The following is a 142,942-nucleotide window of genomic DNA, read 5'->3' on the forward strand; positions in this document are numbered from 1 at the left end:
TATGTGCATGCACTTGCACAGAGGACAGAGGAGGGTGTCAGGTGACCTGCTCTGTCCCTCTCCATCTTATTCCCTTGAGACAGGGTCTCTCACTGAACCTGGAGTTAGGCTGGCAGCCAGCAAGCCCAACTGATCCCCTGTCTCCTCCCCCAGAGCAATAGAGTTTCAGGTGGGGGTAATGCCATCTCTAATTTTTCTGTGTTCATGCTGAGATTGGAACTCAGGTCCTCACACCCATTGAGTCCTCTCTCCAGTCCTGTGATCTTCATTTATCAGGTTGGAGGGGAAAAGGTCATTTCCAAGGTAGCCTCTAGGTGGCACTGATGAATCACCTCTTGGAAATGCGACGACTACACATCCTACTAAGGCACCTCCTCCCCTGCCTCGAGCCAATGGCCACCTGCCTCTCTCCCATTCCCGGACTATTGACAAAGATGCCTATCTTTTCCCTGAGGCAGGGCAGGTGCTGGCACAGGGGAAGGCGGGGGTGGGGGTTGGTGGTGGAACTGCTTGTCTGTTAGAGTCAAGGTGCACAGGAACAGGGCCGTGGGGAGATGCAGAATATATCCATCTTGATTGTCCGCTTCACCTAGAAAAGTTAACTATCTAAGTAGCTCTTTTTTAACTAACAAAATAGGCTTGCAAAATGGGTTTCACTTGCAAAATGGGTTTCACCTGCTTCTTCAGAAACACCATCTCCAAATGTGGTGTGTTGGCGCACACCTACGACCCCAGCAATCAGGAGCTGGAGGTAGGAGGATCAGAAGTTCAAGGTCATCCTTGGCTACACAGCGAGTCTGAGGACAGCCTGGGCTGCATGGAACCCTGTCACAGAAGGTGGCAGGGTGGGAGGAGAAGAGGAGGAGAGAGGCAGGGAGAGAAGAGAGACAAGAAAGGACAGAAGGGAGCAGTTAGTAGCTGATGAGGGCAACACTGGATTTGAAAAGAAAACTGCCCATGGTTAGAAGGATCAGAGATGACCAGCTGAAAATCCCAGTCTTTTTAAACTGGACTTCTTGGCTGAAGACATCTTCCTCTTTTTACTTAATGGCATCTAGTAAATGGAGTTTTCAGCACTGAAGTTTGGGAACTGTTGTGTATTTACCAGTGTTCTCTGGAGAGAGAGACCTTGTACTGTGTGTGTGCCTGTGTGTATATGTGTGTGTGCCTCTGTGTGTGTGTGTGTGTGTGTGTGTGTGTGTGTGTGTGTGTGCATACTCAGTGGGTGGCAGGTCCCAATATGCAGTGTGGCCCTAGAGAGCGAGTGCAGTCCTCTGTGGCACAGTGCACCCTTACTCAGAGAGCAGTTGGGACTTTCTGGGGAGGCCTGGAGGCACCCATCCCAGCTTTCCAAGCAGCTCCACCCTTCTAGAAGCAAGCAGCAGAAACCTCTAGCTGCATACTTACGGTGTGATCATTACCGTCAATCTTTCCAGTTGTGACTGAGCATTAAGGCGGAAAGCTGGGACAGGACTTGGCATTGGCAAAACAGCGCCACCTTCTGTCCAGTGAAGCCCCAGCTTCTAGAGTTTTCTTTCTGATCTCATTTTTATTGTGCAACTGCCCTGCATTCCAGAACACAAAGGCACCCCAGATTTAAAAATCATTTTTCCAGCGGGCTTCCAGTTCCATATGCCTCTCAGACCAACATAGTCCATGCTGTGGACTATGCCAGCATCATCTTCATCAGAAGCAGCTGTGACTGACTAGCCAGTCACCAGATCAGACTTGGACCTCCTCCCATAGACTAAGGAGTGGGGAAAGGGTCATAAGATCCTTATTTGAGATTCAGCCACATCCTGCACCCTGCCTCCCGACAGCTGCAGGTATATTTGGTCCAGCTGCCTGTGGGTTCTGAGGATGAAGTCAGCTCCTCAAGATTGTTCAGCATGTGCTTTTACCTGCTGAGCCATCTCGCTGGCCCTCCACCCTTAAGGAACACATATGCTGTATCACAACCATACAGTTTTCACTCCTTCATTTAATGATAATTTACTGTGCCAACTGTGCACTAGACATTGGGATTACAGAGAACTCAGGCATAGAGATATTTCTGAAATTAAAACATTACTTCCTAGGATATTTGAGTGGGGGGGGGGCTGTCAGTTAAAATGTTGAGACCCCTAGGTAATTCCCCAGCCTCACTCTCCTCCGAAGCCCCACACACTGTGTTTTAAAGTCCCTACAACACATCAGGTACCCACTTTTGTCTTTTCAAAGGCTTTTCCCTTTCCTGGCAGAAGTATGGATTGAGAAGCAGAAAGGGTTTAAGTCAGGCAGACAGCTATTGCTGTCAACTCAGTAAGAAAGGAGAGGTGGTATCAATACTAAGGTATCAATGGAGGACAGAGCCAACAGAGATTTAGAAGGTTGCGTGGATGGATTGGAGACGTGATTGGATGGTGAGAAGTCTGCTGGCTTGCAGACTTTCGACGAGCAATTTGGGAAGGAAGGTAGGAACATCCTGGGAAGAAGAACATGGATAGCATGTTAACAGGCCACTTCATGGCTGTGACAAAATGCCTGAGGTGTCAACCTGGAGGAGGAAGGGGAAGAGGAGGGAGAGGAAGAGGGCGAGGAAGAGGAAGGGAGGAGGAGGAGGAGGGGAGGAGGGGGAGGGAAGGAGGAAGGACTTATTTTGGCTCATAGTTTCAGAGGTGTGGGTCCATGCTAGGTTGACTCTATTGCATCTGGGTTTGTGGTGAGGCAGACTATCATGAGGAAGGGTGTAATGGAGCAATGGTGCTCATTCACGGGGAGAGAGAGAGAGAGAGAGAGAGAGAGAGAACGAGAACTAGAAGGGACAGAGATGAGCCTTCCCAGACACACCACCAGTGACCCACTTTCTCCAAGCTGACAAAGCTAGCCCCACTTCACAATAATGCTGTCCCATTGTGAATTCACAAACAGCTTCATCCATTGACTAGTCCAGAATCCTCTCCATCTAGTCACTGGGGACCACGCCTTCAACATGTGAGCCTTTGCAAGGAGTCTTCATGTCCAAACAGGTGGAAAGTAATAATGATGGAGGAGTGACAGAGAGAGGGTCAACACTAAGGGTCAGATGTGAAAGTGGAAAGAGAATGATGCCCCGACTGTGGTCTAATGTTGATGTCTTATCGACAGCTGGATGGACACTCTGGAGTGCTCTGGGAGGGAGTACTTGGGAGACACACTGCTCATCATTACCATTGGAATGGAGGCCAATCTAATCTGTAGTTTGGTTTTTGAGACAGACTGGCCTCAAACTCACTATGCAGCAGATGACAGCTTGGAACTCCTGATCCTTCTGCCTCTACCTACACCACCCCTCAAGTTCAGGGATTAAAAGCATGTGCCACCACTCCGGTTTATGTGACGCTGGGGATGGAACCCCAGGATTCACGCATTCTAGACAAGCTCTCCACCAACTGAGTTACTCAGCCCCAAGACTATGATTTTAACAAAGTTATTCAGGAGACATTTACAAAATGAAAAAAAACAGAGATCGGCGGGTGGTACTCTGAAAACATGGGTGGAACTGGGGAAGCAGAGAATAGGGGATGCGGAGAAGGAACCCCAGAGGGGGACAGTGGCTCAAGAAAGACAGGACGGGCAGAGGAGCAAATCTCACTTCTAGACAAAGAGCTACAGGCAACTAATGACTGTGGAGAGAGCGAGAATTAGCCTCTCCCGGGCATTAGCCCCCAGATGGCTATCCAACATAAAGTGATCACCCCTGAAACCATACACACGCAAACAACAAAATCGTACTCAGCGGGTTGTATGTATATACTTGTGCACACACATGTGCACATACTAATAACTTAAAAAGAGGCTATCAACTTGAAAGTGAGCGTCTCCACATGGCAGGATGTGGAGAGAGGTAGACCCCTGGGGCTCCCTGGCCAGCTAGGCAAGCTCCAGACCAGTGAGAGAGCTGTCTCAAAAGACAAGGTGAACAGGGCCTGAAGGACAGCACCTGAGGTTGACCTCTACATGTGCATACACAAACATGCATGTGACCAAGTGTGCATGTGTGTGTGCACATGCACATGCTGAAACTTACATACAAGGGGGGGGGCACTAGAGTTCAATAGAGTCGAGTTAGGTAAGGACAGAAAAGGTCACTTAGTAATTACGTCACTTGGTGACTCAGAAGGCCCTACAAGGAGAGGCTGAAAGCTTCGGGAAGTTGCGGGGAGGGGACTGTGTGTCTGGGACACAGTGCTGAGAAGGGGGTCAGGTTATCAAACTGGCTACCTTCATCAGCTCCTGCCCAGCCTGGAAGCCATACTCTTCACTGGACTTAAATCTATGGGTGAAAGAGACCAAACACACAGGCCCACTTATTTTTTTCTTTTGTAGGAGTCATTTTTTAAAACCAAGATAAAATTTATAGAGAATGAAATGCAGAGCTCTCAAGGGCTCCAGGCGTTTTGGCAAATGTTCGATTGTGTAATCAACACCTGAATACAATTAAAATACTGTCCTAGACGCTATCCTGCTGCCTGGTCTTAGACCTCCCACATTCTCCACGGGCCATTGCAATCCTCGTTTCTACCCCAAGAGGCGCTTTGCTGATGTTTGAATGTCAGCAAATGGAATCCTCAGGATGGAAACACGGTTGGAGAGCTGAGATGTATCCACGTTGTTCCGAGATGAGCAATCAGCACTCTGTATTTGCCCATGACCTTGGAAAGGGCTGTTTGTGCATCCCATGACCTTGGAAAGGGCTGTTTGTGCATCCCATGACCTTGGAAAGGGCTGTTTGTGCATCCGGCATCTCCTTCCTGATGAATGTTTAGCTTGTTACAAAGTTTTAGCTGCAATGACTAATGTTGCAAAAAGCAGATTCCTCCAAAGACTTTTCAGTCTAGAGATTATTTAAATCAAACACATGGGGTAGGGAGGTGGAGAGAGTGGAGGATGAAGGCGTGTGCCTGCTACATCTTAAGGTAGGCATCTTTAGAGCAAACAGTATTTCAAAGCAATTCTAGTATTTCCCTGCCTGCTGGTTTAATGCAAAAGCATCCTAGTTTTACATCTTTGACCCATGTCATTTGGTGTTTTAAAATACTGTTTAAATTTTTGTTCTGTTTTGTTTCGAGACAGGATTTCTCTGTGTGGTTTCGGTGCCTGACCTGAATCTCACTCTGTAGACTTTGAACTCACAGAGATCCGCCTGACTCTGCCTCCCAAGTACTAGCATTAAAGGCGTGCGCCACTGACCCCCAGCATGTTTAAATTTTTTACTGTATTTATTTGAGTGTGTGGGCACAGGACTGAGTGCCACAATGTTCCAGCACACAGGTCAGAAAACAACTTGCAAGAGTAAGTTCTCTTCTTCCAGCATGTGGGATCCAACTCGGGTTGTCTGGGTTGGTGACAAGCACCTCCACCCCCTGTGCCATCTTGTCAGCCCTCACTTGGTATTTTGAATCTTTCTTAGGAGCATGAAAGGGTGTCTGTCTCCTTGTGGATTTAATGTGCATTTCTCTCATGATTAAAAATGTCAGACACCTCTGCAAGTGCATATCATTTTATGTCTTCATTTGTCAAGTGTCTGCTCAAAACCTTTAGCTTTTTATGCTTGATATCTGTTTAGGTTGAGAGAAATGATATTTATAACCACTTTCCACGAACTAAGCAATAGGTATTTACTGACATTCTAAGTAGCTTTTAAATGGAATCTTTTATGTGTTTTGCCAGAGGCAAATGATGACTGAAACATGGGGAAACCTTTCATTTGCAACATCAGTTAACTTTAACATTATATCCATGTTATTTTATGTCAAGCTATTTGATGGTGGGACTATGTCTCCTTCATTGACTAAGGGGCAGATGAGATCTTCCCTGTCTGAGTCTGAATCTAGCAGTGGAAACGGGGAAGCCTGATTTTGAGTTTGCTCATGGGAACCAGCAGTCAGCATTATGAGGGAGGATCCATTTGTATTCTTGAACTGGGCCCTGGGCTCAGAGTGCTGTGGAGACCTTGCTTTCAGCTGCAGACCTGATGCCCCCAACCCAAGTCATTTTTATTTTATCCTCATTACCCTCATACCCTCCCATCCCTTCCCACCCGATTTGAACCCAGGACCTCATACATGCTGGGAACCTTTTCTCCCACTAGCTGCTTTCCCAGCCAGCCCTCTGACATTTTGGAGACAGAGTCTCACTATATTGCCTGGACTGACCTTGATCTCCTTCTGTAGCCCAGGCAGGCTTTGAACTGGTGATCCTCCTGCCTCAGACTTCTGGTACTTGACAGTCATGTACAATCAGACTTCATGACTTATCAGTGTGTGGAGTACATGCTTGTATTAGCATGTGAGGTGGGGACTGCTCACCGTGTGTGTGTGTGTGTGTGTGTGTGTGTGTGTGTGTGTGTGTGTGTAGAAGCTGGGGTTGATGTGTAGTATTTTCCTCTATCACCCTCCACCTTGTGCTTGTTTATTTGTTTGTTTTTGAGACAAAGTCTCTCTTTATAGTCCTGGCCCAGTGATCCTCCTGCCTCATCCTCCCCAGGGCTGGGATTAAAGGCGTATGTCACCACGCCCTGCTTTCTACCTTGTTCTTAAGACACAAGTTCCCTCACTGAACCTGGAACTGACTTCAGCTATACTGGCTGGTCAGCGACTCCAGGGATCTTTCTGTCTCCATCAGGCAGGATGGCAGTTACCCCACCGTGGGGATCCCAACTTGGATGCTCATGCTTACAGAGTAAGCACTTTACCCAACAGGCCATCTTCTTTTCTTTTCTTTTTTTGTTTTTTGAGGCAGGGTTTCTCTGTGTAGTTTTGGTGTCTGTCCTGGATCTCGCTCTGTATCGCCTCGAATTTACAGAGATCCCCCCGAGTGCAGGGATTAAAGGTGTGCGCCACCGCCGCCCGGCTTATGACTTATTTTCAACATGGTAAATCCAGGGTGCATTTCGGATCCACTGTTAGAGTCTTTGTGGTAGCTCTTAATACGTGCCTTTTTGAAAGCAGCCACCTGAGGGACTGCGATAGACATCTATGTGAATTTAGTGCCTGCTACCTAATTTCGGCCCCAGGCCTCTTTCCAATCAGGAATCTCTGGATCTGGTGTAATACTACAGTGAACGAATGCAGCAACTCTTTTGGCTAAAAACTGTAAGGGACAGAGTGGCAGGAGGTACACCACCATAAGGCTCTAGCACCCCATCAAAGTGGAAGGAACTTTAGGCGGTCCTACGCCGGACAGGGTGTGTGTGGGTGGGAACCTCTCGCTGCGCACGCGCATTTGCGCTTAGGGTGGCCAGCGCACGCGCACAGGGTCGGCTCCCCGCAATGGAGCGAGTGTTGGCGGACGCGCTTCTGGCCCAGAGTCGGGATCCCTGCGCGCTGTTGGGCACACTGTGTGGCGGAGAGGCGAGTGCGGAGCGGGCGGAGACTCTGCGCCTGGTGCTGCAGCAGCTGGAGGAGCGCGGTGCGGGCACCGGCGCGCTGGCCGAGGCGGCGCACGAGGTGGCCAAGGGCTACCTGGTGCCTTTACTGCACACGTCCCCCGGCGGAGGGCCTGCGGGGCCGCGGGTGCTCCGAGCGGCCAGCGCGGCGCTGCGCTCGTGCGCCCGCCTGGCGGGGCCCGAACTGGCGGTCGCGCTGGCCGAGGACGCGCTGCGGGAGCTGCCGGCTGGGCCGTCCATGGAGCTTCTGGCCGCCGTGGCGCCGTGTCTGCGCGCACTCGATGATGCCCCGCTGCTGCGTCGCTTGGCGCGCGCGTCCGTGGAGCTGGCGCTGGCCGGGGACGCGCCGCCAGCGGTGGGCGCGCGCCTGCTGCCCGCTCTGGCCCAGAGTGCGGAACCGGCGCTGCGGGCGGCTTGGGACACGCTGGGCTCTTCGGGACTCGGAGCTGAGGGCCACCCTGGGCCAGAGCTACTGGTGCTGAGCTCACTGGCCGAGAAGCTGCTGACGGCTCGTGCGCGCCCCGCGGACCTCGACGCGCGTCTCTGCGGTCGCTTCTGGAGAACAGTACAGGCGGGGCTGGGCCGCGCGCAGGACGCGCTTACGCGCAAGCGCGCGCGCTACCTGCTGCAGAGAGCTGTGCAGGTGTCTGCAGAGCTGGCCATGGACTGTACCTGCGGTCCCCAGGACACAATGGGTACTCACTTGTCTCTTTCTAAAAAGTTTTATTTATGTGTATGTCTGTGCTCCTGTGTGTACATGCGTGTAGGTGCCTGGGAGGGCGTGGGATCCCCCTGGGCTAGAGTTAAAGGCGGTTGTGAACTACTTGATAAGTGCGCTGGGAACCAAACCCCAGTTCTCTAGAAGAAAATCAAGTGCTCTTAGCCACTGAGCCATCTTTTCAGCCTGGTACCTACTTGTCTCTTTGCCCCAGCTCCACCCTGCTTCCCCAAACCAGCTCTTCAGGGGGTGTCTACCTCATCCTTAGGGGATTTGGCACCTGCATGTGGAACCCCTACACCGGTTTCTGCCTGCGCTTTGGAAACAGTGGATCCAGAGTAGGGTGTGATACTGCACATGCAGTATCGTGATCTGTGTAAGAACAAGCCTGCTCCGTGCCCTTACATCCTGATAGAAAAAGAAATGGTCGACATCTGTATCAGTCTGAAAGAAAGGTGATGTGACCCAAGTTAACGTTTGAAGCTTGTACAGAATTAAGTATTCTCTTGACATTCCCTTTGGGAATTGTTGGAGGAGGGTGTGTGTGTGTGTGTGTGTGTGTGTGTGTGTGTGTGTGTGTGTTGGGCTGTGTTTATCGGCCAGAAGTCAACAGAAGGTGTTTTCCTTGATCACTCCCCATTTTATTTTTTGAGTTAGGGTCTCTCTCTGAATCTGGAAGTCAGGATTTAGCTAGACTGGCTGACCAAGGATCCTATTCTTTTATCCCCTTCTCCTGCCTCTGCCTCCTCAGCTGGGATTACAAACACATGCCACTATGATGGGCTTTCTATGAACATGGGTGCTCCTTTTATGTCTGACATGTTACCATGTCTGTCATTTCCATTTGAACTTTATTATATTTAGTGTGTGTGTGTGTGTGTGTGTGTGTGTGTGTGTGTATGCATACTGTGGCACCCTTGTGGGAAGTCAGAGAGCAGTTTGTGGGAGTTGATCCTCCCTTTCCACCATCCCCCCTTTTTTGACCATTCCCCCCTCTCTTGGCCACCCCCTTCCCTTCCTGAAGTCCACACCAGCTTTGCCTCAGGGGTGGTGCCAGCAGGAGTTAGTTGGTTTCTTGCCTTTCCCAAGCAGCAGACTCCTAATGACCTCTCAGTGCAGGTTCAGAAGAGGTTTTCTGTCCCTGTCCAGAGGTAGCTGGCCTTTGCTTGGTATCAGGGTAGGGTCACCTGCATTGGCCCCTTTTCAGAGGTGGGTTCCAGAGACAGACGGGGTGGGTAGCTGTCCACCAGTGAGTGTCCTGTGGGACACAGGCATGGGGAAGTCCCTCTGCCCCTCGGACTAAGAAGATTTGTAGATTCTCCAGGGTCCGTGACCTGCCTGTATCCCCAGGAAGCCAGAAAAGGAACTGGTGGCTTCTTAGGGTTCCTGGAGATTCTAATCTGTTCACTCTGCCAACTGAGAGCCTTTAATTGCTCCTTCAAAATGCAATGTCTTAAGAACTCCCTTTCGAGGGTAGAGAACACCCCTTTCCCCATGCTCCACAAATGTGGGAAGCAGCTTGTGTGTCCTTTCTCTTGGGGACACTTTCTGTCTATACTTTGGAATTGTGTTCTCCGATGGTCCCTGAACATTCAGGGGTTTGTGGGTTATACGTCATTTCCTTTTTTCGGCAGAAATGCTCTTGTGTGGCTTCCTGCTTTCAAAGCAGAGCAGAGAGCATCTAAACACCTTCATTTTGTCCTTACAGCTTGATTGATGGTTTGATCAATCTGACTTCCAGTTGGGGGGGGGGCATTTTTATCCCAATTTTATGAGGCTGACGTGCTACCTACCGCGCTAATGGGGCTCCTTTGCACCCAAATTTTAAAGGCATCCATTGTCCATCTAGCTGTATTTTGAGAAGCTAGAGATTCTATTGTTGCTGTTGGGAAGTTGAGATGATTCTGGATCCTGCTTAGGGGTGGTCTGCAACTTCTTGGTGGAGGTTCCTGGGGCTCAGGACCCTGGCATCCTGGAATCTCCTCTGTCATCCATGTGCGGTGCACTTGGTGTACCTACACAGTCTGGAAATCACTGTCCTTTGATTTTGGGAAGTTTTCCTGAGTTATGTCTGTGGTAACTTCCTCCGCTGCTTTCTCTGTCCTCTTCTCTTCTTGAATTGGAACCTCCTGGACTTACCCTCTGTCTTAGTTACTTTTCTCTTGCCGGGATAAACGCCAGGACCTAAAGCAACTTGAGGAGGAAAGGGTTTATTTCAGCTTACAACTCTCAGGTCACAGTCCATCACTGAGGGAAGTCAGGGCAGGAACCTGGAGACAAGAACTGAAGCAGAGATCATGGAGGAGTTCTGCTCATTCCCTTCCGCTCCAGCCTGCTTTCTTAGGCAACCTAGGACCACCTGCCCAGGGGTAGCTGGGCTCGCCCACATCAGTCATGAATGAGGAAAGTGCCCCCACAGCCTTGCCTACAGGCCAGTCTGATGGAGGCAGTTTCTCAATTGAGGCTCCCTCTTCCTGGGTGACTCTAGCTTGTGCCAAGTTGACAAAAACCAACCAGCACACCTTTAAAATTTCTTTTTCTCCAATGGATTTTCTAGAATTTTGTCTTTTCCTTCACTCACTGGTTAATTTCTATGGTTTCCAGTCTTTTCTCTGAGGTTCTTGTTTCTATGATCAGATTTTAATTTTCAGACTTGACTGTTTTGGACAAACCCTTGCATTTTCCAGAGCATCCTGTTCTGACCTCAGAACCTCCTGTTCTGACCCCTCCCTCCATGGCTCAGCCCAGCCTCCCACCTTCACGCATAACAGAGACTGGCTGCTGCGTCTTTTGGTTTGGGGGGGGGGGGGTGGACTGAAGGCAAATCAGATTATTTCTTGTCTTTCCCTGTTCGACTAAGCTTTATTCATTTCCTCCCAAAGTCAGCTCAGATTTTCAAATTCTAAGTTTTATCGCTTTGTGTGTTCTGGGGGTATTTCTGTTTTTGTTGTTTCAGTTTCGTTGGGATTTGCCTTTACTGTTCGAGTCCTGGGGAAGAAAGAGTCTGTGCAGACTTGTTGTCCTTCTTACCCAGAATTCCACAACAATGATCTTAAGGAAACAAAGCAACACAGAAACAAAAGCAAGGCCAGGCATGGTGGCACATGCCCACCAATCCAGCAGAGGCAGGGGGGTCAAGAATTAAGAGACATCTCCGATTACATACCAGTTTCTAGGCTAGCCTGGGAGATTTGTCTCAAAAACACACCTCAATCCAAATAAACAAAAGCAAAAATTTAAACTCACAGTAGCCAAATAAGCAAACAACAACAAAGACAAAATTAAGCAGGATTTCTGTAAGTTGGATTTTTCTTTGTGCTGCCAGCTCACAAAAAACAACATGGAGACTTATTATTAGTTATGAAAGCTCGAGTTCTTATAACTTAAATTAACCCATACTTTTAAACCTATGTTCTTTTATGTGGCTTGTTTACCTGTACACTGTATTCCCTATCCTGCTTCCTCTCTGGCTGGCTGGCGACCCACCTTTCTTCTAGCTCTCAGTCCCGAAGTCCTATCTAACCTCTTCCTGCCTAGCTAATGGCCATTCAGCTTTTTTTTTTTTTTTTGGGTTTTCAAGACAGGGTTTCTCTGTGTAGTTTTGGTGCCTGTCCTGGATCTTGCTCTGTAGACCAGGCTGGCCTTGAACTCACAGAGATCTGCCCGACTCTGCCTTCCGAGTACTGGGATTAAAGGCGTGCGCCACCACCACCCAGCGGTCCTTTAGCTTTTTATTAAACCAGTCACAGTGACACATCTTCACACAGTGTAAAAGAATATTTCACCACAAATTTCTTCTTTAGTTTCCCAAGCTTTTTAAGTAGGCTCCTTCCTTGGTTAGCGATTGCCTTGTTTGGTAACACTGCAACTAAGTCAAGAATTGTTATGAAGGACTTAACCACATAGCTAAAGGAGGAACTGATTGTTTTTTCCTTTTGAAATTCTGTTAGGTCCAAGCCTATTCTGGTGGTCTGAGAAGAAAAGAGACGAGCTTCTAAAGTTTTGGGAAAACTATATCTTGATCATGGAAGTTCTAGAAGGCAATCAGGTGCGTGCTCTCCTGTCTTAGCGAATCCTGTGGTCTGTGGGCCTTTTCCAGGCACTCAGGGAGGCCAGCTTGTGTAAGCGCAGCTGAATCCTTTGTCTTCTGGCATGAATAGAATTTAAGGTAGCGTGTAAATTGTTTCAGGAAGTTAAAGAGTGCTTTCAGTGGATTCACATGATTGTTCAAAAATTTAGTCTTATTTGATCTTCCCTTGGCATTCACCAACTGCTCCGTGTGTGGGGGTGGTCCAGGATGTCACCAAGTGTAAAGTACCCCCACACTTTTAGATTTGGTTCATCCGGAGTAAGGCCTGAGAGTCAGGTTTCTAGGTGACCCCTGTGCAGCTGTCCTGACGTGGAGTCCTTGTCTTTAAAGGCCACTCTCTGTAAGAGTCCCAACATGTCAGGGTTCCCGTCTGTACGGTTCCTAGAGGTCCTTGTCTAAAGGGCCCCAGTGTGGAAGACTCCTCAGCTGTAAGAGTCTCCTTCTATAAGGTTCCTGTACGTAAGGGTTCCTGTGTGTGGTCCCCTGTCTGTAATCTGCAGACCATGGGTCAGTGTCTGTGGATGGAGTTGATGTCAGGTGTCAGTCCACAACACCACCCCGCTCTGTGCGAAGTGTACAGAGATACATGATGGGAAATAGGAAGCCTTTCTAAATCCAGATAAACTTCCAGGTTTACTTCTGTTGGTTAACCCATAAGACTTTCATTATTTATTTCAGAAACTTAGATTTAAAGTTATTTTGAAATTTGAGTGTCAAACTCTATCTGAATTGTCACAGCATGGTCTAAGAGACACAGGGACCCTGGGCCCTGAATCCACTCTGCTTCCCTGCCTGTGAACCCTCCCTGACAACGGCGGGAACCAGGGGAACGCCTTCAGTGCCTTTCCCGCTTTAACCCCCGAGCCTTGCCTGTTTCTGGGGTCCGTCGAGGATCACATGATGTGAGTTAGGATATTCTGTAACTGGGGTCTAGACTGTGCTTCCCAGCTTCGCCAGCTTGGTCTCACAGACATGAATCATGCTGCGATTCAGACCTGGGAGAACCAGGCTCCTGACACCTGCTGTGGACACGGTAACAAGAGAAGGGCGACAGTGATGTAAACAGGAACCTTGTCCTGAGGTTTTAAAGGCATTTCGTGTGATTTTTCATGAGATTCTTTGCTCTTATTTTTAGATACATGTCATAAAGCCAGTCTTACCAAAGCTAAACAGTCTGTTTGAATACGCAGTATCAGAGGAAAATGGTAACAATTACTTTTTGGTTTTGTTCATTTGTTTGTTTTAATAACCTTTAGTAGTCCCCCTGATCTTATAACTAACCATTATTTATCACACAGTCTTTGGGGAAGCCATTAAACAGTGAGGAGGAAACGGGATCCTCTCATAATGCCCCCAGCTAGTGGTCTTGGCCTCTGGCATTGTGGGTATGCCCTGTCTGAGCACACTGCCATGTGTTTATCAGCCTTGCCCTGTGTCCACACTGCACCCTCTACCCATTTCCTTAGAACATAGCTTTAAATGGCTTCAGAGATTTCAGTAATTGAGAAGTATGATTTATTATAAAAATTTCAAAAATACTTCTTTTCTTTATAGAAAGAAAAGGAATATATGTGATGAACCCAGGACCTGTCTCGCTCATAGCAAAAGTACACAGTGGGCAGCCTGGCGGTCTTCTGGGTCATGGGCAGCCTCTGCTATTCCCTCTCCAGCAGCTCAGCATCCTTTCATATATAAATTTCAGGGTGTGTCCTTAACAGAGCAGGCTGGGGAGAGGGTCCAGTAGGTAAAGGGCTTGTTGTAGAAGTGTGAGGACCAGAGTTCAGAGCCTCAGTACCAATATCGATGCCTTGTGGTCTGGTTACCCACCTACAATCCCAGCATTCCCAAGGCAGACACAGGGGATCCCTGGGTGGGCTGGATAGGTAGACTAGCCAAATCAGCAAGCTCTGGGCTCATCAAGAGACCTTGCCTCAATATATAAAATGGAGAGGGATTGAGGAAGATACCGGGTGTCAACCTCTGGCCTCCACACACATGTGCCCATGCTGAAACACATACACATACACATGTACATGTACCTCTCCACACCACACAAATAAGAAACTGCCAGTGCTTTCGTGGTAGTGCTATTTTTTTTTAAAAAATAATAACCTTTTGATATGGCTGTATACTTATAACTGCTTTCCAGCCTTATTGTCTTAATGTACCCTTTTAATGTGTAAATACACACCTGTCTTTTGTTTATTAGACTGGATGGGGGGTAGATTTCTGTTGTGAGGTATCTTGGTGTTCTTAGGAAGAGGTCATTCAAGGGTATGACAAGGGTGTGTTTTGAGCCCTCCATCCGTCCTGAGCTGGGAGGGTATTTGAGAAGAAACACAGCAAACCTGGAGATTAAGCTTCAGCCCATGATGCAGCTAACTGCAGGCTGGAGGCCTCCTAGCCATAGGGATGGGAAGGTGCTGTATCATGTGTTTATTCATGAGGATTATGCCCGGTAGGTGGTGGCTGTCTTGGGTAATTACCTCACCTATAGTCTGACCCCTTAGGAATTGGTCTTTATTCTGCTGATGGTGGTGGCTGTTCTCTGACACAGTGAGAGTTTTCACAGAGCATAGGCATCTCTGTCCCACCTGGGGCTAGCATTTAATGGGATCTTGCCATTCTCTTGATCACTTGCTGTTAAAATGATGCTCTCATTACATGCTTTGCCCATAGCTCTTAGCAAACCAAACCAAATAGCATTGGCTGATTTTGAAAAGTTACCATTGACAGAGAGTTGAAAAAGCATGTTGAGGTAAATTACAAACAGTAGGCCAATTTAGTTACAGAATACCATGAGATTAAAAAAAAATGTTTTTTCTAACATAATTAAATAATGGCTATTTTAAGAATCAGAGACAGTATATAGGAGGTACATATTTATTCCATTTTTTAAGATTTATTTTTATTTATGTGAATAATGTAAATGCCTATGTGATGACCACATGCATGCAGGTGCCTTTAGAGGCCAGAAGAAGCTATTCGTTTTTTGTTTTTTGTTTTTTTGAGCTGAGGATCAGGTTCTTGTGCTTGCTAGGACCCAGGGCCTTGTGCTTGCTAGGCAAGCGCTCTACCGCTGAGCTAAATCCCCAACCTGAAGCTATTAGTTTTGCTGGAGCTGGAGTTAGAGGTGAGTGTGAGCCGCCTCGTGGGTGCTGAGAATTGAGCCCCAGTGCTCTGAAGAGTGGCAGTGCTCTTAACCACTGAGCCATCTCTCCAGCCGCTTACTCTGCCTTTTATTGTGGATTCAATTATATATTCACTTGAGAGGTCCTTACTCAGCGTCAGTGTGTACAAGCACTGGAGGGGGCCACAGTATTTTTCCACTTGAGTTTTGTCTGTTTTCCATGAAACAGTAGTTTTGGCTCCAAGTCCTGTGAAGAGAACAGAGAAGGGACACAAAGGAGTTCATGTGAGGGGGAGGTTAGGTCTGACCTAGGGTGACATACAAACTCAGAGCTAGGAGCTGGCCAGCCCTGAGGTGGGGAGCTGTGTGAGGATGGTAGGGCACTGAGGAAACTGGGTCTGTAGAGTGGGCAAGGCTGGGTGGCCAGTGTCAGCCTGTGTCTTGTTCATACTTTAAGAATGGTGGGAAGCTATTCAAAGGCTTTAAGTAGAGGGGTGACGGTTTTAGATTTATGTATGAAAAATGGCCTCAAGTCGAGTGAGGGGACAATGTGCTGAACCACCCCAGGTCTAAAGTTCCGCCTGTACACACAGGCTAGTGCTTTCTTGAGGACTCTGGTGGCTGCAGTAGCCGAGGGCATCCAGAATGCTGAGCGCTGAGGTGATTGGGTTCCGCAAGCTCTGTGGATGTGATTAACAAACTCATGTTGCTAGTGTGAGTGTCCATTGCACGCAGATTTGTGGTGTGAGCCTACAGTCTCCATGCAGAGATCTGAAGTTAGAGTTGTATGTCAGCATCGAGTACTTGTTCCCACAGGCTGCTGGCTCTTTCATCCCTCCTGGCACATGTGCATTTATAAAAGAATGTTTGAAAGCGAGAACAAAATCCTGACCAAAGAAGGCGTGATCCACTTCTTGGAGCTGTATGAAGTGAAATCGCTTCCATATTCACCGGAACTCTCTGTGGTAATGACATCCCAGCCCCTTCCTCCTTAACAATCCTCAGAACATGGGAGTTGAAGACCACGTGTCTGTCACATGATCTTTTGTTTTTAAACTCAAGATCTTTTGTGTTTAAGAGAAAAAACAACAGAGTGGGCAGGCTGTCAGTCCCAGCAACTGCCTGGAATAGGAGTCGGAGAAGAGGGAGAGAGAGAGAGCTGAGTCCTTTGCATGGGGGTTGGGAGTCAGTGCTGTGGAGGATGGGGTGAGGGAGCTTCAGGAAGCCCTTGAGACAGTCAGGGAAAGTGTGCCCAGGCTCTCTGGTCAGTGATCCAGAGGTACAAAAGAAGGAAAAGTTATGCCCTTCTGAGTTAGGAAAAGTGAGCAGACCACACAGCAGAGCCTCCGGCAGCAGCTGCAGCGAGGGTGGGCCTTTTATAGAACTTCACACATCAAGCTCTGCTTTTTGAGACAGGGTCTCTTGTACCTAGGCTGGCCTTTAAAGCTCTCTGTGTGGCCAAGATTGACTCTGAACTTTGGTTCCTTTTGCCTCCTCCTCCTGCGTGCTGGGATTGCATGCACATCATCACTCCCAGTTTATGTGGTGCTAGGGACTGAACCCAGGGCTTCAGGCATGTTTGGTGAGCACTCTGAGCCACATCCCCAGTCTCTGTCTACCTGTCTCCTCAAATGTTGCTCTCCTGTTTTGGGAAAGCTGAATGGTGGGCATGTTTGTCAAGGTTCTTCAGAAGGACAGAAGCCATAGAATGAATGTGTACTGAAAGGAAATTTATTAGGTTGGCATACAGCAATGGCCATCTGCTAGCTGGGGAGACAGAAGACCAGTAGCTGCTCAGTCCTGAGGCTGGGTGCTTCAGTTGTCCAATCCGGCACTGAAGGCCTAGATGATTCCTAGAGAGCCGCTCAGAACTTCAGTCCATGTTAGGAGCCCAAAGAAGCTGGGCTCTGATGGAGCACAGAACGGTGGCAGCAGTAGCAGCCACAGTGGCAGCTGCAGGGTAGATGAACGCACCATTGAGAGGAGAAGGCAAGGAGGCAAACAAACACCGTTTTCCTTGGTCCTCCCTGTGTCTGGGTGGCTGCCAGAAAGGTGCTGTCCACTCTCAGGGTGGGTCTTCTGCTTCAGATAATTTAATCAAAGCAGTCCCTCATGGGTGTGTTCAGAGACTCGGGTCATGGCTGAGTCCTAGATCCTGTCGAGCTGACAGCGTTAGTGTCCAGGTCGGCTTGTCTGCGTCATTTCTCAGCTGTTGTCCTTTGCAGAGCTTGCAGTCTGGCAGGGAAGCCCCTGGTGATGCTGTCCTGGAGCTCTGGGTCACAGTTGTCTGTGTGTACTTTGCCATCTTTGAGCTCTGTTTGTCTCTGCCCTTGTCTGTACAGTGAGGAGACCATGAGTGTTAGGCTCTGCGCAGTCGGGCCCTGTGGCTCCCTGTCCCTACCTTGGACACAGTAGCTCACTTTACCTTAGGGTCATATACTCCAACCTGCTTTTTCTGTCTGAACTCCACACTATAGCATCTGAGATCTGTTCTGCCCCCTGCATTTCAGGAAAGCCACTGGGAGGTGGGGAGTTGTTGACCAGTGTCTAGGACTGTTTTGGGGATCGTTAATCCCCAGCACCCACGTCAGCACAGGCTGTCAGTCTTCCCTGGAGGGATCTTTATTTCCCTATTGTTTTTCCCATCTACTTCTTTCATCAAGCTCCTTCGTCCCTGACCCACCCCAGGGCCCTGGAGGTTGTTACAGGGTGGCGGCCTTCTGTTTGTGCCCACAGGACCCTCCCTGCATTAGCCTCCTCTGCTCCCCAGCTCTCCTGTGTCCCCGGGCAGAGCAAAGGCAGGTCCTCTCCCTACAGTCAGACGCGTGTGTCAATCCTCTTCCTTTTCCCTTTCAGTTTGTGACTGGCCCGCTGATGGACGTCCTCTCAGAGAGCTGTCTGTACAGCAGGTGAGCACCGTGCTGGTCTGCTATTGCTGTGGGGCTAGGGACAGGGCCCTGGGCCTTGTGCATGCTGGGCCAGCGGCACACCGTGGATAGGCCCCAGCCCAGAGGGTCAACTCTTCTCTGGCAGTAGCGCAGTTCTGGGCATCTGTACACAGCATACCTGGCTCACCGCCTTATTTTAGCTTTTTAATTCTGACTTAGTTTCACAGTTTTCTAGAAAAGTTGGGGGATAATACAAAGAATTATCCTTTATTGTTCACCTATAGCCAGCAGATATTAATGTCTAACGGAATTTGCTTAGTTGTCACGTGTGTGTGTGTGTGTGTGTGTGTGTGTGTGTGTGTGTGTGTCGCTCTGTCTGCTGAACGGACTTCCTTCTGTATGTTTCATCTGTGTGTCTGTCGCTCCTTCCCTCTTCCCTTCCCTTCCCTTCCTCCCTCTCTTCATCCTCTCTATCCCTCCCTTCCTCTCTTCATCCTCTCCCCCGCTTCATCATCTCCCTCCCTCCCTCTTCCCTTCCCTCTCTCCCTCTCTTCATCCTCTCCCCCCCTTCATCATCTCCCTCCCTCCCTCTCCCTCTCCCCTTCCCCTCCCTCCCCTTCCTCCTCTCCATCTCTCCCTCCATCTGTATTACGAACCTTGAGTTCACACCAGTGTGTCTGGTGTCTGTCAGCCCTGTTCTGCACAGTCCATCCTAACATATTCCTTTCTGTATCTGACAGTGGCTACCATGGCTTATAAGAGGTCTGCTTATTCACAGCTTTCACCCTTGGAAAAGGTTAGCAGTCAGAAGTTTGTTAGTTTTGTGCCTTAGCCTCATTTGGAGAGTTATCTATACTCTGAAATTGCCCTTTCAGATCTCCTCCCCTTTTATTTTTAGAATTATGTTGTCTTTCTGATACTGATCACTAAATTCATAGCTATAAGTAAGTTATGCTTAGGAGGCCTCTAAAAATGAAAATCACCCCACTCTCCACCAATTTTTTAAAAAATGCTACTGTCCAGGCCAACTGACAGGGATTTATTAATTTCAATGTCTGATGAGTAAATACTGGAAACATAAAATGGCGTGATTGACAGGGACTTTTGAGTCTTCAGTGAGGCATTGTTGGATGGCATTCCATCTGTGAGGCGGCTGGGTAGTGGGAAGTCAGCACACGGCCTCTGTGCTTTTGGGAGAGTTGGCGCACACATTTATCGGGACACACCTTCTGGTGCCCTGTTGTGTTCAGTTAGCAGGTAACACACATAGGCAGAACCACTGTGGTCGAGTGTGTGTTCACAGTTACACACTCTAGCAGATGTGAGTCATCTCTAATATTTGTCTTCACTGGGAATGCTCTTTTACTTCAACCTAAAGATGTAAAGTTATTGAATTGTATGTTGGAAACAAAAAGGTACAGTTTAAGTTAGTCATCCCCAGCTATTGTGATACTAGACTGATGTCATCACAGGCTGCCACACCTCTTCAGTCAACAGTCAGGGGTCCTGGAGAGTCCTGCTGTTCTAGTAGAACATCCAGATGTTTCTGTGTTCAGAGAGTCTCCAAATATTCTGAAAAATAAAATGCAAGTCCAGGGCAAGAAGAGTTGTCCAGTTATTTTATTGCTGAGAACCAGGGCCATGCTGCATTTAGACTAATGTCCATATGCTTATTTGTAAATGGATTTGAAGTTCATGTTTTTCTCCTCCTCCTTGACCACAGGTCTCCAGGGCAACTGCTGGGAAGTGGCTCTCCCCTGGGATTAAAGCTGCAGAAGTTTCTAGTCACTTACGTTTCTCTTCTTCCAGAAGAAACAAAGAGTATGTCAGTAGAGATTTTTAATTTACGTTTTAACTTGTAGCACGTTTTGGTATATGTGCCATCATGTGGCTATTATGATCAGTGCCGTGCAGGCATCTGCAGCAGAGAGCACTGGCCTTGTGGTCTGTGTACTGTCTCCTCTGCAAGCATTAGCAAACAAGGCTGAACAAAGGAAAAATGCTGGACAGTACTCAGCCCACGTGGGTTGTCCATTTCAGCAGAAGACTTAGCTATGTGGCTGAGGAGTGCACACAGGTATAGCCCTGTACCCTGGAGTCGGCCCACTTCCCTGGGTTGGGACTGATTTTTCTTTTATTTGGGCTAAGTTTGGAAGTGGGCACAAGGCACTGAGACTCTTGGTGCCAGGTGGCACACACAGGCCTCTGTGACTTTTGCTGACCCTAGGGATGGAATTTTTTTTTCTTATATTCATTTATTGACAAGATGACCAGTGATGTCATCTACTCAGAAGAGGTAAATATGGTCTACAGTATCAGGTCTTTGAAGTTGGTTGTCTCAGTGGCTCCTGTAAAAGCAGTTAGTTTCTGGAGAGGACAGTGGAACTGCCGACTGTGAGCACCTGGGTTCCAGCCTCCTGGGGCTGCATGTTGGCAGCATGGCTGGCATGCCCAGCAAAGCGCTCTGTGGAGGCTGCCTGCCTGGTGTTGGTGGCTCAGGCCCAGAAGTGGGTGGGGGTGAGTTTGAAGGGAAGCCTGGCTGTTGTACTGAGTGAGGGGTTGGCATGAGACAGGGTGTCTTGGATCTGATTAATGCATCCAGAAGAGAACAGAATGTTTACCTATAGTTCCCAGTGGCTCCTCCAGGTTCGATAAGTCTCTGGATTTTTTTTTCCCCCAAGACAGAATTTCGCTATGTAGCTCTAGCTGTTCTGGAACTCACTATGTAGACCAGACTGGCTCACAGTCACAGGGATCCACTGCCTGTGCCTCCTCCCGAATGCTGGGATTAAAGGTATGTTCCTCCATGCCTGGCTGCTTCTGGGGTTTCGTAACAGAAGCAAACAGTGCCGTTAGCAGGAGATGGATGGAGGAGGCACCAACCCTTTGTGTCTCAGAAGAGGACGTCAGCCACTGAATGAGACCCAAGGAGGGCAGGAATGGCTTTCTAGGAAGGTGTGTCCAGGAGCGAGGGACTGTCCCAGCAGTGGTTCTGCAGCTCAGGAAAGTGGTCCCCAGCAGCTACAGCTTTACCTCTGACTGGGTGTGCTTGTTCATGCCTGTAATCCCAGGATGGGGGAGATTGGGGCAGGAGAACTGCCACGAATTCAGCCTAACTAGACTACTTAGGTAGACCCTGTCTCAAAAAACAAACAAAAGAAACCCCTTCTTTATCTTCAGTAAAACAAACAAGCAAACAAACAAAAAAACAAAAACCATACCACAATTTCCTGATTATCAGATTCTCCACAGCACAGTGGAATCTATCATGCTAAATAGGAATGAAATTGTAATAATTTTCAAAATAGCTTTATTGAGATTTACCCTGTTCAGATCAGCGGTGTTTACTATATTTAAAATCGTGCATCTATCCCCATTGTCTGTTTCCAAAATAATTCCCTCATCTCTAGAAAGAACTGGGCCTCACAGGCCGGCTCCTCACAGCTTCTGCTGCACATCCTGTCTCCCTGATGTGTGTATTCCATGGGTTTCACACAGGGGATTGAACACGTGGCTTCTTAGGGCTGGCCTCTTCAGGGGGTGGGTTTGTGTAGCAAGAGCTTCATTTCTGTGGCAGAGTCGAACTCCGTCCTCACTTCACGGTGGGCTTCTCAGTTATTTATCCACCCATAGGTTCGTCCATTGCTCAGTAGTGTTCTCTTTTCACAGTGGTGAACAATGCCGCTGTGGGTGTCCCTACACATGGTTTTGTATGAACCTGTGTTGAATACTCCTAGTTAGACAGCTAGATGTGGATTTTGCGGGGTTACATTCTCGCTACATGTTGTCCACGCCGACCGCACCCCTTTCCATTCCCACCAGAAGCGTGAGGGTTCCCGTTTCTTCAGATTCCAGCTCTCTTGTTGTTTTCCTTTCGCTTTTAGCCGTCCCGGTGGGTCTGAGGTGCTGTCTCACTGAGGGTTTGGTTTGTATTTTCTTACTAAGGGAGCAGAGGACTCTGCCGTGTGATCCCTGCAGCAATAACGTTTGCAAACCTTTTCTTCCAGGTCATTTCCTGCTAAAGTTCATTCAGAGGATGGCAGGTAGACACTGGTGTGCCGTCCCTGTGTTCTTCCTCTCCCAGGCTTTGGCAGGCGTGCCCAGATGTAAGGCCCTGGGTGGAGAAGGGCTTCTCGCTCTCAGGTAACTTACACACTATGTATTCATTCATTTGTTGTAACTCGTTCATGTAGCTTTGTGTGAGAAAAGCTGACATGCTTTTATTCATATAAATAATTAATGGAATGTCTTTTATTTGATGAATTACTAATTTAAATATATTCTATAATATATGTACTTGGGTTTTGATCACCTTAAAGGTGATAAGTAGAAAAAAATTGATAAGTAGGAAAAATTAAGGACAGATATCAAATCATAATAGCAATTAGAAAGTATTTAAAAATATATGAAGTTCTTACCTTGAGAACATTTGCATTTAAGTATTTTTTTTTTTTTCCTTGAGACAGACAGATTCTTGTATAGCCCACGCTGAGTCACAGCTATCCTCCTTTCTCACCTTCCCAAGTGCTGGGATTACAGGCGCGAGGTACCATTCCCAGTTTTTTTCTTATTCAAAGAGATTGGGTTCGTATTAAAACTGAACTCTGTCTGGGTTTGGCTCACACTTGTAACTCCACTACTTAAGAAAACAGTTGAGGCGGCACATGAGCCTGAGGCCAGCCAGTCTTGGCCAGAGGGAGGTTGAGATCAGTGTGGATGGCCTACTAAGACTTGGTCTCAATCACATAAAAAAGAAAAACAAAAATTGTGCTCTGTGTAAGATCACGCTGGAAACTGGTTCTGCAGCTCATCTGGTGCTGGCCATTCCTGGTGACAGTCACTTCTGTGGCTGGCCATTCCTGGTGACAGTCACTTCTGTGGCTGGCCATTCCTGGTGACAGTCACTTCTGTGGCTGGCCATTCCTGGTGACAGTCACTTCTGTGGCTGGCCATTCCTGGTGACAGTCACTTCTGGTGGTGGCCATTCCTGGTGACAGTCACTTCTGTGGCTGGCCATTCCTGGTGACAGTCACTTCTGTGGCTGGACATTCCTGGTGACAGTCACTTCTGTGGCTGGCCAGTCCTGGTGACAGTCACTTCTGTGGCTGGCCAGTCCTGGTGACAGTCACTCCTTGTGTTGGCACTCTTGGTGGTCACTCCTTGTGTGCTAGTCACTTATAGTGACACTTACTCCTGTGGCTGGCTGTTCCTGGTGACAGTCATCACTCCTGGTGCTGGTCACTCCTAATGACAATCACTCCTGGTGCTGACCACCCCTGGTGACAGCCAGTCCTGGTGACAGTCATTCCTGGTACTGGCCAGTCCTGGTGATGGTCACTCCTGGTGCTGGCCAATCTGGTGATGGTCACATCTGGTGGTGGCCTCTCCTGGTGATGGCTGCTTCTGGTGATGGTTAGTTACTCCTGGTGACCGTCATTCCTGGTGATGGTCATTTTGTATGTCGGAAGTTGTAGACTGTGTAGGTGATTGTGAGTGATCAGACTTCCCCTGGTACCTACCTTGTCCTTGTTTTGAACCAGGGACGTCCTCCAGTGCACGATGATCACACACCAGGTCCTTCTGAGAGGAGCAGCACAGTGCTACCTTCTCCAGACAGCCGTGCGTCTGGTGGATGTGGTGAGTGTGCCTGTACAGATGCCTGTTTGTAAGTCTTTCTCGGGGTACCTGTGCACACAAGTCTGGCTTGTGGTGGTGCTGTCAAAAAGGCCTACAGACGGGTTGGCCCGTGGTGTCCTGATGGGACCTGGACTTGGGGATGATTGACATCATCCTAGGTGACAGAAGTGTGCAGGAAGTGTTGGAACTTGTACTGTGGTTGGGTTGCGCTGAACAGTGACTTGCTGTCTGGGGCTTGGGAATGTTAACATTTGTGAGGCCTGGGCCGCTGCAGAGCCAGGTCCCAGGACAAAACCTGGGCCCTGAGCTCTAGTCAACTTCCCTTGGAGCCTTTCACATGCATTCTCTCAGCCTGGTAAAGGGACCAGGCCATCCTGGGTGACTCACCAGGAGAGGAGCTCTGTGGACACAGAGTCCAGAGGAAGATACCGAGAGCCAGAGTCAGCACACTGCTGTGCTGCACAGAGCAGTGAAAATGAGGCATCTTTATAGGTTACATGGTCCCTGTTTAACTTTGGGACTCTTTGTCATCTAAATAAATGCATATGCCATGTTCCAACAGGACTTTGCTTAACCCAGCGGCTGTGTCTGCCAGCCTGCCGACCTGGCCTGATGCAGAATATTCATAAGCTGTGATCTTTGGGCTAAGGAACCGCTGTGGTTTTCTTCAGTTGGAGGTTCTTTTTGTTGCTTCTAAAGAATCATTTTTTATTCATAGTCATTCATTTTTATTGATGGTATCTTTTTTAAAGATTATACTCATCTTGTCTCTAAGATGCTAGCTGAAATTAAAGAAAAATGTGTATTTTTAAAATGTTACCCATTCTAGAGGCAGAAAGGATTGCCTTGAGTGTGAGACCAGCTGGGCTAGATTATTCAGTCCAGGCTAGTCAAGACTGCAGAGCAAAGACTCTGCTTCAAAAATCCAAAACCTCCTCCCCCAAAAAGTCACCAAAAAATACATATGTGTACATAAAAAAAATAAGTAAATAAATAAAAGGATTGACTTTTGATATAATAGGTCGACACTGTGGAGTTCCCTTTATTTATTTTGTCATGTGTCTGTGTGTGGCATGCAAGTGTGTGTGTGTGTGTGTGTGTATACACGCATGTGAATGTGCACACACATGGGTATGGAGGCAGATGTCTTCTGTTGCATTCCACTTACAGAGGCAGAGTCTCTTGCCAACCCCAGACCTTGCCTATTCCAGCTAGTCTGCCTGCCCGGCTTGCCTGGGATCCCCTACCTCTGCCTCACAAGCGCTAGGATTACAGATGCCACCAACTCTGTTCAGTTGTTAGTGGTTCTGGAGATCTGAAGTCTGTCCTCACACCAGAGCCCAGCTTCATGCTCTGAGCTCCTGTTCTTTTGTTTAAACAATGTAACTTCCTGTATCTGAAGGAATGACATTTGACTTTAGTTGACTTGCCCTTTCCACAGAGCTGTGATGTGACTCTAAAAGCCTAAACTGAGCTTTTTCTGCCTAGGAGAAAGTATCTCTTTCTGACGTCGCAGCTTTTCTCATGTCTCTGAGACAAGAGGAGTCCTTGGCACGAGGGACCGTGTTGTGGACAGAGGTGAGCTGCAAATCAGCGGTTTGAAAGCTCTATAAAAGCCTTTCTCCATGGAGCCATCACTAGCCAGTATGGAAATATAACAATTGCTTTGCTAGAGGTTTGAAATTCACTTACACTGGGTTCCGAGCGGTCCTCTCCAGCTAATACAGTTCTGAAGACAGGAGCCACACATTAAAACGTATATTCTTCAGCACCACTCAACACCAGTGAATGATGACTTCATAAGATTGTACCAAGTTCTTATATCTAATTTTTTAAATTCAGTTTATGGCTCAGGGAAGTTAGAAATGCTTTGTTCTGTTACATTTTAAGAATAAAATAACCCTGCCATGGTTTTCTTGTCTAGCTCTGTGATTGGCTGCGCGTCAATGAAAGATACTTTAGGCAGTCCTCGATTGGTGACTCTGAGGGACACGAGACATCGTTAAAGGCTTACGTGAAGAACCTCGTTCAGGAGTTTGTGAAGTCCCCTGGTTGGGAAAGTAAGTCTGAACTCCTCTTTATGGAATGACGAAATGTGTTATAAGGAACTTTCAGATTGATTTGTGGGCATGAGCAGTTGTGCTGTGTGAGTCTGAACTCCAGCCAGGTGAGCAGAATCGCTCCCTCCTGGCTTTCCGGGTTCTGAGACTTGAGAATGTTAACCCAGTATAGACGCTTTGGAGCTGCTCAATTACCAGAGCAGGAAGTGGACCCAATTAGTACATGAACTCATCCCACAGGGCAGGTGTGTGTGGGTCTCTAGGATGGAAACGGATGAATGCAAATAATGCATGTGGGTTTGTTTTTCATGCTTTAGAAGCACTTCGTTTATTGTGAACTGATGAAAACCAGTTCATTTATCTGAGTGACATGTGTTTTGTGTGTGTGTGTTGTGGGATCCCGTTCTCGGGCTCCTCGTGGCTTTACCCAGCAGGTCCTCATAGAGGATGATTAGACCACGGGCCTGAGTGCAGGTGTCTGGGATGGTCTGCACTTGGCTGTGCTGGGGGAGGAGGTCTTTTGCTCCACCCCTTGGCGTCTCTATAAAAACCCTGGGGCAGAGACAGTCGGGGCCTGTTGGAATAGGTTCCAGGCCCTCTCGAGGCTATCCTTTATTTTCTATCTGTTTATCTCCGCAAGATTCTCCGCAATAAATCCTTCTATCTAATATTTCCTGCTGCTCGAACTCAAGAAAACTCTGGGGAACTGTGGGGGTGATTGGGTAAACGCCCCACTGTGTGTGTGTGTGTAGGTGTGTGTGTAGGTGTAGGTGTAGGTGTAGGTGTAGGTGTAGGTGTAGGTGTAGGTGTAGGCTGGGGCTTGACATCAGGTGATTCCTTAGTTGCTTTCCTCTGTTTCCTGAATCTGGGGCTTGTTGATTGACTGGCTGGTCCAGCTGGCCAGCTTATCCCCGGGACCTGGCCCTGCCTCTGACCACCAGTCCTGCCAGCTTTTACATGGGTGCTGTGTTCTGAACTGCACACTCATCCTTTCAGAGCTGAGGCTTTGACCCCAGTCACCTCTCTAGCCCCCACAACCAGTCTCAGAGAGCACACTTTGGGAGGGGTTATTCTGCTGGGCGGTTTGTTGTCATCACACACTTGTGAAGACGATTTTCCTCCTTTCCTGTTTTCTTTTTCTTTTGATGTGGTTCTGGCGTGGCCTTGGGCATGCTTGGTGGGTGCTCTACCACTGACCCCACTCCTGGCAGAGACCACTTTTGCAAAGATCTTTGAAGAAAACATGTCAGCCTGCAGGAGAGAAGAATTCTCATTAATTAGGATTTCTTTTACATTTCTAATGCTTCCTCTTCATTAAGGCCCTTAGCAATGATTTGGGGAAACTGTGCCTTTTACTTAGAACATCTGAACTTCCCGGCCTTTGTCTCAGATCAGCTCATTTCATCCAGTTTCTCTCATCTGATCCAGGAGTGGGTCTTAACTGATCAGGGAATTGTCCTTCTAGAGCTCGTCTGTCCGTCAGTGTTCTCTCCTGAGCGTCTCCTCTCCGTTCTCAAGGACATTCTCCGTGCTGTTGCTTGGGAGCTTCTTGGCTTAGGCCTGCAGCTAAAGGCAAATCTTCCTTGCTACTAGTGCAGTCCCACACCGTGGCTCCAGGGGAGCTGGGCTGCCCAGCCCTGGTGCTTCACCCCTCCTGTCCAGGGTCAGGTGACTTCTGGAAGCCCCAGCCCAGCTGGCCTTGCTCTGGCTGCTTCCCGTGTTCCTCCTTTTGCTTCCCTACAGTTTCCATTTTGGAACTCCCTCCACCCCAATGTGCACGCACCCTCAGAGGTTTCCAGTTGCCTCTAGGACAAAAGCAAAACTCCCTGAACGTTCTGCCAAGTGTCTGGGTCTCTTCAATAGGTCTGTCACCTCATTTTCTGTCATTCTTTCTCACATATGTGCATCCTGCATCCTTCTGTTGACGAATGCTCTCCTAACAGGACCGTCCACACGTTCTTTTACATGGGAGGTTCTTATCTCTGTTCACCCAGGCCGTTCTTCTCAGATGTCCCCCTCAGCTCAGTTGTCCCCAGATCAAGACACTTCTCCTAGTGTGTACTCCAGCTGCAGACACATCTGTCCAGTGTGGCACTCACTGTAATGACAGTTCTGGTATTCTTGGCTGAACATTTTCTGTGGTCTGAGGAACTGTGTGTCTCTGGTGGTCAAGCAGGATCTCTGCACACAGCAGGGACAAGGAGTTGTTTTTATTGTCTTTAAATATGGTATATAATAATGTATTTCTCTAATGATGTAACATGGATTGGGAATAATGATGGAGCTGTTTTGATTTCAGTGCATCATATTTGAAGGAGTTAGTGAATGCCTTTTAAATTTTTTTTTAAATTAAAAAGTGTGTGTGCACGTGAGTGCATCCATGTCACAGCACCCATTTGGAGGTCAGAGGACAAGTTATGGAGTCAGCTCTTTTCTCCCACCATGTAGGTCCTGGGGATCAAACCAGTCATCAGGTTTGACTGCAAGCGCCTTTACCACGGCACTGTTTCTCAGGCCCTGGGAATGCTTCTTACACTGTACCTGTTGTTATCCTAGCAGGGGAATGCGGCTTCATGCCAGACTGGCTCGAAGCCAGGCTGACTTCTCTGATGGTTCTGCTGGCTGTGGACGTGGAAGGCATGAAGACCCAGTTCAGGTCAGTGTTTCTTCAGTGCTGGGGTGCGGGGGAGGCTAATCGGGTTTATCGTGGGTGCTTAGACTTTTCAGTGGTTGGTAGAGTCACTAAGAAAGACCAGGTCGAGAACACTGGTCACGTACTACAGAGATGTTTACCTTAACAGCATGTAAATAGAGATAGGGCCACTGAGTGCTGGCAGGTTGGTAAATTAAATGTCAGCTGTGCAATCTAATATTAAATCGGAGAATATAGGATGCTTACTGTTTTATACTGGTATTAGAAAAGTAGATGCTAAACAAAGAAAAAAAAAAAAGTAGATGCTAAGATCCCAGTGTAAATTGTAGGTGAGTGACATAAGCAAAAATGGCTATTGGGATGAAGTGGCCTCTGAGCACAGGAGCGGATCATTTCCTATGGTGGCAGCAGTGCCGGGGTTAGGCGGGACCTTGGCATGGTATACAGTTACCTTGGTGGTGGGGGATATTCGATCACACTGTGAACCCTGAGTTTTCATTTGTGTTAATAAAACAAAATTAACCTTAGGTCAGGAGGCTGAGTTAGCCACTAGTTGACAGAAAGTAGTCATAGAGCATCTGGAAGAGATAGATGCACCAGAAGTGGTAGGGCGGGGTTTTGAGTGGCGAGGTTTCTAATTTGTTTTTGCAGAGCAGGAGGAGGGAGTTTTGGGGAGGTGCCTGCAAGGAGAGAAGGTCAGCTAGGTGCTATTCAACCTCTGAGCTAGCAGGTTTTCACCCCAGCCTTTGAATCTCGAGTCTTATTTATAAATAGAATGATAGAGATTTTGTTAAAGCCACCTTTAGCGGCAGCGGCGGAGCCAACGCCTGTGGGAACAGAATTCCCGCCAGACTGTGGCCTGAGCAGTCAGGCTGCCGTCAGAGAAGCAGGCCCATAACTGTGGAGTGGCAGTTGTTGGCTGAAATAGCAGTAGAGTAAGGTGCAGCCACTGTGCTGAAGATAAAACAGCCTTGATACATCATATCCCATCTAGATGAAGTTTTAGTGCCAAAGTCATTGGTCATAATAGTTTTATACCTTTAGGGTTTTTCCTTTTGTATTTTTTTTTTTTTTTTTTTTGGTTTTTCGAGACAGGGTTTCTCTGTGTAGCTTTGCGCCTTTCCTGGAACTCTTTTTGGAGACCAGGCTGGCCTCGAACTCACAAAGATCTGCCTGCCTCTGCCTCCCAAGTGCTGGGATTAAAGGTGTGCGCCACCACCGCCCGGCTCCTTTTGTATTTTTAAAAAAACAGTTGATGTTACATGTCTTTTACTAGTTTATGCTTTTCTTTTTTTATTTATTCATTGGCAGTTTCACACATCTGTATGGATTTTGTTTCTGTTTTCACTTATTTCCTTCTCTTCTCTGCTCTCTCTCATTTTTCTTTGCTGCAAAACCATTGGTGAGGACCTCAGCAGTTTAACTTAGCGTGGGTTTAGATTTGTGTCCCACACTATAAGGGTTGAAGACAGTGAAAAGCCGAGACCTAGAGATGGGTCCTCACAGGTCCTGGGCATGTGCGCCATCCGTGAAGTAACTAGTATGACCCCTGAGCTATCTTGCTGCGTGAGTGCTAGCTGGGGAACGGTCCTGCTTTTGAGATGGCTGATGGGGTGTTCTTTTACCATCTAGTGAGAAGCAGAGGACTCAGAACGTGCTGAGAATCTTCTTAGACCCCCTGCTGGATGCCCTGGGGAAGCTGGGCACCAATGCCTACATGCCCCTGTTGAGGACGGACAGGTGCCTCCAGCTGCTGGTGAGGTTGCTGCATTCTTGTGTGCCAAGAGGTTCCAGTGACCAGGATGGTGAGGATGACTGGGCTCTGGGGTGCCTTGCTGGGGGGTTGCTGGTGTTCAGAATGAGAGGAAGCCCCTGATTTCTAAACATAAGAATTAGTTCTTCCCATGCATGCACTGAGCAGCTCCTGGTGCTCCTAGGGATACAGTGGGGTGTCCATCTAATACTCCGGGAGGGTTGTATACTATCATTAGAATATTTTTTATTTATTTCTTGAATAATAATAAATAATAATTAATTATTGTTTTATTATTTTTTGTTTATTTATTTTTCATGTGAGGATGTGCATGTGTGTGCACACCTGTATGTGTAAGTGTGTTAATGTGGAGGCCAGAGGTTGACATAGGGTGTTCTGTCCATTGCTGCCAATCTTATTCTCGAGCCAGAGCCTCTTCACTGAACCCAAAGCTGTTTTGGCTAGACTGGCTGGCCAGCCCCCCGGATCCACTTGCCTCCATCACACCTCCCCCTGCCCTCACGCTGGGGTTGCAGACAAGCACTGCTATACCAGCATTTCAATGAGATCCAGACTCAGTCCTCATGTTTGCAGAGCATGCAGCTTATTTATTATTATATTTGTGTGTGCAGGTATATGCAGTTATGAGCATGCCATGGCACTCCCATGGAGATCAGAGGAAAACTTTCAGAAGTCAATTCTTTCCTACCACTGGGTTCTGGGGATGGTCTTAAATCATCAGGCTTGGTGGCACATACCATTACCCACTGAGCCATTTCAGCAGTCTGTGTGTGTGTGTGTGTGTGTGTGTGTGTGTGTGTGTGTGTGTGTGTGTTCCACGTAACACATTTCTAAAGTCCATCCAGTGTCCTGTCCTTGGTATGCTGGGCCTGTGGTATGGCATCCTAGACTCTAGTGACTGCCTTTCTGTCTAACAGTTGTATAAGAGCTTCTGGTATGTTTTGTACCAAAGACACCCCCCCCCCCCTTTCTATCAGGTTAATAAAACACGTTCTCCCCACAGATGAGGTGTCCACTGTCCTCCAGACCTCCGTCATGTCTGCTGCAGAGAGCGCGTCTCAGTTTGTGCTCCGGAGGCTCACCATGAATGAGCTGCAGAGCGTAAGTAGCGTTGGGCTTCCGGAGCTTTCTCTCTTGGGAGCCTGTCACCACTCTTGCTTTTCCTTGTCCACGCTCACTGGATCACCTGGAAAGGAACATCTCTTTAGTGTGCTGGTTTCTCCAGAAGCCACTCTGGGAAGCAGAGCCGTTGTAGACTTCCGAACAGCTCAGTGTTGTGGGAAATGCCCAGCAGCAGCAGTTTAACAGAGGAAGGGCGGTTTTGGCTCATAGTCTGAGAGACTTGGATCCATCATGGCGGGAAAGAGATTATGATGAGAGCAGGCTGCAGCTGGGGCCGTGGGAGACGAAGGCAGCTGGTTACAACCTGTGTAAGCAGGAGTAGCTAGACTCCAACCCTAAGGCCCTTCTCGCAGCAATCCCTTTCCCCAGTCAGGTTACACCTCCCAAGGTTTCACAACCTCCCCAAACCACCACCAGCTGGGTTCACATTCAAACCACCTAGTTTCTACTCCATCAGTATTAACTGTGACCTAAGCAAGGGATGCAACTCTTCTGAGCCTTCCAGATGATATGTCTGTCCTTATCACATTTGGAAGGTTTCAATATGATGGATTTAAGCCCTTTGACACATTTGTGTGTAACTGGGACCTGGACCCAGATATTCAGAATGTTAGATTAAGGGTAGGACCAGGGCCATGTGTGTGTATGTGTGTAGTGTGCGTGCCTGTGTGCGTGTGTGTGTGTGTGTGTGTATACGTGCATGTGCGCACGCACATGCACGCACAGCACACTTCATTGATTCAAGTGTAGCCAGAGTTGGGAACAGTGGATTCTGGGTTCAGATGATCTTCTGAATATGTCTGTCATGTCTCCTTCACACCATAGATTATTCTTTGTAGGATATATAAAAATAAAGTTTTCTTTCCAAGAATACTTAGAAAATACTAGTTTTTATAGAAATTTCTGTTTACTATTGTTTAAAACCTCTATGGGCAAACATTGAAGCAGTTTGATTGTGTAGATCATCAAGAAGGTGAGGAAATGGATTTCTTTAAAGAACTTTGGTTCAGCGCGATGGCATGCAGGTGCAGGCAATTGCCATCAAGCCTGAGTTAGTCCCCTGAGCCCCCTAGACCCACGTGGTGGAAGGAGAGAGCTGGTCATCCCCAACTAAAAATGTTTTCCTTTATCTCCGAGTGCTTGGAGTCACTGGAGTCAAAGCACTCACTGTTAGAGTTTAAATAATAATAATGCTGTCACTGTCACTGTCTCCATTGTGGATGAGAAACCAGAGGCCTAGGAAAAGTAAGGGACTCAGCTTACACCCTAGAAATAGTGAGTGTGAGAACCTAGTTCTCCCAGAAGCTCCTGCCCCTCCCCACCCCACCCCACCCCCGTTAGCTCTTAAGTGAGTTGATGGACCTTACTTTGGAATTAGGGCATTCCTCCTTCCCCTGATGTCAGTTAGCAGTAAACTAAGGCATGGGCTTTGTAATCACTGCTGTTACTGTTTGTGAAGGGCCACCCTGGCCTGGAAGAGCTGGGAAAACTGGGTATCCTCACAATACCTGTGCAAGCATGGGCCCATCAAGATCTAACACGGAGCAGGGAGGGCTCTCCAGGCTGCCTCTTCCTGAGGATGTCTATGTAGTGAACAGTTGGTAGGGGAAAGAGAGAGAGTTTCTTCAGGGGTGTAGCCACTGGGAAGGTGCCCATTCTCCTGTAAGCAATCCTTCACCCATGCTTCTGAGACGGTAGAAGAGGTCATTGGAAAGAGGAAGGCCATTGGGAGTGGGGAGAGACTGGAGAGGGAAATTGTGGTGACCACACAAAATTCATTATACAGGAATGAAAATACAGATACCCATTGCTGTGTATATTACTATGTGTTAAAAATAAAGGAAGAAGAAGAAAAATTCATGCAGTTTCTGCCTCCCAAGGCTTCCTAGTTGATGAGGGTTCAGATGCTGAGCTGTGAAAGGTGTCATCAGGTTCTGGGAGAGTTCAGACTGCAAAGAAGGACATCACATCCTTAGCCTACATGCAGACGTCCTAGGCCTTGCATGATGGAATGGCTTTCCTCTTCAGTGTCTTGTTAGTGCATTTAAATGCAGGGATTGCTTCCTCTCTGGATTCTACCTGTGTGAAAGTCCCAGGTCCTGTGTCCTTACGTGTCCTGACATTTGTTGTAGGTGGCAGATCTGGACCGCTGCCAGCTATACCTGAAGGTGTTGGCTGAGCTCACGAGTCTCCAGGTGAAACTGGGCTGGAAAGCAGGCAACCCCATCCGTCGGGTCCTATCTCCTCTGAAAAATGCATGCATTCACCATCTGCAGGAGGCTGAGGATGGAAAGGTAATCCTCCTGGGCTGAAGGTGTGTGGTTATGTCCAGCAAGGAATACCTATTTGATTGCTCCACAATATTTTGCAATTATAAAAAGGATTTTCTAAAATTTGATTGTTAAGATCCTGCCTTCAGGTACCAATACTGTGGGAATTGGGATACATCACAGCATTGAATGTAGTGGAAATCTGATACCCCTCTCTCTCTCCTTCACTTCCTCCTTCTCTGCCTTTCTTTCTTTCCTCCTTCTGTTCCTCCATCCATCCTTCCTTCCTTCCTTCTGCTGGTTTGAATACAGGACCCCATGTTATTTATTGGCAGCACAATGTTATTCATTAAGTGGCACTATTTACCATGTGAGAAAAACCACAAGCTACAACAAAACCCACTGTAAAAGTTTATTAAGGGAAGGGAAGTGAAGGGATGTGCTTAGGCCTATGGAAAGATTGTGCGGGAAGAAAAGGCGGAGGGATGAGTGGGACCCACTTTTATAGATTCCTTCTGCACATGTACATACGGGCTTACGTGGCTATGCCACTCATGCGCATAGATTGCGTGATCACGCTGAGCATGGCGGATTATGTAGAACATAAGGCCCTGGGATGACTAAGCCTCTTGCCAGCACATGGTCGGCCATGGGGGAGTGGGTAGGAATTCTAACACCTCATATACCCTAAGCCAGGTCTTAATCTTTTTTCTCTTGTGAACCCTTTTCTTTTCTTTTTCTTTTTCTCTTCTCTTCTCTTCCCTTTTTTCCCTCCCTCCCTCCCTCCCTCCCTCCCTCCCTCCCTCCTTTCTTTCTTTCTTTCTTTCTTTCTTTCTTTCTTTCTTTCTTTCTTTCTTTCTTTCTGTTTTTTCAAGACAGGGTCTCTTTGTATAGCCCTGGCTATCCTGGAACTCACTCTGTAGACCAGGCTGGCCTTGAACTCAGAAATCCACCTGCCTTTGCTTCCCAAGTGCTGGGATTACACGCATATGCTACCACTACCTGGCTTCACTGTGACCTCTTTTCATTGAAGAAATTTTTTTTATGAACCTTGGTATATAGCTCTAAAAAATGGGAACACAAATTAAGCATTTGTAGATAATAAATCATAAAGAAATTTATTATTAAAAAGTCCTTTGATATGCGTATGATTTAGTCTTTAGAAGAAAGCAAATTGCATACTAATGAGGTAGATATGATTGTTTGTCTAATAGTACAATGGAAACATACACTAATTTATGCTCACATGCTGGAGGAACCCATTAAAGTCTTCGTGTTCTGTAATGGGGCCTATACCTGTGTAAGAGCTGAGAACTTGGTACACACAACACTGCTTATAAGATACAGTAGTCTCAGTCTGGGCCCAGGGGTGTCTGGCAGTGTTCACTGGCTCTGTGTGGCTTGAGGTCAAGGTGAGAATGTTGTGTGTTCAGAAACAAGGCCACAGTGAAGTCCCACAGTCAAGATGGACAAGCACAGCCATAAACCCCTTAAACTCATCACATGTTGATTTTCAATTTATTTTGAGTTGCTGTGCATTTTGAAAACCTCTGACTGTTTTCAGAGTTTTCACGATCATACCTTCAGTTACATAACCTTTGGCAGGGTCATGACCTCCATTTCAGAATGCTTTTGTGCTGGCTGTGTGCTTTCCACACTGAGCTATATCAGTGCTCCCCCACCCCATCTTATTTAAACTTGGACACAGAATCTTACTAGATTACTCAGGCTGACCTTGAATTCTCTTCGTAGCCTAGACAGACCTTGAACTCATGATCCTCCTGCCTCAGCCTCCTGAGTTGCTGGGTTTCTAGGCCTGTGCCTTCATACCCAGCAATTCTCTTCAGTCTTAAAACCACCTCAGTGCAGATACGGGAGGTGTCTTAGGTCTTCTGCTCACACTGGCCCAGTATAGAACCCTTTCATTAGCCTTAAATCGCAGCCTCCATGCTTGGCTTTCTTCCTTGGCTTCCAGGTTAGTTCTCAATCCTTCTTCCCTGTTCCCCTGGTGCCCTGTGCTGCAGCTGCCCCAGGTGACCACTTAGAGCTTCTCGGTCACAAGTATGTGCTCCTTACTTACCTGACAGAGGTGACTTAAGGGAAGGGTTCTTTCTTGCTTAGCATTTAAGAGAGAACAGTGTTACAGGGGGTGGGGGGCATGGTGTGGTGGCTCCTTGTCAGTGGGAGTATGGGCGGAGCTCTTGACATCACAGCAAACCAGGAAGTAAAGAGCTCATATCAAAACCCTCTTTAAGGCTTACCCCTTAGTGACCCACCCCTGATAACTAGGATTCCACAACCACCCAAACAGTACCACCTGTTATAGAATAATATTTTACAGTGTGTTACTTTTGTTTATGTTGCCTTTGTTTAACTCTGTGAAGCTGTGGTAACTGTGCCTGTCTAAAACACCTGATGGTCTAATAAAGAACTGAATGACCATTAGTGAGGCAGGAGAAAGGATAGATGGGGTTGGCAGGCAGAGAGAATAAATAGGAGAAATCTGGAAAGAATAGAGATCAAGGAGCAGGAGAAAGGAGGAAGAGAACTCCAGGGGGCAGCCATCCAGCTACACAGCAAGCCATGGAGTAAGAGTAAGATTTATAGAAGTAAGAGAACATGAAAAGCCCAGAGGTAAAAGGTAGATGGGATAATTTAAATTAAGGAAAACTAGCAAGCAACAAGCCAAGCTAAGGCCGGGCATTTATAATTAAGAATAAGCCTCCGTGTGTGATTTATTTGGGAGCTGAGTGGCAGGCCGCCCCCCCCCCCAAAAAAAAAAAAAGAGTAAAAACCCACCAACAACAACCACCAGCTGAGGACCACATGTTCATATGAGCCTGGGTGAATTTGCACTTAGACCATAGCACCTCCATCCTGAGGCTTCCATCCGGCTTGACCCTGCCAGGAGAGTGAGTGGTAGCCTCTGTTGGATCCAGGTCTCTCTCCTCCCTTCATTTTCCCTTTCCCCTGTGCTTACACAGTGGTGTTTATTTCCTTCTTCATGGTTTGTGTTGTAATTTGTGCAGATATGTCTGCACTGGATTTTAGCACCTGTAGGCATTACTTACACATAACAGAGAAAGGCAGAGTGGTTAAAAACCCAACTTGAGACGCTGGCCCCTGGGTTCAAACCACTCACAGGCAGCTGGTCTGTCCTATAAGGAGGTCTAGGCAGCCCTTATTGTACAGGTTGAATTGTGCTCTTCATGCTGAGTACCAACTGCCATTTTAAACTGGCAGAGAGCCATACACTTGAACTTCTTTTATTCCACTGATGTTCGGCAGTAACAAGAAGGGAGGCAGGCATGAGGCGTCGCAGCCTCGCAGCCCCGGTCGCCTCAGACTGAGACTTGATTCCCTTGTATCAGAGTTGTTCTGTCCTCCGCAGGAGCCAACCCTGGGTCATCAGGTGCAGAGAGTAGTCAGCATGGCCACCCTGGCAGCTCTGTGTGAGGCTATGGACCAGCACCCAGTGCTGCAGCTGGAGTCTCCCGATGCTGAGCCTGTGGACAGGTTCCTGTCAACTCTTCCACTCAGTCAGATGCTGCAGAAGCCCCGTTCAGAGGAACAGAACAGCTGTGTGCATCCCTTGGAGAATGGCAGGTGAATGAGGAATGTCTTTGTTAAGGGTTATCAATCTGGCTTTTGTTGCAATCGTGGTCATTGGTGATCACTGATGGTGCCCGTGGTGTAGTGAAGTTGGGGAGATGAGGCTCCATTTTGGATGAGAGCACACCATTAGGTTCTTCATCTCCCTTGTCAGAAACCTGCTGACCATTCTGACTTAGTTTTCAGTGAGTCTCAAGGTTGTGGAAATGCCTTGCAGAACATTTAGTCTGTGGGGTTGCTTCAGTGTTTGGTGGGTAGGCTGTTTGATGTATGCAGCGCATATATCCTTTGTCTCGGTCTGTTTTTGGGTGCAGTTAGTATATCCGAGCCTGGGGAGCTTATAAGGAAACACTTATGATGTTGGAGACTGAAAAGCCTATAAATGCTGGAGAGGGCTTCCTGGTGCTTTACCTGCTGATGGAAAAGCTGGAAGAGCCCCCACCTCCCAGTTCCCTCCCTCCAGCTCTGTCCAAGATTTTGCAGGAGTCAGACTGCTTTCAAATCACCTGTCTGTTTTGTCTCTGTGAGGAACAGCACCACGTGCCAAATAAATGAAGAAGGATTTGGGAAAGTGTGTGGCTTAGTACCTTTCCTTTTGAAAATTTCAGTGTTTTCGAAGAGTCACCGTCTTCTCCAGGATGGGGGAAGACAGTGGCGCAGTATCTACACGATCAGTGGGTCTGCCTCGCCTTCCTGCTGAGGAGGCACCGCCCCCTTAGTCCAGCCACAGAAAGTGACGTGCACGAGTGCTTCCTCCCCGCTGTGGAGATGCCCGCGCAGACCCTGCGGTCGGCCCTGGACGTCCTCACGGTTCTCCCTGCCGACCGCATCTTACCCGTGTTCCGTTGCATGGAGGTGCTGGTTCCCCAGGTGAGACGGGGGAGAGGTGAATTGGGTGGTGAAGGAGCAGCAGCATCCCTGAGGTTGACCACTGTGTTTTCACCCCCTTCCGCCAGCTCCTGACCTCCGAGGAGTCGCTCTGCATCGAATCCTTTGACATGGCTTGGAAAGTTATATCTTCCTTGAGTAACACTCAGCTGACGTTCTGGCCTAACTTAAAAGCCTTCGTTCACTTTGTTTTTGATCATGAAATCCTTGCCATCGCTGCCAAACTCAAGGGCCAGGCATACTTCAGAATAAAAGAGGTAATTTTTTTTTTTCTCTTTGTGTTTTGTGTAGTCTGTAGGACAATCGAGAGAAGAGGTGTGTTTGTAACTAAGTATTAGGACGGGGGGCTTTGTTCTCAAAGTGTGTTCTTGAAGGAGATGAAGAAGTATGACAGACCGGAGGCTCAGGATGGGGCCCAACTCCCACCTGCCCTGCTGTGCCCAGATAGTCAACAGGCAGGACTTGAGAGGTTGGCTTTGGCCCACAGTTTCAGGGGATAGAGTCCATTGCAATAGGGAAGGGACGTGGCTGCTCCCTCTGTAGTGGAAGGAGAGGGAAGCAGCGACCACTGCCATGTTAGTGCACCAGGAAGCAGAGAGCAAACAGGGCTAGTCTACACCCCTCAAAGGCACCACCTTTCAAAACATCACCACCAGATGGACAAAGGGATCAGAACACATGAGCCTGGGGTGGGAGGGGGACACTTCACACTCAGATCACAGCTCTTCCCATTGTGTTCAAATAGTATTTAAGATCTTGAGCCACAGCTGGGTGTGGCAGTGCACACTTTCAGTCTTAACACTCAGGAGGCAGAGGCTGGTGGATCTCTGTGCATTAGCGACCAATCTGGTTTACATAGTGAGTTCCAGGACAGCCAGAGCTACATAGTGAGACCCTGTCTCAAAACAAACACCACCACCACCACCACCAAAACCAAATTTGACTCATTTGGCAAGTTAATGATTGGGAACTCAGGAGGCCTAGCTCTTCCCTCTGAGAGATTTAGGGGGCCTGGAAACACCGTGCCTCTGGAGGACGGCGGGAACATGGTGCAGAGACGAGCTGATGAGCTTTGACACTGACCAGGACGGGAGGAACATGGCAGGCACCCTTTGACCTATGCTTACGCTGTACTGTCATTTGTTTTTAAATCTTAGGTAGAGAAATACAGGATTTTAAAGTCTCTTTGTTTTCCGGGGGTAAGGACAACCCCCTGAACTTGAGACTTCACCATCCACAGATTCAGCCAATAAGTCGAAATATTTGAGGGCCAGAGAGATGGCTCAGCAGTTAAAGACCCTTGCTGCCAAGTCTGAAAACCAGAGTCGGTTCCACCCACCTGGTAAAAGTTGAGAGCTTCTCCTGAATGTTATCCTCTGTCTTCCACATGTATCCTGTGGTACTTGTGTACCCCTCCCAAAAGAAATGAATGTGAAAAAATTTAACATTTTTAAAAGGAATATTTGAAAAAAATTTGCCTCAGTACTGCCCTTTTGTTATTTATAAAAGTATGACAACTATTTATACTCCATTAGATATTATCAGTAATCTAGAGATTACTAGGAGCCCGGTGTCAGCCTTTGGGTACTGCAACATGATGTCACTGTCTACAGACATGTTTTGGATATTTGTAGCTCTCCTAGGCCAGCTGCAGCCCTGGGCCCAGTTGTACGGCTGATCTAAGTAGTCATAATGTTCCCCCCATATGGAGGCTCCATTCAGACTGTACACTGTTTTATATGAACAGGGTTCGAAGCCTCTGCAGATTTTGCTGTCCCGGGGCATTCTGGGGCAGTTCCCCAGGGCCACGAGGGATGGCTGTACTTCTCTTTGCAGCAATTCCTTCAGCAGGGAGGATGACCCAATGGGATTCCGTCCTGCTGTAGATTCAGGTTGCTTCCGGTGCCCCTCCTGCCCTTCTGCGCACTGTGGAGCGCAGCAGGAGACTGCGGTCTTTGCCTCTGGAGCACTGAGGTCCTATTTTTGCAGGGAGGGGCTGCCTCCTCCTTGTGTGTCCTTGGCACGTGCCTCTCCTGGAGAGTCCTGGATGGGTGGCTAGGCCAGGAATACTGGACTTAGCACACACTCTTGAAACACTAGGACTTAGCGTTCCACGATCAGGGGGCGTCTGAACACATTCCAATAGAGTTTAGTTTTGGATTTTTCGGATACATTTATCACACAACTCCCATTTACCACGTCGGCAAGTAAATAGTCTGCACACAAAAGGGAAGTACTCTCCAGCAGGTCCTGAGAGTTTCGTTTTCCACGTCGAAACCCCTTTGTAGGTTGACATTAGAAGCTGTGTGTATTCTGTATTCAGTGTACAGAGTTTGGGGCCAGGCTGTGTGTTGGTTTTCTCATTGCTGTAATGAATCCCTGACAAAAGCAGCTGACGGAAGGAGAGGTGTTTTCTTCGGTTTGAGGACACAGGCCATCATGGCGGGGAAGGCGTGGCAGAGGGAGCCTGAGGTAGTGGTCACATGACATCCAGCCAGGAAACAGGGACAAATGCTGGGGCTCTGCTCACTTTCTCCTTACTCAGCCTAGGACCCCAGCCTGTAGAGTGCCACCACCACATTCAGAGTGGATCTTTCTCATTTAAACGTCTCTGGAAACATCCCCGTAGGCACTCCTAGACATGTTTCTCTATGGATCCTACATCTGCCAATTGACTTTCAAGATTAACCGTCCCAGGCCAGGAGGGCTTAGTTCTTTAGGAACCACCATCAGAAAGTAATAGTTTTCACAAAACTATTACGCTGCTAATTTTCATCATTATTATGCCGCTAATTTTCTTTTTAACTGGCCTGGCCAAAGGTTAACCTGAGTGTTGCGTTTCATTTCAGATTATGTGCAAGATAATTGAAATGTCCGCCATAAAAACAGGGGTCTTCAACATTCTGATCCGACACTGCTGCCGATCTTGGTTAGCGGCTGCTTCCGGTGTGTCCCAGGGGTCGTTCTCCAGTGCTAAGGATTACAGTGAACTTGTCCTGGAGGCTTGTGTATTTGGAACAGTGTTTAGGCGTGATCAGAGGTAAAAATGCCACTATGTCAACTTGTCACACGTGGGTGGAGGTACATCTGTGCTCGGCTTTCAACCAGGAGGTTGTAGTATTAACTTTGGGGCTTTAATTTTTTTTCTTCTTCTGAATCTTTTTTTTTTTCCTTCTCACATTTTTAAGACTGATTCAGGATGTCCAAACCTTCATAGAAAATCTTGGACAAGACTGTGCAGCAAACATCATCATAGAGAAGTAAGTGTGGCCCATTTCCTGTGTCTCGATGCAAGCGAGACGTTCCACTTGACTTAACTTCCAAGACAGTCTTTATTCATAATATATAAAAAAAAAAGGTTTATTTTTTATTTTATATGTGTGGGTAAGTTTTGCCTGCATGGATATCTGTACCATATGCATGTGCCCTCAGAGCTTAGAAGAGTCTATAGAATCCCCTGGAAATAAAAGTTATAAAAGGTTGTGACCCACCATGTGGGTCCTGGGAATTGAACCTGTGTCCTCTAAAAGAGTAACTAGTGCTCTTAACTGCTGAGCCATCTTTCTAGATCCATTATTCATAAATTAATAAAAGTGTTATCATTACATCTAGTTTAATGAACAAGCTGTATTAATTTGTTATTGTTATTATCATCATCATTATTTCTGTGGCTAAGTGTCTGACAGATAACTTCAGAGAGGTTTGAGGGATACATCCATCATGGCTTTAGGATTGGCTTATGGCCGTGGCATTAAGAGCTTGGTAGCAGAGAGAAATGGGAAGTGAAGCAGGGCTGTAAACCCCAGGGACCCACTTCTTCCAGCTAAGCCCTGCCTCCCCAAGGTTCCACAAACTCCATAATGGAGCCACCCCTTAGGAACAGGCCTTCCTGAGGGCAATTTCCCAACCAAGCCATAACACAAGCCTTCAAAATGTGTTAAAAGTAATAATATTCTTTGCTCATATATTTTATTTATATCTTCACTATTTATTAAATTAATAAACTTTCAAAAATTGAGTGCACAGTCTAGTTCAAGTAAAGACATGCCATCAGATAACATAGGCCCCTCCTTTTCTTTGGGGCTCTGGGTGGAAGGGTGGAGGTGATGTATACTTTATTCTGTAACCTTTTATTTGGTTGTAAAATTTATCATCGAATTCATACTTACCATTTTAACAAGTAAATATGTTATACATAAAAACAGTGATTGAAAGGCCCTGAATTTGTGAAGCCCTTTCATTGAAGAATAATTAACATAAAAAATTCATACCTAGCTGATGTGTGTAGCTAATGAGTGTGAGATAGGCTATGAGAGTATCCTCTAGGTAGAGTGTTCTTGTCTGATTGAATTTAAATCTCTTTATTCTTAAGTGGTGGAAAGGGTCGAGCTTGTGCCGTGGCACACATGTGGAGGCCAGGGGACAACTCTGTGGAGTCAGTTCTCTCCTTCCACCTTTATGTGAGTTCCGAGTGTGGAATCAGGTGGCTGGGCTTGAGTGTCCAACGCCTTTACCCAGTGAGCCATCTCTCACCAGCCCTAAGTTGAACTTTTTGGAGCTTATCAAATACTTTAAAGTCTTAGTTTTCAACTTCTTTCAAAAACCTCCGAATGTGTTTGAAAGATGAAAAGATTGTTACATCATTTTTTTGTGATTTTAGAGTTAAGGCCGACAAGTGATTACTGTGAGTATTTATAACAAGTATTCACTTCAGAGCTAGCTGGATCTTAACTCTTCTGCCATGCTTCCTTAAATGTGAGCACTGGTATAAGTGTTTTCAGAGACTTTTATTTATGTGTATCTGTGTGTATTTGTGTATGGGTATGTGCATGTGAGTGCAGGTATCTAAAGAGGCCAGAAGAGGGTGCTGAATCCCCTAGAGCTAGAGTTCTAGGCAGTTGTGAGCTTCCTGATGTGGGTGCTGGGAACTGAACTCAGGTCCCATAGCCATCTCTCCAGCCCAGTTAATTGTTTTCAATTTCTTTTGTTTATTTGTTTGCTGGGCTGGTTTAACATAGTAGTCAGAGTGTCACTTTCTAGTGGGTGTTAACAAGCTTATTGTTACATTCAGAGCGCTTCCTGTATAGTAGGAGACAGAGACAGGCTATGGAGTTGAGAGCCCATGTCCTTGTTCCTCTGTCTCTTACTAGGGTGTGGGTCCTCCATGCCATCATTATTGATAGGGACAGGTTTATTTTATTTTATTTTATTTTATTTTATTTTATTTTATTTTATTTTATTTTTGGTGTGTACGTGTGTGTGTGTGTGTGTGTATCCTTGAGGTCTGGGTGTATTTGTGCCCCATTCTGTGCTGTTCTCCTGTAAAGTATTTGTTTGTTGTGATTTGCTGCCTCCCAATTTAAAAGGATGTTCATTAACTATAGACCTACTTAATCTCAATCACGTTTTGGGGAGGACTTGATACTTGTGATGGCATTTGGTACAAACAGTGGATGCATTTTTCTATTTCTAAAACATATTAACACAGTTTATCATTTTATATTTTAAGCACTAAGAGAGAAGATTATTATGTGAGAATTTGTGCTGTCAAATTCTTGTGTCTGCTAGATGGCTCGGACCTGTCCCACAAGTTGTTCTTAGAAGATCTTGCCATCAAGCTCTTGGATAAGGTAAGGAGGAGCCTTTGTCCTGCTTTGAATTAACTCTGCCTTCGGTGGGCCACGGTCTACCGCTTGCCTTTTATTTGACTTGACCATGTGCAGACAGACATGGAGTATTCTAAACACCTTTTACCACAGAAAGCCTGACGGTGACGTTCTGTAGTTTTGATGAAGGCTTGGTTAGGACCTGTCTACCTTAGGCTCTCTGGTTTGGTTCCCTTGACCCTGTAGTCTTCACTTGGGTATCTTGGGTTGCCAGTCCCACGGTGCTGTGTTTACTGTACCACATCCACACACTGCGTATGGAATGGAAGGAACCAGCAGACATCCAGGAAGGGCGCCCCGAAAGGATCTGAACTACAAGCATTAGTTGCCTTTCTTACTGTCACAAAAAAAGACCTGACAGACACCGCTTAAGGAAGGGAGGGTTTGTTTTGGCTTCTGGTCTGAAAAGTACAGTCCGTAGTGGCCAGGCAGGCATGAATGAGGCAGCTCTGGTGCGTCCGAGTCAGGAAGCCGAGAGAGGTAAATGTCGGTGTTCAGCTCACTGTCTCCTCCAGGCAGTGCAGGATTCCAGCCCATCAAACCACACAGCCCACAGTTAGAGTGGGTCTTCCCACCTCCACCTAGTCTAGAACTCCCTCACAGACATGCTTGGTGGCATCTCTCTTCAGCGATTCTACGTGGCCTCAGGTTGGAGTGTTAACCAACACAGTAGTCACCTGTGTTAAGTCTCGCTGCTACTGGTATTGTCACGCTTAGGTCGGGTTCCTGATGTTTGTGTAGGATGGATGAAAATTTCTTACTCATCCATCGGCTATTCTGTGCTTGCCAGATCACCTGCCAAATCACTTATGAATGACCATTACAGTATCTTAAGGATGGGTTTCGTATGTCTGGGAGAAAACAGAAAGGGTGGCATTGAGTGTAGTCAGTATGAGGATGGAACCTGAGGCCTTGCACATACCCCTGAGCTGTGTCCTGGTGTTCCTTTATTCCCTGTCTGGACAGTTCTGCTCTGCTGTCTGACCTTGTGGATGCTTGAGTGACTGGGAAACCCACTTTAGTTCCATGTCTTAAGACAGGACTGTTTCCTGAAGGGAGAAGGTCGGCTTTAGTATATTAAACCTAGGAAGTACCTTTCATGGAAAAAGACTCTCCTGTCTTCTCCCTGTGGGAGCTGAATGTGGGGCTTGTCTCAGGGGAAGTGACCTTTCATTGGCTGCCTCGAGGCTGAGTAGAATGGAAAGTAGAGGGGCAGAGCATCATCTAGAAAGGTCACTGGGAAGCTGAAGTGGAGGCATACCCACCTTTGATGGAAATGGCCCTGGAGAGGCCTGGCTGACTTTTCATCTTAAAGGACTCTGACCATGTATGACATTCTTCAGTGGCTTCTTGGCTCAGCAGTGACTGGTGACAAAAGTCAACCTCGAGGAGCCGAACTATAGCTTGGTGGTAGAAAAGGAGTCTCTGAGCTCAAACCCTGCAGAGGGTGGGCTGCCTGGCTGATTTTGCTGAAGGCCAGAAAGAAAAGTCCTGTGATACAGAAGGGATGGGTGCTGCCATCCTGTGTCTAGAGGTGTCCTTGCCTGTTTGGTTTCTTTGTGACATTTGGAACTGAGTTGCAGATTCAAATTCAAATAGGACAAAGGGGGCAGAAACAGAAGTGTGTGTGATGTTGCTTTGTAACACCTTTCGGATTTGAGGTTGTCGCTGATACTATTCTTAGTCACAGGTATGGTAGGGGGCTTACTCCTGGTTTCCACCCCGTCTCTCCAGGATGAATCGGCATCTAGGTCCAGAACTCGGTACCATGAGAACTCCCTACAGCACCGGGTGAAGAACCGGGTGTGGCAGACTCTGCTAGTCCTGTTCCCCAGGTTTGATCAGGTATGGTAGTTCTCAGGCTCTGCAATATTGTTTTCATTAAACAAAAGTCTGGCTGGGTGTGGTGGTGCACGCCTTTAATCCCAGCACTCGGGAGGCAGAGACAGGTAGATCTCTGTGAGTTCAAGGACAGCCAGGACTGTGAGACAGAGAAACCCTGTCTAGAAAAACAAAAACAAAAACAAAAAAAATCTGTGTGTGAGAAAGAGAGAGAGAGAGAGACATACAGAGAGAAGCTGCCTGCTGCCAAGCATGACAATCCGAGTTCAATCCTTAGGACCCACATGGTGGAAGGAGAGAACTGACTTCCAAAAGTTGTCCTGACTTCTCCATGTCTGTGCATACACACCTAAACACACACACACTCATAAACATACACATACAATAACTAAACAACTAAACGTAGTTTTTAAAAAAATGAGTATCTTAGGCATTTTTCTACCAAAAGTCATTGATTTAAGAATGATTTTCCTCTTTCAAATAAAAAATATAACAGGCATCATTTTAAAATATGCTTATATAAGTAGTTTTTCCACTTGGTGCTTACACATGTATCATCCCTCAGGCAGAAGTATGATTGTGAAGGGAGGTAGGGGTGAATTTGGAGCTCAGGGTCTAGGCCAGAGAACAGCTGGGGATGGGGATGGTGGTCATGGAGCTGAGAGGCCAGAGGGTAGGTAAGTGGATGGATGCGCTGTCAGGAAAAATAACTCTGCTCCCCTTCCAGATGTTGTTTCTGTGCTGTGGGGTCCAAGTGTGAAATGAGGCTGCATATGAGAGCTGCCGCTAAAGTACAGAACTGAGTGTGTGTGGAAGGGGCACAGCCACAGCCATGGATGGTGGGATGGGCACGGGATGGCCCAGTGGGAGGACTTGAGGTTGCTCCCCAGTGCCCACATCAAAATTCAGGCTTGGTGGCACACCCTGTCATCCATTACTTAGGGGGTGGAGATGGGAGGAGCCCTATGGCTTGCTGGTCAGCCAGTCTATCCAAAATGGAGAAGCCTGGGGTCAGTGAGAGACCCTGCCTCAAAAAATAGGGTAGAGAGTGATTGAGAAAAACACCTAACATTGAAGACCTCCGGCCTGCCTCTTATGTGCCCACATCCACACACACTTGCACTCAGAAGTCCATGCACACATGAACATTTACACACACACATGCACCACCCACAGAAATAAGTATATAACTAGGGAAATTATTAGACTTCTGTATCTTTCGCTTTCCCTGTAAAAACGTAGGTGATCAAAGCCTTTGTCATAGAATTGACGCCTAAGTAAACAATGAAAATGCTCCAGCACAAAGTCAGTCTTGTTATTTCATTTTATGTGTATGTGTGTTTGCCTGCATGTATGTCTGTGTACTGTGTGTGTGCATTGCCCACAGAGGCCAGAAGAAGGTGTGGATCCCCTAGAACTGAGTGTCAGATGGTTGTGAGCTGCTGTGAGTTCTGGGAAATGAACCCAGCAGGTCTTCAGCAAGAGCAGCCTGCGCTCTTAACCAGAGTTTTTTAAAATTGAAAAGGAATAGCGTGTTAACCATTTATGTTTTCTCCCGCAGAACTTCTTGAACGGGATTATTGATAAGATTTTCCATGCTGGCTTCACCAACAATCAAGCGTCCATAAAATATTTTATTGAGTGGATTATTATATTGATTCTTCATAAGTTCCCTCAGTTCCTTCCAAAGTTCTGGGATTGTTTTTCTTACGTAAGTAAAGATTTTCTGAACTAGGAGATGGTTTGACTGTGTGGATGGATGGACTGTGTCTGCAACCTTGGATGTAATTGTAGGGTCCTGTCCCAAGGGCCAGTGAGACCCTCCCCTCCTCTGCCCTGTGCCTTTATCTTGCTCTTTTTCCAGCTCCCTCTGTGTCCTGAGCCCAGTGCCCACTCCTGCCTCAGGCAGGTTCTCCCTGTCCTGTAGGGCTGATCCAGGGGCTTGATGCATGTGAGGCTCTCTAGTGCTGCTGGACTGTCCCCCAGCGCGGCCTGCATAGCACTGGGCTGCAGAGAGGGCCCCTCCTCCTGGGTTTTCAGTCCTGTGCCCTCCATGTGGCAAGCCCAAGCTCCTTCAGGGAAGAGGGCAGAGTCTGCCTCCTACCTCTGCCTGGCCAGAGTCCAGCAGCCTTTACTCACAGTGAAGCCCCAAATGACAATTTCTCTACCTCATCTTCTATCAGGGTGAAGAAAAACTTAAAACGAGCATTTGTACATTTTTATCTGTTTTATCACATTTGGACATCATCGTTCAGAATATTCCAGAAAAGGTGAGTTTGAATTATTTGCAAGAAGAATTTATGAACTTGCTGTTCTAAATAGGAATGAATGTATTTATGCCAGTTTGGAGGACTTTTTTCCCCATGATTAATTATCTTTAAAATGTGTTTCTTCCTCATTTTTTATTAGTTCCTTAAGAATTTCATACAGTGTAGTTTGATCATATCTACCCCATCCCCATCCCCTCCCAGATCACCCTCTTCTCTACCTACCCCTACACTATCAAGTATCCTTGTGGGGTTTTCCAGTCCCCGCCCCCCTCCCCTGCTGCTGCTGTGGTAAGGGAAAACTGTTCTCACACACATACCTACTGCACACCAAGTTCACAGGTGATTCCTGTTGGTGTAAATGGCATTTATTTATATATTTATTTAGGTTTTTCAAGACAGGGTTTCTCTGTGTAGTTTTGGTTCCTGTGTAAATGGCTATTTATTTATTTATTTATTTATTTATTTATTTATTTATTTATTTATTTTGGTTTTTCAAGACAGGGTTTCTCTGTGTAGTTTTGGTTCCTGTCCTGGATCTTGCTCTGTAGACCAGGCTGGCCTCGAACTCACAGAGATCCGCCTGGCTCTGCTTCCTGAGTGCTGGGATTAAAGGTGTGCACCACTGCTGCCCGGCAGCTTTTATTTTTATACAAGTATTTAAATAGAGTTTGCCTTTTTGCATTCCTGGCTGTTTGGGTTTGGTTTTTTGTTGTTCGTATATTTTTATTAGTTCTTTGAGAATTTCATAGATACATACAGTATATTTTGATCATATTCATCTTCCACTATTTCCAGATCTACCGCCCATCATCCCACCCCTCTCAACTTAATGTGCTCTTTATTTTTTTTATTTCTTTTTTAATATAATTCATCTAGTCCAATTTGTGCTGCCCATGTTTTCCTGGGTGTAGTGCCATCCACCAGAATGTGGTCGATGAACCACAGGCCACACTCTTAAAGAAAACTGACTCTTCCTTGATCAGAAGCCGTCACTGTCAGAAGCTCCTCAGCTAGGATAGGGGCTCATAAGCCCCTACTGAATGGAGATTTTAACAAATGCTGGTGCAGACAGACTTAGGAGTGCTCACATGGTGCCCAGATGCCTGGTCCTTCTCTGTTTCCTCACTCTAGAGTTTCACTTCCCCCATGGCCTCCCTATATAGGCCCTGACGTTATTGCAGATACAGATGGCAGTTTGTACAGTTGTTCATCACAGAGGGATGACAGTATGTGCCATTTGTGTGTGTATGTTGGGGTGTGTGTGTGCACACATGTGTTGACTGTGATTTTTTTTAAGCTACTCTTTTTAAAATTAGATTTGTTCAGTGTATTTTATGAGTGTTTTGTATGCACAAATGTATGTGCACCATGTCCATACTTGGTGCCCACAAAAGTCAGAAGAGGGCATTAGATCCCCTAGGACTGAAGTTATAGATAGATGTGAGCAGTCATGTAGGTGCTGGGAATCAAACCCGGGTCCTCTGCAAGAGCAGCAAGTGCTCTTAACCACTGAATCATCTCACTAGCCTCAGTTTATTTTTATTTTATTCTAGTGTGTGTGTGTGTGTGTGTGTGTAGTAAGTGTGCCACAGCAAGTGTGAGGTCAGAGGACAACTTCATAGAGTGAATTCTGTCTTCCCACCTAGATTCCAGGGATTGAACTCAGGTCATTAGGCTTTCTGAGCCATCAGGTGCCTGTGTGTGCGTGCATGCATGCATGCATGCATGCACGCATGCCTGTGTGTAATGTATCTCAGCAATGCTGTCCTGAGAAGACAGTGGCCTGGATAAATGTTCATGGCATGCTGAATAAGGAGGGACCGAGAACGGCTTGCTTACATCTGGTTTGTCCTGCTCAGGGATAGTTGCATCGTGCAGGGAACCATTGAGATGTGTCTGGCAGCCCGCTCTGTGGACATGGTTGCTCTGCAGCCCATAGAAGCTGTTTGTGGGGCTCACAGCCAGTGCAGCCCCTCATGCAGCTCCAGGTGACCTTGTAGGGGCATGTGGTGGAGCATCAGATGGCTTGAGGACTGAGGAAAAGACCCCGCAGTCCGCTCCTGACTCATTCAGTTTCTTAGTACAGGGCTCCCATAGCCCAGGTTTACCCTGAACTCTGGGTCAAACCGCTGCCCCCTCTCAAGTATCCCATGCCTGGCTTTCTTCTCCCACTTGTTAACTGTGCTTCTGTGTGGCTCAAGGTTGCTGTTAGTTGAGGAACTCAGCACTCAGTGGAGGAAGGCAATACTCCAGGTTCTCCAAAAGTGGAGCTCCTAGAGGATACTGTCTTACTTTTCAGCCTAGGGCAGGTCATAAGGTGCAGTCACATTTCTAGAACATAACGGCTGTCTAGCATGAAGATCCACGTCAACTTAGATTGTTGTAGGAGAGGGGTTATACTGCAGCCATTACAAAAATGAGGACGTTGGAAACCATTTTCCTTGAGACAGTTATCAGTGCTGCTGAGCTCATTTGCATGGGAGGAAGCTGCAGCCCCATGGCCAGGCCAGTGAAAGGCTTGCCAGAGCTGGTCACAGCTGCCCCGTCAGTCCTCCATGCCCACCCTGTGGGTCCTCCATGTCCACCCTGTGGGTCCTCCATGTCCACTCCATCAGTCCTCCATGTCCATCCTGTGGGTCCTCCATGTCCACACTGTGGGTCCTCCATGTCCACCTGCCAGTCCTCCATGTCCACCCTGTGGGTCCTCCATGTCCACTCCATCGGTCCTCCATGTCCATCCTGTGGGTCCTCCATGTCCACCCTGTGGGTCCTCCATGTCCACCTGCCAGTCCTCCATGTCCACTCTGTGGGTCCTCCTGTCCACTCCGTCGGTCCTCCATGTCCACCCTGTGGGTCCTCCATGACCACTCTGTGGGTCCTCCATGTCTACTCCGTGGGTCCTCCATGTCCACACTGTCGGTCCTCCATGTCCACCCTGTCGGTCCTCCATGTCCACCCTGTCGGTCCTCCATGTCCACTCTGTGAGTCCTCCATGTCCACTTTGCCGGTCCTCCATGTCCACCCTGTCGGTCCTCCATGTCCATGTCCACTCCACCGGTCCTCCATGTCCACTCTGTGGGTCCTCCATGTCCACCCTGCCAGTTCTCCATGTCCACTCTCGGTCCTCCATGTCCACTCCGCTGGTCCTCCATGTCCACTCTGTCGGTCCTCCATGTCCACTCTGTCGGTCCTCCATGTCCACTCTGTTGGTCCTCGATGTCCACTCCATTGCTCCTCCATGTCCACTCTGTCGGTCCTCCATGTCCATTCCACCGGTCCTCCATGTCCACCCTGTCGGTCCTCCATGTCCACTCCATTGCTCCTCCATGTCCACTCTGTCAGTCCTCCATGTCCATTCCACGGGTCCTCCATGTCCACCCTGTCGGTCCTCCATGTCCACTCCATCGCTCCTCCATGTCCACCCTGTCGGTCCTCTATGCCTTACAGTCTTGCTCAAGCTGCCATGTCCCCGCCTCAAGCAATGTCTCCCTGTTCTTCCAGAAGCTGGTTCTGAAGCAGGCCCTCACTACTGCCCTGCAGTGGTGTCTGAGCCACAACTTCAGCGTCCGCCTCTATGCTCTGGTAGCCCTCAAGAAGGCCTGGCATCTCTGTAAAGCACTGCAATTCGAAGAGTGTGACGCCTGGACCACAGTCATCGAGTGCAGTCTCAGCCAGGCAGAAAGCATGCATGGCGCAGGGTGAGGACACCTCGTGGCTCTCTTCTTCCCAGCAGAGCCTGGAGGAGCGAGGAGTAGCCTTGTTGCCCTCTTCTGTACCAGTGTCGCACAGAGGGCTTGGGTCAGCCCCGTGCAGCAGATGGTGCTAAACCCTACAGATTGATGATGAGTCCAGATTGGGGTTCTATACTTTTCCCTCATCCTTTATTTGAGCCTGTGAACTCTCAGCTCTGCTCCTAGCACAGAAGACAGCATGGAGGCACCTGGACCGACCCCAGAGCTGCCCTCTCACCCCTCTGCCACCTACGTCCATCCGAGCACTGCTTTCTGTGGTGAGATCATGGCTGGGTATTCGGCACCGAGGTGTTTTCTCTGCCTGTTGATCCTAAAATCCCCTGTTCCCAAAAGCAGTTGGCTCAGATCCCATATATTTATTATTATTATTATTATTATTATTATTATTATTATTATTCAAGAAAACATCCTTTTATGGTGCCACTTATCTTTAACTCCTGGTCCCAAATAGGGACATAGCCAATGAAATTCGGGCGTCCTGAGCTTTATACTTTCTCTATTCTTTAATTGCATATCCTCCTTTGAATCCTCTGTGGCAGGCACACACCCTGGCAGGTGGACAAAGGTCCTGTCTTATGTGGCTCAGTCAGACTGCGGACAGGATAGAGGGCTGTCAAGCAGTCACATCAGTGCACAGGCTTCTCAGTAGGTGACAGGAATATCCAGGGCACCATGGCAAAGGCAGACTCTCTACCCGTGGCTTAGGGAAGTCCTTTACCCAGCATGATCCAGAGGAAGAGCAGGAGTTGGTGAGTGAGGAGAAGAGGCTTCTGGGCAGGAGGAGCAGCAGTGGGGACTGGAGACTGGAGGCAGGTGGGACCCTGGAGGAAGCCAGTCTGAGAGACCTGGGACAAGGATCTCGGTACTCGAGAACTGAAGAGTTGGGTGGAGGCAGGATGAAGGCGACCAGTTCTTACGGGCGTTGCCTTTGTGTGGGAAGCAGGTCCGAGGCAGCCAGCGTAGTGAGAGGGGAGCTGCTTACCCAGATCTGAGGCTGGTGAGGGGATAGGCCGACAGGTGAGAGGCCAGAGTCTGAGAGGAGCAGGCTCAGTGTAGTGACAGAGCTGGGAGACTGCACCGGCAGTGTGGGCAGGGATGGCGCCTACATTGCAGCACGTTTGGCATGCCACCGGCAGTGAGGGCAGGGATGGAGCCTACATTGCAGCACGTTTGGCATGCAGGTGGCAAGCACGTTACGTTGATGCAGTAGGTTTTTGGAGTCCACTGTTTTCTGTTTTGAGATGTTTGCAATGTTTAAAGTACTACATGCCATTCATTTTTTTAAAAACACAGACAATGAGGAAGGTGAAGACCAGGAACTTCTGCAGAAAATCCTTTAAACAGTAGAGTATAGGAAGCCTCATAGCCTGAGAGTTCTGCAGTTTGGGCCTGATGGTCCCAATTATGAACTGCTTGTCCTGTCCCGTGATTTTTACCTTTCCACCCTGGTGGCTGGATTGGGAGTTCACCCTTGCTCACAGTAGGAGCATTTGGGTTTTGAGGATGTGCCTTCAGAGTGAAAACCACGGCTCATGTAAGATTTGCTCTCTAGGAGAAAAAGGTCCACCACCAGGCAGAGACACAGGGATCCTAACCCCAGAGGTTCCAAGTGCTGGCAGGGGATGGTGACTTTGTTCTGTACTGTGTGATTGAGTGTGGGGCCAGCCTGGGCTACACAGTGGGACTGTGTTCTCCACAGTCTTCATGCTCTACTGGACAGTGTCTGTGTTTGACACTCAGGGACCTGGGTTTTATTCCTTTAGTTGGTTTTGTATGATTTTGAAAGCGTTAACTTCGTTTCTCTGCTCATCTTTGTGTTCCATTTAGAAATAAAAACCCTGAGAGCTAGCTGAGTAGTAGAGTATGTTCTGGAGGACATGAGGCCTGGGTTCAAGCCCCAATTCTACAAAAACAGCAAGGCAAAGCTTTGTTGTTTTGTTATTTGTATTTTTGATAGAGTCTTGGCTTTGTAGCTCAGGCTGGCTTTATTCTCCTGGCAGTCTTTTGAGTGTTGGAATTGCAAATGAGGACCACAAAGCCTAGCTTAAAAGAAGAAGAAAGCTAGGTGTGCCTGGCTACACATACCTATAATCCCAGCACATAGGTAGAGATGTAGAATCAAAAGTTTAGGATTGTCCTCAGATACATGAGTTCAAGGCTACCCTCGTGAACCTGAGACTGTCTCAAAAACCAAAGCAAAAATGAGAACCTTTCTAAATTCCAGCTTAAAAAGCACACTGAGTAGTGGCACACTCCTTTAATCTCAGCCCTTGGGAAGCAGAGGCAGGTAGGTTTCTGTGAGTTCGAGGCCATCCTGGTCTACATAGAGAGTTCCAGGACAGCCAGGGCTACATAGAGAAACCATGTCTTTAAAAAAAAAAGCACACTGTGTGCTGGGGACAGAGCACAGAGGTAGTGTCTTCACCTAGCATGCATGAGGCCCCAGGGCTTAATCCCCAGTAACCCTGTTAGTGACTTTTCTGTTGCTGTGATAATCACCATGACCAAAGGCAACTTATGGAAGGAAGGAAGAGTTTGTCTTGGCTTACAGTTGCAGAGGGATAAGTGTTCATCATGCTGAGGAGACATGACAGCCAGCAACAGGCGTGGCGGCAGGAATCTGAGAGATCACATCAGCAAACAGACCGGAAGGAGGGCGAGGTTGTGAGCTCTCAAAGCCCGCCCCCAGTGACATACTTCCTCCGGCAAGGCCACACCTCCTAAACCTCTCCAAACAGCGCCACCAACCCGGGACCAAGTGTTCAAATACATGAGCCTGTGGGGGACATTTCTTATTCAAACCACAACCTCAGAGACAGACAGACAGACAGAACTAGAACACACACCTGATGTTGAAGACTGGGAGTATGACCTTGGGATGGATTTCTTAAAGATACTTTACTGACTTGCCCTCACCAGAACCGTTTACTTCTGAGTCCTGCCTCACTCCCTGTCCCTCCCCCTCAGGAATGCCAGGAAGAACTGGCAGCGCATCCAGGATCATTTCTTCTTCTCCGCGTTTCACCCGCTGAAGGACTACTGTCTGGAGGTAAGCCGGGAGTGCAGTGTGCAGACACTCTGCTGTCCACAGTCCTGACTCCTCTTTCCTGCCCCCGCTGGTGAAGGATTGTGACGGGGCTCATCTTCTGTCCCCGGGACCCTGGAAAGTTCTGCGATTTGCTTGCGGTTCACTCCTCAGCAGTGACAACTGGCTAGTCATTCTCACTTTCTATTTCTCTGGCAGTGTCTGGCTTGTAAACCTTGGAAGGGAATATTTAACTCTAAACAGAAATCAGAGCAGATTTCTAAAAGGAAGTGAGTGAGAGAACATTTGCGCAGGTGAGACTTTCTTGTACTGAAGTCCGTGATCAATGCAAGAACAAAAAGATCTCTTGTTAATAGCAATTAATCCTTTTAGATTCTGGGTAATGAAAGTATGTGGCCAGTGGTTCTTCACTTTGCTGATAGTAGCAGAGTGCTTGTGTAATTTTAAGAACTGTGAACATACTTATTACAGTTAATATAAATGACTTGAGTGTGAAAATTCTTAAAATTTGTGTAGAGTATAAGGCATTCTTAAATCTTTTCAACTCCGGCAACAATACTGTGCTACCTACCCAGCTTTGAAGTGAAACCATCTGCCTGGGTGACTTTTTCTCAGGGGACCTGTATCAGGAGCCTAGCTACTGTGCAACCAGCCCTTTCATGGTTGGCTTAAAGCTGTCCTTGAAGACATACTATGTATTGTGAGATGCGCTACACACGACATGAATGTCATTCTTGTCAAAATAAGACGTACCAGGGTTTTTCGCATATCCTACCACGCTGTCTGTGTTCGTCAGCTCCCAGAGCCCTCTGTTGACGCTTTCCTGACAGCTCTCTAGAACCCCACCCCCTTTTCCCAGGCAGCCCCCAAGCAGAGAGTCCTTTCTCCTTTCCCTCACCCCTGCCCACCTCTTTTAGAGGTTACCTGACTCCTCATCAGCAATAGCAGGCAGAGTGGTCTGTGGGCAGCAGTGAGTGAGAGCTGTGTGTGTGGACTGTGGTGCAGAGAGCTTGTGCTCTACCAGACTGTCACCCAGCCTTTGTGTTCGCAGCTGAGTGTAGGGGACCTACCTAAGAAACATTACTCTCCACCATGACATCGCTTTAAATCTGCACGAATCTGCCTAGCCTGAAGCAAACCGTATTTGCCTTAAAACTGCCCTGGACAAAGGCATGTGCATTGAGTGTCATTTCACTTTTCACTTGCCTGTTACTTGGGGTTTTCTCTCTCACATGCCTTTCCATCGTTGAGTGTTCTTCAAGAGGGAAGACCAGAAAGGTGGCCTTGTGGCCTCATAGGCCCCACCTATCCACCTTCTTACACACGAGGGAAGTGAAGCTGAGGAAGCAAGCCTTCATGGCTCATCCCGGGTCACACAGCGATCCTGAGCCAGGATCCAGGTTCTGGATGTCTGTAGTGGACCTGAGCATGGGATGGCGAGTGTCTGGTGGCCAGGAAACTGCCTGTAGGCATACATTTCTCTTCAGTGACAATGCCCTGGGAAGCATGATGTACTCTTGATAAGAGGACAGTAGTCACGTGGCGTTAGGAGGTGAGGCCCTGCCTGCTCCCGGGGGGGCCCCTAAACGAACCCCGAATGTCCTAGGGCAAACTGGAGCATGCCTAGAGGTGCTGCAGGAAGAGCCTGCAGGAGAGGGGGGCTTGGAGAAGCACCAGCAGGAAGAAAACCTGTTCTGGGTTTTTCCTTTATTTTCTAAGGAGAATAATATTTAGATTTTACGATTCTCTTTTCAGACCATATTTTACACCCTCCCACGGCTCTCGGGTATCACTGAGGAGGAGTGGATCACCCTGGATAAATTTACCAGCTTCACAGACATCCCTTCCAATGCAGGGTCCCAGTGGTACCTGGCTGGGACTGCACTTGGTGAGCTGAGTCCAGGAGACTGGTCCCAGCAGGACCGAGGTAAGGGAGCTTCATTTTACCCTGGTTCATGGGTGAGGGCTCCTGACAACAGTTCTGGAATGGGTCTTGATGATGTTGTTCCGTTGCCCCAGGTCTCTGCCTCTGCTTAGAGAAGGCAGGAGCGTCAGTGCCCGTCAGGCTTCCCTGAGGAGCCTGTGGCTCTGTGTCCAGAAAGCTCACCTTAGCAGCAGTGTGGTGGCAGCCTCCTTCTCCTGGCTCCTCCCTCAGCTTCGCCTCCCACCCCCCTTTCCCCAACTGCCCCTCCCACTGCGAGTGCTTCTCCAGAGCCAGAGTCCCTAAAGTCCCTGCTCACCATACCTGCCCCTTCTGTAAGTTTCCTCCGCTGTCTCCTGCTGGCCTCTGATTTTCTTCCCAACTCTGACGGCTCACTGGGTACAGGTACTTGTTGCCAAACCTGCATAACTGAATTTGACCCGCATGGTAGGAGACAGCTAATTCCCACACATTGTCCTTTGACTTCCGTATCACACCATGACATGCATGCCCCCGAACCTCCTAATACGTGTAATTTTTCTAATTGCAGACTCTAGCCTCACCCTGTGGTTTTAACTCTGTCTCTGGGTAGAGTTCTGGGAAGAGGTGGAATGGTTCAGTGGTGCATCTCTGCACAGATCATCTTGAATCTACTCATCCATTCCATGAGACTCCATTGCTGGCACCCAGGGTGTTAGACAGAGACGGGTCCCCGCCCTCCCACAGCTGTGTTCTTAACAGCAGATGGCTGCACACAGATATATCAGACAGTGGCAGGCAGCAAAAACCCAGGAGATCCAGCCTAGTAGAGAGAGCACCAAGGGAGGAGAGACCTTTGTGAGCACTTGATGTTGAGCAGACTGTTGGCTCCACTCTCAGTCAATCAATGCCCTCTTCTGGTCTTCATGGGCACCTCCATGCACATGCACATACATACACTCAGGCCGTCTATACACATTAACAACAACAACAAAAAGAATATTTAAAAAATCATCTAAAGATGCAAATACATAGAGAATTGACCCAGGCTAGTTTACATACAGGAACTATGATTTCTTCTCAGGTTATACCTTGGGTGAAGCAGACAGCCAATCAGAGTGGGCTGATGTCCAGAAAAAGATTATTCCATGGGGACACAAGGCTCTGGAGTCAGACCTGGAGCTTATGCTTCAGGATCGGGCCGCCAAGCTTGGGAAGTCCATCAGTAGACTGATTGTTGTGGCCTCGCTCATCGACAAGCCCACCAACTTAGGAGGTAACTCATCTTCCAGGTAGTTCACTTCAGACCTGTGTGTCAACCCTCTGTGGCTGTCTGTTCCACACACAGCCCTCTTGGCAAGCTTCAGAGGAAAGGCTGGGATGCCATGAACTCTGACCTGCTGGAGACAGTCTTAGTAACAAGGCATTCTGTGCAGGGCTGTGCCGGACCTGTGAGGTGTTCGGGGCTGCAGTACTTGTGGTTGGCAGTCTCCAGTGTGTCGGTGACAGACAGTTCCAGCACCTCAGCGTCTCCGCAGAGCAGTGGCTTCCTCTGGTAGAGGTGGGTGTAAAGTCGCTCATTAAATTCTGTAGTTGTGAAAGTGTTTTGGCATGCTGTCTTTGTGCCAGTTTCTCAGTCTGACCTTTCCGTGCTGAGTTCCAAGGGGTCTTATCTGTGACCTGCTGTAGTGTAGCAGTCCCCCCAGTGGAACATGTCACCTCTCTCTTCAGCTACCACTCAGCAGTCTGTGAAGTGGAGGGAATTCTTTCTGATGTCCTTTGATGTCCTGTTTCCCCTTGAAAGTCCTCTTGACAGGTTGGGTTTAAGTTTAATGCTCTGTCCACTCTCTGATTTCACAATGCAATGATTTCATAGTCTGCCCTTCTAAAACTGCCACTAAGGTGAGACCAGCCCAGCTGACAGATTATCTGCAGCAGAAAAAGGCAGAAGGCTACACTGTCATTGGTGTGGAGCAGACAGCGCAAAGCTCAGACCTGGCCCAGTACCGCTTCCCTGAGAAGTCGCTGCTGCTGTTGGGGTGAGTCGATTCCCTGCCTGGTCTGTGTCTGTTCTCTAGGCTATTTAAGACTTACCTAGGTTCCTGTCACGTAACTTCCTGTCAACTTGTAGCATTTATGGGACCCCTTGGTTTTCCCTTCGTTTCACCCACCTGGGATGTTGACTAGTAAACAAGAATTGGTCTGTCTTTGTAATGCCCTTCTTTACTTCCTGGAACCCAGGTTGACTTACTCTGTTTATCTGTCTCCTACAGTAACATTCAGGACTTCTGAAAAAAAATAATAGTAAAAGGTACTTCCTGTATTACAGGGAAGCTCACGCCTTGCTCCGTTTTTCTTCTGCAGAAATGAGCGGGAAGGAATCCCAGCCAACCTGATCCAGCAGCTGGATGTGTGTGTGGAGATTCCTCAGCAGGGCATCATCCGCTCACTGAATGTGCACGTGAGCGGGGCTCTGCTGATCTGGGAGTACACCAGACAACAGCTGCTCAGATGTGCGGAGTTGGCATCCTGAAGGCCGAGCCTTACCTGCCATCTCCAATGGTGCTAAAGATGGTGTCTATTTATAACCTTCCGGACTTACGAAATAGTCGGAGATGTCCTGGGATTATCTACATCTCTCTAACCTTGTACCTCAATGCCAAAACTTTTCCATGTGCCTTAAAGTATATCACTATATATTGTCCCTTTTAGCTAAATCAAATTACCTTTTAAAGTATTTTAAGCAACTATGGGAATTTTAAAAATGAATTTTTAAAATGTTCTTCCTAGAAACCAGTATGTGCTAACAGTATGGAAGAATTAAAGTTGTTACTTACGAGTACCTATGCCCTTCTGTTTTAAAACATGGCAAGATGTGAATCAGCTCTCCAATCAAGTTCTTTATCCTCAGGTCCTAGGCTTTATTTCCAAAGCTACGAATTCAGCCATCATTGTTCACATTAGGTTTAAATGAAATTTGTCCTATACAATGGTGCTTCCGATGGTGGTTAGAAATCTGTCTCAGGACTATAATCACAACCCCAGTGCTGTTAGACCACTCCTGTAAGTCCTGCTGAAACCAAGGAGGAACCCATGAGTGCTCTGTGCTTAGATGACTGCATTATTTAATGTTTTCCTTATTACCATCCGGCAAGGAACTTGTTATCCCTGGAATCCTTTGACTAATACTCAGATCTCAGAGTCCTTTGCCTATTCATTGTCTTTTGTAGTTTCTTTTGAGGTTGTGGTTTGCAACAGGGTTTAAGCATAGAAACCAAATCTCCACACACCCACTCCATTCAGATGCCCCTCTGTGATCTGAGATAACCAACGCTATCAGAGTGTGGCTTCTTTCAGGTAGCAGATCGAGGTGTGTGCTCATGTGGTTGGTATTCCATCCATTCCTGACATGGGCATTTGGATCTAGTGACTGAGTAACGCTACAGGTTTTGCTTCCAGTTCATTTGGTGAAGTGCCCAGGAGTGGGGCTTCTGGGTCATAAGGTTGGCATGTTTTACTCTGGCTTTCCTAGTTTACAGTATCACCAAGAGTGACTTGCTCTGCATCCTTGTCATCATTTGGTATCGTGAGCCTTTTAATTAAGCCCTTCTAACCAGGTATCTAGTGACATATCAGTGTGGCATTAATTTCCATTATTCTAATATTTAATGATATGGAGGCTCTTTTCAGATACCTGTCTTCCATTGCATTTTGAGAAATATCTGTAGGGTAAAAGGGCCAGCGAAAGAAACACACCCTGACTCTGAGACTAGGACTAATTCACTGGCCCTGAAACCAGAGCCAAAAGGTTAAAAGAAGAGGCCAGTGAAAGAAACACACCTTGTGGTGGCACCTCGAGTGTGGAGCTCGAGTTCAAGCCACAGTCCTAAGGCCAAAAGATCTACGGCAGCTGGGGCAGGTCTTTGGTTGCAAGGAGATAGCCACAAGAAGACAACCTAGCCATGGTGCACTGCACACTGGGAAACGGCTTCATCAGCCTGACTCCATCCTAAAATCAGAAGCCATCTTGTCACAAGGTCAAGTAATTCATTCCTGTTTTCTGTAAAACTTGGGTTTGACCATGTCTTGACCCATTTTCTGGAATTTGACATATTCCATATCCTATACCCTGACCTTCACCTTGACGAGATGAGATGTTCTGTCAGGGTCCTACATAACCAAAGTGCTTCTGCAAATCCCCCAACCCTTGCAATTTTTGAGCTATTTAAATCCCACTTTCTCCTATGTCCAGTGCTGTCCTCTCAAACCCCACTTTAGGGAGACAGCCCTGTTTGACAGAATAAAGCTTGCTTAATTCAACTGAAAAAAACAAAACAAAACAAAACAAAACAAAACAAAAAAAAACAAACCACACCTTGGCCCTCAAAGCAGAGCCAAAGAAACATACTCTGCCCTGACCAACTCGGCACAAAACCCAACCAACCCCTGAACAGGAAAACCAACCAATCTCTGAGTAGGACACCAACCCCTGAGCACGAAATCCAGCCAATCTCTGAACTTGTCCATGAACTTGTCCAAGCTCAAGGATTGAAATCGACCAATTCCCACCTTGAAAAAACTCCACCCCTAAGAAGCCCAGAGGCAGCCACCCTCCTGGATTCTTCCCTCCTAGACAATCTCTTGAATGAGGTTTGGGTGAGACCTTTCCCCAGAGTGGAGTTGAGCAGAGAGGTAAAAATTTTCCCCAGAGCAGGAGTGGAGCAGAACTGTAACACTTTTGCTGAGGAGAAACCATCCTCTAGCTGAACTAGTTACACTCTGGAGGAACTGAGCAGAGTTATTGCATTAAGGAAACCTTTCCCTGGAGCAGGGCTGTACGATGCTGCTCCGCTTAGGGGGATTGTGGTATTCCTTGGCTTCCGACTGCCAGGATCCCTTTCCATTCCAGCTGCAATGCTTGCAATATCTATTCGCATAACTTGCCCACTTTTTAAACAGCATCATTTTTCTTATTAAGAAGCATGAGTTTTTTGTTGTTTTCTTTATTCTGGATACCAGTTCTTATGCGATTTGCAAGTATTATCTCCAAGTTTGTGACTTACTGTTCACTTTGGGGGTCTATCCTTAGGTGTGTTCTTAATCATCATGAAATAGACCCAGTTTCCCTTCCCAATCTATATGTTTATTTCTTCTTTGTCTTACTGAACTAGGTAGCAACCAGTTACTGTCTGATCATTGAGGACATTTGAACAGACAACTTTTTATTATAACTCATTGATTAGTTAAGGCTTCTTCCAACCTCACTGTGTAGTTTCTGTATTAAAATGCTAATCTAATAGCCAGAAACTTCATAACAACCTATCTTAGTTTTTATTTATTTCAGTTGGAACTAGATTTGCCTACTACTCAGCTTTTATTCCAAAGGGGGTAAAGGAAGATAAACAGTGTATTTTTATAATAAGCTTTAATTTTTTCTTAAAATAGATAACTCACTAAATTAAAGCAACACACTTAATACCATTCAGTCCTTCACAGTTTGAATGATGAGATCTTCTACTTGACCCTTTTAGTAATTGTTATTCACAGAGAACAAGTGCTGATATGTAATTGTGGGTCAGACTCCTTTTGTCCTGGAACCAGCAAAGCATTTCTGTAAGTCCAGAAGAATCATTTCCACCTGTGTGAAAGTCCGGGCAGCGCCTAGGAATTTTCAGTGGACCGTGAAGGCTGGAAATCTCCTGCTTCAAATTTTTCTTTGAATTTTAAGTAGTCTCTTCTTTTGTCAAAATATTTTATCTGTTGAGATAAAAAGGCCTGACATTAAAGTAAGTTCTGCAGTTTGGCAAGCAAAGGCGCAGATTTAAATGTAACATGCTCCTTGGTCTCAGCGGTCTCGAAGCAGGATGGTGATTTGTGTTCTGGACTCCTGAGTCATGGATCTAGTGAGTGAGCTGCTCAGCTGCCTGAGGAGCCCAAGTCTGTCCCCTCATGCCTGTTAGTGTGTATGTCCTGGGAACTTAAGAAACAGTCTTATGCACACAGGAGCCCATTAGGCAGCTCTTGGTCGGGTCAGGAATCTTAAGTTTTACGGACTGCCTGGTTATAGGTTCCGTGTATCCTGTCACTTATCAGCCCTGGCATTTTTGTCGACTCTGTCATATCTAGAAACACACGCATCTGGGGAGACACATGGCTAAATATTCACAAATTATTAGAGGCTTGCCTTGATTTTCATTCACACCATCCTCTCTTCATGGGGCATTTGAAAAGTCTTTCGATCTTGATAGGTAATATTCTAGAAGTATAAATCAAATCCAAGGACATGCACATGTGCTAGCCATGACACTGCCCCCCCCCCCCCCCCAGCTTAGACCCCAGCAGCTCTGAGGACAGGGCAAAGGCAGGAGGCCTCACATCTGCACTGTGGACTAGAAAACGCTGATTTTGTTACAAGCTTTCAGTGCATGTCTTAATGGACCCCTCCGCCTGAACACTTTTCTTCTTCATTGAGAAACCCTGTTTGCTACCATAGCACACACAGACTTGCTCGGTAAAGTTCCATCAGGAAGAAATGTAACACTCCTGCCCAGAGTATCCAAGGCACCTTCAGAGGGCAGCCCTGATTGCCAACCTGGGAGTACGAGTTCATATATAGTTTGCGAACATGATGTTGTATCTTTAACCTCATGGAAAACATGACTGGGTTTACCTCAGTCCTGAGCTGGTGAGGACCTGTTTGTATACCACTACGCTCTGAGGCTGTCACAACACTGCTTCATTTGAAGCTCTATCTCTCCTGAAAATCTCCTTTGGTTTGATGGCTTCTGTCCCCCTAATGTTTTGTGACAAGGTATTTATAAATCTCGCTGTCAGCATTGAGATTTATCCCTGGCGGTCTTGAACTGACTGCACTAGAATGGGTGTTATATAAAGGATATCAGATTTAAAAGCATATGATGTCCCTCACATTTTGTGGGAAATTAATTATTGTGCATCTGTTAGGAATCAATTGCCCAAGACACAATTACACTGAGAGGTACTTTAGGCATTCCAGCCCAATATGAATTGGGGAGGGGGAGGGGAGGCACACCTTACATTGAACCTTCTACAGGACTGACTTACTGATCAGAACCTGAGTGACTATGGAGAGGTTTGAATGTTGCAGGTCCGTCTTTAGCCCTCTTAATTCCTGGCCCACCTCTGTGACTGATCCAACCCCCTGGTGACAGGTGAAACCACAACCAAAAGGCTAAGAATGTCACTGGGCAGCATCTGAGGCTCACAGCAGAGACTTTCCTGCTTTGCTGTAACAAACTGACCTGATGTTTCCACCCATGTATTTTAAAGTTGTGTTGACTCAGGACTTTCTTTGTTCTGTTGCTATGAAACTTCTGCCACATGGTATCTGGGGAAACTTCAAGCTGTGTTCCTGAGCCAGTCACTCATATTTGGCTACAAAACAGACTATCTCTTACCCTTTGAAGTGAAAGCAGTATTTTGGTGTTGACAACACCAAACTGTCCAGAACTCAGCTCCTCTTGGAGTGTTTCTCCTCCTGAAGCTGCTCTGTGAATACACCAGTCACTCAGAGCCCTGGTTCTCTTAGCCCTGTACTGTACAGCCCAAGACCTCATCTTTCTCAAGGGATTGCTGTACAGCAGGGTAAACACAGACTTAAGGACCCAAGTTCGAGTCCCCTCTCCACTACGAGGGCTGGCTCATCTTGGACAACAGTTTCTTCTCTCTGATGCACGGCTCCCTTTGCATAAAACTGAATGCAAGAGCTCCCAAGACTAAATGAAAATCCCAGCAAATAAAACCAAGTGTCTCCCTCAGTACACATTCCCATGATGCTCCACTTTCTCCCCACCCTCTCATACACACACGTGTCTTTGGACACACCTCTCAGTCTGCGCTTTATAGGAGTTGGCAGAGACTGGGACAAAATGAAGAAAGAAAACTGATATTGAAGGAGCCGTACTGCTGAATTACGACGAAGCTTGAACATAGGGGCTGTGAGAGAAAGGTGGACTTCCCCAGAAGCCATCACAGCACTGGCCCTTCTCCAGAACCTGGCAGTGCACTGTCATGTTCTCCAGTAGTAACCACTAACTGGTGATTTCCAACGCACGACCTCTTCCGTGACCTTGTCCCTCAAAACCTACCCCGAGGTGGGGTAAGTGCAGGGACGTGTCGTAGCCCCACGGGACTTACCCACTGCTGGGGGCAGCTGGCCTCGAACGAGCTCCTCAGCTGCTGGCACCGAGCCGCGTCCTCCGCGTTGTCGTCGAGACACCGCCAGTACAGGTCGCGCGCGCCCCAGCACACCTGCCTTTCCTTCATGGACGGGGCTGCCATTCCTGCAGGGATCACGCGGGGAACGACGTGACTGACATGCGATCGCACGACTAGCCTACGACCTGAGGCTGAGGCCGCTGAGGGCCCGAGACTTCCGGCCCCGCGCGGCCTACCGAGGGTCCGCCCACGTGGGAGAGCCGCGGTGCGGAGTTCGGTTCCCGTGCCGCAGAGTCGCCCAGCAAGTCCACGGACAACGCAAGGAAACTCTCACCGAGAAAGCGCCGGCCGCGGGTTGACCCTTCTGGGCTGCCGTTCACAACACGGAAGGACGGGACTTCCGGTGGTGTCCTGGCGGGTAATTTCCGGCCGGAGTGGGCGCGGCCTGTGGGCGGGAACTAGTGGCTGATTGACACCGCCCTCTGCCCGGTGGTTTGCTGCGTCCGGAGTAAAGGATGTTTGGAGAGCTGCCGCGGCCTCGGCTGGCTGAGGAGGGACCGAGAGTGGGCGGAGGTGACCGAGCTGGCCTCATGCCACCTCCCCCGAATAGGCGGAGAAGGAGGAGGCTGCTAGCCTGAGAGCTCGGACTCCCAGAGAAGAGGAAGCTAAGGTTGGCCGTGCTTGGAGGCTCCTTGTCCCTTCCTAAGGGATGAAAAGGCGTGCTTCGGATGTTTTGAGAGGAGTGTTTGATATATGAACTCGTGTCTTTAATCAGAATGTTCTAGAAGACGAGTAGAGTCTTGGATGCAGGTCAGCCTGCCAACTGGGCTCTAGTTCCGTCGAAGAGCCGCGTGCATTCCATGTGTAGCACGGACTTAGAGCAATCCAGGAGAGTCAGCGCACACCTCAGGAGCTCGTGCTGACAGCTCCACACTTGGTGCCCCTGTGAGGTCCTAACCACGTTCGCCATGTACAGGTTTTCAGGGTGACAGTGTGATTTCAAGCACCGCCAAAATACGGGACATGTACTCCAGTGGTCTAAGGACTGTAATAGGGATGAATTTACGTTATCAATGTCAGCTTATAAAAAGACATAGCGTTTTGTAAATATGATGGCTACAAAAGAGACGAAAGAGCCTTCGAGGAGTTAAGTTGAAAATGGAAATATATTTTAAAGATTTGCCAATTCTGTCTGTATGGCTGAAAGTATGGATGTGTACCACAAAAGTGCATCAAAAGCGGGGCTGAATGAAATGGGAAACAAAAGCAATGGTGTCCACAGCCAGCCTTGTGCAGAGAGCCATCTGTGCACCCCTTCTCAACGCCATGACCGAAAAATCATTGGTAGCTTGAAACTGACCGTAATGCAGCACTCACACTGTGGACAATGGCAAACCAGAACATTGCTTTCTTCAGGGCTGGAGCCAATTCACTAACTCGTAACTGTATCAAGCACGGGGAAAAAAAGGTCAAGTTGAGTTTTTTGAAAAAATAATAAAATCAACAAACATTTGGTGAGAGCTGTTAATAACAGGAATTTCAGTAATGAAGGCTAGCTCTGTAGATGACAAGAAAGTTAAAAGATCCTTTAAATAGTTGAATATAAGCAAGTAAAGGTTATAGAAGTATACAGATTTCCAGAGAGACGAGTAATGGTGTTAGTAAGCAATTCATATCTGTACTAAAATAAATAAAAAATATAAATCTTTCTAGATAAATTCCAGATGGTTCCACCGAGGGGTTCCTCTTGACTTTCACTAATTCAATTATGCCTGTATTCTTGCAACTGTAAATTGTACTAATTATTCCAAATTCTATGGTGGACCTGTATGAGAAAATGTGATTTGGGGGTTGAAAAGGAAATTTTTAAAAAAAAGTTTATTATTTTGCATGTATGGATGTTTTGCCTGCATGTATGTCTGTGTACCACATGTATGCAGAGTCTTTGGAAGACAGGAGGGTGTCAGATCCCCTGGGACTGGAAATACAGTTGTGAGCTGCCATGTGCTTGCAGGATATTGAACCCTGGTCCTCTGGAAGAGCAACTGAGACACATTGTTCCAGACTTGAAAAGAATTTTTTTAGCCACAAATTCATCTACCCCAAACCAAACATCAAAAATGGAGTCAAATTGCAAAAGTTTCCATACTCATAATATCTAGGATCCATTCAGTGCACCTACAAACCATAGGAAGTAGAAAACTTCTTTTTAAAGGGGCAGAAGACTTAAACAGATGCAGCAGTGGTGAGAAAATGCGAATGACCAATGTATGCAAATACCAACATCCTCATTACTCACCACAGCTGGGAACTGAAAATGACAGTGCAGTACCATTGGGCACCTGCCAGACCAAAGACCACTTTAAAAGTCTCTCTGTAATGGACCTGAGTTCAATACCCAGAACTCAAGACAAAACATGAGGCATGGTGCACTTGAGAGGTGGAGACACACAGATACCCAAGGCTTGCTGGCCGGACATCATAGCCTGAGTTACGAAACAGGCTGGTAAGAGACCCTATTTCTGCAAACTGGGGGAAAAAAAATAGTGTCTGAGGAGAGATTTTCCTTTGGCCTCCATATGCACATACCTGCATGTAAACACACACACACACACACACACACACACACACACACACACACACACACACACAAATCCCTCAGTAACAAGTTTTTAACAAATCTGTTTGGGAACCAATAAAACAATCTTTTGAAGAGTGTATGCCATCCAGTAAACACAAAGACAGTACTTATTTCAACTGGGCTATTTCAGAGTCTGTTGCTCTTAATATTGTTTGGACTAGCTAAAACCACTATCCAAACCAGACTTGTATCAATAATCAAGTGGACAAATTATGACTGTGCTGTGAAATACAATACAGTAAAAAAGAAACCTTCCTGTACAATAACAGATCACAACATCAGGTGAAAAAAGCAGGTCAAAGAATGGACACAGTGTGGTTCCTCTAATTTTGAGAGTCCTTTTTTGTTTTTCTTTGGTTTAAGACAGGGTCTCACTATGAAACTCTGACTGTCCTGGAACTCACTATGTAGAGCCTGCTGGCCTTGAACTCAGAAATCTACCTGCCTCTGCCTCCCTAGTGCTGGGTAGTTTTGTGAGTTCTTGAACTTTCTGTAAACTACAATATTAAGGATAAATACATAAGTGTAAAATGATTAGGAGCATCAAAGATTATCATAGTTATTTCTAGGGGAAGGAGAGATGTGATCAGGAAGAGTACACAGAGACCATGGTGGGAATCCTTTGGGTTCTGTTTCTGGACCTGGACATTTGGTCTCTAAGCATTTTTTAAACCGTGTACATGTTTGTTTACATCTTTGCATTAAAGTGTGTGCCCAGTTGTTATTAGAATGAGTAATTGTCCCAAAAGAGGTCATCATTGGTGGAATTGATCTACAGAAAGATAAGAATAATGGCCATCATGCAGAACATGATTATTTTTAAATGTGTTTACCATCTTATGTGTTCTTCCTGGCTGTGGTAGTTTGAATGTGATTGGCCTGCATAATCTCATAGGGAGTGGCACTATTAGGAGGTGTGGCTTTGTTGGAGTGAGTATGGCCATGTTGGAGGAAGTGTGTCACTGTGGGGGCAGGCTTTGAGGTTTCCTATGCTCAGGATATCATCCAGTGTCTCAGTCAACTTCCTGTTGCCTGCAAGATGTAGGACTCTCAGTTACTCCAGCGCCAAGACTGTCTGCAGGCCACCATGCTCCCCATCATGACAATAATGGACTGAACCTCTGAAACTGTAAGTGAGCCACCCCAATTAAATGTTGCCATAGTCATAGTGTCTCTTCACAGCAATAAAAACTCTTAACTAAGACACTGGCCAAAAGTCAGCATTATCTAGTGCTAAATACTATTTATGCAGCCCCGCAGTTCCTCCTTGTCAGTGATAGGGCTGTGGCAGAGAGGAGACATTCTGCCAAAGAGGTATGAGGTACGTGTACTGCAATTGGGTTCCCTACCTTATCCCCCCGGAGACTCCTGGTTAACCAACAGAGCCAGGCAGCCACCAGAGAGGAATCTAGAGATGCAAGTGTACTATAACAAAGTCCATGTTCACATCAAAATGTGAGTGCCACTAGATGGTGTCAGGTGTGCCGTGGGGCCACAAAGGATGTCGTCTCCCAGCCTGAGTTTGAAATGGAGAGCCAATGAAGAGAAGTTGGGGAAAGGGGTGAAAGGCAGGCTTTGCTGGCTGTTGTAGCCACTTACGAAATGGTGGGAGTCACCCAGTCTGAACTGAGCAGATCCCCAAACCTCTGGTGGGCAGGGCAAGACAGACTCAGTTGAACTGGAAACAAGGGCGGTGTTCTGTCACCACCTACAGACTTTTATTTATACTCTGGTTTTCAAAGCAATTATCAGAGCCACCTACTCAGGAACACAAGTGGGGCGGCTTCCTTTGACTTCAGTGTTGCTACACACCCTCTGAATGTTGTGTCCATCTGTCCTGGTGTTTTCCTCTTGTTAACTGGAGATGTACTGCAAGGTTCTCTCCCCTCCCCTCCCTTCCTCCTCCTCCTCTTCCTCTCCCGCCACCTTTTATTTTTCTTGGTGAGTTGATCTACCCTCACAGCTTCCATTACTATTTCTGTCAGAATGGCGAGGGAAGTCAAGGTTTGGGCCTTTAAAATAAACGTTCCTTTTCAGGTTCCCGGTGGACATCTCCACTGATTTGTTTTTGGAATGTTAGAGCTGGGTCTTTCCATCCATCTCATGCCTTTCATCATCATTTATCCCCTATTATTAAATCATCCATTGACTGTCTATTCCTATCCATCCCTATTTGTGCATATCTAGCATCTGTTGTCTCTCTGTTCCTACATTTGTGTCTGTGATTCTAGCCAGCTATTAATTATGCATGCATGTATATTTTATTATGTACATATTTTTATCCATTCATTCATCCAGTCATATGTATAGTTTGCTTTGTTATATTTACTCATACCCTACAAATGTTGGTGATGACTCTTAAATTGTCTGTTGATTACTGAGAGCAGCTGATTACAGTATACCACCTGTTTTCCCACTTTTTATATCTATGTCTAACAATTGTTGAATGGTTTGGATATGGTCTGAGCGTGACTCTCTAAGATTCATGGGTTGAATGGTCAGTCTATAGAATGGTGATGTTAGGAAGTGCTGCAAAAGGACAGCTCTGGAGGAAAAGGTATCCTGACTTGTTGGGAAGTCAGGCTATACCTGAAGCTGGGGTGCGGTGGGGGATGGTCTCCCTGCAGGTCGTAGGAATCCTGCTCTTCTCCAAGAGGGAGACATTGCAGCTGAAGAGGGCTTCCCTGCAGAGCTCTGCTGCTCCTTCTCTCCAGCCCAAGATGTTGCTTCTTCTGCTTCACTCTGCTAAAGGGCAAACCTGCAGAAATGTAGCCATCTTCTCTATTACTTTTTTCTGCTTAGCTCCCCTCCAAAGGGAACGTCTCAGCAAAGGTTCTTATGTTCTGTGGCGAAAGATCTTCACCCAAAACTCTTTTAAGAAAGATTTATTTGGGAAGGAGGAGTCCAGGAGAGTAGCTGCCTCTGCCAGGGTGGGAAAGCACAGCCCACAACTGAACAGGCAGAGGGGCTTATCTAGGGCTTCTTAGGGGCGGAGTTTCTCCAGGGAGCAGATTTTCTGCCCAGGGATTGGCTAGTTTTGTTGGTCAGGGGCAGAGTTGGCTCCGGTTTCAGGGCCAAACTGTGTTTCTTTCGCTGGCCCTTTTTAGCCTTTTGGCTCTAGTTTTAGGGCCAGGGCATAGTTCTGTCACTGGCTCTGTTTCCAGGACCAAAGTTTGGCTTTGGTTTCAGGGTCAGGTTGTGTTTCTTAGGTTCTGGGTTCAGGGCTAGGGTGTGTGTCTTTCTCTCACTGGTTTTAGGGCCAGGGTGGGTTTCTTTGGCTGGCCCTTTTTCCTTTAAGATGTAGGGTCTGGTGGCAATGCCGTAGGGAGTGAAGGGAGCCCTGAATGAGTGAAGTCTTGAGTTAGTGTGTGCTGTTGACGTAGGCATAGCCATGTCAAGGACCACAGACCCATGGAGACATGGCAAAGCATTCCTCCTGATCTGTGTGCAGGTGTTGACAGAAAATGTCCACCACAGCTCCCCCACATCCAGATAGTTACAGCTTACACACTGTCCCCCTACAGAGACTCTTCCTTGATCGGCTGTGTGCTTGACTCCTGGTTGATCTGCATGTGATAACCCCACCTCTCTGTAAGCCTCTATAGTAAACACACTGAGCTTTCTCCATCTGAGAACCCAGTCCAGCACTGACTGTCTGTGTCTGTGTGTGCATCTGTCTGTCGTTTCTTCATTCTCTCACGGCCCTAGTCAGGGCCAGCCCCTTGGAGCCGTGATGGACACAACAACAGAATGCCATCAAGTCATTTAGTACATTATCCTTGGACACAGCAGCATGCCATCAGGTCAGTTAATACATTGTCTGCTGTGGGATGGTCTGTATGTCAAGTGTGTTGCTGATTGGTCAATAAATAAATCACTGATTGGCCAGTGGCCAGGCAGGAAGTATAGGCAGGACAAGGAGGAGAATAAAGCTGGGAAGTGGAAGGCTGAGTCAGAGACACTGCCAGCCGCCATGATGACAAACAGCATATGAAGATGCCGGTAAGCCACGAGCCACGTGGCAAGGTATAGATTTATGGAAATGAATTAATTTAAGCTGTAAGAACAGTTAGCAAGAAGCCTGCCACGGCCATACAGTTTGTAAACAATATAAGTCTCTGTGTTTACTTGGTCGGGTCTGAGCGGCTGTGGGACTGGCAGGTGAGAGAGATTTGTCCTGACTGTGGGCCAGGCAGGAAAACTCTAGCTACAATTGTCCTCATGAGAGGTTAAGGTAGCTCTCGGGAGTCCCTGGTCCATTTTCTTGAGTGAACTATTTTAAGAGAGCAAGACTGACCCCTCCCTGTCTGGCATCATCTCTCACCATGTGATGTTTCGCTCTTCCCATACCACCCTCCACAGCACAATGCAGACAGCTGACATGCTGTTTGGACTTTCAGCCTCCAACACTGTCAGCTAAACAAACCCCTTTCTCTACAAATTACAGAGTCTCGAGTATTGTGTTCTAACAATGGAAAATAGACAGGTGGAGTTATAACAGCTCACAGCTGGCTCATTGGGTGTAGAGAAGTGTTATGTTTCAATAGTGTAGTTCCCTCCTCATTCATATTCCAGGACTGAATTTCACTAACTTAGCAACTATTGCTCTCCACTCACCCACTTTCTTTCTGTAGCATTTCCTGGCTGCTTCTTTTTCTCAGTCTTTTATTTTCAATTTTTTTCTGTCATTCTGTTTTAGTTTTAGCTCTTATATATAGAGTTCAGTGCATTCAAATCTCTTTACGTGAGGGTCCCTGACCTGTTTTGTTTTGTTTTGACAGGGACTTGTATATAGCCTACATTGGCTATGTAGCAGGCTGTCCTTGAACTTCTTGCCTTCACCTTCCAAGTGTGGGGATCACAGGTATGCACTTACACATTCAGCCAAGGTCTCCATTTTTCATGGTGATCATGACCTGTTTCATGATCACTGACTGGGAAATGTTTGGAATTATCTCAGCATCTAACCAAGTTCTAGTAAGTTTTAGGCAGGAACTCAAGAGTTCGTGATGATCACAGATTGTATTTAGGAGTCACACTGAGACATAGTGTATGCTGTCTTCTATTTTGACAAATAGATGTTCATAGGGTAACATTTAAATGCATGTGTAAAGGTACTGGTGTTTAATAACTAAAAATTGCTAAGTATCAAAGTTGTCTGAATTAAAGATGTCTGAGTTAAATTAACATTGCCATATCTGAGAGTCTTGTCACTGGTTATCAATATTTAATAATAATTTATCTAGAAATGTATGTTTACTCTTCAAATTATGTTTTCCTTCATTTTAGAAAAATTGTTACATGACTAAAAGAAAGTTTCACCAAATCTAAATATATGCAACAATAAAATATATGTTTAAAATACTCAAAACTTATACATTCAGAAAAATATAAATTGAAGTAAATGTAAACTGAAAAATTAAAGTTTTGTACATATTTTTACAATATAGTGATAAAAGACTCAACCACATTAAAATTTAAAATTTTGAAAAGCAAAATGGGACAATAATCAGTTCATGAAGTAAAACATCATGTGATAAAAACTTATGTATACATTTATGAAAAATTAATTATGTATTAGATATTTTTATTAAAAACGTATAATGTACAAGTTTAATGTGTCAACTGTATGTGACTGCCCTTGCTGTGACTTGCTCTTGAGTCTCATTATGTCAGATCTAGACCTTCACACACTTTGGAAAACGTTATGATGTGATTGGTGTTGCAGTGTCCTCCCTCCCAGGGCACCTGTTGTGGACATCACAGTACCACATACCTGCAGGATCCTGATGGGAACAGTGCTTCACGTCTGCTGTCTGCTCTACTTCGCCTGCCATCCTAAACAGACACGGCTCCACCCAGGTGAACCCATTTGCATAACACTCTAGAGTTTAGGCCAGGGGAACATGCCCTGGCAGGGGACCTCTCATGGCCCCAGCTCTTTCAGGAGGAAGTCTACACCCCCAGCACTGGTCTCCTCGTGTTCTAGAGCACCAGGTTTGTCCAGAGCCATGCAGGGTATAGTGCCAGTCTTGCCCACAGTCGCATAGTGGACACTTTACCCTGTAGTTTTTAATTCCTCGGTTTCTTTTCTACCTTCAGGAATCCTTCAGCATTCCTGACCTTTCAATCTTCAGGACTTGAGGTGGGAGAGAAAAATAAGTACTTAATCTGTCATCTCAAGCAAATCTCTTTCCAAAACACCGTAGTGATGCTGACAGGAAACACAGCTGCCCAGCATCTGTGCTGCTCATGGTAAGCAGGTGAAACAGTGACCCAAAAACAGCACTGGCCCTCTGCAAGCGCAGGCTGCCCACTCTGCCCTTCTCTCACGGTCTCCCCATCAAGGCTCCGTGCTTGCCACCCTCTCCAGTATCCAGCATGGCATTTCTTCCTACTGTAAATAAAATGAGCCCACTCCTTTTTGGTCCATCTGTCTCCTTTCTAGCCACAAAACACACAGTTAATTTGAGCCTCTTGGTCCCTTCAGGTGTGAGCATGTGTGGCGATTACTTCGTCCCAGAATGAGGACAGTCAGTGACAATTAGAACCCTACATGTGACACACCTTCCTACCAGCCCACGTCAGAGCAATTCTTTAAGCATTTTGTCACCATGTAGAATGGCAGTGGCATCATGGCTAGGAGCTAGATCACTGTCTTCTTTGGGTGGTGAACTCCATGTTCAGGTCAGCTCTGGGCACTCATTGTATTTGTGCTTATTCTATTTATAGTCTGTCACAAACTCGAGACTTAGGTTTTCATTCCATTTCATTTTTTTTCAATTTTTTTTGGGGGGGACAGAAAGAATTTCAAATATTTGTTTATTTGTTCTATAAATGCTTCAATAAACTGAATAATTGAAACAGTCCCTGCCTTACATTTAGAGGTTAATCAAAGACTGGTCAAGTTGCCAAGACCTCTAACACAGGCAGCAAAGACAGTTTGGTCAAGTAGACTTGGGAGACAGGTAACTATTTTATGATAAGATATGCAGCATTTGGGTCGAGCCTTAGAAGAGGAATAGTTTTCCGAACAGGTGAGACACGAGGCAGTTCAGCTTAAAGGAGCCTGTCTCACCCCGTCAGAATGGCAGGAATCAGAAAAACAACATGCTGGTGAGGATGGGGACCGAAGGGAGTCTTTGCATACTGCTGGAGCACATGTAAACTAATGCAGCCACCATGGGAATCGCTGTGGTGTGTCTTCAGAGGCTAAACATGGAGCTTCCATACGACCGCATATACCACTTCTCAGTGTTTACCCCAAGACTCCAAGTCAACATATACCACAGAGATCTTGCTCATCAGTGTGCACTATTCACAAGAGCTAAGTATGGACCAACCAAAGTGTCCAACAGCAGAGGAATGGAGAAGGACAATGTGTACACCCGACAAAATTATGTCCATCCATAGAGAAGGAGGCTACACTGTTTGCAGGAGAATGGATGAAACTAGAGATGGTCCTATTAAGGGAATTGCATCAGTCTCAAAGAGACCCATTCTACATGTTCTCTCCTTTGTGCACCTAGACTTAACAGATACATAAAATCATGTGCATTGAGGGAGGACATGCAAGTAGATGTGAAACTAGGGGACGAGAAGGATGACAGGAGCATCAGGGGTGAGAGAGGAGAAGGTAGAAGGGAACAGGGTGGAATAGGCTCAAAGTACATTTCGTACTTGCACAAAAAAACCTTTACATACCTGTTCTAATTTGCTTTCAGCTAGTGTGATAAAAAGCACTGTGGGGAGAAAAGGGTCTCTCCCAGCTTACAAGATACATTTCAGTGTTAAAGGGAGTCAGCAAGGGGCTCGGGGGAGTAAGACCAGAAGCAGCTACCACAGAGGAAAGCTGGCACTGGCTTACACTCTCTGGCTTACTCAGCTAGCGTTCTTAAGTACCCCCAGCCCACCTACCTAGAGATGGCACTGCCCACAGGGAACTAGGCCCCCTAGATCACCTAGCAATCAAGGAAATTGTCCTCAGACATGATGATCTCGGGAATTTTTCAGTTGAAGTTCCCCCTTTTTTAGGTATATATCAAGTTGACATATGAAGTTATGATGGTAATGTTTTATAATCATTTTTTAAAAATCAAAGGAGCAAAGGTGTTTTAGTCTTCTTGGGCTGCAATAATAAAAAATAGCATAAACCTGATGGCTTATAAATATAATTTATTTCTCACAGTTCTGCATGCTGAAATGTTAGAGCTCAGATGTTAGAGGCAGGTTAGGTCATGCCCTCTGTAGCTGTGTTTCTCTCCACACTCAAAACTGATTTCAGCATACAGGCTCCAGTGCTACCAGAGTAGAGAGGTTGGAGTGTCATAGACCCAGAGCCTAAACCAATCTTTATCTTAGTCCATCTTTAGATGCCTTAAGAGCCAGTTACTGCTCTGCATCCAACCTAACATTCTTAGGACTATTTGGTAAATCCTTTGGAAAACACAAACAGATCCCCAGAGTCTACTAACTGTCATCAGGTGGAATCAGGGGCCTGTAGCTACCATTTCCCCACTATTGTATAAGCCACTTACTTGATGTTCCCACCAATGGCTTTGAAAAGTATCTTGCTTTATGGCTCCCTTAAAAAAAAAGATTTATTTATTTATTGTATGTATATGGTGCTCTATCTGCATATATGACTTTATGCCAGAAGAGGGCATCAGATCCCATTAAAGATGGTTGTGAGCCACCACGTGGTTGCTGGGACTTGAACTCGGGACCTCTAGAAGAGCAGCCAGTGTTCTTAACCGCTGAGCCATCTCTCCCGCCCTGATTTATGGCTTTATTTATTCTGTTCTGATATAAACTTCATGAAACCATTAACATATCAGAACACGGAATTTAGGGTAAACTGGCTCTGTGTTTCTGGGCCGAGATCACTCATATTTGGCTCTAGAATAAAGTATCTTTTATTCCGAGGCAAGAGCTGTGTTTTTGCGTTGGCACAGACAAATGAAACTTTTTTAGTGTCACTGCTGTTGATAAGGACTTGGAAACTTTACAAAAGCAGAGATTTATTTTTGCCTTAATTTATTGGGGGTAAAAATGAAAAGTTTTGAATATGGCATAGAGAAATAATGAAGCAGTTTCAGTGTGGCTAAGAAGTGTGATTTTTTTTTTTTTTTGTCTAAGTAGACCTGAATGCTCTGAAAATTTTAAAATAATCATCTAACTGTGCCAGCATGAGCCCTTAGTCGCCTAGGCAATAGAACAGGTTTCCATGGAAACACATGGGTCTGTATCAAAGAAATACCTTGATTTTTAATGGTAGGAATGAGCTTCATCTAAGGGGTACCTAAACTCCCTGCTAGCTGCTCAGTCTCCCCTGGTCATTGAGCTCATATCTGTGAGTGATCTTTACTGTAGAGAAATGAAAGACAGACATTTCCTAGTTACATTTAAATTTTATTGTGCAGTGACCAAGGGCAGCTCACTTTTAAGGAGGGTCCCACCTATTAGTACTTAAATCTTAATTAGTACTTAAATCTTGCCTGAGGGACAAGAGCAGGGAGGGACATATGCCTGATGCAGGCCTCATGGACCCAGGGCTGAAGAGTCAGTGGAAGAGAGCAGGATGAAGCAGACAGACAGACTTTCATAGAATCCCACTTGGTGCCATCCTGTTTTTGACTGAGGTAACAAATCAATATCCCAGGTCTAGCTCCTTCAGGGAACTCATATTTTAATTCACTCCCAACTCAGGGACAAAGATGTGCCTAGTGCTGTCCAAGGTGCTGAAGAAGATTCTATTGAGGAACATAACTCCTGCCCCCCAACCCAACTAATAAGTTCACATAACTTAAACCACATGGTACTAATTAAATAAGAATAATGTAGAGTGGGATTATGGAGAGTGGTGGAGGATGCTATTTTGTAGGTGTGAGGAATTTTTTGTGATGAGTCACAGAGGAGCTAAGAAAACAGGTATTAGGAGCAGTGTCCTCTGTGTGGAGGGACGGCCCAGCCTACAGTGATGGCATGTGAATGATGCAGGGTAGCACGGTATGTGCTGGTAGGGGTGAAGGACTCAGCATCACACTGTGGATGGAATTCCATCATCTTCCCTGACCATATGTATCTCCAGCCCAAAGCCTTACCCAGGTTCCTACCTAACTCACTTGACAACCACAGGCAATCAGTGAATATAACCTTCCTCTTCTACTATGCAGTAAAGTCCCTTTCAAGTCAGGAAAATTCGGGTCTAGCCATCTGGGTAGGTCAGTAGGTTGATTCACACCAGAAGTTCCCCAAATGAACTTCAGAGGGGTGCATTTGCTGGGTGGGACCATTTGTTTTCTCCCTCAGCAGCCCGCAGGGCTATTGTGTGTGTAACAGTTTCCTCAAAGATTGAAACATTTCATGCTGCAGGAAAGCTCCTTAAACAGGAAGGTAAACAAGTCTAAATAGCTTCAGGAAGTTCCTGGAGCCCATCAGATTCACTGAGCCTCTCCCTGTCGGAATAAACAATAAAATCCGAGGGTCTCTCTCGGAAGAGCAGAGCCAAGCTGCAAAGAAGACTCCGAGATCAGCCAAGCTGCCTGGAAGAGGTTTAGAACAACTGGGGCACCTGGGCAGGACGCTGTTGAACTGCCTGCAGGCTGTGTTGTGTGATCCAGGTTCCCAGCTTTGTCAACTGTCACCCGTGTTGGGGTGGCCTTTGGTGATGCAGCTGTCTGTGAGTCATTTCTGCTCCTGTAAGTGATCCCTCACCTATATTCCTGTAACTAACCCCAGTTAAACCCACTGGCTCACCAAGTTGGACTTCGGTGGTATCTGTACTTTGGTCTGTTGTGGGTTCCTTATCTGGGGTGAGTAAATGTGTGTTGCATCTCTCCAGGGAAAGTTTTGTCATACAACAACAGCACCTCTGGCACCATGAAAGCTAGGCACCGTGAACGCTAGACCCCAGGGAGGAAGTTTCCTGGTTGGCTTGAGGTTAGTTTATTTACGTCCTACAGCCTAAGTGTGTAGTGTCTTCAGAAATATGATCTTACCACATAGTTAGGGTGGGCAGCCAAGGGCAATGGCAATAGCTTATGTTGTTTTAGGCTGCTTGGGCCTCCCTGACATCCCTGACCTCCCTGACACATACCTTGTACTGTAGTTTTTTCATTTAATAATCCATGTCTTCTCAGAGTTACATTGTCCACCAATGCAGGATGACTCTGGTATGTCAGGAATTAGGGTGGGGGTGGGGACTAACTCAAAGGAAAGGGGTACGAACAGTTTTTTATACATTTCACAACTAAAATATAGTAATAATAATAATAATAATAATAATAATAATAATAATAATAATGTGAGTGGAGGGCTGGAGACCTGGCTCAGCACTTACGAAAGCTTGCTGTTCCTTCAGAAGACCTGGGTGCAGTTCCTAGCACTCACATAGTGCTTCATAACCACCTGCAACTCCACGGCCTCCAGGCATACAGGTGCTGCACATATATACATACACACAGGCAAAACACTCACACACAAAAAATAAAATAAATAAATATTAAAAATAAGTGGGTGGATATAAGACCTGTGGAAAGAGAGAAGAGGAGATGCTGAGCGGGCCAGTGTGAAGCAGGGATGGGTGCAGGAGATGGGGGAGGGAAGGGGTAGCGGGTGGGTTACCCAAAGCTAAGGATGTATGAAAAAGCCTATGGAAGCCTAACAATTAGTAAACTAATTTCAAAATACGAATTAAAAATTTACTCAGAAGGCCTCTTTTTCATGGCAATCCCATCTCCTGCTTTGAAGACACAGAGCGAGGTCAGTGACCTTGGGCTCCTGGGTTTTTGCAAACGCCTCTGATTCCCCAGGAACACCCTCACCAGAGCGGCTCTCTCGGCTGTTTCCACTGCATGCTCGGGCCCTGCTTCCTTCCCTTGGTGGTGGAAGCCGGGAAGATTCCCTGCCCACTGGGAATCCTCCATGCCTCTCCTCTTGTTCTCACAGTTCCAGAAAGAGTGGAAAGCCAGAGCTGCTTACCAATTAGTACTTTCCTGACTTGCTGCAGGTGAAGGAGGACAGCCCTGGTCTCCTTTAATGAAAGTGACCTTGTCAGACATCTATTTTCCCCATTTGTGAGAAGCACGCCAAGAGTCAGTCTACCATGCTTTGTGTCCTGGCTCTGCTGGGCTCCATCTTGGTGACTTTGAGTAGTAGATTAATTTCTCTGGAACCGATCTTTAAAGCCAGAATAAAGTTAGCATCCTATAAGATTGTTATATGGACTAATGAGGTCAGCTAAGGGGAAATGTGCTCTATAAACTGGAAAATGCTACAAAGTATCTGCAGAATCTGAACAGACCACGAGCATCCCTCATCTGTGTCTTCCATAGTGTTATGACATCATAGGTTACTAACAATATATGTTGCCCAGGTATTAGACACTTTTGCTAATTGAGTCCTTTAGAAAAAGTCCTAAGTTGAGTCCTCACCTCTGCTCAGGCCTGGAAAGAAAAAGGACACTGAAGACCAGGTCATGTAGCCATATCTAAAATGAAATTGGGACATACCCATCAAATCTCCTACTTATAGGCAGTTAGGACCTGACTTAGTTAACAAAAATTCCTGAAATACCAGTTTAATTCCTGGATGTTCAGATGGTCTGTTAGTTTCATTCTCATTCTGAAGCATGCTTCTTGTCTTGTGTTCCCCAACAGGAACCTCTTTAGGAAGGATTCACACAGTATCAGTATCTCGACCCAGGGTTTGAGGAGACCAATCTGGACCCAGCATTTTCCCGCCTATTCACTCCCATCTGCGCCAAAGGCTGTGGCACACTGAGGGACGTCTGCGTGGCTGTGTCCCCTTTTCCATTTCACCAGCTTGCCTCTACCTGGAGCAAGTGTGCATTCTCTGCATCATCCCTTCTCCATCCTCCTCCTCTTCTATTTTCAAGGAAGTCTCCGTGAAGAGGGCCTCACCCAGGCCATGCTCAGAAAACTAAATTTTCTAAAAAGTGTGTTTGCTACTGTTAAAGCTCTTGGGATGGAAAGATTGATTTATATTTTCTAGGATGGGGAAGTTACAGGGATAAGAAATCTGAAGGAAACTGGGAGCAACTTTACACTTATCAGTGTGACAATGCTTCTCATGGACGCTAGGCTATTTGATACATGGCTTGGGAATGTGGGAGAGGTAAAAGCTTGAGATATGCCCCTGAGAATCTCCACTCCACCAAAATGGCCTTTGAAGTAAAATGTGCAGGGGCTTCATATGTAGCTCAGTTGGTAGAGTGCTTGCCTAGTATGCATGAAGTCCTGGGTTCAATCCCCAGCCCTACATAAACAAGGCAAGGTAGCAGACACCTATAGTCCCAGCATTCAGGAGATAGAGATGGGATATTCAGGTTTTCAGGGTTCTCCTCTGCTACAAATCGTTTGAAGCCAGCCTGGGCTATCTGAGACTCTGTTATTTGTAACCTACTCTACATAGTCATTTTCCAAACAACCTCGACTGTCCAAAGTGAATGACTGTGAGAACAAGCCTAGTTGCCTACATCCCATCCTTCTGGGGCTGAGGTGGTAGTTATTTAGTCTAGTATAGCTAGTTTTTTCATTGGCCGCCCGCTCACAAATAATGACACATAATTTATTAATTATGAAAGCTTAGCCTTTAGCTTAGGCTTGTCTCAACTAGTTCTTATCATTTAAATTACTCCATTTATATTAATCTACATTCTGCCATGTGGCATTACCCCTCTTCCATATTGTACCTTCTGTTTCTTCTCCATGTCTGTCTGTCTACTCTGCCTTTATTCTTCTCAGAGCTCTCTCTGCCCAGAAGTCCCACCTCCTGCCTAACTGTTGGCTGTTCAGCTTTTTATTACATCAGTCACAGCAATATATCTTTACTCAGTGTACAAATATCCCACAACATTTCCCCCTTTTTGTCTAAATAAAAAGGGAAGGTTTTAACACTGGGTGCCAAATGTGGCACGCTTTCTTGTTGGACTATCTTTGGACAATCAGCCCTCAAATAACAACCCAGGGACTTATTATTAATTATGAAAGCTTGGCCTTAGCTTAGGCTTTTTCCCAACTAGCTCCTATAACTTAACTCATTTTAAAAAGAAATCTGCATGCTGGCACATGGCTCAGTTACCTCTTCTTAGTATCATACATCCAACTTGTTCCAAGTCTGCTGGCAAAATCGCATGCCTAGATTTTTCCTTCCAGTTTCTCTCTCTGCTGGGAAGTCCCACCTATTCTCTCCTCCCTAGCTATTGGCCATTTAGCTCTTTATTAAACCAATCAGAAGGTGCCTTAGGCAGAGACACATCTTTACAGTGTAAACAAATATTCCACAACAGTCTAGCTCTGGTCCAGTGAATTGATGGGCTAGACAGGCTTGACACACAGCTCTTTCCTGATACTAATTTTGAATGTCAAGAAAGGCTTTCCAGAGGTTTTCCCAAAAGAATGGCTCTATTGGGGTTCTTCCAAAGGGGTAAGATAGTAAGCATGGCTCGAACCCACAACAATGCTAGAGATTTGTTTTGTGGGTAGCAAATCAAGAACAAGAAAGAAATTGGGCCAAGGACATGGCTCAATGGTACAATCTTCATTGCTCTGTCTGTCCATTCATTATCTCTCAGCTCTCATCCCTCATCATGATCATCTGTCTATTGACTATGTCAATCATCTAACAATCAACCATTATCCACCTACCTATCTATCATTTATCCATTAAATCAATTTATCATTAATCATCCTGTCTCCAGGTTCCTTCCTTGTGATTGTTTCTGAGTTGTAAGCTGAAATAAGCCATTTCCTTTTCAAGTTGCTTTTGGTTGTGGTGTCTTCACACAGCAATAGAAACACTAAGTTAGTGCTAAGGCCCACTTTGATATTAACTCCCTCCTCAGGTGAGAGATCTTGGGCCAGGATTGTCTGTTAGCTTGAAACCCACTCACAGACTATGTCTTAGTGAGGTGCTTGTTCTGTCTGTGAAAGGGAGATGAAGCTGCTGCAGATATCATGGATTGAGAAGAGGCTAGATTCTAATACTACATTCTTACAGGTAGGCAGAGTTTCCTGCAAGATTGGAGCTTACCAGTCAGTCTAATCAGTGATTCCCCAGGCCAGTGAAAGACCCTGTCTCAAATAAAGATACAGAGTTATTGAGGAAAACACCAGACATTAACCTCTGGATGCCACATGCACATGCATACATTTGCACCCACATACGTGCATTAAGCATGCACATGAACATTTGTACACTCACAGAAGTCAACACAGAGGCTGGTCTATAATACACACACACACACACACACACACACACACACACACACATTGGTTTTTCGAGACAAGGTTTCTCTGTGTAGCCTTCGCTGTCCTGGAACTCACTCTGTAGACCAGACTGGCCTCGAACTCACAGGGATACACCTGCCTCTGCTTCCTGAGTGCTGGGATTAAAGGCATGCACCATCACCACCTGGCTTTGTTGTTGTGTTTTTTGAAACAGGGACTCTGAGGTACTCTGCTGGCCTGGAGGAGCTCCCTACATAGACCAGGATGGCCTCAGATTTGCAGTGATTCTTCTGCCTCTGCCTCCTGTGTGTTGGGATTAGAGGTGTGCCACACACTGACTCTTTTCTGGTTGAATTTGGCCATCCTGGGAATCTCAAAAGTACCGTCACATGGTCCCTGTCCTTTTATTTCAGGCTTGCTTCATCCTACACAAGTGCCTCCAGGTTCACATATGTTGCAGCAGGTGTCAAAGCTTCCTTATTGACTCTTAAGGTTGAATAGTTCTCCACTGTATGAGCATACCACATTTTGTTTATGCATACATATGTAAGTAAATCTACCCATTCATAATCTGTCCAGCCATCCACCCATCTCTGCACTTTTGCCCTTTGGCTATCATGAATAATGGTGCTTTGAATATAGGTGTGCAGATATCTTATAGAGTCTTTGCTTCCAATTCTTTTTTTAATTGAAATTTTTTTCATACAATATATTTTGGTAATGCTTTTCCCCTCCTCCAACTGCTCCCAGATCTTCCCCAACTCCCCACCCACCCAACTTCATGCTCTCTCTGTCTCTTTAAAAAACAAACAAAAACAGAAACCCCAAAGGAACACACAAAAAAGCCCCATGAAAACATAAAAACACAAAACAACATATACAAGCAAAAGACTGACCATTCAGACAGAAAATGTCCAAACAAAGCAAAATGAGACAAAAAGTTTACAAAACTACCATTCTCTTTGTTTTGTGTTGGCCAACTACTGAGCACAGAGTGGTTGTTGTACCCAGTGAGTGACTTCACTGGAGAAAACTGATTTTTTCCTTGGCCATTGCTATCAGTGGCAGAGAGCTTCTTGTTAGCTCATGTCCACTTCCCATCTCAGTGCTGGGACCCCATCTGGCTTTCATCTGTGCAGGCCCTGTGCATGCTGCCACAGCCTCCATGAGTCATCCATCAGTCCTGTTGTATCTGGAAGACACTGTTTCCTTGGAGACGTCCATCACCTCTGGCTCTTAAAATCTTTTCATCTCCTTTTCCCAGAGATCCTTGAGTCATGAGGGGAGGGGTCTGATGAAGACATCCCATTTGGGACTGAGTGCTCCAAAGTCTCTCCCTCTGCACATCGTGCAGTTGTGGGTCTCTGTTAGTTCCCATCTACTGCAAGAAGAAGCTTCTCTAATGATGGCTGAGCGAGCCATTGATTCGAGTGCCAGCCTGCTGTGGCTACTGGAGGTCCCTGGTAGAAAGCGTTTCTGGGGCTCAGTGGAGAACACAGAGGAATGAAGATGGGCTAGAAGGGAGGGCTGAGAGCGTCAGCAGGAGAGAGCTCCCAATCTTTGTTTTTAATCTTTAAATTTAAAAAATGTTTTGTTTATGGGTGTCTTGCCTGCATGCATATATGTGCACCATATGTGTGCCTGGTGCCTGTGGAAGCCAGAAGAAGGTATCAGATTTTCCTGTAACTGGAGTTGCAGACAGTCGTGAGCTGCCCTGTGGATGCTGGGAATTGAACTTGGGTCCATCGGAAGAGCAGTCAGTGTTCTTAACAGTTGAGCCATCTCGCCAGCCCCAATATTTTAATCTTAACGAGCTGATGGGAGAAGATAAGTTTACTATAAGGCAGGTATTTCCAACTTTATAATGTGTCTCTAAAAGGAACTATTCCCTGGGCCGAGTTAAATGAAGCATTTGGTGGTGGCAGTGACAGGCCAAGACCTTGTCACCTATGTCTCCTTTTGGATTTCTCCGAAGTGGAGACATTCTAGGTGTGGGTGATGTGACGCTTAGGTCATCTTTAGGAGCCCCGCCCTCTGCAACTCTGCACAAGACACTTGGGTGTCACAGCTCCTGGCCACAGCTGCCTAGACAGTTTCGTTCATCTTCTGCCTCCATTGCTTACAGTGCTGGGGTTAAAGGTGTGTGTGTGCGCATGCACGGCACGTGATCGTACTCAACTGTCTACATGGGTGTTGGGGATATGAACTCCCGTCCTCAGCTGTCTACATGGGTGTTGGGGATATAAACTCCCATGCTCAGCTATCTGCATGGGTGTTGGGGATATGAACTCCCGTGCTCAGCTGTCTACATGGGTGCTGGGGATATGAACTCCCGTGCTCAGCTGTCTACATGGGTGTTGGGGATATGAACTCCCGTGCTCAGCTGTCTACATGGGTGTTGGGGATATGAACTCCCATGCTCAGCTGTCTACATGGGTGCTGGGGATATGAACTCCCATGCTCAGCTGTCTACATAGGTGTTGGGGATATGAACTCCCGTGCTCAGCTGTCTACATGGGTGCTGGGGATATGAACTCCCATGCTCAGTTGTCTGCATGGGTGTTGGGGATATGAACTCCCATGCTCAGTTGTCTGCATGGGTGTTGGGGATATGAACTCCCGTGCTCAGCTGTCTACATGGGTGTTGGGGATATGAACTCCCGTCTTCATGCTTGTGAAGCGAGTACTTTTCCACTGCACCATCTCCTCAGCCCCAGAGACTTACAGTTCCTATGAAGCCTGTGACTGTCACACAATCATCTGTCATCACAGCAACAGTCACCTTCCCTCCTGGCAGCAAGGCAGGCTGACCTTCCAGGAACTGGTTGGGAGACACTGCAGGCTGCATCAGGACCCTTAGTGGGAGGCGAGCAGGGGGCCCCAAGAGCATACTCAATGCTTTCTTTGTTTCAAATATTTTATTAATCTGTTTGGCCAAACAAGTAATGGAAACCGAGGATAATAATTGGCTAAAAAGTTCAGGTCATGAGTGCCCCTTTCCCCCGGGAAACAAAAGACTCCATGGTTCCAGAATGCACCATTGGGATATGACACCATTTCAAAATCAGGTTCCCATTTATGTGTAACAATGTAAACTTCAAAAATAGTAAACTCTAACCCCAGTCCCTCTGTACAGATCTATCACAGATAGAAGTTTCTGGCAGACCTAGATTGTGTAAGTAAACAGCCCGGTGCTTAAGAGCGTCCTAAAAAGGTTTACAGACTCAGTAAGTAATGCTTCAGTCTTGGTCTGGAAGTGAAAGCCACCAGCAGTTCCTCCCACACAGTGCACCTGCTGTGCGTGCCACACACCACCAACCCCCTTCCAAACGCATTGGCCACCAACTTTGCCACTTTTGTACACACATATACACATAGAGTTTGTGTTTGTTTGTTTTTTTAAAGATTTCTACATCTAAATTATAAGACGGCGCCAGTGACATATGATGTCACCTCGCTTCACATAGGTAAGGACGGAGATGCGTAGAAGGCACTAAGTTCTCCTCATGATCTTGTGAAGACGCAAGAGGGCAGGCCAGCTAGGTCAGATTCCTGCTTTCTATCATGTGACCTGGCACAGGCCTGTCCTCCAATTATCTTCATGTCCATTATCCTTGTCTGTGTCACCTCTCTCTTCCCTTCCCATCCACCCATCTGTCCACCCACCACCCAGTTATCCATCCGTATGCTTATCCATCTATCCACACATCCATCCATCCATCCATCCATTCATCCATCCATCCAGATTAACTGACAATTATCTTTTGGTTCATTGAAAGTCCTTAAAATTAAGTATACAGTTCTGGTATAAAACAAAATATGACCTACTATAGCTGAAAAGTAATCACAGTGTACAATGTCATTTTCAGTTGCTAAGAGGCAGAGCGTTTGCCCCGGTGTGTCCCGCTTGCCTGCCCTCTGAAGCAATCAATGCAAGGCTCATTTTACCCCACTTTACATTCACTGAAGAAGCACTGAGAGGTTCTTTTCTCTTCCGTTTTGAATTGGTACCCTTAAGTGGAAGGTCTGATGTGGAAAAGTGCAAGCAAATTGGACATGCCAATAAATACCATAGAACTTACTGCAGATTACCAAAACTGTACATGTATGTACACCTCACCCAACTGAGGTTCCTCCCTTAGGAATAGACCTCAAAAACATTGCCATGGGGGCATCCCAGAGTCCTAGAGGAGTGGTCTCAGCGAGCAAAGGATGGGCGGGCTCTTCTGCTCCTGTTCTGGGGACCTGTGCCCAAGTCCCCGCTGCTCTCTGTAGTCTCTTCCTTCTTCCTCACTTTGAGGCGAGTGAGCAACTTGATTAACCAGACATCCCACTCTTCTGGCAGGAGCAGGAGGAGGAAGCCCAGGCCGATAATGATGATGGCTATGACCCGGACTCCGTTGAAGACTATCTGACTGGTATAGTGATCGACCACTGTGGGAGACAGAGCACCATTTACTCAGCAGCAGGGCTGTGGACATGGTGATATGTCTGAGCATCCACTAAGGCAGGAGGTTTGAAGTCCTTTGGGACCCCAGCCTCAGCAGGATTTTGTTAACGCCTGCTGGGGTTGCCTCTAGGCTATTGTGGTGAACTTCTTAAGACCTGCCTCCTCTGAGGCCTTGGGCTTGTGTGTTGCCATCTGAATCAAATCCAGCTCCTGAGTGCAAATGGTGATTTGAGTGTGAGAAAAGATAAATCAGGGTAATTGAGAGAGTAAGTGGAATTAGACATGCCAAGGTTTAATTCCAGCCAATTTGGGAGAAATTGGAAGAAAATACTATTTTTTTAAATTTATAATTTTGGTACTTTTTCACATTACTTGTGATGTCATACATGACATTCATTTTATAATTTAATCTCACTGTATGTGCATACATGTATATATGTTTTGATAAACAAACCTGACCCCGTTCTTTTAGGATACTATTTGTGAATTTCTTTAAAGCTTTATTTATTTATTTGGTCATTAATTAATTTATTTTGCATTTATGCAGATGATCATGTGAGTGCCCGTGGTGGGGCACAGTGTGGTCAAAGGACAACTTTTGGGAGTCAGTTCTCTCCTTCACCCTACAGGTCCCAGGAATCTAACCTAGGTCACCAGGCATCGTGACAGGTACCTTTACCCAGCCATCTCAAACCCTGCCCCTTGTTTTCGTTTCTTGAAATAGAGTCTCACGTACCCCAGGCTATCCTTGAACTCCCTATGTAGCCGAGGCTGACTTTGAATTCCTGATCCTCCAGCCTTCACCTCCCGAGTGATGGGCTTACAGGTGTGTGCCAGCATACCTGGCTGTGCTGAAGAATTCTTGTTACTCCTTGCCCATTGATTACCAGGCGGCGCTAACCTCAGGGGAAGCTCTTCTAAGGGCCTCCCTAGAGATCCCTGGCTTGTCCCGATGAGCAATCAGCTGACAGGACTAAATGGGAAGTAGGTGCAGATCAGTTTGTAAAAATCCCATCACTCTCTAACAGCCCTGATGGTGTTTGGGGTGCCCAGCTATTGAAATCCCCTTCGTTCCTGTTTGAGGACACACCTCTTCTCTCCTTGGCTGACCCAGGCTGACCCATTTGAAGCCTGCCTGCCTTAGGAGAGACAGTCTGACCTTAAAAACAAAAACAAAAACAAAAACAAAAAACAAGCAAAAAACCCCAAAAACCTCCCCTCTACTCAAGGCTGCAAACATTGGAGTTACAGCTCTTTTTTTTTTTTTTTTTTTTTTTAAAGATTTATTTATGTATGTATACAGTGTTCTATCTGCATGCATGCCTGTATACCAGAAGAGGGCACCAGATCACATTATAGATGGTTGTGAGCCACCATGTGGTTGCTGGGAATTGAACTCAGGACCTCTGGAAGAACAGGCAGTGCTCTTAACCTCTGAGCCATCTCTCCAGCCCGGAGTTACAGCTCTTAATGCTGACTACCTGGGTAGCTCACCTGCCCACCCTGCTCACCCTGGTGGGGGCAGCTTTTCCTCTCAGCCGTGGCTTGGCTCCATTAATTCCCTAACTTCCTGCCTCCTTCTGCTTCTCTCCCCTCCTTGACCTCCCAGGCTGTCTAACAGGGAGGCCGAGAAGGAATGGGAGGTAGTAATTCACCCTAAAACCAGTTTTTGCCAGAGTCGTCCAGTAGACTTTCAGAAACACTTCAGTTTTTAACGTTGACAAGTGTTCTGTTAACTCATCAGCTGGGGATGGTACACCCAGGATCCTCTGAGCAGACGCCAGGGTAAGCTCTGCAGGCTGGCGACTGCCTTGCTTGGCCAATTTCCAGAGTGCTGGTCCTTGCTTCCCTCCTCCTTACAGGAACTGGAATCCTGCAGTTGACACGGGATTAACTCTGTTTTGGCTGCAAGATGTGGCCAAAAGTAACTCTCAGTGTCAAACTAACGCAGGAGATGCCTTTTGCCGTATCCTCATGTAACACCAAATTAAAACACAAGGGCTGCAGGGATGCTGTGTGGAAAGTGCCTTACAGGAGCCTATCATAGCTAAACTGCTTTTTGGCAGCTGTCCAGAAGCTCAGGTACCTTCTGCACCTTGAAGGTCTCTCTCTCTCTCTCTCTGTCTCTCTGTCTCTTTCTCTGTCTCTCTCTGTCTCTCTCTGTCTGTCTCTCTCTCTCTCTCTCCACATGTGTATGTATACCCATAACATATGTACATATGAGTGCTGTGCTATGCGTGGAGATGAGGGGATACCTCAGCTATTGTTCCTTGGGCACCATCTATCTTTTGGGCAACAAGATCTCTCTCTTGCTTAGAACCCATTAAGTAGGCCAGCCTGGCTGATCCGTGAGCCTAGGGATCTCCTGTCTATGCTTTCTGGGGGCTGTGACTGGGTGTGATGCCATGCTGGCCATCCTCCCAGCTCTGAAGAGCTGTCTTATGGATTGTTTCCTTCATTTCTCAATAAGAAGCAAAAAGTCATACACAGCCTTCAAGTGGAAGGAGACACACAGACCCAAGGGCTGAGGAATGGGGACCACAGACATCTAGGATCAGGTTAGGAGTGCTGGGCTGAACCCAGTGTTCCGAGGCCTCCTCACACTGTGGCCATGAGGCACCCGAGAGAGTGTGGCCAAGGTGAGGCATGTACAGAACTGTGGGACAGGGTGGGCAAAGGGCAGGGTCTCTGAAATCAAGAGTGGCTCCCTGGGAGGACAGTCCTCTAATGGCCTGGGATCAGGGGTCCAGAGGCAACTTTGCAGGGAGCCAGGGCATGAGAGAGAGGACTGTGGAGAGGAAATCCAAAGCTCAAACCAACAGAAGCAGAAAGGGAGAGTAGGTAAAGGGACAGGTGAAGGCAGCTTCGGGAAGACCTGCCAACTCATGTCAGCTATGAGGCTCCAGGGCAGGACCAACTGGGTTCCCATACCCAAACAAAGGGCTTTCACCCTCTGCCAGGAGGCAGGAGGAAATAACACTCCTGCCTCACTGGAGTGCCAACCTGTTTCCACATGATTACCTAATGTGGCAATTTCTCTCCAACAAAGTCACTTGCAAAATCTCAGTCATTTTCCGCTCCATGATTTTCTAGTTCTATTCTCCATTAGGACAGAGACAGCCTTGGACTTTCTCTGCTCAACTGGACTTAGAAATCTCTCTGCTAAGCTGGGCCTGATGGCATATGCCTGTAATCCCAAAGGCTGAGCAGGAGGACTTCAAATCAAAGACTGCCTGGGCTATGACATGAGTTCAAGACTAGCCTGGGCAGCTTACTGAGAAGAACCTATCTCAAAATAAACTGGTGAAGAAGGACTAAGGAAGCAGAGCTCGGTGGTGGGGAGCTTGCTTAGTGTGCACCAGTGCCTTGGTTCCATCCCAAGTACGTAAAATAGGTAAAGAAAAGAGCAACAACAACAAAGTGCGCTCTGCCATAGGGAAATACTGCAAACACAATGAACAGCATTATACTAAATGCATTTCCTTTCTTTGCAGAGGTTACACATGCCTTGTGAGCAGCCACAGGAAGATTCAATGGGAGTGGCAATGTGAAAGTGTGCTCTTGAGCATGTGTATGCCCACAAGATGGTGTGTTTCTAATGAACAGAGACAGAACTCCATGAAACAATGCTTACCTGCATTCACAGGTACACTGAGGACAATTCCGAGAGACATCAGTGTGGGATACGTGACAGCGATTCCAAAATTTAATACAATATTGAATGCTGAAATAGAGAATTCCAAAGTCTGGAGTTACTCATAACTGTCCTGTCCTTGACTGCTGTGCTGGCCTATTTGACCCTGCCCCCCAGTTTCTCAGGGAGACAGGAAGCAGGCATTACAAGGAATCCTGTCATTCCACGAACTTCAGCTTTTTCTTGAAGACCCAGGCTTGGGGTGAAAAGAATTCTAACAAGTCACAGAACCTGAGCTTTGGAGAGGGGATAGGGTCTGAAAAAGCTGACCAAAGAGCCAGTGCTAGAAGAGAGGACCAGGCATTCTGATTGGCTCTACAGTTCATCCTTGTTGGTTCTGTTCCTGGGGTAGCTGAATGGGCATGCGCGGTGTCCTGGTTAACTTTAATTGTCAGCTTGACGGCCTATTGTCGCTGAAATGGGAGTCTCAACTGAGGAGCTACTTAAGTATAACCCAGTGACTGAGGTAAAACACAAGCCAGCAAGTAGCGTTGGTTTCTGCTTCGAGCTCCTGTCATGAGTTCCTGCCCTGACTTCCCTTAGTGTTGGACTGTGACCCGGAAGTGTAAGCCAGATGAATCCTTTCCTGCTCTAAGTTGCTTTTGGCCATTGTGTTTGTCACAGCAACAGAATGAAACTAGAATGAGCTCCTGAGGTGCCTGCTCTGTCACTCTTCTGCCTACCAGCAGCCCTCATCTGGGGTGGTGACACTGGTGAGACTCTAATAAAAGCAGTAATTAATCATTTTTACTGAGCAATTACACTTTAGCAACGCCCCACGGGTGATCGCTACGCTAACTCACTAACCCTGGACTGCCATGGTGCTATTCAGAGCAGCAACCAACAGTTGCATTGACAGTTACCATGACAGTGACCACAGTTCTGCAAAGCCGACCGGGGAGATGGTCTCCAGCTAAGAATATCAGTTGCTCTCACAGAGAACCCAGGTTTAATTCCCAGCACCCACATCAGACAGCTCATGGCTGCTGATAACTGCAGATCCAGGACATCCGACAACCTCTACTGGCCTCCATGGACACCTGCACATACTCACTCACTCACACACGTACATGTAAATAAAAATAAAAATAAAAATAAGGGGGTAGAGCGATGGCTCCGTGGTTTAAGAGCACTTGTTCCTCTCGCAGAGGACCTGGGTTTGGTTTCCAGCACCCACATTGTAGGACACAGAATCTGTAACTTCAGTCTCAGGGGATCTGATATCTTCTTCTGACCCCCACAGGCATCAAACATACACACGGTGCACATACATGCAAGTAAAACTCATAAAGATAAATAAACTCATACACCCATACACGTACAATGAAAAGAAACCTTTTTAAAGGCCCTATCTACTAAGGCCACTCTAAAAAAAATATTTTAAAAAAAACCTTTAAATACTGTTCTTTAAAAAAATGCAAGGACTTTGAAAAAGAGTGAGAACTTTAGGACAGCAAGGGTCCTTGGATTTTTTTTTTTCCTTTCCTAACTTAGGTTTCCAAAGGGTTCTGTGTCTGTTGCTATGTGCTGGGACTTCTGCTCAGGGCGGGTGCCACTTACTCAATAAGAGAATGGAAAACCCACAGAGGTTTCCCCATGGAATGTCGTCGAAGGAATTCCAGTACTCCACCCGGGTGAAGTAGAGGATGATGGGGATGCAGGTGATGAAGAGGACGTTGAACACACCCAAGATGGACAGGAATAAGGCCGCTTCTCCGAACTTGGCGCTGCCCAGCAGCAGCTTGAACAGAACCTGCCAGAGAGAGAAGGAGGTGAGGATACCCCTGGACCCACCTGTGGGAGTAGAGAAGCACATAGTGGACAGAGCTGGGGCTGACCGCACGCTGGGCACTACAGTCCCACTGGGTTTGACCTTTGACCTTTCTTGCCCGTCAGTGAAGGTTGAAGCTTGATGGAGGCTGCAGCCAGCATGTCGTGTAAGAGCAGCTCAGGCTGACATATGTCCGGCCTCACATCGCTGATCTCCAGGAGTCATAGGTCCTCAAACTGGATGGGGCTGTTATGTGTTGTGCTCACAATGCTGCATCCCTTAGACCTGCCTGCCGTGACTGTACATCTTTTCTGGAGCCTCCAAATGGATCCTGACCTAGGACATTTGTGTGTGTGTCTGGGGATGTGGGGGCCAGAGATTGACCTCAGGTGTCTTCCTGGATTGATTCCCACCTTGTATTTTGGGACAGGGTTTCTACTTGAACCCAGAGCTTGCCTATTTCGTTAGTTTAGCTAGCCAGCTTCCTTGGAGGCTCTCCTGTCTCTGCCTTCCATGTGCGGAGATCACAGATGGGCTGCCATGCCCAGTTAGTATCTACAGAGCACTGGAATTCTGAACTCTGGACCACATCCTTGCTTTACCTGTGAGCAGCCCATTGAACAGCCATTGCCCAAGAGAGAAGACTTGACCTGCAAGGATGTTTCCTCTGAGCCAAAGTTGAGGGACCTTGCCAGACCCTGCTCCATCTCACCTCCCTTTGTAGACATGACATAAGCCTTAGTGAACTGCACTAGACTTTCTCTCCCTGCAGTGTCCTTGTTTGCACATCATTTTTGGTGTTCAAAGGGCTGAGAGAAGAGGGACAGATGTGGCTGAATGGCCAGAGGCTCGTGTCTGTGGGCCCCACCCAGCCTGGTGCCTGGTGAACAATGAGTCCACCAAGTACGCATTGGCACGGCAGTCCCTCGTCTGTCCTTGTGGCTCCTTTGTCTGCTCTGTCCCCCACATATGCGCAGGCAGCAGGGAAAAGGGGGTGAAGAACTCTGGCTGCCCAGTTAGTCCCTCAGGGCAGGTGTTGTGGCTCAGATGTGACATGTCCCCCACGGGCTCGTGTGTTTGAACACGTGGTCTCCAGCTGGCGGTGATGTTTGGGAAGGTCATGGAAGCTTCAGGAGGTCGAGCCTTTGGGGAGGAAGTGATCATTGGTGTGTGTGTGTGTGTGTGTGTGTGTGTGTGTGTGTGTGCGTGCGCGCACGCGTGCGCAAGCGGGGGCAGGGTGGGGGGGAGAGTTGACGCTTAATAACTCTGAAAATGCCTACATTTTCCATCCTCCAGCTGAGGAGGAGAGAGAGGACCTAGGTGAAAGGAGAGGAGAGGAAGGGGGAGAAACAGGAGCTGGGGGAAGTGACAGCATGGAAACGCACAGAATTGGCGTTAGAGTGGCACACCCTGCCATGGGACAGTCACTTGTTGTCTCTAGACTGGCAGTTAGGAAGTCCTTTCATTGTGTCAAAACTTTTCTTTTCTTTTCTGAGGCAAAGGTCTGGCAGCATAGCCCAGGCTCTCCATAAGCTTTTGGCAATGCTCCTGCCTCAGTGAGTGATAGCATGACAGACATTTGCCCAGCTCTTGCCAAAAGATACTTTTGTGTATTCATTTCACAAGCAGTGTTTGAACAGCTCATGGACTCATATTGGCTGGTGCCCCGGGGGGGGGGGGGGATCACATGGCCAAGGATTTACATGACAAAGCCATACACACAATCTAGTCTTCATGTTCCATTAGGCACAAACACAGGGGCGGGCTCAGGGGTCCAGTCTTTCTCAACTGCCTGCCTCTTGATGCGTCCTGAAAATATCTGCTCTTCTCAGAAGCCCAGACACCATCCAGAATGTCCAAAGTGCCAGGCTGTGGGCTCCAGAGCTCTGCTGCCCAGATGCCTGCTGAGGAAGTGGGTTCCTTGTGCCTACCTTGTAGAGGGCTGACATGGAAGCAGAGCCCACCACCAGGGCTATGCCAATGACGGAGTGACTGTGGAAGCCATCGGCGTAGGTCATCATGACAATACCTGCTATGGCGAGGATGGCAGCCACGATCTGCAGGGAGAGAGGGAAACACTGTCAGGCCGTGGAGGGAGCTGCAAGTGCCCGAGGGCTAGAATGTTCTGCTCTGCGGTTCTTCCAGGTGAAGGAAAGTGGTGTTTCATTCTAAGACTCCTGAGGAGAATGGATGGGCAGAGGTGGCTGATGGGAGTTGCTTAAAGGACACCTATCCAAGCTTAGCATAACCAAAATCCTGAGGCAGGTGGTACAGAGTGGTAATGTCGCTTTGTCTCAAGCTGCAGTCAGAGCTGGCTGGCCACCGAGTCTTGAAAGATTGGGGATCCTATTCTGGGGACAGGTTGCTCCGTCATGATAAGGGCTGAGGGACAGTCCTTGGTCAGCATCTGGGAACTGCTGGCTCCCTTCCAGGCATCTCCAGGTTCCTCACAGGGCCTGGATTTGGTGTCTTCCCTTCTCAACAGGGATTGCGCAGTGGGGCCTGCAGAAGTTGTCCTCATCTGACAGCACCACCGACCAACAAGGACTGCCGACCACGTCCTGCCCGGGAGCTGCGACCCCTCTCCCTTCTTAGCTGAGTTTTCCCTGCGTCTCCCCTCTAGGCTGTTCTTAGCACTTGTAGGTTGTGGGATCGAATCTCTGAGGGGACAGTGCTCTGGCATCCAGAACAAGTGCACAGTCCAAGCAGAGGCAGCCATGGAGCTCCCAGAGCCCCCAGGAAACCAGGAGAGAGGAAGGCCTTTCAAAACTGACCTTAGGGGCTAAGCATTTCCTGTTGTGCTTTCTCACTTCACCTCAAAACAGGGAGTTGGTGTCATTCACCCCCTTTATAGGCGTAAGGTCCTAGACTCAGAGGGAATAAGGAGTCTGCCTGAAGGCACATAGCTGGAGGTAGAAAAGCCTAAACAGAGGCCTCTTCATGTCTATTGGATAGCAAAGCCGGTTTTAACACATTTAAATGGGCAGCTATGATTCCCAGGGTGTGTGGTTGATCATGATTGACAGCTTGATGGTTTTAGACTCATCATTGGAAACACTGGATCTGTCTGTGACAGAGTTTCTAGATTGGGTTAGTGATGGTAGGATGCCCCACCCTGAATACGAGTGGTCCCATCCCATGGGCTGGGGTCCTGGACTGAATAAAAAGGGGAAAGTGAGCTGAGCATCAGCTTTCACATCCCTGCTTCCTGACGGCAGCTGTGGTGTGACCAGCCGCCTCAGCACTCGGCCTCCATGCCTTCCTCACCATCTTGAACTGCGCTCTCAAGCCACGAGCCGATGTAAACCCTTCCCTAAGTTACCTTTGTTGGATGTTTTGTCCCAACAAGAGAAGCAACTAAGACACACAGTGAGCCACTGCCAGCCGTGCCCCTAGATGTAAACAGAGGCTTGTCTGGGACCCATCCAGTCTTTAGGTTAGTAAGAGGTACCGGGGCTGGCTCTCCAGCTGAGCCACATGCTTCTTCTGGTGCATGCTTTCTGTAACAGTTCCATACTGTGCTATATTTACCTATACAAGCGACCCAGGGGAGCTGATGGCTACCAAGTGTGGGGAAGCCTGGCCCTGACTGCCTGCTTGCCCTTGCTGGGTTTTAGCCCCTTCGGAGTTGGCTGTTTCCCCTTTCATCTGAAATACATGCATGTCATACAGGAATGCTGTGTGCACCGAGAGAAACTGTTCATCACGGGAAAGAAGCTGAGACGGCAGAAAAGCGAGCGTCCCCACCTAAGAGCAAAAACAGGGCCCGGGAAATGCAGAAGGGGGGCAAAGTGCTCCTGCCCCAGGGCCACAGTGCTTGGAACCCTCTAGGCGTCAGAGGAAGAACTCACAACAGAATGACGTGGCTCAGTTGTTAGAGAAGCACAGAGTCTCAGGTTCCGTCCCCAGCCCTGCATAAACACCCTGGGAGTGGCGGTGTGCACCTGTAATCCCAGCATTGGGAAGTTGGAGGCAGGAGGATCAAAGTTCAGGGTCATCCTTGGCTACCTTGTGAATTTAAGGACAGCCTGGTATGTATGAAACCCTAGAGAGAGGGAAGGAGGGAGAGAAGGAGGGAGGAAGGGAGGGAGGCAGGGAGGGAAGAAGAGGGAAAGAGATAAATAGGTGATAGATAGATAAATATAGAAAGATAGAGATAGATATAGAGATATAGAGATATAGAGATATAGAGAGATAGAGAGATAGATAGATAGATAGGTAGGTAGGTAGATAGATAGATAGATAGATAGATAGATAGATAGATAGATAAATATAGAAAGATAGAGATAGATATAGAGATATAGAGATATAGAGATATAGAGAGATAGAGAGATAGATAGATAGATAGGTAGGTAGGTAGATAGATAGATAGATAGATAGATAGATAGATAGATAGATAGATGATCCAGATTTCTGATGGTTCAAAAGCGTGCATGGCTAACACCTGAAGTAATAGATGGGAATGGTTTTTTTTTTCTTCCTGAAGACTTGCAAGGCAGATTCTAGCCTCTCCCCCTCACTTCACTCTTGGTTAAAATCAACAGTGAAGAGTTTTCGCCTCAACTGGGCTGTGCAGAAGAGTCAGGGTGAGGCTAGAGGGGTCAGAAAGAGCAGGCAAGAGTCCCCTGCCTCCCCTCTGCTGTGGGGTCACTCAGGCAGGTGGCACCAGAGACCGACTTCCTGGGGTCCTAGCAGTGGTTATGAGGGAGATCTGTGACTCTAACAGTGGGGCTCTTGCTCTTTGGGTTTCAGCATTTCAGCAGCCCCTTTGGGACATGAGGCCCCAGCCATTGCCAGAAGTATGTGGGCAGCTTCTCATCTCACTTCAAGATCCTTCAGTCAGAAGGTCAGAGCCCAGGCCCTTCCTCAGCCTAGGAGTTCAAGGATTCTGGGTATTATGTGGAAGATCCACCTGCTTTATGTTCCATCTACTAGAACACAGGAGCTTGGTTTGTTTGTTTGTTTGTTTGTTTGTTTGTTTCAGTGTGAAAGTATTCCCAGACGTTTTATGTGCAACACTGAACTCTCCTCAGACCCTGTCAGGTTTGTCCTGTGAACTCACAAGGTCTGGGTGTAACTTCTTAATCCAGGGCACCCAATGGTGACCTCTTCCCTGACCACTTTAAAGACTGGGTAAGCTAAGGTTCAGACATTGGCATTCTGCTCAAAGACCCACAGCTTCATTACCCGCTCCCAGGCTGAGCATTTGGCTACCACAGAAGAACCTCTGGCCCAGGGCACATATGAAAAATACTGTAAGTGGAGATGAGGACAGTTTGAGTCCCGCTCAAGCAGACACCTCAGCAGCACCCTGCCCTCTGACACCAGGAGTGACCAGGGTCCCCAATCTATTATGAGACATATTTCCTTATTTTTGAACTTGTCTATCTGGCCTAGAACTGTGGGTGCCCTTTCCCATCTTCAACAAGCTGTAACTGGGTGATTGGAGCAATTGTTCTAATCACACGAGTCGTTTGCCCCCCCATCTCCTCATCCCCGCCCCTGCACACAGCAGGAGACTTGGTGATATCCTTTAAGCCTAGGAAGCTGACATTGTTTCCTCAAACTCCAGGCTGGAAACTATATCAGCTCTTAAGTCTTTGGAAAGCCCCTAGTGGAAGTAGCAGCCTGTCCCAGGCACCTACCTGAATGCTGAGTGATTTATGCACAGTTAGACATGACCTTGGGTCCCCCTCCAGCTGTCTACTGCTTGGTTTCACAGATTCCGCCAGCTGTCTGAGCTTTGTATTGACCCTGCAGCCTGCAATGGGAAGTTCTTCAGTGGCTGCCCACGCACTCCTAAGAGGAGACCATGCCTGCACAGTGTCCGCATGTTGCAGCACCCTGTCACCCATGCTGGCCCAGTGGCTTCTCCCCACAGCACCCGCTGAGTACTGAAAGCCTCAGCACCAACCTGTAGTGTGCAGTGGTCAGCAGAGAGGACTTGAATCAGAGGCTGACATTACCAGACTATCCCAGGGGAGGGTGTTGGAAAGTTTCCTATCCACTGGCCACGAACAAGCACAGATCTCATCTCAACCACCCTGTGTTCTGCGAGTCGGCTGAGTAGTTGAAGTGTATTCACACCCACCTCTCTCAACCTCAGACCGTTCTGTTTTCTCTGCAGCATGTATCATTGACCTTGAAGTGTCCCTTTCCAATAACAAAAAATTTGCTTGGGCCATCTGCGTCATGCCCCAAAGCTCTATGAAGTCTCTTGGTTCTTTGACCCCTAAATAAAGCCTGGAAAGGCATGGCCATGGGTCAATGTCCCTAGGAAACCCAAGTCTTTAGCTTTGAGTCTGTGTGAAGCACCTGCAGTCTTCCCAGAGATGTATTAGATCATTTATTTGCTGAAGGCTTTTCTGGGTGGCAGCCCGGGGCGTGAGTTTTTATTCCAAAATTAACGCTGCGCCTCAAAACAAACTCTCCCCCCCGCTGTAAGCTAAAAATATGAGCCAGCAGTTGACTCATGTCCCCACTGCTGTTTGTGTAACTCAGGTGGGCGTAAGCCCACCCTTAAGGTGATGTCATTGTTCCCAGGACAATGAAGCAAGGACGGAAGCAGAGGACCCAGAGTCTGCCTCTTGATGGTTGCCAACACGGTTAACTCGAATGGGGCTACGGAGCAGAACACTGGGTCCTGAGCATTCAGGAGGGAAGAGGAACTTATTAGCTGCACCATGAGTGACCAGTGTTCTGTCCTACTCTGTGGCAAGGGGGTGAACAGCAGAGGCAGCCCCTGGCCACCAGAGGGAGCAGGCAGAAAGCCACTAAGATGTCCTTGGTAAGTGGCACCTGTTTCCTCTCCATGGGTTAGGTCAGTCCATGTTCCCACTGGTATTTGACAGGGCACTTACTATGCTCCATGCAACTCTCATGAAGTTTGGCTAGCTTTAAATTTACTATGACTCTCCTGGAAATTTCCAGGCCATTCAAGTGATGTCATTGAATTTGTCCTTGATCTACAGTTTGAAGTGGAATGTGTCCCCTACCCCCAGCCCCTGCACCACCTCTTAGATTGAACTTAGCACTGATATTTCTGGCTACATGGTCCAGACAAAGTTCCAAACCCATACCACACACGTACACCCAAGGATCCTCGGGGTTTTAGATGCATCCTAATCTGAGAGTCAGAACGATGTCAGATGGCTCCTAGCTAAGGGGCATACACATGCCATGTGCTGCTGATCAGAAGGTCGCCACGGGACAGGAAGAAAGTATCGCAAAGACATCACCACTCCCTGGCTGACTCCCCACTTGGCACAAACTTTAGGGAATGCCGTGGAAATGCTTGGGGTGAAAGGTGCTTTCATGAATGCTTAGCTAGCATGGTTGGCAAGCAAGAAGGTCTGCAGGACACAACAAGAACTGAGCGTGGCTGAGAATTGGAAGGGCAGTGGTCACAGCTGACGAGCAAGCCAAAGGGCAGGTTTTGGCGGGCATGACTGAGAGAGGAAGACAGATAAAGAGAACTTACCCTCACTCCCATGAATCTGTCCCTGAGAACGATCCACGACAGCAAGAAAACAAAAGCTTTGTTGCAGCAGAACAGCACGGAGACATCTGTAGCGTTTATTTTCTTTATTGCGTGTAAGTACAGGTAGTTTGTGAGAGTCCAAAGAACACCGAACGGTGCTGCCTTGGTAAAGAACACTTTCAAAGTCAAGCCATTGTCTCCAAAAAACCGACAGCATTCCCTAAGACAAGGAAAGAGAGAGAGAGAGAGGCGGCATTACACAGGGCTCATTCAGACCACGACTTGTCATGTACTCAGCTAATAAGTAAAAGAAAATATAGGAGGTCTGGGGATGTGGTTCATTCAGTGGAGTGTTTGCCTAGCATGTGAGAAGTCCTGGGTTCCATCTCCAGCACTGTACAAACCAGGCCTGCTGGCACCAGCATTTGGGAGACAGAGGCAGGAGAGTCAGAAATTCAAGGTCACCCTCAACTACTCATCGAGTTTGAAGCCAACTCCGGCTACACGAGACCTTGCCTCAAAAGAAAAACAAAAACAGAAAAAAAAACCTATAAAAAAGGACAGGGTCTTTTACTTATTTTTTTATTACTTATGTATGTGTCTGTGTGTCTGTGTGTGTGTATCTAATTGGGTGTGCAGGTGCCATGGAGGCTAGAAGATGTTAGATTCCTTAAAGCTGGAGTTAGAGGTGATTGTGAGCTGCTCCAGATTGTGACCTGTTGTTGGTCCAGTGACCTGATGTCACAGACCGTTCCTTTTGCTTACTCCAAGTTTGGAGCTGATGGCTTTCATGGCAGGTGTGCTGGGATTATCTGACCAGGAGACTCAAGTCCCCAGTGGCTGACTGAGGGCCTCTGTTACTTTCAAGTAGAAGAAGAAAGCCACTGCCAGGGGGGTCTGACCAGCGCCTCACGGGCTGCGGGCTCAACATAGAATTGTAAACTTACTTAAACACTGGGATACTTTTTGCAGCTTGATTGTGTGGTTTTCAAGTGTGAACATTGTAGATGAGAATGTCATATCACAATGTCTAAAGGATGGAACACTCTTGTGTGGTCTAGACTATTTTTTATTTTTATTTTTATTTTTGATGAAGAAGGTGGTGGATAAGAATGGATAGTTTGCCCTTGTGGCCAGGCAGGGATATACACTTAAAAAAAAAAAAGATTTATTTGACTGTGTGTGTGTGTGTGTGTGTGTGTGTGTGTGTGTGTGTGTTTGCCTCTGTGTGGATTTTGTGCACATGCGTGCAGATGCCCATGGAGGTCAGAAAAGAGTGTCAGATTCCCATAAGCTGGACTTATATTCAGCTGTAACCTGCTTTATATGGATGCTGGGAACTGAACTTGTGTTTTTTGCAGATGCAGCCAACGCACGTGATTACTGAACCATCTCTCCAGCCCCTGGATGGGCAGTTTTGGTGGCTGTGATACAAATAGTTGGAACTACCTGCAGATCTTCTCTCTGTTTTACTCTACCATGTGAAAGTTCACCTCTCCCCATTGCTAAGCCTACTCAGAACAGAAGCAGCCAGCACATCCAGAAGGTCAGGCTCTTATCAGATGGGACCAGACAGGACATACTTCAGAAGAAAGCTTTCAGACCATTCCAGATGTTCCGAGGATGGTTCAGTGGTATTTTGAAAGTGTTTGAGAAAAACAAAGTCTGCCTTTCACAGTCAAGAAAGAAAGCAAGGGAAGGCAGGCCTGGAGGAGGTAAGCATGGAGAAAGCCTGTGGAGAGGGGGTACCCAGTCATGGCTGTCTGGAAATGAAGATCCTGGTGAGGAGGAGGATGACTGGGTAGGTGCTGTGTCCAGAGGTCCCTGTCTAGGCTCACAGATGTGGAGTAGCTCACCCTGGCTGAGTGACAACAGCTGGCCAGGAAGGCAGGCACCTGGCCTGTGACTTAGAAGTAGACTCAGGCCTTACTAATCCTTACAGAGCAGAAGAAAGACAGCACTAGCCAAATACCAAGTACACTAGAGAGGGGAATAGTGTGCCGGGGATCACATAATATTAAAATCCCACAATGAAAAAAAATTAAAAACAAGAACTAAAGGGGATTTGGTAACACTTTGAATTCAATTTTGTCATTTGTTCTAATGCGCAATCTAAAACGCAGTCTGGGTTTTTTTTTTTTTTTTTTTTTTTTTTTTGTGTGTGTGTGTGTGTATGTGTGCCAGCTATGAGGTAGTCACGGAAGAAACAAAACTTACTAGAGAAGGAACCCAGGCCCTGTGAGGCGGGAAGGGTAGAACAGCACTTCCTGTGTGAAAGAACATGGCAGAGTTTTGCCACCTGCACTGAGGCCAGGAGTCCTGTATGGCACCCCAACAAGCCAGTGCCGAGTAGAATGCCTAAGCTGGTCACACACTGATCGACGGTGTCACATCCGTTCTAGTTTGATGGCGGCACAGAGGCTGGTGTCTGCTGTGAGATCCTCTGACAACATTCCAGCTTTACTTTCTATGGTGTTTTCTCAAGGCCCCATTGGCCCCGCAGGAAAGATGACAACCTCCTTCATGTCTGTCATGCTGGTTATTACACAGTGCCATGCATATGCCAACAGGGTTCCTGGGTTTTCCTAATGTGAATACCAACTTCTTCTACTTCGTAAGGGATGACCATGTGTTATGGCACGAATCTCAACGGTCCCCACAGGTTCACACATTTTGTTCCCTGGACCGTGCTGATATCTGGGGAGGCCGAGGAACCTTGAAGAGGTGGGACTGGCTGGTGTGAGCAGGTCACCAGGGTGGGCCTTTGAAAGCCATAGCCAGCCCCTAGTTCCGGACCCACTTTCTACTTTTCATCTCAGGTTCTGCCACACCTGGCCTGCCTCACCATGTACTGGAACCTTCTGCAACAGTGAAGTGAGCTGTTCCTATCGGATACTGTGTGCAACACAACAGGAAAGTAACTAAAGCAGGGTGCTGGCAGGACTCCCCAATCCACTGGTCTTGCTGCCATAAAGCAGGAGTCATGCTGTGGCATGGGCCATCCAAAGCCAACTGGACAGCTTCTACCCTCTCTGCAAATCTGTTTGACTTCTCCAAAGCCTGACAGCAGCTGGAAAAGTGAAGGAAGGGAGGGCATAGATGTGGAAGCATGGTTCAAGACTCACTTCCCAAGCTGCTGGAAAGGTAGAACTCAGTTGGTCTCTGACATGGGAAGCAGAAATATAAGGGTTCTGGGTCTGTGAGTCTGGAAGATTCAGCATGGACTCAGAATTTGTGGCTGGGAAGGTACAGTTCGGCTCTGTAGACCTTGGTTCTAATGAGACCCAGGTGGCCGGCCCCTGCTGGGCTAGTGAGCCTCAAGCTGGTTTAAGGCCAAGGACTGAGCACTAATCCATGCCAGCTGCCTCACCCGTGTATAGCTTTGACTGCAAGGGAACCTAGGAGAGCTAGGGAGTGGGGCAGAGATCCATTTCTGCCACAGACCCCCTCAGGGTTTATATTGAGTGCTCTCTTGGTGGCCATCCATGAAACTGCATAGCACAGCCTTCATCCTTTCCACTCAATGATGCTCTGGACCAGAGAAAGGCTAGGAGATGGCAGGCTGCTCTCCAGTGCACCCAAGTCCCTTCCGATCCTACTGGCCAAGTCAGAGACTGACCAAGACTGGGAAGTGTTTGTTTAGGGTCCTGGCCATGTCAGCTGTTCTGGGCACGTCAACTACTTAATTAAGCTCAATATTTCACGAGCCAATGAAATATAAGCAATACGAGGAAGTGTGTGTGTGTGTGTGTGTGTGTGTGTGTGTGTGTGTGTGTGTTTCTTTTTCTGTGAAATACAAATATAGAGCTTCAAGGAAGGCATCCTAAAACATGGCACTGAAATACTGATACAGAGTTATGTAAAGAATCACGGTGAGACACAGCACAGATGATTAAACTCCTGTTGGGTATTTCTGTACTGGCTACTTCAGAGGAGTCCCAGCTGGGATGTCCTGCAGAGGGAGATCGAGTTGGCCTTTTAATTCAAACCAGCAAGTACTTGTGAAGCATTTCTTTTACTTCCAAGGCCCCTAAAGAGTGGCCTTTCTGAAAAGAAAACAAAATTAAATTTATGTTTGTGTGTGTGTGTGTGTGTGTGTGTGTGTGTGTGTCCGTGCAGATGCACACAGAGGTCAGAAGAGGACTTTGGATCCCCCAGAGCTGGAGTTACAGGCAGTTCTGAGTTACCTGATGTGAGGGGTGGGAACTGAACTCAGGTCCTCTGCAAGAGCAGCAAATGCTTCCTAACCACTGAGCCATCTCTCCAGCCTATTCCCCCCCAAAATAAACTCCTTACATTAAACAGACTTTTTGTTTTAAATTAAGAAAATTTCTTCATTTTGTTTGTAATTTTTTCTGCATATTTTCCCCTGTCTCTTTCTGGGGCTCCTTTTAATTTAATATTGGGGATTCCAGTTTGGTCTTCTGGCTCTGTTTTTGCCTTTTGTCTTTTTCCCCTTCTTCTTGGTTTTATTTTATGGACAATTATCTTGAGTTCCAACTCTTCTATCAAAAATTTATAATTAATTATTTTTTATTTAATTTTGAAGAGTAGTCCCAGATCCATCTTATAGTACAGTTGGGAAGGTAAGCCTAAATATAATGACATATTAGATGGCACATTAGCAGAATATAAAGATGCTGTGGAAATCCTGCCTGATGTAGAGAGCTTGACTGACTGAGAGGTACCACAAAAGACATAGATTGTTAACTGAACCTTGAAGGATTCACCCAGGTGGGTGAGGAGATAAGAAAATAAATTGTATCTATGAAACATGAACAAGTGATTGTGAAAAAGGAAGTGATCTTGGAAATTAAATATAAGATAAACAAATTCAAGAATCAATAGAAAAAATGGAATATAAATAATCTTCCATAAAACAAGAGAAAATAAAATCAGATCAAAACAGGAAGCCCAGTATTAAACCAAAAGAAGCTGCTAGAAGAAGAAACAGCAAAATAAAATAGAGGAAATAATAGAAGTGAGTGAGAAAGCCTCTAGGAATTAGAAGGGACAGAGCTTCACGACACAATGGCCCACCAGGCATTGAGCAGTAACGGAGAACTACAAGATACACATTTCTGAAATAAGGAAATAAAGATATGGTTTTAAACCTCTCAAGAGAAAGTTAGGTGGCGGGACACACCTATATGATAGCACTTGAGGGGCAGAGACAGGGGGACCCTAAGTGTGAAGTCTGCATGGGCTACAAAGTGAGAACCCGCCTCAAGAAAACAAACAAATGGAATAAAACAGGTCACAGGACAGGACGCCATAATAGGCCCAGACATCTCAACAACCCAAACAGAAGCTGGACAGTCATGGATGCCTGAAACATCAAGGAAACCAGTTTTCTAGCCATCGTTATGCACCCAGCCACAGATTCAATGTGAAGATAGAATAGACATTTGCCATAACACAGTACTTGATAACTTTGTGTCCCAAGTCACCGGAGAGAATACATGGCTTCAACAGGAAGAGTAAACTAAGGAAGCAGCAGATGTGGCAGGGGCAGCAGCAGCAGCAGGCATCGGTTAGGGGTGGCAGCAGCAGGTAAGGGCAATAGTCAGCAGGCAGGGGCAGCAGCAGCAGGCAGGGGCAGCAGCAACAGTTAGGGCAGCAGCAGCAGCAGCAGCAGCAGCAGCAGCAGCAGCAGCAGGCAGGGGCAGCAGGCATCAGGCAGCAGCAGCAGGCAGTAGGCAGGAGCAGCAGGCAGGGACAGCAGCAGCAGCAGGCAGGGGCAGCAGCAGCAGGCATCAGGCAGCAGCAGCAGGCATCAGGCAGCAGCAGCAGCAGCAGGCACAGGCAGCAGTAGCAGCAGCAGCAGCAGGCACAGGCAGCAGTAGCAGCAGCAGCAGCAGGCACAGGCAGCAGCAGCAGCAACAGCAGCAGGCAGCAACAGAGACAGAAGAGTGGCTAGCATGTGCCTGTGGGCGGCTCAGCTGGGAGGGGAGTCTTCAGGGCAGTCTTGCTAATCAAGCAAGATCAGGGAAAATAATCGTAGGTTTCTGAGATGCTGTTGGAAAAATAGCACCCAGTAAATGGAAATCAAGACAAATTAGATTTTTTTTTTTAAAGGCAAACATTTCTGCAGAGGAAATGAGGGGTTGTTTGTGAACGGAAGTATCAATAGACAACCTTAGCGTGCTCACGATAACGAACACACTTTTAACCCCATGTTGGGATATCATTATTTTAGAGAGGATGGAATTGAGGGAAGCAGGGCTGTGGCAGCACAAGAGCCACAGGAGCCAGCAGATTTGAGAAAGGCTCGAAGAAGAACTTCATTGAGCTAATTTGACCAGTATCAGGGGAAATTATCTACAAGGCCTCAGAGCCTGGGAGGGAGGGCCTGGAGCAGGCAGGCCCAGAGCAGGAGGTACCTTGTGCTCACATCTCCTTCACTACTCTTTCGGTTTGCAAAATATGTACATGCGCTCACTGAAAATAAGATTGATTAAAAATACACGAGAGAGGTCAGGTCCTGCGGTGGAAGCTGGCATGGGGCATTCTGAGGCAGCTCTGAGGAGTGTGGTTGAAGTCGGAGTGGGGAGTGAGCGAGGGAGAGAGGGAAGGACAGCCTGATTGGATGTTGTGACCCAGAGAGATTGAGGACCTGCTCGTATGTAAAGGGATATGGGTGTAGAGCTAGCCTGTGCTCCTCTTCGGTGATTTCCCATAATCCTCTCTCCTGGATCTTTGCATTCCCATTTCAGTGAATCTATGCCTCTCCACTCGGAGACACCCACAGAAAAGCAAGCATGGCCCTTAGCCACTTTTCTCTCTTTACTCATGCATCTGACTTCTCCTTTGTCATTCTCTGGCCACTCTGATCTAGTATATGCCCTTCTACTCACCAGGCCCTGAGAGCAACCACTCCTAACCTTCATAGAGCAGATTCCAACAGGTACTGTTGGGTGCTTGTGTTACCCTTGGAGGCCTCTGACACTGTGGTCGAATACCTGGTTCCTCCCAGGATGCCCTCTTGGCTTCCAACTGAGCTTCATGTGTGCTCTCTGCCCTTTGAAGACAGCGTTCCAGCCACACAGCCTTCTACATCCCCCACCTAGAAGTATTCCTTCAGGCTCCTCACTGGAGCATCAGTTTACTCTCTGCAGAGACAGTGAACAACCTGACCTAGTCTGTGGGGTCAGAGCCCAGCTGGTCTCTTCAGTCAGTCAGGTGTGTTTGTTTTGGACATCCTGAACTGCTTTCTGGAGAACTCGATAACTCCCGTTGCTACCCGCCCCCCATGGTACCGTGCCTTATGTTTCTACCTAGACCACCCTCTCTGAATTCACTCTTAGCTTCTCCTTTTCTCTCCTCACATCAAATTTATCACTAAGTCCTGAAGATTATTGCTCCTACATATTTTATCCCCATGGCCATGATCTGGGCCCATACCTCTCTCTCTCTCTCACTTGGGCCACCACTGGCGCCTAATCTAGTCTACCCTCTGCAACCAAGCGTGCTGCAGTCCAGGAAGGCTAACTTATTTCAAAATAAACAGACCGAGTGTTCTATCACTTTTGCAAAACTCTAGGCATCTCACCTAGAGGGACACGTTTCCCGCAACATGATTCACACAAGAGGTCTTGGTCGGTTTCCAACAGCAGGACTGGGTCTCTGTTACCACCATAAGCTAATGGCACCACCTGGAAATCATCACTCCCAGGACCCATAAAGCAATTCTGCTTAACTTTTGAGATCCTAAAGAGTCACATCATTGAAATTTTATGCAAAAATGAAATATGAGTCATAGTTACTAAATGCGTAGCAATATATAGCTATGGGATATCTAATTTTTCTATACAGTTCTCATATGTAGCCAAGTTTGCATCCAAATAGATTCTCAACCTCTTTCCTCTCTTACAATGTTTTAAAATTTTGGTAAAATACACATAATATGAACTTTAATCTCTCAATCATTTTGCATGGTACAGTTCAATAGTATTAAGTGCATTCATCTTGTTGTGCAATTGACTCCTAGAACATTTTCATTTGTTGAAATGAACTCTGAACTCATGAAGCAAGAATGTTCCCCTCCTTGCCTAGAAAGTTTCTATGCTACACCTGTCTGAAATTGACTACTGTAGGACCTTATAGAAATGGAATGTATTTGTCTGCTTGGAATTTACTTTTATTTCACGTATATATTCAAGGTTCAGCCAAGTAATAAACTGTGCCTGGGTTCCCGTCCTCTTTAAGGCTGAACAGTGGTCTACTGCATTGATGTAGACTATTTTAAATGATGATTTTTATCACCCTTGGGCAATTAAAGCTCTTCACAGCACTCCTACTCCATCTAATGCTTCCTTATTACATTTTTGGCCTATTCATGGCATGGATTTTTATTCTACACATTCTTTTTTTTTTTTTTGGTTTTTCGAGACAGGGTTTCTCTGTGTAGCTTTGCGCCTTTCCTGGGACTCACTTGGTAGCCCAGGCTGGCCTCGAACTCACAGAGATCCGCCTGGCTCTGCCTCCCGAGTGCTGGGATTAAAGGCATGCGCCACCACCACCCGGCTATTCTACACATTCTTAAACTTGAGACATGTCATCATTGCTGTTTTAAGATGCCAGTCCCCACCTATATTTAGCCACATATTTACTCCTTCCTGAGCTGTTGGCCCTCCATCTGGGCCTTTCTCGCAGAAGAGTCTTTTATAAGTATCCCTCCTAGTGTGGACCAATCTTCATGAAAGCATCATTATTTTGTCTTCTCCTACATTAAGCACTTACTTTACTGTTTTTAGTTATACGCATTTGTGTGTGGGTATGTGGACGTGAGTGCAGGTGCCCATGAAGTGCAAAACCAAAAGAGAGTGTTGGATCCTCTGGAGCTGGATTTATAGGTGATTCTGAGCCACCAGACATGTACTGGAAACTCAACTCTGGTCCTGGAAGAACAGCAAGTGCTCTGAATCGTTGAGGCCTCTCTCCGTTCTGTCTTCCAATTTCACTGGGCTTAGAAATCCAGGATCACATACACTTTCTGCCTTTGAGTTTAACACTGCATCATCTTCTAGTCTCCAGTCTGTTGAAAAGTCTGTTACAAATCCTTGGTTTTGTTCTTTTTGATGACTATGTACCATTTTCATTTGGCTTCTCCTAAGCATTTTGTATGCTCTTTGCTTTGATCTATGTGCTACAAGGGACCTCAGTGTTCTTTAGCCCCACAGTGGGGAACTATAAACCCATGGCTTGATGTCTTCCGAAGCTTTGGGCACTTCTTGGCCAGTATAGTCTCTCCCATCTCTACTCCTGGGATTCTGGTGATATGCACACCAGTACCTTCTGTGTATGTCTGCTTTTCTTTAACATTTCCATCTTCATCTATAGGTCAACCTGAGTACTTTCTAGTGACTTACTTTCCAGTTAATGGATCCTCCTTTTTGCTGTGTCTAACCTGCTGTCAAGCCCACCTACAGACTTTAAATTTCTATCATTATGCTTTTCATTTCTAGCACATCCTTTGATTATTTTCCCAAGATGTCAGTTCTCTGATGAAATTCTTCATATTTGTATGTGTTCACGTGACTAGATTAGTAAAAGTCACTCTGCAGTCTTCATGTGACAGCTTCAAAACTGAAGACATCTCTGGGTCTACTTCTAAGTCCTATTTTATCTTGGCATGTCATTTGATCCTCAGGTCCTGTGTTTCTTTCAAGGGTTTATATGTTTTTTTTATTTGATGAAAAACTAATTATGAAAATTATATAACTGTAGATGATGTTACTTTCTTAAAATTAAGATTGATTTATTCATTTATTTGTTTATTATTTTGGCATGAAGGTGCCACTTCTACTAGTTCTTTTGTTCTTAGCTCACAGTCCTGTCACTGGGTACTACTGAAATCAATGGTTTCTTACCAACATCTCTTCTGCTTCATGGGTCTGAAGTCCAGTTTTTTCCCCAGGAACATGAGACTACCAAAGTAAAGACTTGGAGCCTTTCTCCTTGGTTTCTTTACTGATTCCAGCTATCCATGACTTAGGCATCAGCCAGTGCCTGTGGGGTAACTTCAAGCAGAAGTTGGATTCAGGTGGGTTCTTTCCTGCTGGGATCTTTAATCGGTCTTGACCCATGGCCATGCCAACATCAGTGAATTTCTGGGTTTGTCTTCTGGTCTCAGTGCATGTCACATGGTCTTGGCTGATGCATTCTGTTTGGCTCAGCCGGTCCACTCTGTGAACAGGAAAACTCTGCAAGAGGAAAAAGCAGCAGCAGATGTGAGGCCCGCTAGGTGCTTCCCTCCACTCTGGGGTCTTGGTGTTCAAGTCCCGGCTGGACTTTCTCTTTGGTGCCCTCAAAAAACTTTTGTGAAAACATTTGTTTTCCAATGTGTATAATTCTTCTCAGAAAGGGTGTTAGTTTGATTGCCATTGACCTATCCCCTCTGTTGAAGCAGCTACTATTTGGGGCTCTGAGAAGGTAGGGGCACAGTCTAAGTAGGGGATAACTACAGGCTGGTGTAGTGGTAAGAGTGTGGGCTCCTACTTACATATAATATACACATATGTACATACTCACATGTAGATATACATGTAGATATACATATTCATATGTAGATACCTAGTGCACACACAATGTAATAGGACATACCTTCTTAACAAAACGGCACTACTGACTGTATTGTGCTGTTCATCAGACTTGACTCTAGGCCTTGTACCTTCTGGCCAACTTTTCTCCATCTGTCCTTACCTCTCACATCTGCTCAGCTCCTGGAAACCACCATTGCATAACCTGCATCTATGAGTCTGTTTTAGTTTTTCTGTGTAATTAGGACAGTGTAATATTTGTCCTTCTGTGATTAGCTTATTTCACTTAGCACAATGTCCTTTAAGGATCTGAGTTGCTTCTGTTTCTGGCCCATCAGGAAGAGTGCTGCAGGAAACAACGGGATGAAGCTGTGTCTTCCACATATGGATATCAATTCCTTTGGATGTACACCCAGGAATAGAGTTGTTGGACCATATAGTGGTTTATATTTTTAGTTTTGGGGACTCTCTTTACTGTTTCTCATAGTGGCTGTACTGGTTTATATTCTCACCAACAGTGTGTGAAATGACACCAACATTTACTATCTTTTGATTTCTTTCAATAGCTATTCTGATGAGTATAAGACTATAGCTTCTTGTTTTGTTTTTGGATTTTTGGTTTCTTTGTTTCCTTGCATAGCCCTGGCTGGCCTGGAACTCACTATGTAGACAAGGCTGACTCTAAACTCATAGAGATCCCCTGTGACTAAAGTGTGTGCCACCATACTCAGCTTAAAATATTAATTTTTATTTTATGTGTGTGAGTGTTTGTATGTCTGTATGTCTGTGCACCACGTGCATGCAGTGCCCTTGGAGGCCAGAAGAGGGCACTGAATCTGGAATGGGAGTTATAGGTGATTGTGAGCTGCCAAGTGGGTGCTGGGAACAGCAAGAGCAGCAGGTCCTCTTAACCTCTGAGCCACCTCATCAATCCCCTCTTTGTGGTTTTGGCTTGTAATTCCATGATGATTAGTTCTGTGGTGCCCTAGTTAAGGTTCTCTGGAGGAGCAGAGCTGACTGGATGAGTGTATATTACACAAGGACTTACTAGATTGGCTTACATGATACAGGCTAGGAGTCCAACAATGGCGGTCTCACATTGGAGAGGCTACGAAACTGGAAGCTGCTCAATCCACAAGGCTGGATGCCTCTGCAGTCCAAACGTGGCACTGGAGACCTGACGGGTTCCTGGAGAGCCACCGCTCTGCAGTCCCTGCTGGGAGTCTGAAGAAACTGCTCCCACGTGAGCAAAAGAGGGCAGCAGCAGCAGGACAGAGGGACAGATGCCCACACTATGGCAAAGGCGGGTGTGCAAGAGCAGTCCTGCTTTTTCCTCACACACCTGAAGGTATTACTCACTTGGTGTGTGTGGTTCCTCTTCAGTTATTCCTTCCAGAACCCCAAGGATTTAGTGCAGAGGCCTGCCTCTTAGTCCATCCCAGACCTCATCAAGTTTCTAGTCAAGAACGAGAGTTGAGGAGGTGGCTCAGTGGTTAGAGCATTTGCTCATAAGCATGAGGACCACAGCTGGAACCCCCAGTGCCCATGTGAAATGTCAGGTGAACACGGTAGCCCACCTGCAGAGATGGGGGATCCCCAGAGAGACCTAGCTAGCAAGACTAGTCATATAGGTGAACCCTGGGTTTGATGGAGAGACCCTGCCACAATGAAAACAATGGAAGAGCTACCAAGGATTATTTTTGACATCAACCAAGGGCCTCCACATTCATGGACATACTGGTGTGCCCACACACATGCACACATACCCATGTGCAAATCACATACACAGCAAAATGGAAAAAGGGTGGGGAGAGTAGCTATCATAAACGAAAATCCTTCCATGGATCTATTGATTTTCTGCGTGTTTTCTTGAAAGAAAGATCCATTCAGGCTCCTCCCCACTACATTTTATTTCTTATCTGTTTGTCCACCAAAATATGAGTAAGCAAATGCTCCAACAAATACAAAATGCAAGCTCAGGGCATTTGCAGCCTATGAGGAGTTTGGGGCGCTGAGATTTCCCTCTAAAGAATGTCCTAGCCTTAGCTATAAGGCTGTTGAGAGGAATGGAGAGAGACTCCACCAGACAGCAAAAGAGTCTGGGAGGACCAGGAGGGATGCCCTGCTCTTGAGCGTCATGGCCATGGCTTCTGGTCATCCTTCCAGGTGGAACGACATGCCACAGCAGAAGACTAAAGCATCAAAGACAGCAGCTGCCCACCCCTTCCGTGTGCATAAGCATGGTCACTAGTGTGTCGTCTGATCTGCACGCACACTGTTAGATCACAGACTCTACCTGGCATGTGTGCTTTCACCCTTTCCCCGCTTCAGGCTGCCCATCATACCACACATGGCAGTTACCTCTCTTATTCTTACATTTGAATCTCTCTCTCTCTCTCTCTTCCTCTCCCTTTCCCCCTCCCTCTCCCCCACTTCACGTTTTAACAGGAAGCCTATCTGTCACTTCAAGTTCCTGCCATGTCTCTGACATGATATTCCATCCCCCAGAGTGCTCTCCTATGCCAAGGCCCGATCATGGATTCCCATGGTTGCAAGGCTCTTGCTCCTAATAAAGCTCATTTCTGAAGGGTAGTTGGTCTCGGCTTCTTTTTCCATGAACTAATGGAACCTGCACACAATTTCCAGCAGGCAGACCTTGGGGCCTGCTGTGCTTCTCCTCCTGACCAGAGAGGAGCTGCATTCTGATACATAACGGGCTTCTCCATACCAGGTATCACTCTGCCCATTCTGGGGACTAATAGCAGTAGCTGGGATAAGCACCTGAGGAACCTTGCTTGTGATGGCGTATCTGATCCAGTGACATTAGGGACAGGGCTTTGATAAAGTAGAAAGACCATTGGAGCCTCTCCTGCAAGATGGGCTTTCTCTCCTGTAGAGGTTGGCGATGAGCTGTAGGGACAGCTGTCAGTTCTGATATAAAACAGGTGGCTTGGAAGAGTGTTAGCCATCTGCTTTCACAAAGCGCATCCCTGCCATGCAGAGGGACATTCGTCCCACTCTTGCTCAGCGGATCCCAGATGATCAGAGCTGCTGGGTTTTCAGTGTATTGTGCCGCCTTTTTAGCTACTTCCTCCTCAGCAAATCCGCTGAGTTTTCCTGAGCTGGCAAGGGCTGAATCAGGATGCACCTTCCTAACACATCAGCCACACAATGTCTTCATCCCAAACTCGACTCCTCTGGAAGAAATTGGAGCTTGGACTTCAGAGGAATAGCGCGTTTGTAACTGGACTGGCAGAAAGGAAGACATTCTAAAGAGACACACGTGTCTCAATCTATCGGACTAATGAAACAATGGACCCCAAAGAAACGGAAATTTCCCCAGGAATACCATGTTGAAGAAGGAAAAGATGCTAACCAGAGGGGAACTTGTCTCCCAGAGACTTCACATAGTTCTAGCAACTTGTCAGACCACCTCATAAGATGAGATTGAAGCCCAGACAATGATGGGTGGGCAGGGCCAACCAGGACTGCTTACACATGCATGTACGTCCTTGGTCCTCTGTTTAAACTTTGATCTTACTTCAGGACTCCAAAGATGAACTTGGGTTCGCTGGATCTCTTTGTCCTCTTCCCAATGTGGCCACATCGAATAAATCCCCCCTTTCTGCTTTCCAGCATTAATTTTGCTCTCTTTTTATTGGCTTATTGAGGATGGGTGGCCAGACCTGACTTGGGACACAGACTGTAACCCCTAAGTCCTATAACGGGGTGAGCCAGATCTACTGTGGTGTGCAGGAATAGGACCCTCCTGCTTGGTTGGCACTTGTGTTCTTCTGCAAGTGGTTGTTTATGGCTTTTGCTATAGGCAGATGGCTTTTTTTCCTCTGTGTATGAAATGTTCACTCCATCCATAGTTCAGAGTAGAGGTCATGTTGGCCTGGTTGCCATGACAACTGGATAAATAAACACAGAGGCCACTAGGTCTGTAATAACGGTAACAGACTTGTTACCATGACCTGGGAGTCCAGCCCTTATTCCATCCTGCCATCCTCCAACTGCAAGAGACCCTGGGAGACACTAGCATACATAGGAGATGGAACTGAGAGGGGGACTCCATAATGCAGCTTCCATGAGGTTGTCATCATGGTGGGGAGGAGTTCTGTGATGAAGCAGATGTTTGGGGGTCACGTATGCTCCTGGAACCTCTCATCTATGCTGTGTAAGGCCAGTTCAATAAACTCATTGCCAAGTCACACCGATGGAAGGGGTGAGTGGACATTTATTCATGTCTCCCAAGGGGATGTTAGTGGAAAACTTGGCTTTGCATCATAGTTACCTCCAGCTGTTAATACAACCTAGAGTCACCCAGGAAGAGAGACTCTCAACTGAAGAATTTCCTCCATCAGATTGGCCTATGGCTATATCTGTGGGGCATTTTCTTAATTGCTAATCGGTGTATGAGAGCCCAGCCCACTGTGAGTGATGCCATCCTCAGGCACATGGGTTTGGGCTGTACAAAAAGCAAGCTAAACAAGCCAGTAAGATTTCCTTCATAGTTTCTGTTTTAGGGTTCTGCCTTAAGTTCCAGCCTTGGCTTCCCTTGAAGAAGGACTGTAATGCGTAAGACGTAATAAGCCAGCCCTTGCCCACCCAAGTTCCTTTGGGTTATAGTGTTGATCACAGCAGCAGAAAACAAACTGGAAGACTGTGGCAGAAAGAAGGGCTGGTTAGGTTTTGTCAACTTGGCACAAGCTAGGGTCATCTGGGAAGAGGGGACCGAAACTGAGAAAGTCTGACAGACATCAGACTGTCTTGCAGACATGTTTATGGAGTATCATCTTGATTAATAATTGATGTGGGAAAGTCCAGCCCACTGTGGGCGGTGCCACCCCTGCTCAGGTGGTCCTAGGTTGTATAAGGAAGCAGGCTGAGCAAGCCATTGGGAGCAAGCCAGTAAGCAGCACCCCTCCACAGCCTCTGCTTCGTTTCCTTCCTCCTCCTGCTTGAGTTCCTGCCCAGTCTTCCCTGAAAGATGGAAGTGTAAGCCACATCGACACATCCTCCCCAAAGTTGTTTTGGGTTATGGTGTTTGTCACGGCAACAGGGAGCTAACTAGGGTAGGAGTGCATTTAGCTTTCCCACTTCAGCAGGCTAGCTTCGATTTCAAAGCTGAGTGTGTCCTTTCCCCAAAGCCTCCTTGCAGACGCCAGGGATACTACTGGCAGGAGAGACAAGCAGCAGAACAGTGCGTGTTTGGTCAGTTTCTGAAGAAGCTGTGCTATCAGCCCTCTCCCTCGCCCTAGCTGGTCTCCTCGCAATGATGTTTGAGGCCTGGGCTGTGTGCTTGCCCGCCCCCGCCCCCGCCCCCGCCGCCGCCGCCGCTGCCGCCGCCACTGTATGTGTCACAGAGGAAGGCTTCAGTATTTTTCAAAGCCTAGGCTTCAAAAGGCAGCAGCGCTTTGCTTGACGAGATGCTTCCTACAGGGGTCTCATGGATCCTCTCCACGCCTACTCATGAACTGAGCAGCTAGCGGGGTGTTGAAGCTATCCATTATGTATTCTGTGATGGTTAGTGCAACTGTCAGCTTGACAAGATCGAGAATAGCCTAGAAGGCAGACCTCCTAGCACACCTGAGAGGGATTATCTAGGTTAGATTAGCCTCTGTACAGGCTTATGGGGATTGTCGTGAATCAGTTAACTCAGGCGGGTGGCACCTGCCCCTGGGCCGGGATCCTAGGCTGTATGAAAGGGAGAAAGTGAGCATGCACCTTTCTCCGTTTCTTGGCTGTGGATGTCACGCGGTCCAGTTATCACAAACTTCTGTTGCTTCCCTACCTTGAAGGACTGTAACCTTGAACTGTGAGCCAAAACAAACCCTTTCTCCCTTAAGCTGCTTTTGGCAGGGTATTTCATCACAGCGACAGAAGTAGCTAAGACCGATTCCCCAGGCCGTTAGTCTGATTTTTATTATTTTGTTATTCGGACTAATATTTCTTGTTGTCTTTGGCTTTTCTCAGTGGAGCCTGAGCAATATCTTGGCCTTGTGATCTGCCTGCTACTACATGTAGCAAAAAATCCTAGTAATAAAAACCTGGAGCCAGATATTGGGGTAAATGCTGAACGATCAGAGAGACAAAGGAGTAAGCCACCTCTTACCCCACCAACTCCTCAGCCTGAAAGGGGCGAGCACCTGTCTCCACCCCGCCTTATCACTTCCTCTCTCAGCCTAGCCATATCACTTCCTGTTTCCTCCTCCCAAGTGCTGGGATTAAAGGTGTGTTCCTCCCAAGTGCTGGGATCAAAGGCATGAGATACCAAGTGCTAGGATTAAAGGTGTGTGCCACCACTGCCTGGCCTCTATAGTTAACTAGTGGCTGGCTCTGCCCTCTGATTTCCAGGCAAGCTTTATTTGTTAGAGCACAAACAAAATATCACCACAACTACTGGCTACAGGAACCCAGTGTGACAGTGCCAGCGGCCAGCTGGGACGGTAGGGTGTGGAGGAGGGCACCCTGTCTCACTAGGTATTTCTCTGCACTGAGCCCAGCTCACCAAGGCTGTGCATGCATGGACGTCAGATGATAAAGGGGTAACTCTCCTCCACTGCCCACTTCATGAAGTTCCAGCTGTCTCCTCCTGCAGGGCTCCCTCATAGACCCAGGCTGTTCCCAGGCACTTGGGATTTTCCTTGTGGTACTGATAGAACAAGGGCCTGCAGCTTTAGGCCACACCATCCTGAAGCTTTCTCTGGGGCAGAGGTAAGGAGCAGTGTGTGTTGTGACTTGACAACTCCCAGTTCATGATAACCCGGTTCTTCCGTGTTCTTTATCAGATACACTGAACAAAAGCACATAATGTGAAACGGTCCACTGCTGCCCTCCCTCCAAAACTTACAAAAGTCAGATTTTTTTCCCCCCTTTGCTCTAGAGATTGGTCCTGAGGAAGATTCCTCAGGAGCATTTTGCTTAGGGGAGTTCTCTGAAGGATGCTCTCTGAAGAGGCTCCTCTGGCTTCCCCTACCATTCCTCTCATGTTGGAGATCTTCCCCAAACCTTCATATTCTCACTTTTTTTTTAAAAAAAGTTTTTTCAAGGCCGAGTTTCTTTGTGTAACAGCCCTGACTGTCCTGGAACTCACTGTGTGGACCAGGCTGGCCTCGAACTCACGGAACCTGCCTCTGCCTCCTGCGTGCTGGGATTAAAGGCATGCACCACCACGCCTGGCTTCATAGTCTCACTCTTAATAAAGCTCATCTCCAGGTTTTAAATGGGAGCCCCCCCTTCTAAGGCCCTATTATCTTTAGATCTCCACGTATGTATTGTATTGCTTCTGCCTAGTACCCTTCCTCCTACCCGAGGCTCCATCGTGGAGGCCCTTCCTCCTCATAAGCTGCTTCCTGCCAGTTTCCTTTCTGGACTGACTGCTGCTGCTTTCCTTTTATGTTTAACATTCTGTGCCTCACTCTCCATGCCTCCACGCAGCTTGATGACTAGTGACACAGTGACCCCTTCCAAATGACCTAATCTTTCTGGAAGCAGGGGCCTTTATCCTAGCATCCAGGAAAGCACTTGACCCAGAACAGGTCTCCAGTAGACAGAACTGAGTGGAGGGGCACACATCCCAAACGGGAGCACTGGTGTAGACAGGGATGTTGGAGGTCTGTTTTCATGCCTCTAGACGCAGGGAAGCTCATGCTCACAGTTGGCATGCCCTAACCCGGTTAGCAGTGGGGTGACTGTTGCATGGTAAAGCACCATTGAAAGGCCCTGTGGAGGAGAGGGGAGGAAGCAAGCCTGCCTCTGGGCTTGAGGGTTAGAAGCATACTCCTAGCTGCTGCATATGCAGATGTGTGGGAATCCTCCCAGCTATTTTCAGGAGCTTGTTTAAGCCACTTAACACCATGGACATGGATGTGTCTCCATGGTGCTCAGGGACCTTATCCCAAATGCTCATCCCCTCTGGCCTTATCAGTAAGTTTAAGCCTTTAAAAGCAGCTTCCTTCAGGCCCAGGAGATGAAGGAGTGTGCCGTCTGCCCTAGAGGAGAAGGCTGTTTTCTTGATCTCTGACCTCTAGTAAAACAAAGATGTCATGAATTCAACGGGGGTTGAAAAGTCAGGGTTATTACCACGGAGAGGTTTTTTTTTAAATTACTTTTTATTTTGTGCATATGTGTGTATGAGTGCGTGTGAGTCATGACATGTAAGCGGAGGTCAGAGGGTACCTTGCAGGAGTCAGCTCTTTCACCGTGTGGGGCTCAGGGCTTGGATTGAAATGGTCAGGATTGGCACCCAGCACCTTTACCCACTGATCCATCCCACCAGTCCCCAGAGAGACTGCTGCAGGAAACACTGTCATACCTCAACAGAGAAATGCCCGGGGAGCGGCAAGTTCTATGATGTGACATTTGGGATAGGACTGATTGATCGGCACTGAAACGATCTCCAATGTTGGCCCTGGAAGACTGTGCTGTGATTGTGTACGTGTGTGTGTGTGTGTGTGTGTGTGTGTGTGTGTGTGTGTGCCACAGTGTCCACCCTTCATTCCACCTTGTTTGACACAGGGCCTCTTGTTCCTTGCTGAGGAACAAGGGAACCTCCAGGGATTTTCATCTCTGTCACACAGGAGTGCTGGGATTACAGACACAGGCTATGTTACTGGGTTCAAGGGATCTGAACTCGGGTCCTCACACTTGCAAGGCGAATGCTTCACCCACGGAGCCATCACTCCAGCCCCCGTGCTGTAGTTGTGAAGGCAATTTTTCTCTTTGTGTCTGGCTCTCTCTCTCCACCCCATCACTTCCCCCCACCCCCGCCAGAACTGCCTCATTCCAGATCAATGGCATAGGCATCTCCAGAGTCGGTCGCATGGATTGTTATGGTTCACGAGGGAAGCTTTTTAAAAAAATAATAAGTTAGATGTGGCTAGGTGTGTCGGAACATAAGCCAGCACTCGGAAGGCAGAGGAAGGATGGAGAGTTTAAGGTTGACCTGGGCTACATAGAGACTCCTCAAAAAGACCAAGGGTTGGGGATGTTGTTCAGTGGTAGACAGCTTGACTAGCATGCACAAGGCCCTGGGATCAGTCCGCAGCACATGAAAAGAGGAGGAAGAGGAGGAGGGGGAGAGAGAAGAAAGAGTAGGAGATGACCTACATGCCCTGGACCCCTGCATCCGGACAGCTTTCCTTGGCTGGAATTTATGGCTCATAGTTCTTCCTCTTCTTTCAAATTGTCAAACATAGAAGACAAGTCACAGTTAGATACATTCTGCCTTATTTCTGGAATTTCCCAACCTTGAAGCCATGGGAACAAAGCCAGGCACACAGTGAGACCCATCAGCAGTTGCCTGATATCTCAACCCTAAGTGAGACTCACACAGACAAGAGAGAGTTTGGGGAGAGGTTGGGAAGGGGTGCTCCTGGGGCAGATGAGCCAGTGAATTGTCTGCAACACGCAGTTGTCCGCATAGACTCAGAGGGAAGGCCTGCGGTCTGAATCTCCTCTTCCTGTCTCCTAACTGTGTGATATTGGGAAAGTACATTTTCCCGTACGAACCTCAGTTTTGTCATCCGTAAAACAAAGTATGAACCTGTTTTTTAAAGTTATTATTGTGGTGGAGGAGTTGGATCAGTGAGTAAGAGAGCTCACTGCTAGCATGAGGATCTGAGTTTGGATCCCAGCACCCATGTAAAAAGCTGGGCATGGCTGCACAGCCCTAACCCAGCACAGGGAGGGGAGACTGGAGACAGGGGGATAGCTGCAACTTGCTGGCTGTTAGCTTTGCTTCAGGCTTAGTGAGAGAGCCTGTCTCAAGGTGAAAAGTGGCAGAATAGGACACCAATGTCTTCCTCTGGCCTCTGTGTGTTCACCCACATACCCATGTGTACATATACCACACACCCAGATACTCATGTGTACATATACCATGCACCCACATACCCATGTGCACATACACCACACACCCACACACACACTTGCGCACATATACCAAACACCTACATACACATGTGTACATATATCACACACCCACATACCCATGTACATATATACCATACACCCACATACCCATGTGCACATATACCACACACCCACATACACAAGTGTACATATACCACATGTGATTATTAATGTTCATTTAGACATTGCTACTGAAGTTTCCTGATGTGCAATGAATTAGCTCAAAGCAGGGTTTGTGGCTGCCAAGTCTGTGGATCATAATAATGATGAAGAAACTCGTTGATGCTGAGGGTGATCCAGGCCCCTCAATGTTTACCACCAACAACCATTTCTACTGCAGAGCACCTGCCGGTGGTCATCCATGAATACCAGCCTCGATGACTGGTCATCCAGGCCTGCAGTCTTAGGCAAGCTGGAGCCTGCTTTTTTTCAAAGATTCTTGCCCTTTTGAGGACTCTGGAAGTCAGCTGTTTTTGGTACCACATTGCAGAATTCACACAGCTCACTGGAATTGGGCCCATCCAGTGTTCTCTGATTTTGTGTTCCCCAGCACCTTCCACAGAGCACCAAGGCCACCTAAAGCCACAGATGTTGGTTAGTAGTGAGTTATACACTTGTTTATTGTAGGTTATTTGTCAAGAGGATGACAGCAGCAATCATGAAATACAGGCCCATTGTGTACTGAGAGCATTTGCTTGAGGGAGAGAATGTTCACAGCTCCTGCAAAGCCAAGAGTGTGGTTGTATTCTACACTCTGGCTCAGTCCAGCCAGAAGACTACTGGTCACAGAACTGGGTATCTATCCCTTGGGGTCCTGGATGGGATGAGAGACACAGCCTGGGTGTCCTCATCTGGTGACAGAGATGAGTATTTTTGGCATTCACATGCTAATGCTCCCACGAACACCCAGAGTCCCAATCTGGGCAGCAGGAAGCCCTTTTTCTACTTACAAAAGACCAACAGCCAGACTTGGAGAAGACTGAGGCAGGAGGATTGCAAGCTCAAGCTCTTTCTGAGCTACAGAATGAGTTCAAGGCCAGCCTGGGCAACTTAGTGAGATCTTGTCTCAAAATGAAGTCACAAGAGAGCTAGGAATGTAGCTCAGAGGTACTGTGTTTACCTCGAACGTGTGAGGCCTCAGATCTGCACAGGAAGTCAAGAACCTCTTTCTCTCTGTCTGAATTGAACTGTGCTCCAAAGAAGAACCTTACCAGTGGTCTGGGGAACTGTCCCTCAGAGCTCCCCTCCCCACCTCTGGTTTTCAGCACCATGGCTGTGCATTAGAAATGACAGTAGACAATACATTATATGATTTAAACTACAGATAGCCCTGGCTACTCAGGTCCAAGGAGGACAGTATGTACCAGGCCAAGGGCCAAATGGGGCTTTGAGAGCAGCACAGCCATCCAGGGGCACAAAGGGCTGTAATGTAATAATTCAAGCAGCCCAATTTTGCAATGAAGTCTGTCCACTCTCATTTTCTCCACAGCTGGTTGTAGGAGACACACCCAGGTTCTAGGCGATCCCTGTGTAGCGAGGGCCTTGTCCAACACAGTATGGGCTTGTCTATTTGGGCTCTGGGAGAGCAGCCTGGGAGGCAGACAGAAAAGCCATCCCTGCTCTGGGCTGTGAGAAGCATCCGAATCCACGTTTTTGGGGAGGTCAAGGGCAGAGTGGGAGACAGTAGAAATAGGGTGTGTTCTTAGATACTGAGCTGATGTCATAGAGAGGCCTGGGGTTCACACAGCCCATCATTAGCTTGTAGACTGTAGTAAGCACTTTTGCTCCAGTCCAGCCGGCAGCAGAGACTGGTCTCAGTCGGCTGGGGTGGGGGAACTTTTCCTAATGCTCTTCCACACAGTACAGCAGCAGTTGTGTGTGTGTGTGTGGGGAAGATGCAGGGCTCTTTCTCTGATTCACAGTGACTGACAGAAGGATGTGCATTTGGGCATGAGGGCATCAAAGGGGGCACGCAAAAGGCTTTTGCTCTGCCTGGCAGCTAAACAGAATCCTACTCTGTGGGGGCTTTGGGAATAAAAACAACACCACTAAGCATAAGCTGAGCTTTGGCTTCACATTCAAGGCACACTTCCTGCACCCTGGCTGGGGCTGGAGCTCTGACAGTAATTTGACCTGATGCATGATAGACGAGTGAGGGGTTGGTTGGTTCTTCTGCACAATGCACTGTAATCCTGAGACAAAGTCCACAGGCATCTTCACACCCGCTCCACAGGGATGATTCATGGGATCTGACAACTCAGGCTCTCTTTCCCAGCAAGTGGCACTGCCTATCTGAAGGTCATCCCCAGAGTCCTGAGTTATTTACCATTTCATCTTGGACCCCATCCCAATTCAAGAGAGAAGACTGGGCTGCTGACCTCGAACTCGCACATCCCATAACTGGGGTCTAAAGATGTTGTCTTAAAGGACCAACCACTGTTCCAGCTCTTCTTAAAACTCATGTGGTATGTGTGGGCATACACATGTGTAGAGGCCAGAATGGATGCTGGCTGTCCTCCTTGCTCATGCCTCACCTTATCCTTGAGGCAGGGTCTCTCACTGAACTTGGAACTTAACCAGTTGTTTAGGCTAGTTGGCCAGTGAAGCCCAGAGATCTGCTTGTCTCTACTTCCCCAGCACTGAGACTACAAGATCCACGAAGCTGGAAATTATACCCAGGTCCTTGTTCTTGTACAGCAAGCACTTTACCAACTGAGACATCTACCTAGCTCCCATACTTTATGAACTCAATGTCAGCACCTCTCTAAATCCCCGCCTTCTGGTGAAATATCCCAGTAGGCATAGCAGGAATAGCCCAGAATGCTCAGGGGCCCAGTCAGCCTCTATCTTCCGGCCCCACCCAGCCTTGTTCTCATTTCACCCCATTTTCTCTTTTTGTTTATATTCCATTTTTCGGTTGCCTTTGAACTCGATCATTAGTTTAGGATGACCTTGAACTGTTGATTCCCCCGCCTCTATCTCCCAAGTTCATGAGCTAAAGATGTGTACAATTACACCTAGCTTATGCAGTGTGGAGGATGGAGCCCAGGGCTTCCTGCATGCTTGGCAGGCACTCTACAGACTGAATTATCCCAGCTATTTCTGCCGTTTTTAATTGACACACAATAATCACACGTATTTCTGGAATCTAGGGAGATATTTCAATAAATACATGTACATATTGGTAATAACTAAATTCAGGTAATTGCCATATAGGGAAGGACAAGGTCATTTAATGGGTACAAAATGAAATTAGATGGGGCTAGTGAGTTGGCTGAGTGGTTAAAAATCCTTGCTGAACAAGCCTGATGACCTGAATTCGATCCTTGGAATCCATAGTGTTGATCAAAAAACAACTCCTGAATGTTTTCTGTCCTCTACACATGTGCTATAGTGTGTACACCTGTACACACACACACACACACACACACACACACACACACACACACTGATATTAAATAGATGAATGAATTTAAAAATAATTTTAAAATGTAATTAAATGGAAGGAATTGATTCTTGAGTTGTGTGCAAAGTGACAACAGCTCACAATAATTTATCACAAATTGGGCGGTGGTGGCGCACGCCTTTAATCCCAGCACTTGGGAGGCAGAAGCAGGTGAGTCTCTGTGAGTTCAAGGCCAGGCTGGTCTACAGGTGAGTTCTAGGACAGCCAGAGCTACACAGAAAAACCCTGTCTCAATAAAATTAAAAACAAAAGAAAATAATTTATTGTAGGCTTCAAAATAACTATAGTAGTGGCTTGCAAATACTCCATCTCTACCATCTTATTCCACGCCCTCCTCAGACAGCAGTAGAGCTCAGTTAATACCCTGTAGCCTCTAGCAGATTGCCAGTGCATCCCTGCTATTCTCTCCCCTTGCTTTCCAATAAACAGACTGCCAGAGCCGGTTTCAGTTAGGGAATGAATCTATTCAGTGAGGGATTCCCAGTAGAAAGGCTAAAACACAACCACCATCCGATCCAGTCACAGCCCTTTCTTTGTTCTGCTAAAGCGCTTGCCCACAAAAGTTCCAGATGAAGACCCAGGGGCTGAGACCAGTAACTCAGTGGGCCCTTCTCCTATGGGTGGAGCTGGAGCTGGAGCCAGGTGGGCAGCGGGAGATTTCTCCTTTAGTGATGACTAGAGCAGACTTAAGATGGAATGTTGGAGTCTAGCCCTGCTGTGAAGCTCCCCTCACAGGTACTGACAGGCATTCGGCTAGGACATTGCAAACAGGACTTCTCACCTGAGAAGTGAGTTGACATCAAAGAGTAATCGTGTTAAGATATTGGTACCAGGCACACCCTGCTCCCTGCCTGCTTCCCTGCCTCCTGCTGAGCCTTCAGGGATACTCTGGAACTTTCTCAACCTATCTGACCGCAGTGGTTGAATTCTCCCCTCTCTAGGATAACAGAGCCCTTTAGGTTCTGTTTCCTAACTTCATTACAAAGCTTCATTGGTGGCAATCCATTGCTTCCCCTGAAACCTGGCAAGTACACACAACTCTAGAATATTTGTCTTAGGATTTCTATTGCTGTGAAGAGACACCATGACCATGGCAACTCTTATAAAGAAAAATATTTAACTGGGGCTGGCTTACAGTTCAGAGGTTTAGTCCATTATTGTTATGGTGGGTAGCATCAGGCAGACATGGTGCTGGAGAAGGAGCTGAGAGTTCTACTTTTTGATCCTCAGGCAACAGGAAGTGAACTGTGTCCAACACTGGGCATAGCTTGAGCATAGGAGACCTCAAAGTTCACCCCCACAGTGACACAATTCCTCCAACAAGGCCATACCTTCTAATAGTGCCACACCCTATGAGCCTATGGGGGCTAATTACAGTCAAACCACCACAATATTCTATTAGGATTAGGAACCACTAATTCTTAAATATGAATGGGTTTTTAAAAAAATCACCTCCTACCTGCCATCCTCACACAATTTTTTAATTTACACATTCATGGGCACATGTGTGGAGGCCAGAAGTCAATGTTAGGTGTCTACCCCAATCTCATTTCTACTTGATTTTGGGGGACAAGGTTTGTTACTGAACCCAGAGCTCACTAACTGGCAAGACTAGATATCCAGCAAGACCCAGGGCTCCAGTGGTCTCTGCTTCTCCAGAGCTGGGATTACTTGTGCAAGTTGCCACATCTGGCTTTTTATGTGGGTTCTGGGAATGGAACTTGGGCTCTCAGGTTTGTGCAGCAGGTATTTTATCCACTGAGCTGTGTCTCGAGCCCCACCCCGACATTTATTAATGGTATGCATCACTGGATTATTTAAAAGTCAAGAAAGGACCATCACCCATTGGGATGGAGCATCAGGTTGATAAAAGGCCAATATTTTAGATTTTTTGTGTGGAGGTGAATTTTTAACGATACTGTGGTGGTTTGAATGATAATGCCCCCCACCCCCAATAGGCTCCTATATTTACCTGCCTGGTCCCCAGTTGAACTGTTTGGGAAGGATTAGGCGGTGTGGCCTTGTTGAAGGAGGTGTGTTACTGGGAGTGGGCTTTGAGGTTTCAAAAGCCCACACCAGACCCAGACCCCTCCCTCCCCCCAACCCATTCCCTCTCTCTGCCTGCTGATTATAGATCAGGGTGTAAAGCTTTCAGCTACTGTGACACTGTGGCAGCACCAAGCATACCACCATGCTCCCACCATGATTACAGACTAACCTTCTGAAGCTGTAAGCAAGCTCCCAGTTAAATGCTTCCTCTCAGGAGTTGCCTTGGTCATGGTCTCTTCACAGCAATAGACAGACACTGTGAAACTTGAGACCCGAATCTCGGATGAATGAGTCTTTTGCTTTAGGATAGCTTTTACTGTTGAAGATTACTATGGTAAGGAGCATTTTCAACTTACATCCCATTTTCCATTTCCATTACAGATCTCAAAATAGCTCAACAATGGAGCTTGCTGAAGAAGCAAGAGGACTTAAGTTCAGATCCCCAGAACCCAGGTGAATGATGATGAGTGTGGCCACCTCCCTGTAATTGTAGTCCCAGAAGGTGAAAACAGGAGATTCTCAGAGCAAGCCGGCTAGCTAGACTAGCATTGCTGGGATAACTCTGAGTTGGAGTGGATGATTAAGGTGAAAGTGATAGAGGGAGGATCCTGAAGTCAATGTAAGCTCAGGCCTCCACACACGTGTGCAACTGCTTACTCGTCTGTCCACATACAGAGATACACATAAACACACTCATGCACACCACAGCCATACACAGGAAAAGAAGAAAACTACCTTAACAACAGCAAACACCCAGGAGAACTGTTACCTTTATTTGGCAAAAAGAAGCAAGCTTGTGCCACAGAAGGTCAGATGTTCTCTAATAGTTCTGGAACAAATCCCCAGATGAGTGACACTGGCCTTGTCTGTATTATTAGCTGTCTCCACAGGCTCTCGGCAACAAATACTTGAAAGACATTCTAACTATCTGGAAACAATAAAGGACTCATGGGGCTGCAGATGTTCTGCACGGCATACAGGCGACAGCCTCTCTCCAGGTCCCTGCATCTGATGTGACCCCCTTCCCTACAGCAGACACGACCTCCACAGAGAGTCCTCCACAGGAGGGGCCATCGGCTGTACCAAGGGAGCTCCTGTTCCCCACATCTCGAAATTTACATCTAGCCTCCAGCGACTATTTTTAGGAAGTCTATAATTTGAACTCTATCCAATTTTTAATTCTGCAATAGAATTTCAAGAAGAGCTCACTCAGGCTGTTGCCACAAGGAACTTTCATGCTCAAGAACTGTGTGGCTGAGGTGTCTCTTCTTCCTATGGAAGAAGTCTGTGCTGCAGGGACCTGACCCCAGTCAACCGAGTTCTGTGTCTGGTCAGTGTCTCGGGCCTGTTTTCCTGGGCTGTGTGACACCCGCTTCCCACCTCAAAAGTCTTACCAGGCAAGCGTCATCTCCAATGGAGTTTGAGAGTCACCAAATGGAATGCTCTTCAAGAGTGAAATGGAGAGTGACTTGTCTTTTCCCCTCCTTTAGAAACTTTTCTCTACCTTTGGTTAGAATCGAGATGGGCAGGGCTAGCACAGTATAGGCCCTGAGTGGGCCATGAGCCACATGGGCAAGAAACAGTCTCTGCAAGGACCCTGGAAGAGGGGAATAAAGGGGACACTGAACAGCAGCCATTTGCCCAGAGAGTGTCCTGCTGCCACACAGAACCCTGGGAAACAGACCAGTAGCCATAAACTCTTTATTCATTTCTTTGCCCGGCCTTACCCACGACTTCTAGTGTATCTACCTAGCAAATGGTAGTTTTTTAGCTGAGAGAGACTCCCAGCCTAAAAGATTACAGTCTACACAAACCCTTAGTGTCTTACTTTGTGTCTTTTGAAAGCAGCAGGTGACAATTAAATAACAGTTGAAGTGTCTGTGTCTAACAGACAAGTTTGACGGTACATGTTGTCATCTGTGGAAGTTGCATTAGGCTTCTGTCCGGCTTTGTGACGTCAATGTGCTGTGCTTGGTCCTTCTTTCTATTTCCCCCTTTTCTACATTCTTGTAGGCTGGCTCCTTTACACATTTCACTTATATATTAACATTTATATTTTCAAAAGCAGCTACCTTTAACGTCTAAGCACACACTTTTTTTCTTTATGTTTTTCTTAAGCCTAGAGTTGACTGGTCCTGCTAACTTACATTCTTTATTTTTAAAAAAGATTTTTATTTTTATTTCTAATTATATGGATGTGTGTATATATATATGCCCACATGAGTGCAATGTCTACAGAGGCCACAAGAGGGCGACTGATCCCCTGAAGTTGGAGTTAAAAGAGTTGGTTGTGAGCTGAAGTTAACTCAGGGTCTCTGTAAACACTGAGCAACTCTCCATACACACCCCCACTCTTTGAGTTACTTTAGAACAATTAAACAAACACAGAGCATCTAACTTTCTCCTGAAATCTCAACTTTCAGCTTCTGTGAACTCATTACTTTGGTCCCACCTTGTTTTCCATTCCTGTGGTGGTTTGAATGAGAACAGCTGCCATAGGCTCATATGTTTGAATGTTTGGTCCTCAGTTGGTGGAAATGTTTGGGAAGCATTAGGAGGTGTGGCCTCATTAGAGTGAGTGTGGCCTTGTTGGATCAGGTGTGAGAGAAGGTGTGTTACTGGGGGGTTTGCGGTTCCAAAAGCTCATACCAGATCCAGCCTCTCTCTCTCTCTCTGCCTACAACTTACTGATCAGAAGTGAGTTCTTGCTGGGCGGTGGTGGCACACGCCTCTAATCCCAGCACTCAGGAGGCAGAGCCAGGCAGATCTCTGTGAGTTCAAGGCCAGCTTGGTCTACAGAGTGAGATCCAGGACAGGCACCAAAACTACACAGAGAAAACCTGTCTCAAAAAAACAAAAAACCCAAAAAAACCCAAAAACTAAAAAACAAAAAACAAAAGAAGTGAGTTCTCAGCTACTGCTCTAGGCCATGCCTGCCTGCCTGCCTCCACACTCCCTGCCATGATGGCCGTGGAGGAACACTCTGAAACTGTAAGGAAGTCCCCAATTAAATGTTTGTTTTTAAAAGTTGCCTTGGTCATGGTGTCTTCTCACAGCAACAGAACACAGCAACTAAGACAATCCTCCACTCTTCTCTTATGCACATACATGTCTGTGTGTGTTTGCGTGCACCCATGTACCGGTGTGCACAGTGAAGTCAGAGGACTTGTTTCTCTCCTTCCACATTGTGGGTCCCGGGGACTGAACTCAGGTCATCAGGCTTGTGGCAAATGTCTTCATCCGCTGAGTCATCTCACTGGCCCTCTCATTAAATTATTTTTTTTCAATGAAGAATCTTAGCCAGTTTGCCTGCTCAATGGGATTTCTTTCCTTCTGTCTTTCCGAGATGCGTTTTAGATAACATTTCAGCATTCCCTGGAACACACAAACTTTCTTTCCAGGTGAGCACAACCCAGTTTTACTAAATGGAAACGTGATGGGTTTGGTGAGTCTTAGGTGTCAACCGCTGTCATCTCCATTTGTAGGTTTTTGTTTGGTGCTGCTCCAAGTCTGTCTCTGCATCACATCTTGTTAGTTGGCCATTGCTGCTGTAACAGCTGAGCGGTAATACAGCCTGGGAAGCTGCACACACTCGTTCTTTTTCGGTTCTGTGGTTCTGGAGTCCCACACAGATCTGACTGCATTGTAATCAGGATGTGAGCATGCTCTGCCCCTTTGGAGACGCTCTGAGGAACAGTGCATTTCTTCACTAATTCCGTTCCTTGGTGGAATTCAAATCCTTGGGGTCTGGAGGACTGAGATCTCCACATCCTCGCTGTCAGCTGAGTCTGGTCCCAGCTTCCAGAGACTGCCTGTACTCTTGAGTGTGTATCCCTTCTCCATCCCCAAAGACCTACAGACTTCCTGGGAAGGTCAAGTGCCTCTCCTCCAGGGAGTCTCTCCTGCCCATCTCTGTCCTTTGCTCTCCTGGCTCCCTCCTTGACTATCTCATCCTATTTTAAAGATAATTAAGCTGGATCCACCTGGATTCTCTAACCTTCTTGCCCCACCTCAAGGTCCCAAATGTTTATGCTGATGCCAAGTCCCCTTGCTGTAGATGCAGTCCCAAGCATTGAGGAACATGATGTGCCCCCTTTGGGGAAGAAGTCACTGTTTCATCCACCTCAGCCCTGAATCCTGCCTTATCCTCGATCTCCTGGAGTATGAAACGGTTTGGTGCTGAGGTCACTCTGCACTAGAGAGCAATTTTAATAGGAATTAAAAATTACAATTTTCATTAGACATTTCTGTCCCTTAGAGTTCTTTCAGTTCTCTTTTAAATTCTTTTCCTTTTCAGAATGTGTGTGTGCGTGTGCACCCACGCTTGTGTGTGTGTGTGTGTGTGTGTGTGTGTGTGTGTGTGACACATGCCTGTGTTTACGGAGGCCAGAGGTTAACTTCCAGCGTCATTTCTCAGTCCTCATCCACCTTGTCTTTTGAGACAGGGATTCTCACTGACCTGGGGCTCACTTAGAGCTCCTCCTGTCTCCCTCCCGCCGTTAGTGCTGGGATTATATGCATTATATCCACACAGCTTTTCATGTGGATTCCGGGGGATTGCACTCAAGTCCTCCTGCTCGCTCATACAACACTTCACAGGCTGAGTTCTCTGCCCAGGCTGAAATTCTGCTGTTCACACTCCCCGTCTTCAGCAGAACATTAATTTGTTTAACATCTAGACCCGAGCTCCTGTGTTCACCATTTATGTCTCTTGTCAGAGACTATCAGTCAGCACCTACTAAGGGTCCTCAGAGGCCACTGGTTTTCTGATTGCAGGCCACACACAACTCTTCTTTGAACAGAAATCATGTGTGTGTGTGTGTGTGTGTGTGTGTGTGTGTGTGTGTGTGTGTGTGAGAGAGAGAGAGAGAGAGAGAGAGAGAGAGAGAGAGAGAGAGAGAGATATTCAAATGCAAAACCTCACGATTACAGCTGCACTTGCTCTGCACACAGTGTAGCCTAGCACTGTGGCAACCCAGGCATGTTCAGAGTAACTTCTTGCCTCAAGGCAAAAGTCATTAGGCAGAATGTTGTTTGCTCACTGTAAACTCCAGCTGCCTGATGCCCCCACTTAGGGGCCGGCTGGGACGTGGTGAGAAGGGAACATGGGGAGGATGTGCCAGCAGCTCAGCAGTACAGACAGGTTCACCAGATGCCCCGAGGTCACAACAGAAATGGTTTCTGGAAGTAGCACCGGAAGCCATGGCGTGGACTGATGGGTGAGGCAGAGAGACTCACCGCACACTGAGGCGTGACTTATGTCAAAATCAAATGTCAAAGCCCTCCCGAGGATGAAGAAGCAGAACAATGGCAGCTCACCCAGAAGGAAACAGAGCCATTTCTCTCCTTTCTAGAAGGACCAGGCCCTGCCTGAGGAGCCAGTGCTACCAATTCTTCCAGGACAGCCACTACCATGCCATGTGCCAGCATGTTCCAGGAACTGGCTGGGGCTTTTACATTTCCTTTTTATTCATGCATTGCCTCCCCCGCCCCCACCCCGCCCCAGGTTTCCTATAGTCATGTATAAATCTGTAAGGGCAATTTATTGACAGGTGTGAGAGTCAAAGGACAGATGAGGAAATGCCTCTCCCAGATGCACAGCCAACAAGTCAATGTCCCATGGGACTGTCCCTTTTCTACCCCACAATCTTGCCTCTCATGATAATTAGCAATGCATTTCCTCACTCCCTCTCCCTCTCCCTCTCAATAACTCTCACCAGGCCATGGCAGAATGCCTTGGAAATGGAGGCTATGCATTTCCACCCTTTAACAAAGAGCTTGACATACAGGAAGTGCTAAGTAAATATTATTGAAAGAAATACCAAAAGCCCTCTCTTTACCCAGCTGGGTAGTAGTCCTGGTCAGAACCATGGAGGCTGTAGAGATGTCAGTCTTGCAGGGATGGATGGGAAGAGGCTTCTTATCTATAAACACTTAAGTCTTGCCCACGGCCACCTGACACTGGGTAAGCCCCCCTCCCATTCTTCTCAGTGTTCCTATCTGTGCACATATGTAGGGATGTGGTAGTACCTCCAAATACCTCCTCCTGCCAGGATACTGAGAAAATTGGATATCCACATACACGAAAATGAAGCAGCTAGCCATATTCCTGCTGCTAGCTGCTAGGTGAAGCAGGATCACTACCAGAATGCCAAGACTGGTCACATTGCTTCCTCTGGCTCAAAAGAGCACCTGGCAAATGACTTGCTGGGCTCAATAGCAGCTGATATCCTTTGGAACTATGTTGGCCAAAACGGTGCTTAAAATCAATTTTAGTTTTAAGGCAAGACGCATTTTAGTCCACAAATCCTTCTATCTTTCATGATTTCAGTTCATACAAATATATATATATATATATATATATATATATATATATATATATATATATATATATATATATATATATATATACTGTCCAGTGTCCTAGATGGCTCTGTTAATTCAACACAGGCTAGAGTCACCTGAGAAGGGAATTTCAGTTGAGCCCAGATCAGGCTGGCCTGTGGGCATGTCTCTAGTGGACTGTCTTAATTGTTAACTGATGTAGGAGCATCCAGCCCACTGCGGGCAACACCATTCCCTGGGTAGGTGGTCCTGGGCTGTAGAAGAAAGCTAGCTAAACATTAAGAGTGAGAGCAAGCCACCATGCAGCATTCCCCTGTGGTTTCTGCTGTACACCCTTAGCTATGAGTGAGTCCCGAAGTTAGAGGTAATACTGCCTCTAAGTTCCTGCCTTGACTTCCCTCACGGGTGCACTGTGACCTCTAAGTTCAAGGCAAATAAACTCTTTCCTCACCTTAGCTGCCTTTGCCAGAGTGTTTTATCATAGCAACAGAAGAGAAACTAGAGCACCCATACTGGTGTTTTATTTTCAATCATTATTCTCAAATATGCATCTTCTTGTACGGACTTAAAAGTGAGAAAAGCAAGAGAAATCTGGTGGAGTGTTGTTCTAGAGGGGCTTGGGACTCATGTCTGGGTTTCCCAGGGAGCTATACGCTCATTCACAAAATGGCTTCTCTAGTTTCTATATTGCTTATTTGTAGTTCTTCACAGAAATGGAAAAAAACTTGTTTAATATTTATATGGAACCACAGCAGATGCTCAATAGCCAAAGCAACCTTGAGCACAGGAGCCAGGCTGGAGGTATTGCATTACTTGCGTTTGCAATTTCTATAAAGCCATATAGCAGCTAGTACCCCGTACTTCTGGCTTAAAAACAAACACTCAAGCCAACAGAGCAGAGGGATTGGAAAGAACCACACACATTTACAGCCAACTGAGTTTTTTTTTTTTTTTTTTTTTTTTTTTAAACAAAGGGGCCAAAAATATACAATGGAGAAAGAACAACCTCTTAAATAAATGATATTGGGAAACTGGATATCCACATGTTGGAGAATAAAACTCGACTCCTATTGCTAGTTCTGAGTGAGGCAGGTAGCTTTAGGGGCAAACTCCTTATCAACCTACCTCAAACTGCCCTCTTCTGTTTTTATTTGAAATTTCTAAGCAGACTCAGAGGTGCTCTTGTCTACAGTCTTTATGATGGATGGAAACAGCATGCCCAGAGGCAGCCTTGTTAGCCATCTTTAGGATGGGAGCTGAGCAGGCCCCAAAGTGTTCTTGACCACCTTTTTTCTCTTTTTGAGACAGAGCTTCTCACTGATCTCTAGCTCTCAGATTTGCCAAGGCTGACTGGCCAGTGAGCCTGTCTCCACCTCCCCAGCACTGGGGTTATATGTATGTACCATCATGCCTGGCTTTTTAATACAGGTTTGGGGGATTGAACTCAGGTCCTCATGCCTGCACGCAAGCACCTTACCAACTGAGCCATCTTCCCTAGTCCTCAAAATATTTTTTGAGAAGACTGTTATCCCCCTTCTAACAATGAAAAGGATGAGACTCTCAAAATTCAAGCAAATTGCTCACAATTTTCAGCTATTTGAACTCCACCTCCCATACCTGGACACCAGAGTTTATCCCTCAGCTAGAGTTCAGTCTAATCTTTCAAAACTCAAGAAAGGGGTGTGCTGGTACTCTGGCGTAATTTCTGTTGCTGTGACAAAGCACTCTAATCAAAATCAGTTTAAACAGATTATTTACTTTTACAGGTCATGGCTGACCTTGAGGTTGTATAAACTGATGATATGATTGCTCCATGGTAAAGGGGACAGTTTCCACTGTAGACATGAGGGAGAGAAGAGTCAAAGGCATCTGGAAGAGTCCAGAGCAGAGAAAGATCCAGAACAGACTGAGCCCATAGGAGAGAAGCAAGAACAGGGGAGGAAGGGAGGAAAGAAGGGAGGGAGGGAGGGAGAGAGGGAAGAAGGGAGGGAGGGAGGGAGGGAGGGAGGGAGGGAGGGAGAGAGAGAGGTGAGGGATAGCAAGAAATAAAGACAAAGAGAGGACAGAAGAGAGGACTAAGAGAACACAGAGCTGAATAGAAATAGCTGGGTTATAAGGAGAATGTAAGGCTAGGGAGAGGGGAGCTCCTGAGCTTGAGGGAGAGCCAGAATGTCAGCATGGACTCTGAAATATGTGACAGGGACTTGTGACACTGAGGGAGCCTGGAGGCCAGCATGTGAGGTGATATGCTAGTAGACACCACAGACAGTCATCTGTCCCTTCTGCCAATGGTAAAGGAAATGACTCTTTTTAAAGAAGGGAACCAGGTTCACAGGTTCCCGAGGAATACTGGCTTTTGTCAATCATCAGAATCTGAGGAAATGTAGTTTCCTTAGTTCTGTTAGAGGGAAGTCAAAGCAGGAACTCAATTAGGAATTAGGAATCAAGACTACTCCGCATCTCTCTAACCAGGGAACTCACTCACAGCTGAGGAAGCACAAAACCATGAGAAAGCTGCTTGGTGGCTTGCTCAGAGGCCTATGCTTAACTAGCTTTCTTATGCAACCCAGGATTGCCTGAGGAGGGGATGGTGCTACCCACAGTGGGCAGGGCCCTTGCACATCAATCATTGAGACAGGCAAACCTGACCTAAGTAATTCCTCAATTGACGTCTCTTCTCAGACAAACTTTGTCAAGGTAGCATTAAAGCTGACTAGGGCAACGGAGGGCCACATGTGAACTTCTACCAGCAGGTTCTGGACTCCTCAGCAGTATTCATGCAGGGTAAACCACAACTGTCCTGAGTGATTTTGGGTGGCAATCAAATTCTTTCTTGAATTTCAATGTAAAATCCCACCCCTTTGCTCTACACTCAAGGATTTGTTTTCCTTCAGTGAGATCTAATGGACTTCTTTCTGAGTCCACTGCAGCATTTCACAGAATAGGGGTGCTGCTGGGGCAGCAGCTCTGAGTGTAGAGCCCCAGGACATTCCAGGCAGAAGGGATCGGGCTTTAGACGTAGATGGAGCCTTGGAATCAGCACTTAGCCAGGTCCTTAGACGAGTCCCCCTCACATTCAGCTCTCAGAACTATTCTGAACCCCACCTAGTGCTAAGAACCTGACGGCTAGGAGACAATATCTTATTAAAACACTAATTACTTTCTGATAGGCGAATGCTTCTAAGGGATTTGAACAATTTTTTTTAAAATAGAAGTTAAACACCCACTTCAAACCTTGCTCACACTATCTGTTTCTTTAGTCAATGTTTTCTTCAGAAGTAGCTCAGAAAACTGCAAATCAATGTCAAAAATCAACTCTCAAAACAAGAAGCCTGAATAAAGCTGATGCTGTGGCACCACCATCATAGCGGTGACTCCACCCTTAGACACAACAGCATCCCAACAAAGAGAGGAACGAATATAGCTAGCGTTCTGACTGACAGGGACATGGTCCCAGACAATGGTATCCTAGACAATGGTATCACTGCAGATGGAGCATGACTACTTCACGGTGTAGCACCCCGACCCCAGCTCAGCCAGCCCACACCTGCAGGAGTTTCCTGGATTGCTCAGCCGCTCAGTTACTATGCGGCAGATTGGATTGCACAAAAGTCAGCTTCGCTCTTACTTCTTATTGTGGGTTTCAATTAGCTAATGGGAGGTGGGAAGCCATTACCCGGCGGCTGAATGTCAGCAACAGGCTTTGTTGAAGTCTCAGGAGGTATCAGGGAAGAAGCAGAAAGCTCTGCCTAGAATGCTTTGGAAGTAGGGATGTAACAGAACAGGAAGTGAAAGTTCTCGGGGGAAGGGCACTCAGAGGGTTATCTTGTCTAGTAGGAAATGTTAGAATTCCCCCTTTGGAGTTGAAGGCCTGAAAAATGGTTGTCACACTTATCAGGTTAATCGTAATAGTTAATTTACTGAATTAAGAAACACGTTGGGCCTTAGGAAGGCATACCTTTGGGGGGAGGGTGTTTGAGGGCATATTCAGAGGGGATTAAAGGAAGGGGAAAACCTTCCTGAATGTGGACTACTAACCAATGGGCAAGGGTCTTGGACTAAAGAGAGAAAGCTGAGTAGCAGCATCCTCAGTTCCTTGTTTCCTCTTCCAAGATGTGAGCAAACACTGCCTTACACACCTGCTGCCGCCGCCTCCAGCGGCTGCCATGCCAAGCCTCCCCCGCCATGATGGATTACGTCCTCTGACCCTTGAGCCGAAATAAGTCCTCCCTCCCCTCAGTCGCTCCTTGTCCGGTGTTCAGTCAGGGACAGGAAAAGCAACCAACACGAGCTCATCTAGAGTCTTTTTTGCTGTGTTTTGTTTTGAGACAAGGCTGCATGTAGCTGGGGCCAGCTTTGAACTTGCTGTGTAGCCAAGGACAACTTTGAACTGCCGACTCACCTCCCATCTATACCTCATTGGTGCTTAATTACAGGTGTGAGCTACCACGCCTCAATGCTCTATGGCCCCGGGGGACTGAACCCAGGGTCACCGGTGTGCTAAGCAGTCAAGCTCAGCCACGTCACCAGCTCTTCTGGAGTCTTGCTTCCTCCATGTCTAACAGCTGCAAGGCTCTACACCATTCTTCCTACAGAGTGGGGTCCACTGTCTGTCTCCCCCACTGTCCCACACACCTTCCTCTGGACACATGGTTAACATCCTGTAGGAGTTCCGGCAGGACTTGTTCATCCACACCATCCACCAAGGTGGAACTGGCCATGAGTCCTAGCTTCCCCTGTGAGAACAGAGCCCCTTAATCCAGGCAACAGTCACATCTACGCCTTAGCTGGCTGGCTGGTTTGGCTCCCTCACCTTGATGTAGACAAGCACTAAATCCCAGGCTTTTCTCAGCTCCAAAGATGAGCCAGAGGCCAAACTGCCCTACACATCTGTGGTTGGCACTGTAAACTCACGCAGACACTGCACGTGCCGATTCAACACAATGGCCTGTGAAGGGAAGGAAGGCTTGCTAAAACTGCCTCCCCTAATTCAGTTCAGGCGTTTGAAGAAAGCCTTTTAGATCCTGTTAACACCCGCTGGTTTCCTCTACAGTTTTTTACTTTTGAAGGTTTTAATTTACATTTACTTATGTGTTTCTTACGTGTGCATGTCATGGCTCACGTGTGGAGGACAGAGTTCAACTTGTGGGAGATGGCTCTCTCCTTCCATCATGTGGATTGTGGGGATGGAACTCAGGTTGTAACCTTTGGCAGCAAATGCCTTGACCTGCTAAGCCTCTCACCACCAGCCCAACTTTTTTTTTTTCTTTTAAAATGCATCCTTCATGGTTAGAGAGACAACTCTGGTGCAGAGCGATTACTACTCTTGCAGAGGACAAGTCAGTTTCAAGTACCCATCTAGGGCAGCTTACAGCCTCTTACAGTCACATCTCCAGGGGGTCTCACACCCTCCCTGTTGGCCGCTGTGGCCACTGCATTCACAAGCACGTGTATACACATAACATAATAAAATAAAAATGTCTTAAAATTTTTAAAAGGGAATGCCTTGAATATTGAGGAATTTAGAGGCAAGCTTGGAAACACTTGTACAATGGCTAATCTTGGTTGTCAACTTGACTGTATCCGTAATTAACTAAAACTCATGTAATTAGGCAAACTTGTGAGGGGTTTTCTTGACTGGATCATTTGAGGTGGGAATACCAACGCTAAAACTAGGTCACACCTTCTGGTGGCAGCCCACATAAAAGGACTCAGGAGAACGAAGCCTGTGCTTCCTGTTGGCTTGGCCTCACGCTCAGTGGCAAGTTCATCAGTCCTGCCATTCCTCCACTGGTATCAGCACCCACATCATCTGGATTCCAACAGAAACTGACAACTAGCAGCTCTCTAGGCCATCCCCGGGACTCCAGTACCAGATTAGGACTGCTGAAACATCTGGTCTTATGGACTGAAAAACTCCTGGATCCTTGCTTGGCCTTTGCTCTGGGAAAGAGTCATTGTTGAACTCTTGGACCACAACCTGTAAGCCACTTAAAAACTCCATATATATATTCTAAAATGGCTTCCAGTACGTCTTTTTTTGTTTTTGTTTTTTTGTTTGTTTGCTTGTTTTTAGTCTAAAATGGCTTCCAGTACATCTTTTTTGTTTGTTAGTTCTATTCCTTTAGAGAACCCTGACTAGTACAACTGGAAATTTTTCTTTGTGATCATGAAATAGACATTAAATATTGAATGGAAGATAATGAAACGTGGGAATCATAATCTTTGTGTAAGTATGACACTACCACCCCATTTACAAGCGGCAAAATACGTTGTTTTAAGTTGTTAACTATCTGGGAGTTTTGAACTTACACAGCTGACCTCATGGCCACAGTTGGATGGCAGCGTCTTCCCATTCCCTCCCAAAGGTTGGTTGCTTCACCCTTTGCTCATTCTGAGACTTAGCAAATACATCTTAAAGATACATTTTTAATTGTAAATTTATGTATCTGTGTGGGAGTCTGCTCACATGTATGCAAGCAGGTGCGTGTGCAGACCAGAAAAGGGTACCAGATCCCCTGGAACCAGAGTTAGACGCAGATGGTCGTGAGCTGCCGTGTAGGTGCTGGGAACTGAACCTAGGTTCCCTGCAAGAGCAGTAAGTGCTCTTATTAACTAAGCCATCTCTCTATCCCCTCATGTGAAACTTTTTAAAAAGGTCTATTTTATTTGTAATTATGCGTATGTCTGTGTACCCGTGTGTGGGCATGTGCATATGAGTGGAGGTACCCTTGGAGGCCAGAAGAGGGTGTCAGGTACCCTGGAGCTGGCATTATGGGCGACTCTAAGCTGCGGGCCATGGCTGTGGGAAGTGAGCTAGGGTCCTCTGCATTTAGCTGGTGGTTAAGGGTGCTTGAGTGTTTTACATAGACCTCTCCTCCATGGTGTCTATATTCTTATCTTCAGCACGGCAATGAAAGAGACACCGGCTATTCTGTGTCTTCACAGCATCTGTCGGCGTTTGACTTTTTGTCACTGTTATATGTAGATGGTGGTGTCTCTCTGCCCGTTAGTTTGCAGCCCCCTGATGCCACTGGGTGGCAGATACCTTCTCACTGGCCAAGTCTACCTCTCTGGTGAGGTTACTTTTCAGGTCAACCACTCACTTCTACATTAGCCTTGCTGTATTTGACTTTTAAGTGTTCTTCGTACATTTTGAATGTCAGGCCTCTATCAGATATTTTCTCCCAGGCTGTGGCTTGGTTTTCATTCTCTTCCCAGTGTCGTGCCCAGAGCAGACATTTTAAATTAGTAATGACATTCTAAGACACACTATCTGTGTGTCTGAGTTACTGATGGAAGGGAACAGGGTGGAATCAAAGGACAAGTTCCACGGTGAAGGGTGGACGCGTCCCTCCAAGTCAGCAAAGACTTAGCTGATTCGGCACATTCTCACATATGAGCCACGCCCCCTTTTCATTGACACCTTTCCTTATTATCTACTTAGCAACTTGTTAATGAGTCATTCATGAATTTAGCAATGAGTCAATGCTATGCCTATGGGTGGAGAGTCTGTTTTCCAACCATTCAGAATACTGTGAAATGATCTTCTAAAACATTTCCCCCCTTTTCCTCTACAGCATCTCTCGTGACCGTGTTTGCAAGCTCTTTAATCACTTGTTATCAAATAGAATTAACTTGAGCCTGAAACCTTAAAGGTGGTAAGAGGAGCCGAAGTCCTAAGACACCTTCGGCTACATAGTGAATGGAGGTCAGCTGGGACGACGTGAGACCCTCTCTCAAAACAAAATCAAACTCCAGACAAGTGGTGGAAAGCACCTCTATCCTGTCTTCTGTCTCAGGCTTGAACTCCTTCTGCGATGATGAATCTTGACTGTGGACTTGGCAGGATTTACAGTCCCTATGTAGACAACCTCTAGTCATGTGGGGAGGAAGTTTCTAGATTAGGTCAATTGAGGTAGGCAGACCTACTCTAAATGTTGGTGGTGACATCCCATGGACTGGGGTCCTAGTCTGAATGAAAGGGAAACCCCAAGCTGACCTCTCCTGCTCCCCTCTCCTCACCCCAGCTTCCATCTCTCTCTCTCCTGTGTGGCTGCAGATGCAACGTGGCCAGCAGCCTTAGGCTCCTGCTGCTGTTCCTTCCCCATCGTGATGGACTGTACCCTCCAACTGGGAGCTAAAAAGAGGCCTTCAGTCTTTCCTCAGGATGTTTTTGTCAGGCATTTGTTGCATCACCAAGACAGTATCTCATACAGCTTCCTAGTGGAGTTCATGTTTCTTCCCTTTCCCCACTGGAAGACTGTTCTTTGTGAAGAGAGAAGAGAAGGCATCTCTTTCCAGTGGTTTGAGTGACAGGATAAAATTCATCTCTGTGTCTCTGGACAAAAAGAGACAGAATCATGGCACAAGCCATTCTGGTTGGCTTGGCAGGCCTAATGGGATTGGCTAAAGTGAGGTAAAAAATGGGTTTTGAGGTATGAGCCCTGGTAATCTCACAGGGAACCCCAACATTCAGAGGTTCTGCGGGTGGTGAAGGTGCTAAGAACAAGGCAGCTCATTGGCAGTGTGGACAAGCTGAACACAGCACTCAGATGACTAAGCCACAGGATGCCTTTGCATAAGCCAGGAGACCGGGAGAGCCATGTGGGAGGGCCTGACCTTCGCCACGTGGAGAGTAGCCACTGCCGTTCTTTAAAGTCAGGTGAAGGGCTGGAGAGAGACTAAGCAGCTAGGAGCACGCACTGTCCTTCCAGAAGACCCGATTTTGGTTCCCAGCATCCATGTGGGATTGCTCACAACCATCTGTAGCTCCAATTCCGGGGGATCCAATGAGCTCTCTGGCTTTCGAGGGCACCTGCACTCTGTGCACAAGTCCACACACAGACACAGACATATGCACATACTTAAAAATAAAGTAAAAGTTAAAAAAAAATCTTTAAAAACTTGGGTGAAGGTAAGAGTCTCGGGTTTAAGCAAGGATCACAGGATGGCCAGGCGGGAAGTAGGGCCCTCTCTAGAAGCAGCTTTCCTGTCTGCCACCAATCAGTTTCGGCCTCCCACAGCATGGCCTGTCCTCTCTCATTATGTTCTCAGAACAATGGCAGGAGAGCCCTTGCCCTTGGCACCTCTCAAGTACAGCTCACGCCGGGGCAGCGCTTGTCTTACTTGGCATTCAGCCCTGGGCAGGTGCCTCCAGTTTCCATTTTCAGTCCCTTCAGTGTTGACACAGTGTGTGGTTGAGAGGGTACCGGATGGTTACCCAGCTGCGCTTGTTTCTTCTTTCTTAGAACTGCCCTTCCCCGCTCCTCTTAGCTTTTTAACATTGCAAAATCACCTACTGCTTTCTGAGAACGGAAGGCGCTCAGCTCGTTTGTTTTGTTGTGACTTAAGTCTTCCTTATAAATGTATATTTAAGCAACACAGCTCTCCGTGGATTGAACCCAGGCCCTTGCACAAGCCAAGCAAACACTCTACCATTGGTTTGCACCCAGCACAGCTATCTACATTTTATCCTGTATTCTCTCTATATTTTATAAATGATTAGTGTCTGTTGTTTTTTCACTGAAGGATATTTCCTGGCGATCCTTTTTCTGTCATCATATAAACACCCTGCTATTTACAGCCGATGCTCTGAGCCTACATAGTACTGTTTAAAGGTGATTTGAATCTTTAGCTAGTTACAAAGGTCCGGTGAGGTTCTGTTCAAACTATGTGCTTGGTGACATATCTACTAATGCAGATTCTTCTTCTTCTTCTTTTTTTTTTTTGTAAAGATATTTTTTTAAAAATTTTTAAGTGTGTTTGCAGTGGATATTGCTAGAGACCAGAAGAGGGCGCCAGATCTGAAGCTGGAGTTGCAGGCAGTTCTGAAATGTCCAGTGTGGGTGCTTGGAATTCAACTTGGGTCCTTTGCAAGAACAGCACATGATTGTAACTGCCCAGCCACCTCTCCAGGCCCAGTGCTATCTCACGGGTGGGATACCAGGTGGAGGTGGACACACTCTTAGGATCTTGCTAGGTATCGCCCCACAAATCATCCCCCAGGTTTGCCAATGTGCAGATACCCACAGCACGCTAGGTGCCCGATTCCTCAAGCTCTGCTTACACACCGTGTAACCCAAGCTCCTCTTTGTTTTTCTTTTTGTCAAGTGGATGGCACAAACCAAACATGTTTCATCTCTTCTCTTCAGAGCGAGATGAGGCAGCGCACAGACCCTCAAGTCGTTCCTGTGTCTCTTCTGTGAATTATCTGGTCAGAGGGCCAATGTCTTTCTCTATTGAATTGTGGATTGCTTTTCTATGTCTTAAAAGAGATATTATCTTCACTGTGGTTGTTCATGCCTGTGGCCCCCAGCACTCAGGAGGTGGAGGCAGGAGAGTTTCTAGGAGTTTGAGGCTGTCTCAGTACAGACCAAATGAAAAAGAAAAAGAGCTCTTTATTATTAGATGA

The 142,942-nt window shown here is 46.9% G+C and overlaps 3 protein-coding genes across 4 annotated transcripts in view; 1 reads left to right on the plus strand and 2 right to left on the minus strand.

Moving 5' to 3' along the window:
* Positions 1–7,292: 7,292 nt before the first annotated feature.
* Positions 7,293–59,568, plus strand: Tarbp1 (TAR (HIV-1) RNA binding protein 1). Its single transcript, XM_059263795.1, has 30 exons — positions 7,293–8,103; positions 12,077–12,174; positions 13,352–13,421; positions 16,163–16,311; positions 18,203–18,255; positions 19,958–20,055; positions 22,242–22,377; positions 23,775–23,871; positions 25,360–25,449; positions 25,796–25,931; positions 28,488–28,587; positions 30,217–30,389; positions 31,362–31,459; positions 33,613–33,774; positions 37,142–37,356; positions 37,971–38,232; positions 38,319–38,507; positions 41,100–41,290; positions 41,439–41,510; positions 43,760–43,880; positions 45,651–45,761; positions 47,320–47,469; positions 47,942–48,028; positions 51,530–51,726; positions 54,748–54,829; positions 56,582–56,753; positions 57,811–58,002; positions 58,163–58,287; positions 58,629–58,765; positions 59,091–59,568. Exons 1-30 carry the CDS (start codon positions 7,293–7,295, stop codon positions 59,257–59,259), a joined length of 4,743 nt encoding a protein of 1,580 aa, XP_059119778.1. The 3' UTR covers positions 59,260–59,568.
* A 2,566-nt stretch (positions 59,569–62,134) lies between these two features.
* On the minus strand, positions 62,135–65,341 carry LOC131910591 (cytochrome c oxidase assembly factor 6 homolog). The gene is made up of 3 exons (XM_059262477.1): positions 65,257–65,341; positions 64,902–65,047; positions 62,135–62,483 (listed from the first exon to the last, which is right to left on the minus strand). The coding sequence occupies exons 2-3, from the start codon at positions 65,043–65,045 to the stop codon at positions 62,388–62,390; spliced, it is 240 nt and encodes a 79-aa protein (XP_059118460.1). The 5' UTR covers positions 65,046–65,047; positions 65,257–65,341; the 3' UTR covers positions 62,135–62,387.
* Positions 65,342–85,752: 20,411 nt separating this feature from the next.
* The window catches only part of Slc35f3 (solute carrier family 35 member F3), a 256,259-nt gene continuing 199,069 nt past the window's right edge, over positions 85,753–142,942 (minus strand). For both annotated transcript variants that reach the window (XM_059263796.1, XM_059263797.1), the window contains 5 exons: positions 100,210–100,429; positions 94,661–94,786; positions 92,519–92,711; positions 90,899–90,988; positions 85,753–87,248 (listed from right to left, as the gene is read on the minus strand). In XM_059263796.1, coding sequence (XP_059119779.1) covers positions 87,013–87,248; positions 90,899–90,988; positions 92,519–92,711; positions 94,661–94,786; positions 100,210–100,429 — 865 coding nt within the window. In that variant the 3' untranslated portion in view covers positions 85,753–87,012. The remainder of the gene's footprint in view (positions 87,249–90,898; positions 90,989–92,518; positions 92,712–94,660; positions 94,787–100,209; positions 100,430–142,942) is intronic.

Source organism: Peromyscus eremicus, chromosome 5 (assembly GCF_949786415.1).
Source record: "Peromyscus eremicus chromosome 5, PerEre_H2_v1, whole genome shotgun sequence".
NCBI classification, from domain to species: Eukaryota; Metazoa; Chordata; class Mammalia; order Rodentia; family Cricetidae; genus Peromyscus; species Peromyscus eremicus.

Bases quoted from the DNA above. Each gene is read 5' to 3' on its own strand.
- Tarbp1 (XM_059263795.1), top strand. From the start codon at position 7,293: ATGGAGCGAGTGTTGGCGGACGCGCTTCTGGCCCAGAGTCGGGATCCC. The intron at 48,029-51,529 runs GTGAGTTTGAAT...CTGTTCTTCCAG, and splicing joins TTCAGAATATTCCAGAAAAG to AAGCTGGTTCTGAAGCAGGC. The intron at 58,766-59,090 runs GTGAGTCGATTC...TTTCTTCTGCAG, and splicing joins AAGTCGCTGCTGCTGTTGGG to AAATGAGCGGGAAGGAATCC.
- LOC131910591 (XM_059262477.1), bottom strand. From the start codon at position 65,045: ATGGCAGCCCCGTCCATGAAGGAAAGGCAGGTGTGCTGGGGCGCGCGC. The intron at 62,484-64,901 runs GTAAGTCCCGTG...TTATCTCAACAG, and splicing joins CCAGCTGCCCCCAGCAGTGG to ATAAAATATTTTGACAAAAG.